General features: G+C 32.5%; 4 protein-coding genes and 2 long non-coding RNA genes across 10 annotated transcripts; 3 read left to right on the top strand and 3 right to left on the bottom strand.

The window, feature by feature from the left end:
• Positions 1-10,719: 10,719 nt before the first annotated feature.
• Positions 10,720-33,756, bottom strand: LOC143068354 (serine/arginine-rich splicing factor 4-like). 4 transcript variants are annotated; one of them, XM_076242345.1, is made up of 10 exons: positions 33,608-33,756; positions 24,181-24,315; positions 23,610-23,680; positions 22,945-23,064; positions 22,204-22,245; positions 21,093-21,128; positions 18,692-18,761; positions 17,018-17,091; positions 11,770-11,901; positions 10,720-11,296 (listed from the first exon to the last, which is right to left on the bottom strand). In XM_076242345.1, the coding sequence occupies exons 2-10, from the start codon at positions 24,301-24,303 to the stop codon at positions 11,095-11,097; spliced, it is 870 nt and encodes a 289-aa protein (XP_076098460.1). In that variant the 5' UTR covers positions 24,304-24,315; positions 33,608-33,756; the 3' UTR covers positions 10,720-11,094. The 4 variants fall into 4 exon arrangements, with proteins under 4 accessions (XP_076098460.1, XP_076098461.1, XP_076098462.1 ...); XM_076242346.1 differs by lacking the exon at positions 33,608-33,756 and adding an exon at positions 33,580-33,598; XM_076242347.1 differs by lacking the exon at positions 21,093-21,128.
• Positions 33,757-44,057: 10,301 nt separating this feature from the next.
• LOC143068357 (serine/arginine-rich splicing factor 4-like) lies at positions 44,058-62,247 on the bottom strand. 2 transcript variants are annotated; one of them, XM_076242351.1, is made up of 9 exons: positions 62,137-62,247; positions 59,401-59,535; positions 58,702-58,772; positions 56,924-57,043; positions 52,838-52,879; positions 49,767-49,836; positions 47,398-47,471; positions 45,514-45,645; positions 44,058-44,588 (listed from the first exon to the last, which is right to left on the bottom strand). In XM_076242351.1, the coding sequence occupies exons 2-9, from the start codon at positions 59,521-59,523 to the stop codon at positions 44,393-44,395; spliced, it is 828 nt and encodes a 275-aa protein (XP_076098466.1). In that variant the 5' UTR covers positions 59,524-59,535; positions 62,137-62,247; the 3' UTR covers positions 44,058-44,392. The 2 variants fall into 2 exon arrangements, with proteins under 2 accessions (XP_076098466.1, XP_076098467.1); XM_076242352.1 differs by lacking the exon at positions 52,838-52,879.
• LOC143068358 (uncharacterized) lies at positions 53,750-56,738 on the top strand. Its single transcript, XR_012976157.1, has 2 exons — positions 53,750-53,865; positions 56,171-56,738. It is a non-coding gene; the product is annotated as an uncharacterized LOC143068358 (long non-coding RNA).
• Positions 62,248-69,634: 7,387 nt separating the features above from the next.
• On the top strand, positions 69,635-114,720 carry LOC143068353 (chromatin-remodeling ATPase INO80-like). Its single transcript, XM_076242344.1, has 37 exons — positions 69,635-69,791; positions 72,771-72,924; positions 73,895-73,995; positions 74,534-74,601; positions 75,259-75,390; positions 77,382-77,514; positions 77,778-77,833; positions 78,469-78,609; positions 78,805-78,858; positions 83,213-83,416; positions 84,203-84,398; positions 85,056-85,123; positions 85,454-85,490; positions 85,834-85,928; positions 86,443-86,556; positions 87,269-87,364; positions 89,423-89,625; positions 90,006-90,090; positions 90,961-91,078; positions 91,643-91,728; positions 93,647-93,811; positions 95,370-95,469; positions 96,107-96,211; positions 96,492-96,585; positions 97,336-97,413; positions 97,679-97,913; positions 98,633-98,752; positions 99,550-99,778; positions 100,110-100,237; positions 100,636-100,803; positions 101,148-101,306; positions 101,645-101,747; positions 104,409-104,494; positions 107,186-107,296; positions 109,040-109,148; positions 109,594-109,761; positions 113,485-114,720. The coding sequence occupies exons 2-37, from the start codon at positions 72,782-72,784 to the stop codon at positions 113,580-113,582; spliced, it is 4,386 nt and encodes a 1,461-aa protein (XP_076098459.1). The 5' UTR covers positions 69,635-69,791; positions 72,771-72,781; the 3' UTR covers positions 113,583-114,720.
• Positions 114,721-120,395: 5,675 nt separating this feature from the next.
• Positions 120,396-122,731, bottom strand: LOC143068352 (putative glutathione-specific gamma-glutamylcyclotransferase 2). Its single transcript, XM_076242343.1, has 3 exons — positions 122,318-122,731; positions 121,930-121,965; positions 120,396-121,300 (listed from the first exon to the last, which is right to left on the bottom strand). The coding sequence occupies exons 1-3, from the start codon at positions 122,495-122,497 to the stop codon at positions 120,860-120,862; spliced, it is 657 nt and encodes a 218-aa protein (XP_076098458.1). The 5' UTR covers positions 122,498-122,731; the 3' UTR covers positions 120,396-120,859.
• A 516-nt stretch (positions 122,732-123,247) lies between these two features.
• LOC143066481 (uncharacterized) lies at positions 123,248-135,599 on the top strand. Its single transcript, XR_012975635.1, has 3 exons — positions 123,248-123,416; positions 134,547-134,630; positions 135,463-135,599. It is a non-coding gene; the product is annotated as an uncharacterized LOC143066481 (long non-coding RNA).
• The last annotated feature ends 8,580 nt before the right edge of the window (positions 135,600-144,179 follow it).

Below are 144,179 nucleotides of genomic sequence, written 5' to 3'. Positions count from 1 at the left end.
TAGGTATTTGTAAAAAACGTTCTAGTCTGGATAAATCTGTAGATAATTATGGAAATAGATTATTATTGTTATGCAAAGACTTAAATTTATTGATTGCAAATGGCAGATTGTTCAAAGATAAAAATATTGGGGCACTTACTTGTAAAGAATCGACTGTTGTTGACTATTGTATTATGTCTCCTGAATTGTTTACAAATATTTTAGATTTTGAAATTCTTCCTTATGATCCAATGCTAAGTGATGTGCATAATGCAATTTATATTGAAATGTCAAGTAAAGATACATGTATGCCTGTTGTTGAAAATATAAATGTTGATATTGATGATTCCTCTGTTATTACTAAATGTAAGTGGGAAAATGACAAATATCATGAATTTAATGATTGTATTGATGAAGCTGTTATTCACTCAATTGTTGTTAAACTTGAAGAAATAGATACTGATCTGATAGATAATATTGTTGTTAATTCAATAGTTGATGAATGTAATTCTTTAATTTTACAAGCTGCCTCAAAATGTGATTTGTTATTGGAAAAAAAGGTCATTAGAAAGGTTGATAATTCTTTAAAAAAAAGAAAGGTTAAGAAACCATGGTTCAATAGAGAATGTGCTGAAAAACGCAAATTGTATCATAGAGCAAAAAATTATAGCTGGAGAGTTAAAACTGCTGAAAGCAAGACAAATTTAACAGTGTGTAGTAAAGAGTACAAAAAGGTTTTATGTAATCAATATAGATTGTATAATAAGAATTTCATTAAGAAGTTAAAAAATCTTAGACAAAATGATTGTAAATCATACTGGAACTTACTGAACAGAGCATGTAGCTCTCAGACTAAACAGAATATTGTCAATAAAGTGTCTCTTGATTGTTTTTATAATCATTTTAAGAAATTGAACTCTGCTCAAGATGAAAATGATGATACATTTGAAAATATTGATGTTGATAATATTACTAGTTTAAATACTGAAGTGAATAGAGCTATTTCAGAAAATGAGGTGAGACAGGCTATTAAAGGGTTGAAAAATAATAAAGCCTGTGGAAATGATTTGATTATTAATGAATTTTTGAAGCATTCTGCTGATAAAATGTTACCAGTTTTTATTGCTTTGTTTAATATTGTTTTTGAATCTGGTTGTATACCAGACTCATGGTCTGAAGGTATTATTGTACCAATATATGAATGTAAAGGAGACCCTGCAAATCCTGATAACTACAGGGGCATTACGGTTCTTAGCTGTTTTGGTAAATTATTCACATGTGTGCTGAATAATAGGCTTAATTGTTATTTAGATAATTTTAATGTTCTCTGCGAAGAGCAAGCAGGCTTTAGAAAGCATTATGGTACTACTGATCACATTTTTAATATGAACTGTCTGATTGATCTTTACTTGCGATGTAACAAACCTTTATTTTGTGCTTTTGTTGACTACCGGAAAGCCTTTGACTCGGTGGATAGATGTGCATTATGGCACAAGTTACTACAACAATGTATTGATGGTAAAATGTTTAAAGTTATTCACAGTATGTATAAAAATGCCAAATCTTGTGTACGATTAGGTTGTAACACCTCAAGTTTCTTTTTTAGCAATGTTGGCGTACGCCAAGGAGAAAATTTGTCTCCTGTACTATTTTCATTGTTTTTAACCGGATTTTTGTGACAAAAATGTCGGTTATTGATTTGGGGATGTACGGCGGGCGGGCGGTCGGGCGGGCGGTCGGGCGGGCGGGCGGGCGGGCGGCAATCAAATGTTGTCCGTGCATTAACTCATGAACCGTTCAACCAAAGCTTTTAAAATTTTAATATGTTATTACTGACAACTATACGAAGGTCAAGTTCAATAATGGCGATTTTGACTTTTACCGTTCATGAGTTATGGTTCTTGAAAGATTGAAAAATGGAGTTGTCCGTGCATTTACGCATGAACTGTTCTACCAAAGCTTCCCAAATTTTAATATGTTGTTACTAATGACAGAATGGAGGTCAAGTTCAATAATGACGAATTTGACTTTTACCGTTCAGGAGTTATGGTTCTTGAAAGATTGAAAAATGGAGTTTCCAGTCATGTCCGTGCATTTATGCATGAACTGTTCTACCAAAGCTTCCGAAATTTTAATATGCTGTTACTGATGACAAAATGGAGGTCAAGTTCAATAATGACGATTTTGACTTTTACCGTTCAGGAGTTATGGTTCTTGAAAGATTGAAAAATGGTGTTTCCCGTCGTGTCCGTGCATTTTCTCATGAACCATTCAACCAAAGCTTTTGAAATTTTAATATGTTGTTACTGATGACAAAATAGAGGTCAAGTTCAATAATGACGATTTTGACTTTTACCGTTCAGGAGTTATGGTTCTTGAAAGATCGTAAAATGGTGTTTCCATTCACGTTGTTGCATTTACTCATGAACCATTCAATCTAAGCTTTTCAAATTTTAATATGTTGATACTGATGACAAAATGGAGGTCAAATTTGATATTGACGATTTTCACTTTCACCATTCATCAGTAATGGTTCTTGTGATATTGCCAGGACACAAATAAATGTTAATAAATCCGGTTTGCTGTCGTTGTGACAGCCTCTTGTTAAATGATCTAGTTGAATTTTTGTCACATTCTTATGAAGGTTTGTCAAATGTTTACAATGCTGCTCATATTTTTCTTGATAATGATGAAATTGCTGTATACTTTAGATTGTATCTATTACTTTATGCTGATGACACTGTAATTCTAGCAGAGTCTGAATCTGAATTGCAAGCTGCCTTGAATGCCATGTATTTGTATTGCAAATGTTGGAAATTAGAAGTAAATGTTGCTAAGACTAAGATAGTAATTTTTAGAAAACGTACTTTTGAACTGAATAATAACCTTGCTTTCACTTATGATGGTCAAAATATAGATATTGTTGATGATTTTACATATCTTGGAATAATTTTTGCTTCAAATGGTTCATTTTGTAAAAATAAAGAAAGATTAGTTTGTCAAGCTAGAAAGGCTATGTTTAGTATAATGAAAAAAAGTAGAAAACTAAATTTACCTATTGATATACAGCTTGAGATGTTTGATGTAATGGTTTTACCTATATTAATGTATGGTTGTGAGATTTGGGGTTCTACTAATAACAGTATACTAGAATCATTTTGTCTGCAATTTTATAAATATATACTAAGTCTGAAGAAATGTACACCAAATTGTATCATGTATGGTGAACTAGGAAGATTTCCTATTGATATTTTTATCAAAAGTAGAATGGTTGCATTCTGGAAAAGAATTATTTGTAATAAGCAAGATAAAATTGCTGCTACTTTGTACAAGTTATTATATAACATGCATATCAAGAATTTTTTCCATTCTAAATGGATTGTTTGTATTGAAAAAACCCTTAATAATTGTGGTCTCTCAGAGTACTGGCTGTCACAGAGTGTACCAAAAAATGTAGTCATATCAAATCTAGTCAAACAATGTCTCTGTGATCAGTTCAAACAAACATGGGTTACTACTGTTTATGATTCAGCTAAATGTTTAAATTATAGAATTTTCAAAACCATTCATAATTTTGAAAGATATATTGTTGATCTACCATATGATCTTCGAAAGGCATATTGTAATTTTAGATGTATGAACCATAAATTGCCAATAGAACAAGGTCGTTTTTGGGGTGTTGAACGTGATGATCGCATTTGTGATTTATGCAATTTATGTGAAATTGGTGATGAATTTCATTATCTATTTAAATGTACTTTTTTTTCAAATGAAAGAAAAAGGCTTTTGCCCTGTAATGTGTATAAAAAGCCAAATGCTATAAAATATTGTGAACTTTTTTGTTCTGATGACTACAATTTAATTGTCAAACTTGCCAAATTTTGTAAAATTGTTCTGTCTGTTATAAATTAGATTTGCCTTCCACTGCAAATTCCTTAAATCATGTACTTTATGTATACCATTGAATATGTAACCATGTCATTCTATGATCTCATTATTTTGTATATATGTTATTGTTTGTTATTATTGTTTATATTCACATACCCCTGATGGGGTCTTGAGAAATAAAAAGTTTCAAGTTTCAAGTTACCACCAGTATGTTATACGTGTAGATGGCACAGGCCGAGTAACTATCCGCAACCGCCAACACCTTCGAAAGTTCACTCCTTTTCAAACCATCCAAACACAAGGTACTTTGATAGCACCTACTGCAGTTCAACATCAATAATCATCTTGAGCTCTCCAACTACATCCAAGACGACACAGCCACAAGTGCCCAAGATTCCAGTGTTTTCTATCACCAACAAAAATCTTAAGTCAACCAGCTGCATTGAATGAGACACATATTATAGTCCCCACTCAAAAACAGGCGACTCAGACTCAGACAATTCAACAGCCTACACAAATAGATTTGGACCAGTCATTCGACCACACCCCTGAACCAGATGTACCTTCTATGTCTAAGATACCACGTGCTCTATCCCGTCTTCAGCCACACAATAAAGCTGGAGAATATCATCACAGAAGGGACTCGACATCTTAAAGAGTGCTTAGAAAGAAACTGTTCAGCTTGCGGTGTACACCTTCTAAAATTCAGTGAATCAGAACTGTGCATATCTGATGATTGTACAAATCTACAGTGGAAGAAGTTTGAATACATCGACATAAAATCAAAAACCGGTATTTAAAAAAAGCTTACATTGGTAGATAAATCTACAAAACCAGGTCAAATGGTTGAACACTTGAAAACTTCATTAGAGACATTTCCTGGTCACAGTTTTAGGGCAAAATGCCAAACAGATCAATTGAAGAAACTCGTTGAAAACTTGCCTGAAAATGAATGCGTTACAGTGCATGATTTTTTCCAAAAATTACAGATGCACGGAGAGAATTGAGATACAATCTAGCTACTTTCAGCGAACGGAAGTATCTATTCACGTTACTTTAATTTACCGTCACGCAGTTTTAGAGATCGATGGCGCATCGAGCACACCAGATGACCCAAACATAATTTGTGAACATTTTTATGTCATATAACCAGATGAGAAACACGACCAGTATTTTACCCGTCATGTTCAAAATCTTGTATCCGAATATTTAAAAGAAATAAATTATCGTGTTAATACGATGCACGAATTTTGTGACGGTTGTCAAAGCCAATATAAAAGTCGACATTGCATTGGTACCCTAGTAGAATCTGTCGCCGAATTTGGATATAAAAAAATAATAAGGAACTATTTTGAAAGTTGTCATGGAAAGGGGCCACAGGATGCCGCTGGTGGACTTTTGAAAAATCAAGTAGATATTGCCGTTATACGCGGACAATTTCAGATACGTTCGGCTGTAGAACTGTTTCAATTCGCACAGTCACGATTAACAACACCGCGGTCATATGCTTGCAAACGACGAATTTTTAAATATGTAGAAGAAATTCCTAGAAATAGAAAATCGTTTAAACCAATAAAGGGGATACGGACCATACATCGCGTAGAAACAAAAAATCTACAAACGGTACTAGTTCGAACCGTGTCGTGCTATTGCGACGGGTGTCTTGAGGGTGACCATTGTTTGTTTACTGATCAAGTTGGTATTTCGTTGGAAGTCAAAATAGAGGCAGAGGATTCCAATTCAGAGGACGAGACATTAGAAGATGACAGTTACGAGACAGTCGCTGATATGATAAAAACCGGTCAAATTTTTGCAGTTTTAAGTGATGATGAGGAAAATGATTTCTTCCTCCTTAAAGCAACATCGGGGAGTCATGTTAACAGAAGAAGAAACTGATGAGTGGGGTTCGACTTTCCCTGAAGGAACATTTGTAATTAATGGACATTATTTCATGAAGAAAACAAATCACGTTTTACAGTATAGTCTTCTAAAAAATCAAAAAGCAATTGTCCCGAGCGCTTCGGTGTTGTATGTATGCCAAGACAGCAGTTTGAAACGAAATACGCTCGTTTTAACCGAAGAAGAGAACAATAATATTTTGGAATTTGCTAATTTGTGTGAACTGATTCATTGATTATCATTTGAAATTTATATTGTGTCACCACTTGATAATGTGTCACGGCACAGGACAGAGGCGGATTAAGGGGGGGGCGGCAGCCCCCCCCCCCCCTCTTCTGGGAAAAATTTGGTTGCTTATATAGGGAATCACTAAAGCATGACCGGAGCGGGCCCCCTTAGGCAGTCAACGGGCCCCCACTTATGAAAATTTCTGGATCCGCCACTGCAGGATGAGAGCACTACATAGAACTTTCTCAATATTAATTCAATAGTGTCCAAGGCAATAATATCTATTACATTGAAGATTTTATTTCTCGAATTGATATTAAAAGAAGTGATTTAGAAATGTATGAAGCGTAACTAATTTATCTTTTTTTCTGGTGTTAGTTAAATCTTGCATTATACAGTTGTGTATTTTGTTTATGATATTTTAGAGAATTACAAAAAATAGGAAATTTTACACGGGAGAAAATCACATGACACAAGTACATCTTTACTTATCAATAAAAATGTATTCTAAGGAAAAGAAAATCATTTCGTTGAGAATAAAGAATGCGCCAAATAAACATTTAAATAAGATACCGACAAAAAAAATAACAGCAAAACAAATACAGAACAAAGTAAAACATGAAATATAAAATTGAGAATGGAAATTGGTAATGTGCCGAAAAGACAACAACCCGACAAAGAGCAGACAACAGCCGAAGGCGAGCCTTTTACAACCATCTCATTCCCAAAAAAATCAAACTTGGCAATCAAATATTGTCATCATAGAATTTTGACAGACATTAAAATCTTACAATTATTGAAAATAAGCAAAAGTCTAAAAATTGTAAGGCGTTTCTCCTCTTCAGTACGATTTTCATTAAAAAAAAAAATCTTGTTTTTTTTTTTTCAACCGGTAAACATTATTTGGAAACAAATTGTGCATGAATGCATACGCGTGGACTTGAATGTAGCGTATATATATCCGACATTTTCGTCCTTTCACAGAACACCATAGGTATTCCTTATATTTCCATCTGTCTAGAGGCCACCTGGCATACACCCATATCTCATTTTATTTTTAACAGAAAATCAAGTGTTTAACGAATATACTGAACGTCAATATCATGATATTACAAAACTTCAATATAATATGATTTTGACGTTAACATACGACGTTACCAAAAGTGACATCAACATCGAGCGTAACGTCATTACGAATCAGAATCAGGGGCGGATCCAGTCATTTTTTAAAAGGGGTGACCTTACCCAGGATAAAGGGGAACAGGGGTCCAACTATTTGTCCCCATTTAAATGCATTGATCGTCCAACAAAAAGGGGGTTCTAAACCCTTGAACTCCTCCCCTTCTGAATCCGCCACTGCACTGGCAAACGGTAATTTAAATGCATATTTAGGTCGAGAACAGGTGTATAATGTAAAATGAATTTTAACCCTGCTTTTGACCAACACGCTGAGCAGGATTTCACAAGGTAATTGTCCACAGGAAGACATATAACCCTACCAGGTTATAAAATTCTAACTCCAAGCAGAGATCAACATAGACTAGTTCTGAATTTTTCATTGCGATATGCTGACAGCTCTTGTAAACTATGGGAGCTATGTCAGAACGGCAAGTTCTATCAGTTTTTTTTTTTTTGTATAATTGTACCAAAAAGGTAAATTAATGGGTTTTTTTTTAATCGAGCGTCACTGATGAGTCTTTTGTAAACGAAACGTGCGTCTGGCGCAAAATTTCAATCCGGTTATCTATGTTGGCTGACAAAAATAAATGAAGCATGACACAGAGGCGGATTTAGGGGGGGGCCGCCCCCCCCCCCTTTTGGGAAAAAATTTGGTTGCTTATATAGGGAATCATTGAAGCGTGACTGGAGCGGGCCCCCTCTTAGGTCAGTCAGTGGGCCCCCTCTTAGGTCAGTCAGTGGGCCCCCACTTATGAAAATTTCTGGATCCGCCACTGTGACAAGATTATAATTTAAAAGTTATAATTTATTTATTTATGAGATATTCCTAAGCAGCAACAAATGGCTAGAATGACTAGTTCATGAGACAGCTCATCAGTGTCAAGCTGCTGACTATTGAACAAGATAAATAGTTGACACAGATACATGGCTCTTCTTTGTTCTTTAGATTGTATAATCATAATTGCAACTGTTGAAATTAATAAAATAACAATACGGTCACATGATTGAAAACTATGCGAAACATTCTAAGTCAATGGACCATGAAGATGCAGGACCAAATAAAAGCTATTGAAATGAGATATGCCAATGCTTATAACACAGAATACCAAGTATCATTGACCTATCACTAGTGGTTCATAATCAAGTGAACTAATCACTAGCTGATACAAGTCTCAACTTTTCGACTTTATTAGACAGAAAAAAAATATTTAAGTTTTAAGTTCATTCAACATATTGAAAAATAGAAGTATCAGATAACTGGAGCAGGTCTCCAACAAATCAGAATTGCTGGCATGCTAAAAAAAAATGTGATGCTCGAAACCAAAATCTATTAGAAATAATGAAGAGCAGATTAAACAAAACTAAAAATGATAAGGAACTGAACTTTATTGTCATTTTGTTTATGACAAAAATTATTGTCATTTTGTTTATTTTCTTTGGTTACCTCTTCTGACATCAGACTCGGGCTTCTCTTGAACTGAATTTTAATGTGCGTATTGTTATGCGTTTACTTTTCTACATTGGCTAGAGGTGTAGGGGGAGGGTTGAGATCTCATAACATGTTTAACCCCGCCGCATTTTTGCGCCTGTCCCAAGTCAGGAGCATCTGGCCTTTGTTAGTCTTGTATTATTTTAATTTTAGTTTCTTGTGTACAATTTGGAGTTCATCACTGAACTAGTATATATATTTGTTTAGGGGCCAGCTGAAGGACGCCTCCGGGTGCGGGAATTTCTCGCTGTATTGAAGACCTGTTGGTGACCTTCTGCTGGTGTCTGTTCTATGGTCGGGTTGTTGTCTCTTTGACACATTCCCAATTCCCATTTTCAATTTTATTTGTATAATGAATATAATTTTATATGTGATTTTTAATAACTTGTTAACAGCAATCAATCAATATTTGTATTTTTCGTGCCAGTATCATAGTACTGTCTACTGGGCAGGGGACTAACAGTCAAGAAGCAAAGGGAATTGTGATGCAACAGATATGATTTGGAATATTTTTTATTAAAGATAGCACAAGGTCATGTTTTTTGTGTATTTGTTAATGACGCTTTTATGCTCAATCCTGATGATTTTGGATGTGTACTGATTGATATTTTAGTCTTCGACACATGATTTTTATGCCACGCCAAGGGTGGGGGCCATAATTATTGAAGATAACTCCTCCTATGGTTTGAATGCTAGAAAGTTTACACTTTATTGAAGGTGCATGTGGTCGTTGTCTTGATTCATATTGATATTTGCTCTTTTGGGAGATAGATGAACATTGTCATTTTTAGAGTATATTCTTGCATATGAGGTGCATAGCATTTCAAGAATACTCCTCTTACAGTTTTTAAAATGCTATGAAGTTTTACATTGTTGGCCATTTGTACATACTGGTATACTAAAGATGAGCATTTGGTCAGGTTTTTAATTTTTTTTAATATTCGCTCTTTTGGGAGAAGGTGGGAACTGTCATTTTTTGAGGTACAAGTATTTACTTCCATAAGAGGTGCAAAGCATTTACAAATAACTCCTCATATAGTGAACCAGACCTATGTACTGCTCAACTTTTTGTATTTTAAAATCAATCTTTGAATCTGCAGGGGTATCATTCGTGTCTCCTAGACACAATTATATCTCAAAGAAAGTCCTACAATAACTTAATTATAGAAGTTACTTTGGAGTGCAGGGTCATCACTTTGACTAGTTAATTAGGTGTTTTTTTATGTTTTTATTTGCTTGGTATCTTTCTGATGGGTTAAACCCTTTTCAACTTATTTTATGTTTGTTCTTGTGCAGTACTTTTATAACACTTTCCCAGGTTAGGGTAAGGTGAATCACCAGCCAACATGTTCAACGCTGCCACATTGTGTATGTAACTGTCCCAAGTTAGAAGTCTGATATTCTGTCATTATTGATTGTTGCTGTTTATCATATTCGTTTTTTTGTTATTTACATAAAACAGGCGATTAATTTTCTTATTTTACATTTGTCGCAACATGGTCTTTATAGTTTTCTATGCAGTATGAGTTTTACTCATTGTTGAATAGCAGTACTATGACATACAGTTGTTAATTTCTATGTCATTTAGTCTCTAGTGGAGAATAGTCTCATTGGCAATCATACCACATTTTCTAATTTTCATTTATACCCATAGTAGAAATTTATTAATGCCCTATTTATTCATTCTAAATCTCCAAGGGGTTTTAAATTGGAGAGAAAAAACAATTTTTTGGACATATACAAAAAATGATATAGTTGAATATGTTCTGGACCATGACTTTCAAAGTAGTTTTCTTCTTTGTATGAGACTAACCTTCAAGAAGTGGCAAACGAATAATCATGAAAAGCTACTTTTTTTACTCAAACAAGGGTTTTTAAAGTAAGAAAGCAGAAACTAATTGTGCTTGACAAATGCATGAACAAACTAATTAATGGCAGCTTTCCACTGATTAATTGGCAAAGTCCAGTTTGAATGCATGAAATTTGTAATGTGTTGTTTTCATTTTTTACTCCAACATCATTCAGGGTTTTTTCTTCCAAAGTAATGATACAAGAAATAGGTGGGGTGACTCTTTATAGTTAACATTTTTTTTTTTAATTTTCTTCAGTTTAATGAACATTTTGAATGACATTTATTCACACATGATCAATACAGTATTGAAAAAAGATATAAGATATTTACAATGATATTTCCCTTACATCGTCATTGCCTGAAAGAAATTCAACATAAAAAGTAAAAAAAAATGGTTTGTGATATATCATGCTGCAGAAATTGTCTAAAAGATAACATTATTCCAGCAAATGCTATATTATGCTATTGACTACTAAACCTTTAATATGTTCTAAATAATTCACATTTGTTCATATAGTTAAATAGCAATTGATGAATAGATGATGAAAATATCAATAGATGATCAAACAGTTCTGTAATTTCAATCTTTATCTCCATTCTCTTCTGGTGATTTTGATCTCGACTTTGAAGCTTCTTTACGGTCTACGCTTGGACTCCTTGATTTACTTCTACTTCTACTACGACTTCTGCTTCTTGAACTTTTACTCCTGCTGCGACTTCTACTTGCACTTCTTGATCTTCTTCCCCTTGACCTGGATCGGCTTCTACTTCTACTTGGAGACCTTAAATAAATTAAATCTATGGTCAATTCTTTACTCACAGTCAATTTTTAATTTGTAATACTTCAAAGTTAAAATGAGTAACATGTGAATCAGTACACGTTGGGTATGATGTCTTCAGTAATTTCAGACCCGAAAGATGGTCATCATTTTCACTTTTCGAATACATAATTCTTATTCATATAGAATTTTACAGCAATGAGTACTTAACTTTATCTCATGTAAAAGATGGTCAGTACAACGGACTATATCATCTTCCAAAACCAAACTGCTATGAATATAACAGATGTGCAAGTAAAAGCTAGTCAGGAGACTGACATGGTGTGAATGAAATGTGACAATCTAAAAAAAAAACCAACACCACCTTATTTTATTCATAAAGCTTTAATTATTTGTGTCTTATTAAAAATTTGACAAATCCAATTATATACCAATAAATATAATTTTGATAATTTTTCAATTTAAGTTGTACAAACCTCCTCCTACTGCTTCTACTACTACTTTTTGGTCTGTCTTCTATCAACTTGATTTTTCTACCATTGATTTCTGTATTGTCCAATTTATCCAAAGCTGCCTTCATATCTGAGTATGAGGAAAATTCAACAACTCTGCAAAAGAATTGCATATCCATAAAACAATTCCTTAGAACACTTTTCAAATGCCATGTCAGATGACATGAACAATTCTTGTATATGTATTCCTGTAAAAGTTTTTTAACCCGTATTTACGTTTAAAATCCTCAATATTTAAATCAAAGCGCTGTAAGCACTGTAGGCAGTTAACCAAAAAACAAAGCAAACATAATTATGAAAACTGTGGTAATGTTGCTTCAACTTTTTTTTTAAAGATTAAAAAGAACAAACATTCATATATAATTGTACATTTATGTTCATTTAATGAATTAAACATTAAGGCAAATAATTCATATTTTATCAAGGTTTTCAATAGCAACGCACATGACCACAAATGGTCATGAGTCTTTAATGAGTCAGCAGTGGTACAAATTTGCAATGATTGCAGTTCTTCTACTTGATCATAATTTTTCGTATTAGTTGACTTTAGTAAAAGCTTGTAAAAGTATGAATGGACTTGCTTCCCTGGAAACAAAAACTGAGTTTGTGTTGTACAGTACAAAAGTTATGAGACACAAATCAGACAAATGTTTACTACTACAGGGATCAATGATGAGGTCTGACTGATAAATGTAAATGACTCCCACCTTCACCCCAAGTCCATGATGTCTTAAAGTTTGTAATAAAATGACAGGTGTTAGGGTCTAGCAAAGTGATATGCATATGTGTCACCTATGAGATTGACCTTGTATGTCATTCAATCTTTTTTGAAATTACAAGCAGGAATGAATATGGTTTAGGCGTTGGTATGTATCTCAATCTTTTACAACTTCTCAAAACACACACAAGAGGGTGTGGGGTGACCCTAGGGACTACCCCTAATTTTCATTTGATTTTTTATATTGTCCCATACATGAATATATATAGTTTATTGGTGGGGATCTCGAACGTTATCAAGTTTTCAAACAGGAGGGGGTGGGGGACCCCAGTGACTTCCCCTTTATTTAATTTGATTTGTTATATTGTCCAATACTTGAATATATATGGTTGAAGAGTGGGGATCTCATCTGTTTCTAAGTTATCAAACAGGAGTGGGTAGGGTCACCCTAAGGACTCTCCCTATATTTCATTTGATTAGTTCTCATACATGAATATATATGGTTTAATTTAAAGGTGGGTTTCTAGACTGTTTCCAATTTCTCAATCAGGTGACTGTAGGGACTCCCCCTATATTTCATTTAATTTAGAGTTGTTGATCCCAACTGTTTCAAAGTTCTTAAACATGAGGGGTAGGGTGACCACAGGGACTTCCCCTATATTTCATTTTGGTCTGTTATGGATAGTTGTCTCATTGGCAATCATACCACATCTTTTTTTTTATATAAGAAACTTCCAGCTATTTTAACTGACCTATCAAAACTGAGAAGAAAAAAATACCCCTTGAAATTGCAGTAATATGTTTAACTTAAAAAACATTTAACATGCATAACCAACATTTATCACTGATAAAAAAAAAAACTGTTAGATAAACTGTTACCACTGTCACATTGTATTTGATTTTGACATTAAAATTGATGTACAAAATATTTTCTGCTTTTTCTTTCTTTTATATATATGTCTGACACTACTTTGTTATAGTAGTCTCAGCATATATCTTTTGGTTTTCAATTCTAGTGTTTATATTTATTCATCATGCATAGATGTATTTTGTCACCTGTCTGGATTTTCTAGTTTAAAATAGCCAAAACCCGCGATTACCCTTATCCGCTTCCGGAATCGGATCCGATATTGTAATCTCGCGGCAGCCATTTTATTTTCAATGTTGTTTTTGACAGAGAGTGAGATACGATTTTACTCGGATTTACACATTATTAATCAGAGATTTTCTGTATAAAGCTAGCGGTTGAACAAATTGAACATCGCTCTCATGAATGGTAAAGATAAAAAAAAGTTTGAGATCGTTTATTGATCTTTATTAGGAAACTTTGATAAAAATGTTTGCAAAGTTATTTTTTTATTTTCTTTCAAGGTACGTCCGGCATGAAGGTCGTAGCTAGTAACCAAGTAGAAAGTCTGACTGCAAAATTGGAAGGTCGCAGACCTCGGACCATCGCTAATTTGAAACCTTGCGTCCAAATTGAAAAGATACGAAATTTTCGTTTTCTAATTCAAAATTGCCGCCAACAACGTGATCAGTTGAACTTATATAATAGACTACTGACGTATCATACATACGTAGTTGACTACGTATTGACGACAAACAATATTCCTACGACTTTTGCAATTAGGGAAATCTTAACTACTTGTCTTCAGAGATTTTCGGCGATTAAATATTTCATACATTTGTTCTTTGACATCTTAGCCAAAAGCTCAGGGGATAATAAACTACATAAGGATTTCTAATGTGCTCTACTTCCTATGTGCAACTTTAAAACTTTTGGGAAAATCGACGATCATTTAAGGTTTTTCTGGTCATACTTTTTGTAATCCAGAATGAAAAGTATGAAAAAACTGTCCAATAAGTTATAAATAATACAGTAGCCAGCAAGATGATAACAATGGCACATATTTCAGCATTTATTGGGTAGCACACAAATCCAGGGTGCTCGCATAAGGCAGCTTAACTGCCTAAAAATTATAGTTATTTTTCTAATGCATGTTAAAAGGCTGAAATGTTCAGTCTGAAATGATTGCAACTATTACTCTTTTTTAGAATGTATAATTTTAATGATTTGTATATTATATCTATTTATTACATGCAATCTGTAACTGTTTTATATATTTTAATCATGGTACATGTACATTGAACTATTATGTCTATATGATTGTGTTTATATGTTGTATGTTTGCTTTTTTTCTCTTATTATTATTTTTTTTACTTGTACAAACTGTATTGTATATGAGGGCTTCAGGGAAAATTAGTTATTGTAACTAACTGTGTTGACCCTCTTTAAATAAAGAATTTATTATTATTATTATTATAAAGGTTTGCATAGGCTGCTTGTTTTGTTTGTATAAAATTTTGCCAAACATCTAATACCATTACACTAACCAAAGCCATGTCTATCTAATGACTGCAGATGTCAATCTAGATTCAAATGCTTGAGGTCACATTTATATTAAGAAAGCAAGCAACCCAACCAAACCTACATGCATTAGGAAAACAACTCTTAAAGAAACAAGAATGTGTCCAAAGTACACGGATGCCCCTGCCCACTCACACTATCATTTTCCATGTTCCGTGAAATTGGGGTCAAAAGTATAATTTGGCTTTAAAATTAGAAAGATCATATCATAAGCAACAAGTGTACTAAGTTCCAAGTTGATTGGACTTCATCAGCTTATCAAAAACTACCTTGACCAAAAACTTTAACCTTAAGCGGGACAAATGGATGAACGGACAGACCAGAAAACATCATGCCCCTCTACTATTGTAGGCATAAAAAAATTAATCAATTTACTTGCAGTACCTTCTCTGATAAGAGTGATATATACTAATTGATACAAACTCAAAAGTAGATTAACCCTCCCAAAGGTCTTCGTTTACAGACATGAAAGCAATTAGAAACTTTATGTAAGGCCACAATTAAAAATATTTCAGTTTGCCCAAACCCGTCCCATGATGACTGGGTGTGGGTAGGTAGGTAGACAAATTCTTTTTTTTTTTTATCAGAATTTGCATGAAAATATTAAAAGATCTTAAAACGGTCTTTTTTTTTCCGTCAAACCTTTGTAGAGACAACCAAAAGCCAGGTATTTAAAACCTCTATAAATAATTAGTCTACTACATGATTTGTTTCCTGAGATGTTTATAACCCTGACAATTGCTAAATGTGTGAAAGAGCTGGTGGATTTATGAAGTGATTTTCAACAGTTACATCAAACACGATGTAAGTGTAAAAAAAATATCAGCTGATTATGTACCCGTAATGATTAAATTTGTTTGCAGTCTTGAAATCCTATATCTATTAAAATATATCAAATGTCCTAAAATAGTTATATGAATTATTATCTACCATCCATAGTTTGTGTGTTTATTTGTTTTGAAAACAAATTATCACACAGTTTAAACTAATTTGGCTGTAAATAGATCAAAGCGTGTTTTGTAGAATCTCCACCCTAAAAACGTATTTGTCATAATTTTAATTATTTCTTTAAATAATCAAGTTTAATTTTTTGAAAATAGTCATTATTGATAAAATATAATTGCATAAAGTTAACGTTTTCTGAAGACTATTTATTTTCAGGTCATGGTTCTAGAGGCTTCCTCACAAATTTGTATAAAAATCCAATATGGCGTCCATAACATGTGCTTACTTTTGCACATGTGAAATAAACATTTCTGACAAAAGTCAGATTTCTCTTGTCAAAAGGGATTTATATTTATATTGCAATAAATTATTCTGACAGAAGGACTCATATTCAGTTAAGATTATATATTTGATTCTATGAGCAATTATAGTTTTATCAAATTCTCCCAAACAGCAACGTACTGATCTAGTCAACTGAGACTTGTAAATTTGAACTATTTGAATAAAAGGGCATCTAATTCACATGATGAAGGAAGATTATAATTAAAGACAACAATTTATCAAGAAATAATTCCTTTTTATTCAGTTAAAACAAAATCTTCTTGCAAGATTGTAAATTCACACCTCCGGATCCATTTCCTGTCAGAAAAACATTGAAAATATTCGATTGCACATGGTTTTGAACAAATCTACCTGAATATTCTTATCAGATATTCGATTACACGATGAAATTAACATTGAGCATATAGGTAAGGGTTTGGTAGTACTGACAACTACAGCGTCTATTAAACGCTTTCTTTTAATATTATTCACGATTACTTTCAAACGCAAAGATGACAAACATTAAGTTTTATACAATGATGGAGCGGACACGAAAAAAATCCGAAAAAAAATCAATCTTAAAAACAAAACAAAAAACGTGATAAAAAGAATTTGAGTCGGCGGGTTTATTTTGGGTCGGTCGCGTTTGGGCAAACATATAATCTTTTTATTTTGGCCTAAGTGTGAATAAATTCAGTTACTAATTTAGTAGCAAATATGTTTTCTTTATGTTTTGGAGGCTGGTGCCTTTTGAGAGAATTGGAAGAATCCCAATCTTTCCAAAAATTGTAATGACTTACCCTTCATTTTTGTGCTGCTTGTGTGCATCAGCGTATGTGACTTCTCCTGCCTGTCTCATGTAGTCTTTCAAATCCTTTTAAGTAAATAGTATAACAAAGTTAGATATGTACTTTAAAAAAAATATCTTTTCAATTTCCTCATGATTTTGCATTATACCTACCAACCTACCTTTATTTATACCTTGTTTTTAAAATTATTTATGATTTTCTGTAAAGAGAAACTTGCTAAACTCATGGGGAATGGGAACAACTACTTGAATATTGTTGGCGTTTTGAATTCAAAGCTTTCATGGAAAGTTAATTTTAGCAAGGCTGATTTGAAAGAAGTTCAGAATCACAAGAGTAATCATTAAAATTAAAATTTACATAAAAATGATCTTTTTGGGGGAATTTGACCTACTACACCATCCATTTAAGATTCCAAATGACAAAGCTTTTAGTTAAATATAAATATCAATGACTTAGAACATATTTGTTTTTAGTCATAAACATTATTTATATATAAAAGGATATGAACATCCAAAAACAAATCAAGGACATTGATAAACAACAGTACACTAAAAAGCCTTTTAATCCTCACATTTCTTTTTCATGTTTTGCACATCTACATGTATTTCCATGTTCCAATTATTTTTAATGTTTCAATATTTTAAATCATAACTGATATTCTTAACACTTGCTTTGAAAATCCAAATTTTCTAACTTCTACTACTTCATTATACTATTCATACATTAAAAAGATGTGTATATAATTTTAAAACAGAATTACCTCTACTGAATAGAAACTGACATCGCCTGAGAGCTTAATGAACCCTTGCTAGAGAGAGCATCAGGACTTCTAGTGTACTTCTATTTATTTCATCAATACATTGCAGCAGTATTCTGCTCTTTTTCTGAACATGGGAAGATAGCAAGATCTATGCAATCTGGATGTATGGATAGCTTTAGCTGACTGACATTCATCATTTTTTGTGTTTTCCAAAGATTGACCATGCTAGTCATGTAAAACATGACTTTCCCATCAGCGTATGACCCTCTTTGTCTTCTGAAGGATAAACATCAAGCTAGCTAGACCCCCTCGTCTCACAGTCAACACATCATAAGCAAGAACAAGAGTGAAACACATTGAAGTAGCCATTTCTTGTGGCACTTTAAGGGAGGAAGCTGTGATTAGACCCTTCATCCTTCATCATGCTCCTGCCACCTCATCTTTGAGGGTGCTTATGAGAGAAGACAATACTATTTAGATATGAAACATTAATATGTAAACTGTCACAATCTGTATATTCCTGTAAAATGTGCCAAATATAGGTTATATTTCCACATTAATAAATAATTTCTGCATTTGTTTCAATTAAATGAAAGAAAAGCAGGGAACTATTTTTATGAAATGATGTTCACAAGACTGATAAAATACTATCCCCTTATAAAAGTTTGATTTGCTTTTGTATTCTTTTTTTGTGGTGATTTTAAAAGGAATATACAGCAAGTGAAAAAATGTTCAATTTTGTGTTGAACATTAAATGATTTATTAGTTTCCATCTTGGTTCATATATATATAAATAGGAAAAAAAAATTTCGATCAATAACAAAGGTCTAGTATCTTCAAATTATATTTAGAAATTGAAATCTATTGAGAAAAAAAAAAAAAACAAGCACAGATAGTATACATACCTGCCAGCTTACTCTTGAAGAAAGATTTTCTACAATTAACCTGTTCTCGGTTCTTGTGGGCGGTCCATACCTGTAACAGAATAATTTCAATAGGTCTTTGCTCAAAATCTTAACTTTGGCATGCAGTTTTACATTGTTCATGACATTAATGTTCCGCTCACCATATTTTTTTGTTGTTAAATCTTTCATGCTTTATATAGCCTACTTTGAAGTACTATCGCTTCTTTTGAATCACAATATATTTTAATATTAACTTATTTCTATATCTGTGTGTATATTTTTGTCCCTATTTTAATAATCAAGTAGCATTAATAGATGAAAGGGTGTTCAAGATTTGAATTTTTTTGTGGGGATGAAAGGCAATCAAATTCAAAGGGTTGCGTTTTCTTCAAAATTTTGTAAAATAAGTTCAGTGCCTTCATTCCCTCATGCAATTCAAATTTGAACATCCCCAAGTAATTTGCCTACAAATTACTAAATTGGTTTTCATTAAATCTAAATAGATTCAAATATCCTTCAACATTATATAACAAAATGAAGTCAGAATTTAGGCTTTAAAAAATTACCATTTCAGAATCTGAAAAATTATTGGTAAATTCATTGTTCAAAAATGTCTGTTCTTAAAGGGTTTTTCAAATTTCATTTAACACATATTTTCGTAAGAGTTATTTTTTAACAGAAAATTAAATTGAATTTGCTTATTTAATGTTTAAACATGTTATAATTATAATGATTGTAATTTTTTTTACATCTAAAGGTGTATTGGCTATGTGGAGAAAAAAAACTACAAATGTTAATTCTGGCAAGTTTCTCTTTAAATTTTGTCAATTACTTAAACATATCTTTATAGTTGAAATTGGAACAACCAATTTATTCAAGTATCTTTTTTTTTAAATTCAGATTTAATTTTTTCATCAAATACAATAATTATTAAAGGGACACTAGCTACGAGACACAAAAAAAATTAAATCATGATTTTTATTTTCAATCATTAATGAGAGCGAAATAATAATTTGCTTTTAGCAGCCAGTTTGGTTCATTTTTTTTTTCAAAATAAGGTAAGAAACATAGAAGATGAATTATTCTTGAATAACTAGACCTTTTCATGAATAACTAGACCTTATTAAGCAAGTATCCATATGAACCTCAATTTAAACCCTTAGCTAGAGATGGATTACACATGATTTAAGTGTGTTCGGTTATTAATAAAAAAAATATGTCAACAATAAAAGTAAAACAAAGGTACATCATTTGATTGACTGATTTGATCCACACAAAAAAAAATCATTCTTATTCCAGGTAAATTAAAAATTAACTTATTTTTTAATCTATAACATGAAATGAAACAGACATAGAAAAATCCATTTGCACGTGGTCATATCTATTCATATTTATGTTTATATTGTGTTATGTGACAATCAGTAGTTTTCAAATAGTTCATTTAATAGATAGAGTCTAGTTCAAAATACACACAAAAATCTGATATATATTATCTAGTTTATGCATTGTAAACTGGTTATTTAAGACTTTTTATAATTCAGATATATCATTTATTATGTTATAAATCAAATAGTGAATATGACAGCTAGTGCCCCTTTAATAGGCAGATTTGATGGAAAATCATTTCAAGTCCAACATTATTTTATTATTAGTTCTCAAAATGTTAATATTCTTTATTATTTAGAAATCGTTTGGATACCTCAACAATGGGATTTTCGTTTTCATGTTTATACTATAAAGTTGTCTATATCCAGGATTATTGCATGTTATACTATCTTATTTATATTTTTACCAAAAAACTGACAGATTCTTTTTTATCTTGGACATCTGACACATCATTTAGCTACACCAACATGGAAACATCTTAACTTCATTCACACACAACACCGACAAGATATCTGAATCGTCTTTTGCATCATCAGCAATGAATCATCTTAATCGTCATTTGCAACATCAACAAAGGCACATCTTAATTGTCATTTGAAACATCAAATGAAGAATATTTTAATCCTCATTTGCAACAACAAGGATCATCTTAATCCTTTATTGCACCATCAACAAAGGAACATCTTAATCGTCATAAACAACATCAACGAAAGAACATCTTAATGCCCATGTTGATAATTTAACTACGGAATCATCATTCTGTTTCCTCAATTGAGGAGTTGCATTAATTTAATAACATCATGCTTCAATGAGTAGATATCCATTTATCAGTACTTCCGTGGATAAACTGATCAACCCTGACCAATGGATAGATATATAAATCAAAAGTTGACAGTGCTGAAAGGTACCAACATATCAAACAGCAAAATTAACAAGAAATCAAGCCAAATAAAATTATTGTTAAGGAATTTGAAAATTAAGGCTTTTCATTTCTAAATAACATATAATACTGTACCTTTCAGCACTATTGTTGTTCTGTCTAAAGCCCCTTCTATAATTATAATTCAAAAAAGTCATTGTCAGATTTAATGAAATCTTAAACTGATCTTAAAAATTTGTTGTTTAAAACTAATTTTATAATGTTTGAGTTATTGGTTTCCTGAAGAGATTTATTTATGTTGAAAATCATACTTTCACTAATATATATTTAAGTCTTTTATTGTAAATTCATGAAATTCATTATCTCAGTAATCATTTTAATAATAAAGGTAAAAAAAAGTGTGAACACTCAATTCATGTAAAGAAATTTTAAAGAAATTTGTAATATAAAACTAAATTTCATATATACTTTTCATTTCTAGAAAATTCTTCAGAAGCTTTTAGATTGGGGTTTAAATTTTTATGTTCATAGTATAAAGCTGATCTGAAAAGCTACATTCATTAAGTTTTTACCAAGAAACTGACATCTTGAACATCTGAAGCATCATTTAGCTACATCAACATGGGAACATCTTAACTTCATTTATTCATCAACTTGGGAACATCTACACATCATTTGCTACATCAACAAGGGAACATCTACACTTCATTTGCTACGTCAACAAAGGAACATCTTAACATCGTTTGCTATGTCAACAAGGGAACATCTACACATCATTTGCTACGTCAACAAAGGAACATCTTAACATCGTTTGCTATGTCAACTAGGGAACATCTTAACTTCATTTACAACATCAACATAGGAACATCTTTATCGTCATGTTGCTACTTCAAATAGGGAATCATCATTTTTTATACACCAACATGGGAACATATTAAACCTCAATTTGCATCTTCAACATCTTAATATCATTCTGTATCCTCAATTGAGGAGAGTTCTATAAATGCACACAATGTTCAATATATTTGTTTTCACATCATGCTTCTAAGGAGATATCCATTCATCGGTACTTCCACGGATTAACTGATCAACCCTGACGGATATATATAAATCATAAACCAACAGTGCTGAGAGGTCCCAAATTTTTTAACAACAGAAATACAAAAAATCAAAACAAATAGGACTAACAATAAGAAATCTCCACTTAAGGCCAATAATTTTCTATGTAAAATATATAATACTGTACCTGTCAGCACTGTTGTTCTGTCCAAAGCCACCCCTTCTATTACTATAATTCAAAAGAAGTCATTGTCAGATAAACCACACGATTCACCAATACTTGAGATCAAAAGCAAAATTTTACGCTTGTTATATATCTTTGAAAATTGGTAGTTTAATACTACATTCTATTAGCTTTTTTTTTTTAAAAGACATGGAATATCAGTCAAGTTCTAATCGTTTCTGCACATTTTTTCCTGCTTATGACTTAGTTACTGTTACTGAGTATGTTAGCGAGTCATCAAGAAAAAGTGAAATTTATGAAATCTCGGGTCATGTTAAGAAATCTATAGTATTCTATTTAATTCAAATGGGTTTTACTCAACAATATAAAATATAATTTTGATCATCATCAACACTATGCTTTGTCAGGAAGAATTGTGGTCAACTTATGTATATCTTACATGTACATAAAATGTGACCTCAACAAGTTTGTTTAATAAGATGGATCAAATTTGGCAGTTATTTCATGCATCTGTAGGACACTGTTCAGGTGGTAGAAAAAGGTACTGTCTAAATGATATACTTTAACCCCATTTTTTTCCTTTGGCTTAAATGTTGATCCACTGCCCTGAACTAGTATTACAATGAAATTTTGTGTGGATTAACTTCTTTAGGTAAGGAGATAAAAACAAAGCATTGGTTGATGAAGTTAGTCCCACCATAAAATACAAGATTTCTGATTGTCATGCAGCACTGATGGTCTTACTTGTCTCTTCCTCCTCGTCGACTACGCTGTGGAGGATAGTCCCTATAACCTCCTCTATCTCGACCTCCATCACGTCTATCATCACCTCTGGGAGCTCCACGAGCATGCTCAACGGTACATCTGAAAACAATTTCAAATCGAAAATATATTTGGCCCTTACTTTGTAATCCATGCAGGTCGCCTTAAATTCCCAAAATTCCTGTAATCCCTTTAAATGAATTGTTATTGTTCTCTCTTTCATGAGATGCCAAGAACATTTTCTTAACCTCACTGCACATTTAAGATAAAGAATAGCAATAAAAGAGCTGTTGCCTTGCTAATGTGCTCTTTGCAATACAAATTGTGTGTCACAGATGGATACCCCATACTTCGATTCACTTATTGTTGTGGGTTCAATAATTTTTGAAAACGGGCATAACTCTAGAACGGTTAAACTGATGCTACCAAAATTCAAATTTGATCTGTTTTTTTGTGGTTATAAACATTGTGTTTAAGTTTCATAATATTTGGTTGAGGCAAACTAAAGTTAAAGAACACAAACCAAACTTGGTATGTACAGATGGACATACAGACGGACAATGGTAATACTAAATACCAGACAATACAGAGGGGGCATAAAAATCTGTTAAAATTTTTAGCAATTCATAAATTGAGCATCTTTATACCTTTCTCCACACAAATCTTTCCCATTTAATTCATAAATAGCATCATCTGCATCCCTGTAGTCTTCAAATTCCTGGAAATAATATATGGCATCATATTTATCATTTATAAAAATCATTAGCCATGGAATTCCATATGTAACCCTAAAATTGCCTAACCAGCCTATAAACTGAGAAATTTCGTCAAAAAAATTTAAATGTCTGGACTAAGGCCAACAACTTTTATCTGCTTATGTGCAACATATAATTAATGATTACTGGCATGCTTCTAAAGAAATATTTTTCCTTAATTTATCAAAGATTATAAACTTAAAGAAGGTGTATGCAACATTTCTAAATTCTTGAGATTTCAAGTAATGATTGTATTAGACAAAACTCAAAAAGAAGACATATCTCTGCTAAAACTAATAGACCTCTTTCGAGTTTGATCTTCACCGGAAAAAAACTTGTCAATTATGTGCGCCTTTATGACGTCTTTTACCAGATAGACTGACAGAGGAGATCACCTGTATCCCTGCACTATTCACATTTACAAATTATTTATGTAGATATTATACTGTTAATTACAACTTACAACAAAACCATAACCATTTTTCAACATGACATCTCTTATTTTTCCATAGCCTTTAAAAAATCTTTCAACATCTTTTTCTCTTGCATGATGTGACAGTCTCCCAAGATATACTCTGGTTCCCATTTTGAATTTATTCTGAAAATGAACAAGATACAAATGTATGTTTCAAATTATTCATTCCTTGTTGCAATATTTTTATACTTAAAATGGCACATCTTGCATGTCTTGTTGATTTAAAGATAAAACAAGATAAAAGGAATAAAGGTAAAATGTTTTTTTCAAAACCAACCATTTAACAGCAAAATCTCCAATTAGGAGTTGATGAATGGTTTTAGCTTTGTTGACTTATTCAAAAGATTAGTGGCTATCTACATGATCAATCTATAATAGTTTCAAGATATTAAAGTAACTAGAAGCATGAAATTGACCGTGTTTTTTTAACTTCAACATGAGCAGACTACTGAAAACAGGATCATTGCAATCCTGTGAGGGGATTCACATGTATTGGTTTTTTTTATCATATTAACAAATCTTCATTTAGTTTAAACATATTTATTTATAGTGGATTGGGAAACAAGTTTTGCAACTTATATTAATCTCTTTCCACTTTGCGGGTGCGAGTGCTGCCTTGTAGCGGCATTAGCCTACTCTTTTTCGAAATCTACAAGGGTGTCTTTAACGTGCAAGAGATATGACTCTCTCTTAACACGGGTCAGCCATTTATCGTCCCCTTTCGACGGACTATCATCATTTCCTCAAGACCATACTCGCAGATGGTGTCAAGGGAGAGTGGAAAATTGAGTTCCTGAAATTTTCATCCCAAACGGGAATCGAACCAGGAACCTTTGTGTTAGTACTAGTCTAATGCACTAACCACTACACACGACTCTCTAAGGTTCATTATAACACAAGAGTACACACTGAAATGTCTCGCCTTCTATACTAATCATTGATATTCTGTTGATAGTCCTAAGTAAAAAGCTAAGCTTTATAACAACTGTACCATAAACTTAACATTAACCAAGATAACTAAACAAAGACTAATGAACCTTGAAAATGAGGTCAAGGTCAGATGAACCATGCCAGGCAGACATGTACAGCTAACAATGCTTCTATACAACAAATATATAGTTGACCTATTACTTATAGTTTAAGAAAAATAGACCAAAACACAAAAACTTAACACTGTGCAATGAACCGTGAAAATGAGGTCACGGTCAAATAAAACCTGCGCGACTGACATAAAGATCATTAAATATTTCCATACACCAAATATAGTTGACCTATGGCATATAGTATTAGATAAAAAGACCAAACCTCAAAAACTTAACTTTGACCACTGAACCATGAAAATGAGGTCAAGGTCACATGACATCTGCCCGCTAGACATGTACACCTTACAATCATTCCATACAACAAATATAGTAGACCTATTGCATATAGTATGAGAACAACAGACCAAAACACAAAAATTTAACTATAACCACTGAACCATGAAAATGAGGTCAAGGTCAGATGACACCTGCCAGTTGGACATGTACACCTTACAGTCCTTCCATACACCGAATATACTAGCCCTATTGCTTATAGTATCTGAGATATGGACTTGACCACCAAAACTTAACCTTGTTCACTGATCCATGAAATGAGGTCGAGGTCAAGTGAAAACTGTCTGACAGACATGAGGACCTTGCAAGGTACGCACATATCAAATATAGTTATCCTATTACTTATAATAAGAGAGAATTCAACATTACAAAAAATTTGAACTTTTTTTTCAAGTGGTCACTGAACCATGAAAATGAGGTCAAGGACATTGGATATGTGACTGACGGAAACTTCGTCACATGAGGCATCTATATACAAAGTACGAAGCATCCAGGTCTTCCACCTTCTAAAATATAAAGCTTTTAAGAAGTTAGCTAATGCCGCCGCCGGATCACTATGTTGAGCTTTCTGCAACAAAAGTTGCAGGCTCGACAAAAAACTACTCTGTGTACAGTTTTAAGGCCTGTGATGAGGGGGAGGGTGTTGGAGAGGTGCTGACTGATCCTGAAATCCCAGGCTTAAAAACACGAAAATCCTGAATTCAAATAAATTTAAATCCTGACATCCTGAGATTCAAGAAAGAATTCCCAGATCCAGAAAGTGTCAATCCGAAATCACCCGATCCCGGAGTCATGATAAAGGTCTATCCCCCCTCTGTGATCCACTAGATATATCAAAGTTAAATTCATTTTGCATCTCAGAAAGATTAAATCGTTTTTTGGATTTTGATGGGCATTTTTTTTTTCTTTTAACGTGTCCATTTGTTATGATGAACCTTAGAAAACTTAATAAATCAAATGAGGGCAAAATGGCCAAGGACGAAACGACCCGTTAGTCGTTACCTATAAACAGTGACTATAAAAATGTCACGGAATAGAAGTTCCTCCATAATATAAGTTCCAAAAGGGTGGTCGGTAAAAGTGGTAACCCGAACCCGAACCGAAATTTGCCGGAAATTCGCCGAACCGGAAATCTTTAAATGTGTTTTGTTATCATTCATTCGAGATTTTTGTTACTAATCGGGTTGTTGTCTCTTCGGCACATTCCCCATTTCCATTCTCAATTTTATTATTGCATATGGTGTAAAATATAAAGTTTTATGTTATGTATAAGTATGCCTCTGTTATTATCTTACTAAAGATTGAAAAATAAGTTTTCTATATTTCCACCTTTGGTAAAAGTGGTAACCCGAACACGGGAACCTATTGTTTTTAATTTTATCTGTTTATCTGATTTCTTGAAGGAACACTCTGATTTTGTGTGATGAATATCATCATTCATATCTATATAACAAAGTTTTTTTTAAACTGTATATATAAGACAATCATTTATTTCATTTCTAAAGGAATAATTGGAAAACCGAACCCGAAAAAGGGAGACAACTCGTTTTTGAAATTGTAGGCACAGGTAAATGAACGCAATAAAACCGTACCGGATTCCGGATGGACTTTGTTATAAACCTGGGCTCTGGAAAGATTTTAACCATTTCAATACTTTTAAGATTATTTTGAGGAAAAAGGCAGTATAAATAACAAGAGGAAAAACAATTTAACTTTTAAATTCATAAACATTTTTAACAATAATAATAATGAAAAATTTTTTAAAAAATAATAATAATAATAATAATAATAATTTGATAAACAGATAAAAAAAGAAAAATCTGTGTTAGTGGTAAAGGTTGCCACACTCGCCATGGGCGAATGATTTTATTGTGTGGCTAATAAAAATTCAGTTGCGATCGCCACTTTGGCGAACGAAAATTTATATAAACGGAAAAAAATCTTTGTCAAATTTCAAGCCAGAAGCGTTCGAACAAACATTTAGCTGAAAAGATGTTAACAAAAGTAATTTACAAAAACAAACACGGGTCTTTATAATCATATCCGGAAAAAAACCAACTTCCACACTTAACGATTCCAGGCGGGAAAATCCGTTTCCGATATCGAGTTTTCTTTTACTTTTTAATGTTTTTAACATGGCCGACGAACCTGACCTTGTAGAGGTCCCTGACCCGAACGAAGCAAAAAAACGAAAAATGGATACATTTACTGTTATTATTTACCGAACATAAAGAACATAGCTTGGATATAATTTTAAATTATACATAACTACAGTTGCAATATATCCAGCACTTTGATTTATTGAAGTAAAGGAGAATTTTTCATCTGACCTGGAGAAAAAAAACAACATTTTATATACACTTCCAGTTACAAAAATGTAACCTCAAAATGCAGGATTTCACATCTAATTTTCCAAAATTTTCTTAGGGGGGCATGCCCCCAAACCCCCTAGCAGGTTCGGATCACTTCGTGATCCTCAACGGTGACACACAAGTTGTGGCTTATCACATGAAAATGTGGCTAAGCAAAAAAATAGTTATTAGCCACTTTGGCTATTGACAATTATTGACTACTGCTAACACAGAAAATAAATAAATATTCATTCCTTTGTCTGCCGAATTATTGAATATTCATTGTTTAAAGTTATGAATTAATGGACAGTCAGGGGTACTACTTGTACAAGTGTATTTTATTTGCTTGAAGTAAAAAAAAATATACACATACAAATAAAATATATAATGTTTGAATAATCTCCCCTTAATTTTCTAAAAAATTTACTTGTATAAGTAAATTTTTCTTACAATCCCACAAAAATCCTTAAGTTTTGAGATGTAAAATCATGCCTTTAATGATTTTTCCCAGGTTTGCTCCAATTTTTTCATTAAATCAAAGATACTGATTGAGCAAAGCAAGGCAATCAAAAATTGCTCCTCTGGGGCTTGTAAATGAGCAGTGTTATGAAGATAACAGACAAATGGGATTTTCATTGTCCATAATATTACACTTAAATGATTAGTAAAGACATCTGTAAAGGGTACACAATTTAAAATTCTATTACAGCAAAGAAATCTTAAGAATTCAAGAAAAGAAGAAAGGATGATTTTTTTACTTATACAAGTAAAAAATTCTGAATGCCTAAAGGACATAACTAAGCCAATGTTTTTTTTTTACCTATACAAGTAAATAAAATTCACTTGTATAAGTATCCTACAAATTTACTTATATGTGTATATTTTTTTTTACTTCTTCAAGTAAATAAAATACACTTGTACAAGTAGTACCCCTGACTGATGGAAGTACCATTATAACAAAAAAAGGTTAGAGAAAAAATATTAGTTTTAAATTAAAAGTAATAAATAATTGTTATATAATATTGTACATTCAAATTCTATGAAACAAAAAATAATATCTACATAACATCGTTTTATATAAACGTTGTGCACGATGTTCCAACAACACAACGTTACACTAAAAATGCGGCATCAAAGTTTTTTTTTTTACTTCTATAAATTTTGGCAAGTTTTATTCGTTTTTTGTCGAGCCTGCGACTTTAGTTGCAGAAAGCTTGACATAGGGATAGTGATCCGGCGGTGGCGGCAGCGGTGTTAGCTCACTTCTTAAAATTTTAATACTTTAATAGGTGGAAGACCTGGATGCTTCATATTTTGTATATAGATGCCTCATGTTACGAAGTTTCCGTAAGTCACATGTCCAATGTCATTGACCTCATTTTCATGGTTCAGTGACTACTTGAAAAAAAAAGTTAAAATGTTTTGTAATGTTTAATTCTCTCTTATTATAAGTAATAGGATAACTATATTTGGTATGTGCGTACCTTGCAAGGTCCTCATGCCCGTCAAACAGTTTTCACTTAGTCTTGACCTCATTCATGGATCAGTGAACAAGGTTAAGTTTTGGTGGTCAAGTCCACAACTCAGATACTATAAGAAATAGGTCTTGTATATTTGGTGTATGGAAGGACTGTAAGGTGTACTTGTCAAACTGGTAGGTGTCATCTTACCTTGACCTCATTTTCATGGTTCAGTGGTTATAGTTAAATTTTTGTGTTTTGATCTGTTTTTCTTATACTGTATGCAATAGGTCTACTATATTTGGTGTATGGAATGATTGTAAGGTGTACATGTCTAGCTGGCAGGTGTCATCTGACCTTGACCTCATTTTCATGGTTCAATAGTCAAAGTTAAGTTTTTGAGTTTTGGTCTTTTTTTCTAATTCTATATGCAATAGGTCAACTCTATTTAGTGTATGGAAATATTTTATGATCTAATTGTCAGTTGTGCACGTTTCATTTGACCAGGACCTCCTGTTCACGGTTCATTGCTCAGTGTTAAGTTTTTGTGTTTTGGTCTGTTTTTCTTAATCTATAAGCAATAGGTCAACTATATTTGTTGTATGGAAGAATTGTTAGCTGTACATGTCTGCCTGGCATTGTCCATCTGACCTTGACCTTATTTATATATGGTTCATTGGTCAATATAAAAAAGAAGATGTGGTATGATTGCCAATGAGGCAACTATCCACAAAAGACCAAAATGACACAGACATTAACAACTATAGGTCACCGTACAGCCTTCAACAATGAGCAAAGCCCATACTGCATAGTCAGCTATAAAAGGCCCTGATAAGACAATGTAAAACAATTCAAACAAGAAAACTAACGGCCTTATTTATGTAAAAAAAAATGAGCGAAAAATAAATATGTAACAATGTTTAGTTTTCTTGGTTAATATTAAGTTTATGTGACAGTTGTAATAAAGCTTTATATTTAGGACTCTACATAATATCAATGATTAGTAAAGAAGGCCAGACATTTCAGCGTGTGCACTCTTGTTTATATATGATGTTGATTGATTCCAGTTCTGTCCTTTTTGGGTGTCATTTTATCATAAATTACCTCAAATTGTGGAAATCGATTTAACAATGTTTACCCGTTGACTTTGTACATAGAAACTCTTTATATTTCAAACTTCTACAAAACCATGTGAACCCATTCTGGTACAGGATTGTGTAAATGTTCGCCAACATCGCCATCATTGCCAACATTTAGGAACCCATTACTGTTCGCCAACATTTATGAAATCATTACTGTTCGCCAATGTCGCCAACATTTACGAACCCATTACTGTTCGCCAACGTCGTCAACATTTATCATGTTTATGAAATCATTACTGTTCGCCAATGTCGCCGACTATATTAGAAGGCCATCAATTTATGAAGAATCGAAATAGTTGATTAAAGGTTATACAAAATAAAAATAAATCAAATTTGAGATAATACCATACATGTCAAGTGACATGATATTCGCGTGTAATACACGCTTTTTCAACCGTTTTACACGCGAGGATTTTGTCACATGGCGTGTACACGCTTTTCATCACTTTACACGCAATTACACGCTTTTTCATTCTTTTCATTTTTTGGTCGTTAGTGATATCGCTATTCTCGAGTTTTTTTCCTTATTCGGCGATAAAGACCGAAAAATTCGAAGGAATTGTTTGGCTGCCATATTGTTTATTTTTCTATATGGACAAACACTTGAAACAGTAAAAGGTAAGTAGTTTGTGATTAGTTTTAAACGATTTTGTGACTTTCTTTCAAGTTCACTTTATAGGGGAAATGTGCACAGAAAGAGGTCACTTTCAGGGCCTGTACCGTCGTCTAAAGTGCAGATTGTTAAGTCAAAACGATGTGAACGGCAACATTCAAAATTTATAAATTATATTTTGGAGTTCAAGTTTAAATGATCAAGTGACAAGTAAGGCATAATTTGTGCATTCTATGATGCAATGATAAAAAAAAAATACATGTAAGAGGAGAAATACAATGTAGCTATTTGAATAAGCATGAAACATGTTTATCTAATGGAAATCAAATTTATAAAACATTTTTCTTTTTCAATTTCAGTTGAGTTTCAAATCTAGCCAACAGATTTCTACATGCCATGGGGATGAAAATATCATAGAACTGTTGGATCAGCTCTCATAGTACCAGCTATCTTTTGATGAACTACCCAGTTTTGACCAGGCAATAGCAATGGGAGCAATTACAGAGATAATAGATGACATTTTACATTGCCAAATTAAAAGACATTATGACATTCTTTCAAATCTTGATGAAGCTACATGTAATTCAGTCAAATATCAATTCCTACTGTTGGAGAGCATTTTCAATTATAAAGAAATTGACACTGAATTCTGATCAGAACTTGACTATGTTACATTGTACAATTATGTTGTGTGCTGCTATTAAATAAATGTAACTAAACTTGAAACTGCTAGTTGTTTTGGAATATGTGGTGGTGCTTTACAAATTACAATAAAAGTTAACAGTAGAATATATATGGTTTCTTATATTAACAAATGTATATGTGAAATTATGAACATTACCACATTCACATTAAAAGGTCCACATCCACGTCGCGCGTTTTCACACGCTTTTTGACATGTCATGTCATGTCATGACATGATTTCCCATTGTCAGAGGTTGGCAAGTATGGATAATACATGTGTATTGAGCCATTTTATTGCTTAAAGTTTAGTAGAAATACATACATACTCAATCCTACCATACTATTTGGCTTACTGCAAGTTCATCAGTATTCACTGTTACTCTTAAATGATGGCTGCTGGGAAAACCAAATAGTTCTGAAGTATTCGTTTCGCTTTTATTCCCTTTCGTAGTTTACAGGTACCCCTCTAGTCGCCTCTTTTCATAGGCGGATCCAGGTGAGGGGTGCCCCCCCTTTTGTGGGGAAAATTTGGTTGATTATATATCAATGAAGCGTGACTGGAGCGCCCCTTCTAAGGTCAGTCAGAGCCCCCCCCCCTTTTTACAAAAAGTTCTGGATCCGCCACTGCTTTTCTATTTTTTATATTTTATTGGAAAATTTAAAAATTCAAACTTCCAGAAAGCGAAATAATCAAAACTGCACGTTAAGTTTCTAAATTATTAACATACATATGTAAAATAGATTTCCGGTTCGGCAAATTTCCGGCAAATTCCGGTTTGGGTTACCACTTTTACCGAGTACCTTCTAAAAGGAAAAAACATTCTGGAATATTATTTCCACAGGAATAAATATTACAGTATATGTTCCTACATGTATAACGGAATAAATGGTATAGAATATTTGTTCCAACAGGAAGATATTATGACAATGTTTATAACAAAGTTTCCATTGGAACTTCTGTTAGATGGAACAAATATATTTATTATACTTCACATAAAAATGCCATATTTTGATTGGCTGATACGAGGGTGATAATTTACTCTATCACATGGCTGAGAGGGTGACATTTTTTTTTAATGTTACCCTCTCGTCTAGACCAATCAAATCGATGGTTTAATGGACAATGAATTGAAAGTACATCAAGTAATTAAATACAGTGCTTAAGTTCTACGTTTTGGCTCAGCTAGATTTTATTATCTGACTCAAAATAAAATAATAAAACATATTGCTTCACTCTTGTGTTTTTTTTATAATACCCGTAACGTTGTTATGAACGTGACGTCATAGAAAATATATTTTTTATAAAATTAATCTGTAAAAGACTATATGATAGGACATTCAGTATAATAAATTAAATAACACATAGCTGAGAGGGTGATAGAGCAGATTGGTACCCCTCGAAAAAGCAGTCAACCTTGGCTTTGCCGCGGTTGACAATGTTTTCTCGGGGTAACAATCTGCTCTATCACCCTCTCAGCTATGTGTTATTTATTATTGACATCGTAACAACTTTCACTGAACTGCGTGAACATTTTATTTGACAATGCAAAATTCATTACACAAGAAAAGAGGAAGCAAACACAAGTCGCAACCGACCGACGCCGTCGACGACGCGAAACTGCATATTTTTTTTACATATTTTTCTGCTTTGTCCTTTGATCACACCAACTTAGTATAACACCAACAAAAATAATAGTTACAATTGTTTTTTAGGGATATCAATAATTTTATGCTTAGAAACAAATAATGTAAACATGCTACCCAAATTATTAAACTTAGAAATGCTTACGTCTCTTCAGATCTTTACAGCATTTACCAAAATCAGTATCCTAAAAGAGCTTAATTATAAAATACGTTGATCCGGTGTTTATATAAAGCGTTTTACAGACTTGAATATCAACAAAAATGCGCGGCCATAAGTATTCGTCACGTGGTGATCTTTCACATATCATATTAATTATTTTCAGTTGATTATTTCAATTGTACTAAATTACATGCCAAAACCATTTAATGAGTTAGTTCTAATAAATATTGTCTTTATAGGTTATTTACACCACTCCAAATTATCAATATCTTATGTGGACCAAGAGTTATCCTTCTTTGTATACTATAGTCTAATCACAAATCGCCGCCACTTTTTCACCAACTCGCCCCACTTATGAAAAAGGGTAAAATTCTATTGAAAATAGGTTGGATAACTTATGAAAAGGGTTAAAAAAAAACCATTGAAATGAGATCTGCCAACTCGTCCCACTCATGACAAATAGATAAAGCATGATGAATTTAGTAAGGGAGCTACCATTTGATTTTTATGGGGGGGGGCTAGGATGAAATTTGAAAAAAATAGGCAGGACAGGAGTTTTGAGTAAAAAAAAAAGGCAGGATGAGACACTTCCAAAAAAAAAAAAAAAGTCAGGACGGCAATTTAGGTAAAAAAAGTCAGGATAAACTGAAAAAAAAGGGAATCCGGGTCCGTTCGCGCCCATTCACGTTCGCACCCATTCATGTTCGCCCCCTTTCACTTTCGCACCCTACATGTTCGCGCCCAATTTTAATTGGTTTTGTGTTTAATAACTTTGTAATCAAGTTTTGGCAAGTGTATTCTTATAAGTATATTGTTGTCATTGTCTCAAAATAAAGTGAGACAGCATTTTTTTTGTGTTGAATAAATCTTAATCATATTTCGGAAAGTGTATTGTTAAAACAATAAAAATAATCCTTTCTAAAAAAAGTCATGAGTGGGATTCTGTCAAAGTTTTATTTTGTGTTGAATAACTCTTAATCATGTTTTGGTTGGTGTATTGCTATAACTTTATTTCACTGACTAGCTTGTTTCAATATAAAGTGAGATTCTGACTATTTTTTTTTTTTGTGTGTTGAATAAATTTTATCATGTTTTGGTTATAATTCGTGTATTGCTATATTTTATTGTTTCATTGTTTCAGATCAAGGGAACCAAGCTATTAAAAACAATTATCTTTTATGTTTTTCATTTAAAATCTTCAATGTTTTACTCATACCAAGCTATAAATACATTCAGTATTTACACCAAAGCAATTTAAAACAACAATCATGATTTTCTAATTGTTCAACTGGAATTTGAATTAAAATTGGGCGCAAACTTGTAGAGTGCGAACGGACCTTGAGTGCGAACGTGCGAGGTGCGAACGTGTAGGGTGCGAAAGTGTATTGGGCGCGAACGGACCTGATACCAAAAAGAGGCAGGACCGATCAGAGTGAAAAATAAAAAGGCAGGACAGAGATTACAGCTAAAATTTACAGGACAAAATTTTTTATCCTAGCCCCCCCATAAAAATCAAATGGTAGCTCCCTAATGCCAACTAATGGAAAAAAGATGATATACATTTTTATTCATATATATAATATATATATATATAATTGTTTGTATTTTACTGCCATGTAAATTGTTCATCCATTCGGTCATTACCATTTATTGTAAATGCGTTTGTGACAATAACATATTGTCTTGTCGCTATCAACTCAATCATGCAAATAATGTTAAGTATTGTAAAATCAAATCAAATATTGTATGTTTTGTCATGTAGTCATAATTAATTTGTAATGATTCTGCTCTAGTACGGGCACTGTGATTAGTTTGTGGCAGTTAGGATTATTATGTCATTATTATTTCCCTTGTTTAAAACTATCAATTTCATATTTCTATATTTGATGATTTAGATGAGGCTTATTCAGTATATTTGTTAAATTGCATAGCTTTTGCTATTTGAAATCATTGGTTAAAGATATTTATTTATATTGTACAGTATAATATTTGCATCGTTGGTTATCTTCTGTGAGAAACTTATATATTTTATAGAAGTAGTTTTAGATTCTTATTTTGAATCCTCTGAGGACTGACATTCAGTCCAACCAAGGAAAGCCAAGCTTTCCAACCATCGTTTATGTTAGTGCATTAGCTACATGCCTCCTTAGTACGGGTAATTTGAAGTCTTTCTACTTACTTTTGGCATATCATAATAAAAGTTGTACTTTGTTGATTAAATTATATATTGTTTTCAGTTTTTGGTTTTCATTTACTTAGATATATTATAGCGCATCACATTTGGCATCCATTGTCTCCGTTCACATCAGTTTACAAACTAGAATTAGCTGTGGTCCGCATCCCAAATCTCCAGCAGTATTGTTCCTGCTACATTTTGATAGTGCGTTTGTGACAATAACATATTGTCTTGTCGCTATCAACTCAATCATGCAAAAAATGTTAAGTATTGTAAAATCAAATCAAATATTGTTTGTTTTGTCTTGTAGTCATAATTAATTTGTAATGATTCTGCTCTAGTACGGACACTGTGATTAGTTTGTGGCAGTTAGGATTATCATGTCATTATCATTCCCCTTGTTTAAAACTATCAATTTCATATTTCTTTATTTGACGATTTAGATGAGGCTTATTCAGTATATTTGTTAAATTGCATAGCTTTTGCTATTTGAATTCATTGGTTAAAGATATTTATTTATATTGTACAGTTTAATATTTGCATCGTTGGTTACCTTCTGTGAGAAACTTATATATTTTATAGAAGTAGTTTTAGATTCTTATTTTGAATCCTCTGAGGACTGACATTCAGTCCAACCAAGGAAAGCCAAGCTTTCCAACCATCGTTTATGTTAGTGCATTAGCTACATGCCTCCTTAGTTCATGTAATTTGAAGTCACTGAATGCTCCATTTCTACTTACTTTTGGCATATCATAACTAGAGGCTCTAAAGAGCCTGTGTCGCTCACCTTGGTCTATGTGAATATTAAACAAAGGAAGCAGATGGATTCATGACAAAATTGTGTTTTGGTGATGGTGATGCGTTTGTACATCTTACTTTACTGAACATTCTTGCTGCTTACAATTATCTCAATATATAATGAACTTGGCCCAGTAGTTTCAGTGGAAAATGTAAGTAAAAATTTACAAATTTTATGAAAATTGTTAAAAATTGACTATAAAGGACAATAACTCCTTAGGGGGTCAATTGACCATTTCGGTCATGTTGACTTATTTGTAAATCTTACTTTGCTGAACATTATTGCTGTTTACAGTTTATCTCTATCTATAATAATATTCAAGATAATAACCAAAAACAGCAGAATTTCCTTAAAATTACCAATTCAGGTGCAGCAACCCAACAACGGGTTGTCTGATTCATCTGAAAATTTCAGGGCAAATAGATCTTGACCTGATAAACAATTTTAACCATGTCAGATTTGCTCTTAATGCTTTGGTTTTTGAGTTATAAGCCAAAAACTGCGATTTACCCCTATGTTCTATTTTGAGCCCTGGCGGCCATCTTGGTTGGATGGCCGGCTCACCGGACAATTTTTTTAAAGAAGATACCCCATAGCTGATTGTGGCCAAGTTTGGATTAATTTGGCCCAGTAGTTTCAGAGGAGAAGATTTTTGTAAAGGATTACTAAGATTTACGAAAAATGGTTAAAAATTGACTATAAAGGGCAAAAACTCCTAAAGGGGTCAACTGACCATTTCGGTCATGTTGACTTATTTGTAAATCTTACTTTGCTGAACATTATTGCTGTTTACAGTTTATCTCTATCTATAATAATATTCAAGATAATAACCAACCAGATGCTCCGCAGGGCGCGGCTTTATACGACCGCAGAGGTTGAACCCTGAACGGTTGGGGCAAGTATGGACACAACATTCAAGCTGGATTCAGCTCTTAATTTGGATTGTGATTAAATAGTTGACACAGCATAGGTTTTGGACTCAGAATGAATGTGGTCTAATGAACTTAAAATATTTTTTTTGCCTTTGAGCAATCACTATGCTGTTGAATATTAATCCTCTCAAAAAATGTTTGAAGAAATTTTCTTTTTATTTATGAAATCTGAAATGAGAAAAATTTAACCCCCCCCCCTCCCACCATTTTTTTTTCACATCCCCCTTTCCCTTTTTTCAAAACTGATCTCAATTCAAATTTCTAATGGAGTTTGCAACAATAACTACTCATTTAAATACATCATAAAATATTAAAATGTAACAAAAAGTGCTTGTTATCACTGAATGGTAAAGATTGTTTTAATTTATCAGTTGGTAGTAAAAGTGAATATACATTGTATATTGTATAAAACAATGATTTAAGTTGATTCAACTGCTATTCTGGACAAAGAAAGATAACTCCAATCAATTGAAAATTTCTTGCTATTGCACAATATTGTGCAATTAGATATTTCTTGCTATTGCACAATACTGTGCAATTAAAAATATTTGCTATTGCACAATACTGTGCAATTGAAAATTTCTTGCTATTGCACAATACTGTGCAATTGAAGATTTCTTGCTATTGCTGAATACTGTGCAATTGAAAATTTCTTGCTATTGCACAATACATCATAAAATATTAAAATGTAACAAAAAGTGCTTGTTATCACTGAATGGTAAAGATTGTTTTAATTTATCAGTTGGTAGTAAAAGTGAATATACATTGTATATTGTATAAAACAATGATTTAAGTTGATTCAACTACTATTCTGGACAAAGAAATATAATAATTTTGGATCCTGATTTGAACCAACTTGAAAACTGGGCCCATAATCAAAAATCTAAGTACATGATTAAATTCAGCATATCAAAAAAGCCAAAGAATTCAATTTTTTTTAAAATCAAACTTAGTTTAATTTTGGACCCTTTGGTATTTAATGTAGACCAATTTGAAAACGGGACTAAAAATTATGAATCTACATACACAGTTAGATTTGGCATATCAAAGAACCCCAATTATTCAATTTTTGATGAAATCAAACAAAGTTTAATTTTGGACCCCAATTTGGACCAACTTGAAAACTGGGCCAATAATAAAAAATCTAAGTACATTTTTAGATTCAGCATATCAAAGAACCCCAAGGATTCAATTTTTGTTAAAATCAAACTAAGTTTAATTTTGGACCCTTTGGACCTTAATGTAGACCAATTGGAAAACGGGACCAAAAATTAAGAATCTACATACACAGTTAGATCCGGCATATCAAAGAACCCCAATTATTCAATTTTTGATGAAATCAAACAAAGTTTAATTTTGGACCCTTTGGGCCCCTTATTCCTAAACTGTTGGGACCAAAACTCCCAAAATCAAACCCAACCTTCCTTTTATGGTCATAAACCTTGTCTTTAAATTTAAAAGATATCTATTTACTTAGACTAAAGTTATGGTGCGAAAACCAAGAATAATGCTTACTTGGGCCCCTTTTTGGCCCCTAATTCCTAAACTGTTCAGACTTCAACTCCCAAAATCAATCCCAACCTTCCTTTTGTGGTCATAAACCTTGTGTCAAAATTTCATAGATTTCTATTTACTTAAACTAAAGTTATAGTGCGAAAACCAAGAAAATGCTTATTTGGGCCCTTTTTGGCCCCCAATTCCTAAAATTTTGGGACCAAATTTCCCAAAATCAATCCCAACCTTCCTTTTGTGGTTATAAACCTTGTGTCAAAATTTCATAGATTTCTATTTACTTAAACTAAAGTTATAGTGCGAAAACCAAGAAAATGCTTATTTGGGCCCTTTTTGGCCCCTAATTCCTAAAATTTTGGGACCAAAACTCCCAAAATCAATCCCAACCTTCCTTTTGTGGTTATAAACCTTGTGTTAAAATTTCATAGATTTCTATTCACTTTTACTAAAGTTAGAGTGCGAAAACTAAAAGTATTCGGACAACGACGACGACACCAACTTGATAGCAATATACGACGAAAAATTAAAATTTTTGCGGTCGTATAAAAACAGCAAAATTTCCTTAAAATTACCAATTCAGGTGCAGCAACCCAACAACAGGTTGTCCGATTCATCTGAAAATTTCAGGGCTGATAGATCTTGACCTGATAAACAATTTTACCCCATGTCAGATTTGCTCTAAATGCTTTGGTTTTTGAGTTAAAAGCCAAAAACTGCATTTTACCCTATGTTCTATTTTTAGCCATGGCGGCCATCTTGGTTGGATGGCAGGGTCACGCCATATATTACTTTTGGCATATCATAACTAGAGGCTCTAAAGAGCCTGTGTCGCTCACCTTGGTCTACAGTCAGGGGACTTACTGAAATAAGTGATTTTTAAATCACTTATTTGAGTAGCAAATTCGAGGTTTTATCACAAATTGGGATTTTGTAGTTTTTTCTAAATTTTAAACACATAGGTTTAGATAATATCTTTTGTATTAGTAAAATTAAAAAAATATGAACTTTTTGCTTCTTTTAAGTAGCAAGGTTCATGCCTTTGATAATATCATTTAGCTGAAAATTCCATTTTAGTTAAAAAAAATGCTATAATTATGGCTTTACATAATGAGCTGATACTTTCTTAAAAGATTTTTCACAGCAGTGGGAGTATTTTTCCTGTAAAGTTCAAGGTTTCATCTTTCAGATTATGTAATAAAATTCTACTGTTCGCGATAAAAATTTCACTGTTCGGGGGTGTTGAAATTAGTGTGGGTTATTAACAGAATGATACTTAAAGAAGTGATTTTTGGGAAGGAAATTGAGGTCTGATACGTAAACAAGTGATTTTTATGTCATTATCCTAGATTCAGTACAAGGTCATCACCTGAAATGACCTGGTCATCCTAGACATTACAGATGTTGGTTCTGATAAGTTTAGAAACATAATTAGTCCCTGGATAATTAGTATTCTATATTTAAAGCTACATTAAAATTAAATCACGTCTTCTAGTGATTTATTTGTACTACTTAAACAGGTGATTATAAAAGAAAGACAACTCTAACATCCAACCTTTATGGAAATAATGTTACTTGAATCAGTGATTTAGAAAATCACTTGTTTAAGTAAGTCCCCTGACTGGTCTATGTGAATATTAAACAAAGGAAGCAGATGGATTCATGACAAAATTGTGTTTTGGTGATGGTGATGCGTTTGTACATCTTACTTTACTGAACATTCTTGCTGCTTACAATTATCTCAATATATAATGAACTTGGCCCAGTAGTTTCAGTGGAAAATGTAAGTAAAAATTTACAAATTTTATGAAAATTGTTAAAAATTGACTATAAAGGACAATAACTCCTTAGGGGGTCAATTGACCATTTCGGTCATGTTGACTTATTTGTAAATCTTACTTTGCTGAACATTATTGCTGTTTACAGTTTATCTCTATCTATAATAATATTCAAGATAATAACCAAAAACAGCAGAATTTCCTTAAAATTACCAATTCAGGTGCAGCAACCCAACAACGGGTTGTCTGATTCATCTGAAAATTTCAGGGCAAATAGATCTTGACCTGATAAACAATTTTAACCATGTCAGATTTGCTCTTAATGCTTTGGTTTTTGAGTTATAAGCCAAAAACTGCGATTTACCCCTATGTTCTATTTTGAGCCCTGGCGGCCATCTTGGTTGGATGGCCGGCTCACCGGACAATTTTTTTAAAGAAGATACCCCATAGCTGATTGTGGCCAAGTTTGGATTAATTTGGCCCAGTAGTTTCAGAGAAGATTTTTGTAAAGGATTACTAAGATTTACGAAAAATGGTTAAAAATTGACTATAAAGGGCAATAACTCCTAAAGGGGTCAACTGACCATTTCGGTCATGTTGACTTATTTGTAAATCTTACTTTGCTGAACATTATTGCTGTTTACAGTTTATCTCTATCTATAATAATATTCAAGATAATAACCAACCAGATGCTCCGCAGGGCGCAGCTTTATACGACCCCAGTGGTTGACCCCTGAACAGTTGGGGCAAATTTGGTCACAATATTCAAGCTTGATTCTGTCTGAATTTGGATTGTGATCAAATTTTTGACATAATATAGGTTTTTGTCACAAAATTAATGTGGTCAAAGATCTATTGCACAATACTGTGCAATTGAAGATTTCTTCTCTAAACTTTTCAAAATTCGAAATTTGAAAAATTTAGAAAAAAAAGAAAGCCCTACAAAAAATGGTAAACAAAAAATCCCCCCCCCCCCCCAACTTTTTGAAACCCCCTTGAAGCAATAACCCTTAAACTCAATCCCATGCTTTCCATTGCAGTATTGAACCTTGTAGTACAATTTCAGAGAGATCCATACACTTAAACACAAGTTATTGTCATGATTGTTTGGAAACTAGAAACATGCATCTTTTTGGCCCTTTTTTGGCCCCTAATTCCTACATATTTTGGGCAATTAACCCAAAACTTTATCCCAGCCTCCCCTTTGTTATATGGTACATTGTGGTACAATTTCAGAGAGATCCATACAATTACACATGAGACTGAGTTAGTCTTGAAACTAGAAAAATGCTTGTTTTGACCACTTTTTGGCCCTTAATTCCTAAACTTTGGCCCCATAACCCATAAATTAATCCAAACCTTCTACTTGTGGTTTTAAACATTGCGGTATGATTTCAGAGCAATTGAAATACTTCTACACAAGTAATTATCCTGAAACTAGGAAAATGCTTGTTTTGGGCCCCTAATTCCTAATCGGTTGGGATCATCATCCCCAAAATCAATCTCAACCTTCCTTTTGTGGTATTGAACCTTCTGAAAAAATTTCATGAAGATCTATTTACGTAAACTAAAGTTATTATCCGGAAACCAATGTGTCTTCGGACGACGACGCAGACGACGACATCATATCATTATACGATCCCAAAAAATTTTTGGGGTCGTATAAAAACAGCAGAATTTCCTTAAAATTACCAATTCAGGGGCAGCAACCCAACAACAGGTTGTCCGAATCATAGGAAAATTTCAGGGGTGATAGATCTTGACCTGATAAACAATTTTACCCCATGTCAGATTTGCTCTAAATGCTTTGGTTTTTGAGTTATAAGCCAAAAACTGCATTTTACCCCCATGTTCTATTTTTAGCCATGGCGGCCATCTTGGTTGGTTGGACGGGTCGCTGGACACATTTTTTAAACTAAATACCCTAATGATGATTGTGGCCAAGTTTGGTTTAATTTGGTCCAGTAGTTTCAGAGGAGAAGATTTTTGTAAAAGTTAACGACGACGACGACGGACGATGGACACCAAGTGATGGGAAAAGCTCACTTGGCCCTTCGGGTCAGGTGAGCTAATAAAAGTTGTACTTTGTTGATTAAATTATATATTGTTTTCAGTTTTTGGTTTTCATCCATATAGTTTACGAGTACAAGTATATACAAATACCAGTATCTAGATGTGTCTTCTGGGTGGATAAATGTTTGTGTTGTTTGATTTTAGTATCGTTTTCATTTGGGTATAATTCTCAACATTTGTGCAAGTCTTCAAAGCACAGATGTGAATTTATCAACATGTAGAAAACAATTCTGCTCAAGACCTATAAGCCATCTTGAACTTATGGTGCAAGATTCTGATGTTTAGGCCCTACTCACCGTCATTAAATGAACAAGAATGCATACCTATGCTAAGAATGATTCCAAGAGTAATTCAAAGCATTGAGACATTTAGAAGTAGGTGTCGGTCAGAATGATCACATGAAACAACACATTACTTTCAAGCTATTGACCAAATATTAGGTATGTTTGTTTAACAGTGAGCAACATCAACAGACACAGATATATGTCTTATCTTTAATGTTATTTTGACTGTACAAAGAAAATGTTGAGAGAAATGGCAACACTGTAACGTGTAAATTATGTATGTTAAGTTTTAGGTCTTTTTAAGTTCTCAGGAAGCAGGTGTCCACCAAGCATTAGAATATTGGTTTGACAAGCGTTTTGAAGTCATCACGAAGGATCCAAATCAAGTAAATAAAGAAATTGTGATGCACACACTTACAAGTAATTGGTATTAATTCAATTTTTATATAATTGTATAAAACATTTACTGATGCCCATTCTTCATTCCTAGTCTTCAAGGAGTTAACTTGAGAGTAAACTAAATTTGTATGTACATATGCAAAGGGTGACATTGTTGACATTGTTTATATATGTTCTGGGCCATGCCTTTCCATGCAGTCTTCTTCCTTGTACAAGACAAATCCTTCCACAAGGGGTGAAAAATTATGCCAAGTTACAGAACCCCAAAGAAAGGTTTTGAAACTTAGAACAGAAACAAGTTGCAATGGACAAATGCATGCACAAGCTAATCACTAGAGGCCTTTCACAAATTAATTAGCAGGACCCAATTAATCAAACCATGCATCAAAGTTTATTCTTCCAAAGTAATGGATAGACAAACCAGGAGGAGTGACTCTGTTTATACAATTTGCATTCCCTTTTCTAATTTTCTTCAGGAGAATAAACATTTTGAATGACATTTATTTACACATGATCAATACAATGTTACAAAATAACAAAATATACAAAATATTTACAAAATGACTCTTACTTACATCGTAGCCTTAAAAAAATAAATATTAAAGTAAAAAGAATGGTTTATGACATCATGCTGCAGAACTGTATGATCATTTATCAATATTCATTATTACATCACGTAAAACAGCATTCATCTAGCAAATGCTGTATAATGCCATGAGTAACCCCCTATGCACTAAATAAATCAAAAGTGTTCACATCATTTAATGTCAATTTATGAGATGATGATGAAAATATCAAGATGATCACAAAATTCCTTATTTCAATCTTTATCTCCATGCTCTTCTGGTGATTTTGATCGTGATTTTGAAGCTTCTGTACGGTCTACACTGGGACTTCTGGATTTACTTCTACTACGACTTCTGCTTCTTGAGCTTTTACTCCTGCTGCGACTTCTACTTGCACTTCTTGACCTTCTTCCTCTTGACCTCGATCTGCTTCTACTTGGAGATCTTGTCCTTAAATAAATTCAATAAGTGGTTAACTCTTAACTCACAAGCAGCATATTGAATTTGTGAGAATACATCAACGTCATTATAATTAAAAAGTGAATCAGTACACATTGGGTATGATGTCTACACTTATTTCAGACCCGAAAGATTGTCATCATTTTCACTTGTTTGAATATTAAATTCATAAAATATTTTATAGCAATAACTATATCTTGAGCGACAGTGAAACATTGTAAGGATAACCAGAATCACCAAAAATAATGAACATATCATCTACCAACACCAAACTACTTTTAATAACAGATGTACAAGATACACATACAGTTGATTTATTCATTTTCGTGGGTATCAATTTTCATGGATTGCGTAAAACTTGCATATTTGTGGATATTTGATTTCGTGGTTTTGACAATCTTTGTATACATAGCCTATAAAAAAAAAATTTCAATGAACATTTGAATTTGTGGTTCACTTGTACCCACGAAACCCACTAAAAATTGGTATCCAACAAATAATAATGAATCCACAGTAGTCCAGATAGCCCAACTTGGTGTGCCTGAAATGTGGATTGAGATAACAAGGTGGTTGTATTTGATTAGGATCAACAACCATCACTCCATGTAAAAGCAAAAACTTATCTTACACATTGGTGCCAAATAATCATTTTCATTATCACTGGAAATGTCTATATGCCAATTTTCAATTTTTCTGTGCTTCTGCTTTGTCACTTCTATTTAGCAGTGATTAGCTATTAACCATTTGTATGCTTGTGTATATGATGTGTGTTTGCTATGTTTTATGTATTGCAAATGTCATGTAAAGCTTAGGTGAAACATTTAAGAAAAATGTGCTAATTTATTCAAAATAAGACACATCAAAACTGTTCAGAGAATTTAAATTCAAGTATTTTTGCAATTGAAGTTGTACAAACCTCCTCCTACTGCTTCTACTACTACTTTTTGGTCTGTCTTCTATCAACTTGATTTTTCTACCATTGATTTCTGTATTGTCTAATTTATCCAAAGCTGCCTTCATATCCGAGTATGAGGAAAATTCGACAACTCTACAAATGAATTGCACATCTATTATACAGTTCCTTAGATCCCATTTCAAATGTCATAATATCACGTCATTATATCACATGAATTATAGTTGGACATGTATGCATTCCTCAAATAGCAGTTTTGGGGCAAAAAGGTTGTTTGTACTAAATCCTCTAAATTCTAATATAAAAGAAACAAGAGTGCACACGCTGAAATGTCTCGCCTTCTATACTAATCATTGATATTATGTTGATAGTCCTAAGTATAAAGTTAAGCATTATAACAACTGTCACATAAACTTAACATTAACCAAGATAACTAAACAAAGACCAATGAACCTTGAAAATGAGGTCAAGGTCAGATGAACCATGCCAGGCAGACATGTACAGCTAACAATGCTTCCATACAACATATATAGTTGACCTATTACTAAAAGTTTAAGAAAAATAGACCAAAACACAAAAACTTAACATTGTGCAATGAACCGTGAAAATGAGGTCATGGTCAAATAAAACCTGCGCGACTGACATAAAGATCATAAAATATTTCCATACACCAAATATAGTTGACCTATAGCATAGAGTATTAGATAAAAAGACCAAAACTCAAAAACTTAACATTGACCACTGAACCATGAAAATGAGGTCAAGGTCACATGACATCTGCCCGCTAGACATGTACACCTTACAATCATTCCATACAACAAATATAGTAGACCTATTGCATATAGTATGAGAAAAACAGACCAAAACACAAAAATTTAACTATAACCACTGAACCATGAAAATGAGGTCAAGGTCAGATGACACCTGCCAGTTGGACATGTACACCTTACAGTCCTTCCATACACCGAATATACTAGCCCTATTGCTTATAGTATCTGAGATATGGACTTGACCACCAAAACTTAACCTTGTTCACTGATCCATGAAATGAGGTCGAGGTCAAGTGAAAACTGTCTGACAGACATGAGGACCTTGCAAGGTACGCACATATGAAATATAGTTATCCTATTACTTATAATAAGAGAGAATTCAACATTACAAAAAATTTGAACTTTTTTTTCAAGTGGTCACTGAACCATGAAAATGAGATCAAGGACATTGGACATGTGACTGACGGAAACTTCGTAACATGAGGCATCTATATACAAAGTATGAAGCATCCAGGTCTTCCACCTTCTAAAATATAAAGCTTTTAAGAAGTTAGCTAACACCGCCGCCGCCATAGCCGCCGCCGGATCACTATCCCTATGTCGAGCTTTCTGCAACAAAAGTTGCAGGCTCGACAAAAAGTCAACATTTTTGTTTTTTTGATTTCAATTTACATGCATGACATCTTTAATGTGAGTAATAGATATTAATGCACTAATGACCACCAACTTAAAGGTGGGTAGGTTTTCCCTCTACAAAAACGTGGTGTTTATTTAATCAGAAGACTGATGTTTTTGGTTAAAAAAAAACCACACACAATAGATGTTTAACATGTTAGTTTACAGGTACAGCAATAAGGTATTTATCCATAATAAAGCATACGGCTCAAATAGATACTGATAATGTGTATCAGTTTGGTTGATTAAAGAGACCACTTATCTAAATATCATAAAATAATTTTTGAGTTTGAGTTACCTGGGGAATATACAAATTATTAAACCACAAATAAGGTCATCTTCACAAAGCAAAATCTTCTCCATACCATGAAAAATTTATTGCAAGGTAATAAGTTTATCAACCGTATGCAATTATTACGTTTATCAAATTGTAATGGCTTACCCTTCATTTTTGTGCTGCTTGTGTGCATCAGCATATGTGACTTCTCCAGCCTGTCTCATATAGTCTTTCAAATCCTTTAAGTAAATAGTAAAACAATGTTAGATATGTATTTGTAAGACCCATTAGTGGCCTTCAGCTGTTGTCTTCTCTTTGGTCATGGTTGTTGTCTCTTTGACATTCCCATTCTAAATTTTTATTTTTAAATTTTATCTTTGCCATTTCTGCATTACTTAAGAAATAATTCATGGGGCTTGAATATTTCTATTCTAATTGGACAAAAATAGCAATTGTTTTGGATCGAAACGCTCTAGGTGAAGGCATTACTAGCCATTCCCATAAATAAACACACTATTAAATTGACGTAAAAAATGGAGCAAACTGAAAAAGTGACATGCTAAAAACCTCTACAATAACATATTTAGATAGGTTTTGATAAATCTAAATAATAATTGTACTTATATGTCTTTTATGTACACAAAAAATGGCTTATATAACACATTTAGCATTGTGTGTTTATGTTTCCTTGTTGTGATGATTTTCGGTTTCACAAGCGTGTATTTTCCCGTAAAATGCTTATAGTCATGATGTCGGGTAGCTCATTCATAAAAAAAAGCATATGACATGGCAGTACAATCGAAACAGCCCAAACAGTATATTCATATTTTACCACGGGTGTGTACTCAAAGCGTTTGAAGGACATCATGTTAGAATTTGCATTATACCTACCTACCTTTAATCATACCTTTGCTATCACTGTAAACAGAAACTTGCAAACTTCCTGACTGCATATTGGGGACTGGGAACAACTATATCCCTTGAAATTTTGGTGGTAAGTGTTGAATTAAAAGCTCTCATGAATAGCCAATTCAAGGTATCGATTCATATACTTGTGGTTGTAAGGCACATTAAAGTTTATGTAAAAGACTGTTAAATGCAGACAAGTTTGATGGATGATATGAACAATGTTTAGATTCACAATGTAACAATACTAATGACAATTGTCACTTAGGTTTTTTTAAAATAATTCATGGAAACTGATCATTTTACAACTGCATATCACACATCTTTTAAGTAGGTAGTTTATTAATCACAAATTGTCTAGTTTTGATAAAGACATCAATGCCATTGAAAATATTTGCCATTAGCTATAAAGGACACAAAAATCTATCGATCAATAACATTGATAAACAACTGTACACTAAAAAGCCTAACAATCACATGCCTTTTAAAATCTTTTTTTTTTATGTTTTGCACATCTTTAGTCATGATATTCTTCTCATTACTGTTAGTATAAACACTCGTTTTAAAATCCAATAGTTTTTATCTTTATTATTCCATTGTTCTCTCCATACATGTGCATTAAAAAGATGTGTATAATTTTATAACAGAATTACCTCTACTGAATAGAAACTGACATCGCCTGAGAGCTTAATGAACCCTTGCTAGAGAGAGCAACAGGACTTCTAGTGTACTTCTTTTATTTCATCATTACTTTGCAGCAGTAATCTGCCCTTTTTCTGAACATAGGAAGATAGCAAGATCTATCCAATCCTGATGTATGGATAGCTTTAGCCAACTGGCATTCGTCACAATTTTTGTTTTCCAAAGATTGACCATGCTAGTCATGTTAAGCGAGACTTTCCCATCAGTGTAGGACCCTCTTTGTCTTCTGAAGGATGAACATCAAGCTAGCTAGACCCCCTCGTCTCACAGTCAACACATCATAAGCAAGAACAAGAGTGAAACACATTGAAGTTGCCATTCCCTGTGGCACTTTAAGGGAGGAAGCTGTGATTAGACCCTTCGTCCTTCATCATGCTCCTGTCTCCTCACCTTTGAGGGTGCTTATGAGAGAAGACAATACTATTTAGATATGAAACATTAATATGTAAATTGTCACAATCTATATATTCCTTTTAAATGTTGTAAATATAAGCTGTATTTACACTTGAACAATTGACATCTGAATTACTTCCAAAATTAAAGTAAAGAAAACCATGTGGCCAAAATTGATGAAATGAAGATTAAAACACTGATAAAATACTTTCCCCATTAAAAACAACAGCTATTTTTGGTATCATTTAGTCTGAATACTTTTTGTGTTTCTTATATGTACATAAATTAAAAGGAATATACAGCAAGTGAAAAGGTGTTCAATTTTGTGTTTGAACGTTAAATGATCTATTAGTTTGTCTTGGTTTATTAAATATGAAAAGAGGAAAACAAGTGATTTTTTTTAGCGATGACCAAGGTATAGTATCTTCAAAATTTTCTCTAGACTCTATTGAGAGTTAATAAACCAGAGCATAGATAACATAAAATTAGGAAACCCATTTAAGTTATTTGTTAAACAGATATAACATTCATACCTGCCAGCTTACTCTCGATGAAAGGTTTTCTACAATTAACCTGTTCTCTGTTCTTGTAGGTGGTCCATACCTGTAAAAGTATAATTACTATACTGCTGTCCTAAAAACATCAACTCTTGCATGCAGTTACTGTTAACAAACTTATTGTCGCGAGCGATTTATTTTCGTGACTATTGCGAGTAGAAACATGATTACACGAATATGTAAAACTTGGAACTTTCCTTATTAAACCACATCAAGTTAATTAGAAAATCGTGAAATTAAATAGCCGTGATATGGTCTAGAAAGGGTAAAATGTGAAATAAAGTATCCGCGAAAATAAGTTGGTTCACAGTACACATAAAAAAATCATGATATTTAGGTTCCTCATTACTTACCATATCTTTGTTGTTTAATCTTAATGTTTATGTTGCTACTTCAAGTAATGAATCATCATTTTAAAACACCAACATGGCAACATATTAAACATCCATTTTAAAACACCAACATGGGGACATATTAAACATCCATTTTAAAACACCAACATGGGAACATATTAAACATCCATTTTAAAACACCAACATGGGAACATATTAAACATCCATTTTAAAACACCAACATGGGGACATATTAAACACCTATTTTAAAACACCAACATGGGGACATATTAAACATCTATTTTTTAAAACACCAACATGGGGACATATTAAACATCTATTATAAAACACCAACATGGGGACATATTAAACATCCATTATAAAACACCAACATGGGGACATATTAAACATCCATTAGGCCACCCTTAAAAAATTGTTTGTTTGGCATTGCCGACCCACACTATCAGCAGGTGGGTAGGTAGGTAGGGATTTTTTTTTTTTTTTTACATTTAAAAGCTTTATACATGTAAATCATGAAGTCTCTAGACCAATGTTGTCTAAAGCATTGCAGCATTGTTGTGTGTACATGCTGGTGGTTTCTTTGAACAGGGTCAACCGTCAATGTCACATTCTACATCATATGGATAATTTCATGTAAGACAGTCAGTTTTGTTGGCAGAGTTAACCAAAGGACCCAGAAAAAAACACAGAACTGAGGCAGGAAACTGACAAATTAACCATATAAAATGTACAATGTATGACGTGAAAATTGAACTTTTATTGTGGGACTGCCAATTGAACAGAGGCCTGATGTCACATCTTGTGGTCACAGTTTGGTAAAATTACCATAAGTTAAATGGCTCCTTGTACAAATGGACAAAGATTTAAAACTTTTATTGTTTGCTTTGGTTTTATAAACATCACTTTCTACATCGTATGTAATTTCATGGCAGTCAGTTTTGTTGGCATACTATTAAACCGTAGTACTTGAAGGAAAACGGCGGCAACCTGCGGGAAGAAACTGACTAATCTTATCACATATGACATGAAAATCAAACCTTAATTTTGCAACTGCCCAACTAGGGCTCAAACCAATACCTAGAGGCTAGTAATCATACATGAAAGGTGTGACGAACTACCATACAAACACGCCTACTGCCCCTGATAAGTTTTGAGGATATAGGATCTGTACCAAATAAGGATAGCAAAATATTAAAAATTTGGAAGGTTGGCACAAATAGACATGGTGTTTATACTAATATTATCCATTAGTGCAAGGTTTTTCAGGGCTATAGGTTTAAAACCTATGATAAATTCAAAATGGAAATATGCAGCAGGACAGACAATTTTTGCAGATAAATAAATTATGGGTTGTAATGCTTGTTTGATTAACAGAAATCTGGACATGCATTACATGAAAACAGATAAATTAATGAGCCCTTAGAATTGTGGAAAAGGAAGGGATTTTATTCATCACTAGTACACTAGATACATTAATAAATATGTTTCTGTCAGTATCTTTTATGTTTTAAGAATTATTTTATTCATGTTAAGAAGAAAGGCAAGACAAGTGGGAAGTTCTTCAATTGACACAAGATGCTAGTCTTTAAAATATGTATGTTTTGTACCAGGCTAGCATCTACTGGTACAAAACTACTATAAACCTGTAAATCTAGGACCGTTTTGGTCTATGGGCTTTAGTGCTTACAGCCATAATTATCTTGAATGCATCATTGTGGTTCTGACTATAGTAGATACTTTGTTCTCTGGTTCAAGGGAAAATTTGTCAATGATACATTTCAAATATTTAATAAGTTCAACAAATGTAAGAGCCACGCATATTTGTTCTGTGATGTCCCGGTGAAAAACTTCTATCTCATGAAGCGACAAAGTCGAGCAGAAATCATCTGTTTCTGCTTTTAGCCTTTACAAAAGATAAAACTTGAGTCCTCTACAAGGTCTCTCACAACGTTTCTTTCAAAGAATAGCTGAACATTTGATTTTTGATAAAATCCATCTCCCTTAACCAATGCATTGATGCTTTCCCCTGCCGGCCTCTTTGACATTACTTTTGGCAAACTTTTTCTATTCCATGTCATTTAAATGTTTGCTCCCAATACTGTGTAAGGCAAGCGCTTTTAAGATCGTGATTTGAAATAAGTAAAGCCAGGAACAAACTCGGCGGATACGATCAAATTCCGGCACAATTTCGATTTTTTTTTAAATAAAAAAAAATAAATTTCTGAAACGCAAATAAAATTATTTGGGCGGCAAGTTTTTCAGTGGGTCGGGCGGCAATGCCAAACAAATGAAATTTTATTTTAGGCCTTATAAAACACCAACATGGGGACATATTAAACATCCATTATAAAACACCAACATGGGAACATATTAAACATCATTTTGCATCTTCAACATCAACATTAGTCTGAATCCTTAATTGAGGACAAATTTATTAATAGCAAGATGTTCAATACTTTTTTTCACATCATACTTCTGAGAAGATATCCATTAATCGATTCTGCCATGGAGAAACTGGTCAACCATGACAGATGGTAAGATTTATAAATCAAAAACCAACAGTGCTGAGAGGTGCCAACATGATCAACAACAGAAATACAAGTAATCAAGACAAACAGAAGGACCAACGAAAATCATATAAGGAATCTCCGCTTGGAGCCAATAATGTTCTACATAAAATATACAATACTGTACCTGTCACCACCACTGTTCTGTCCAAAGCCGCCCCTTCTATAACTATAATTCAAAAGAGGACATTGTCAGATAAACCACATTATTCACCAATACTTGAGATCATAAGAAATTTTTCACCTGCTATATCTTTGAACATTTGTTTTTTAACACTACATTCTATTAGTTTTTTTTTTTGCATATACATAAAACAATGATCATCATTCAAAATATTGCCTAGGAGACTGATTTATATAAATTTTCCAAAGTTGTTTCAGAATCCAATATTTGAACTTCATGTAACAATTATTCTTGTTCTTGTATTTTTTTCATTAATAAATTCTGTTTAAAGTCATATGAAACCTCAATTTAAAAAAAAAATATGCATATGTTTTTTAAAACTAAATGGTTAGTTTTCATTATACAACTTGTGTACATATACTTTTTTCTGAGGAAAATTCTTTAATTTGTCCACATTTAGAAAAAGTTTACTTATTTTTAATTGCTTGCTGCCAGGAAGCAATTCGCCAACATATTTTCAGAATGCATAGTGACCTTAGCGTGACCCTCCTCGTAAAAATCTGGTGATAGCAATACACATGAATCTGTCATTAAAATAAACAATTACCTGATTGTATATGTTAAACATGTGCTAAATACCCATGCTTTTTGTTGATTTTTTACTATAAGGTGACAATCGGTAAACTTCTGCTTCAAAACACGGCATTTAATGAGTAGCCATATTTGTTAATTCATAACAGATAGAAAAAAAATTGACGATAATACGATATATTTGCGTAAAAAATGATAAAATCGTGCACAGAGGACTAAGTTTATGATATATGCACGCATTGGTTCAAGAACTGGATGAACACTATTTTTCACCAGTCACTCCTTTCTTATGACTTTAAACTAAAATAATGCAGTATCTGAACATTTTTTTCCGTTAAGACTTTATTATGCTGTAAATCTATATTTTTCTCCAAAAATGTTTTAAGCTTGTTTTTTTAAACATTCCTGTTTCAAATATGGTACTCAATCTTTTAGTAAAAGTGAACTAGAGGCTCTAAAGAGCCTGTGTCGCTCACCTTGGTCTATGTGCATATTAAACAAAGGACACAAATGGATTCATGACAAAATTGTATTTTGGTGATGGTGATGTGTTTGAAGTTCTTACTTTACTGAACATTCTTGCTTCTTACAATTATATCTATAATGAACTTTGCCCATTAGTAACAGAGAAAAATATTTGGTAAAAATTTACATAAATTTACCAAATTAATGAAAATTGTTAAAAATTGACTATAAAGGGCAATAACTCCTTAAAGGGTCAATTGACCATTTAGGTCATGTGGACTTATTTGTAGATCTTACTTTGATGAACATTATCGCTGTTTACAGTTTATCGCTATCTATAATAGTATTCAAGATAATAACCAAAAACAGCAAAATTTCTTTAAAAATTACCAATTGGAGGGCAGCAACCCAACAACCTGTTGTCCAATTCATTTGAATATTTCAGAGCAGATATATATTGACTTGATTAACAATTTAACTCCTTGTCAGATTTCCTCTAAATGATTTGGGTTTCAGAGTTATAAGCAAAAAACTACATGTTACCCCTGTTCTATTTTTAGCCGTGGTGGCCATCTTGGTTGGATGGCCAGGTCATCGGACACATTTTTCAAACAAGGTACCTCAAAGATGATTGTGGCCAAGTTTGAATTAATTTGGCCCAGTAGTTTCAGAGGAGAAGATTTTTGTAAAAGATAACTAAGATTTACGAAAAATGGTTAAAAATTGACTATAAAGGCAATAACTCCTAAAGGGGTCAACTGACCATTTCGGTCATCTTGACTTATTTGTAAATCTTACTTTGATGAACATTATTGCTGTTTACAGTTTATCTCTATCTATAATAATATTCAAGATAATAACCAAAAACAGTAAAATTTCCTCAAAATTACCAATTCAGGGGCAGCAACCCAACAACAGGTTGACCGATTCATCTGAAAATTTCAGGGCAGATAGATCTTGACCTGATAAACATTTTAATTCCATGTCAGATTTCCTCTAAATGTTTTGGTTTTTGAGTTATAAGCCAAAAACTGCATTTTACCCCTATGTTCTATTTTTAGCCGTGGCGGCCATCTTGGTTGGTTGACCGGGTCACGCCACACATTTTCAAAACTAGATACCCCAAAGATGATTGTGGCCAAGTTTGGATTAATTTGGCCCAGTAGTTTCAGAGGAGAAGATTTTTGTAAAAGATTACTTATATTTATGAAAAATGGTTAAAAATTGACTATAAAGGGCAATAACTCCTAAAGGGGTCAACTGACCATTTCGGTCATGTTGACTTATTTGTAAATCTAACTTTGCCGAACATTATTGCTGTTTACAATTTATCTCTATCTATAATAATATTCAAGATAATAACCAAAAACAGCAAAATTTCCTCAAAATGACCAATTCAGGGGCAGCAACCCAACAACGGGTTGACCGATTCATCTGAAAATTTCAGGGCAGATAGATCTTGACCTGATAAACATATTTACCCCATTTCAGATTTCCTCTAAATGCTTTGGTTTTTGAGTTATAAGCCAAAAACTGCATTTTACCTCTATGTTCTATTTTTAGCCATGGCGGCCATCTTGGTTGGTTGACCGGGTCACGCCACACATTTTCAAAACTAGATACCCCAAAGATGATTGTGGCCAAGTTTGGATTAATTTGGCCCAGTAGTTTCAGAGGAGAAGATTTTTCTAAAAGATTACTTATATTTATGAAAAATGGTTAAAAATTGACTATAAAGGGCAATAACTCCTAAAGGGGTCAACTGACCATTTCGGTCAAGTTGACTTATTTGTAAATCTAACTTTACCGAACATTATTGCTGTTTACAATTTATCTCTATCTATAATAATATTCAAGATAATAACCAAAAACAGCAAAATTTCCTCAAAATGACCAATTCAGGGGCAGCAACCCAACAACGGGTTGACCGATTCATCTGAAAATTTCAGGGCAGATAGATCTTGACCTGATAAACATATTAACCCGACGTCAGATTTCCTCTAAATGCTTTGGTTTTTGAGTTATAAGCCAAAAACTGCATTTTACCCCTATGTTCTATTTTTAGCCATGGCGGCCATCTTGGTTGGTTGACCGGGTCACGCCACACATTTTTTAAACTAGATACCCCAATGATGATTGTGGCCAAGTTTGGTTCAATTTGGCCCAGTAGTTTCAGAGGAGAAGATTTTTGTAAAAGTTAACGACGCCGGACGCCGGACGACAGACGCCGGACGACGGACGCAAAGTGATGGGAAAAGCTCACTTGGCCCTTCGGGCCAGGTGAGCTAAAAATATGAAAATTCAGGTCACATGTTAAGAAATCTATAGTATTTCAATTGGTTAGAATATAATTTAAATGGCATTGCTCACTACAATTCAAAATATAATTTTGAACATCATCAACAATATGCTTTGCCAGAAAGAATTGTGGTCAATTTATGTACATTCTACATGTACATATTACATGACCTCAACTTAATCGAGTAATGAGATTGATTATTTTTTTATTGTGTTATGTCCAGTGGCAGTTATTTCATACGTAGGAACATTTATGTACATACACAACCTAACTATATTCAAGGATGTTAGAAAATCAACCTTTATCATGTTATAAACAGAGAACTCAATGAAAACTTCAGTGAAATCACAAGTAGCGTTCTGTGAAAAGTCTCTGTTAAAATGAATGCTTCAACATTGTAACTGACTACAAAAGAATGTTCCCCAAGATAGCCTGATCCAAATGATTATTTCTCATAAGGTTGGTTATATGTTCACTGTTTTGGTGGTAGAAAAGGTTCTTTCTGAATGTAACACTTAAGGTAACTTAAAGTCTTAAACCTAAATTTTATTCTTTTCCTCTAAAAATCATTCCATTGCCTTGAACTAGTACTTCAACATTGTTCAATGAGATACTTTGGCGACCATTTAACTTCTTTAGGTATAGGAAATAAAGACAAAGCAGTGGTTGATGAAGTTTGTCTAACCATTAAAAACAACAGATTTCTGATTGTCATGCAGCATGGATTGACTTACTTATCTCTTCCTCCTCGTCGACTACGTGGTGGAGGATAGTCTCTATACCCTCCTCTATCTCTACCTCCATCACGTCTATCATCACCTCGAGGAGCTCCACGAGCATGTTCAACAGTACATCTGAAACAATACAAATCTAAAATATATTTGGCCCTTACTTTGTCTGCCCTGAAGGTCGCCTTGAATTCCCAGAGTTCCCATAATCCCTTTCACGCGAATAGTTACAGTTCCTATTTCGAGGGGTGCCACGAGCATGTTCTAAACTTATTCTGTAAAAATCAAACAATTCATATTCATACAGTGCTCCAGTTAGAATTCAAAAGGGGCAGGGTGCCAGTGGAGGGCAGGGCACTTCTTTATGGTAGGAGAAGTCACTGCTCATTACTTTTGTCTACGTCCCTGCGTGTATATATTGTCAATAAAGATGCATAAGTTGTTGTTATGATTATTTATTCTATAAAATTTTCATAAGAAAAGTCATTCATACTACATGTTCATATAACATGGCAATACACATTCATACTATTAACCAAAAGAGGCAAAATAAACTTACTATTCTCCCCACCCCCTCTCCTTCCAAAAAGAAAGAACATAAACTAAACATCTCATAGTTTACCATACATGTACATGACAGAGTAGTTGTATTTCAAAATTTTCATCTAGAGCTTGGCCCTCGGAACTTTTTTTATTGTTTGTGTTTAGGAATATATTATTTAGTGTACCTTCATCATGTTGATTTGTGATGAGAGTTTAACTACACACTTCCATTTTTGTAAGTTGATAGCTTGACACCATTCAAACAATTAAGTTATGCATATTTCTTAATTGAGAATGTATAAAACATGGATTGCCAAAAGTATGATTATCAAAAATAAATTGCAATATATTTTTTTTGTATGTTCAAAGACAGTTAGTATCCTTAAGATAACATTCTTATATAATTTTGTATTCAAATGGTTATTTTTTCCTATTTTTAGTGCTAACTAATATTTTAGGAGCACAATTTTGTAATAAGCTTTTTCAGGGGAAGTAACTCCAAAATTAATTTCCAACATGTTTACGTCTGCTTGTCGCTCACAAGTTGAGATGGACGATGTTTCTGTGAAGGCAAAAGTTGATTACTTCAATTCAATTCTAAATTCATGAAAGTCTTCATTCATACACTCTTCCATTGTGATTTGGAGATGAAAAGAAAATGCCGACACATTCATCATATTTATGACAAAAAGGTACATTGTCTTAATTAAATTACCTAGTAATTAACACCTTTGAAGTCTTATCCACAATAATTGATTGCAATGACATGATTAACCTCGTTACCTGGGGGCAATCACCAGGTGTCATATATGTAATTTAACTTCTGATAAGAAATCGATGAAACAAAAGGCAATTTTACCAAAACGGCACAAGGGTTTTTCAGAAAACAGCGTCAGGGCAGAAGGGCGCGGCTGAGGGCACACAGGGCGTGGCTTAGGGCACCCAGGGCGCGGTGCCCGTCTATTTTGGGCTAACGAGACCACTGTCATATATAATCTTCTTAACGAAACAATCAATTCTGCTAAAATGCTCCTTTACTTTAATCTCTTTTATTTAAAAGTACATAATGATTGATCACGCCAATAAGTTTTGCATAACAGCTTTCCAATATTTCTGTTATACAATTCATGAACTTAATACTTAAAACTACCAATAATACTTTAATATTGAGAGTTTCAGACTGTCTTTTCTATAGAAAAAAAAATGTTATTAGCCCTATTATAAATTGAACATCTTTATACCTTTCTCCACACAAATCTTTCCCATTTAATTCATAAACAGCATCATCTGCATCCCTGTGGTCTTCAAATTCCTGGAAATAAATGATCTCTAAAATTAAATTACATTTAGGCTTTTGAAGGTTTTAATAAAATCTGACTGCATGTGCTACATGTATCGTTGAAAACTTTGCCATACAAGATGAGAAAACTCAAATAATAACTTTTATAACAATGTATAAAGGAATATGTCAGGAAACTACCTTTTTTTGTTTGTAGCCAGGAAAAAAAAATATTTCAGAAAGCACATCTTTATTTAGAAATTACACTGATGTTAATTTTGATCTTCAATGATTTTTCAAGGAATAAAGTTCCATATCAGAAATTTATTAAAACACATGAGAGCTTATTTCAGTAGATATAAACAAGCCACCAAAGTTTCATGAAAACTACTTAAGTGTTTTTAAATTATTGTCAGAAAACTGGAAATTCTACATTCTTTATGAATAAAATCCTTTAACTGGAAACCTATCTAAAGTTTGATAAAAATTTGTGAAAGTGTTTTCGAGTACTGTACAAAGAGTTGACTACAGACAAAACCACAACGTTCAGTATACTATTTGACATCCTGTCCAAAGAGACAGGCATACAAAAATTTATTTTAAATGCATAAAAATTGTATTTACTACAATATGTACATGTTATTCTTTGAATATAACTTACAACAAAACCATAACCATTTTTCAACATAACATCTCTAACTTTTCCGAAGCCTTTAAAAAATCTTTCAACATCTTTTTCTCGTGCATGATATGACAGTCTTCCTATATATACTCTTGTTCCCATTTTGAATTGTGCCTGAAAAAAAACAAGATACAAATGTATTTTTTACACATGTTACAAGATATTTGTAATCCACATTTTACAATGTTTTATAGTACATATTAATGACAAATGCAGCAACTTGATAATCAATCCTGAACTTTTTTACAGGCATAAAAAAAACTTTCAAATTAATAACTTTTAATTTTCACAAACATGAACAACATTTATCTTGAATATATCTAGGTCCAACCATACTTTAAAACTTTCCTAGATGCCTAAATTTTGTCTGTACTTAGATCAGATTTTGGGGTGTAAGCAGACATATTTAAGGTTTGACAAGACAGCAAAAAGCTCTACAAAAGCTTATGTTTGTAATGTTCATGTACTCAGACTTAAAATAAAATTTTCGATTCTATTCCTTTTGATGAACGTTAAATTTTGTAGGTAGATTTATTATCTTCTCTTAAGTAAAGAATCCTTTGATTTGATTTTTGTTAAATTGGGTAACAGACATCTACATGTACGCTGGAACTGTGTCCAAGTTCATCATAATTAGAACCCACGAGTACCTAACATCAGGGCATAAAATAAGATTTTTTGAGAGGGAGAAGCGACTTCTCCTTCCATGAGAGAATAGGGAGAAGAGGTCAATTTCATGGACTTTTCAATTTTTGTCAAATAGGTGTGAATTGACAGAAGGCAATGCAACCCTTTAAATTATGAAACACTTAAAAATATATTATAGGACTATATTAAAGTGAGAAACAGTCATAACTTAAATAACGTCACATCTAAAATCCCTAACAACAGAACCAAAATCGGAAACATCAACGCATTTCTGTTTCTTTTTTAAACAGATTTGGAAGATTAAATATGTTTGAATTGAAAAAAAAAAAAACCATAAACTTCTTCCCCTTTCACAGGTAATGACTACCTCAGGAGCCTGTAATTCAGTGGAAATCATTTGTTTATGTGTTACATTTTTTTTTCTTCATTCTTTTTTATATAAATAAGGTAGTCTGAGATTACTCTGACGCCCAACGGCTGTTTTGCCAGACAAGCTGGGGCCGTGGGACGTCAGAGCTCGTCCCATATCAAAAAGTCAATATTTGCCCACCCAAAATAGATGCGCTGCTTCGTCTCTTCTGGTGCCGACTGACAGCCTTGGAATTATATAAATCGGGGATAAATCTGTTCATTTTTCATTTATCTCTTCATTTATGTAAGTTTCACCTACCTTCCAACCTTTATTTTCTCATAATTAGACAGTTTTCACAGTAACCCATCGATTTCTGCATTTTGACTTTCACTTTCGTGGCCTGGAGACTCAAATATGCAAATATCTATATTTTTTCACCTCCTTTATAGATCGATGTTTAACATTTAGTAGCCAACCACATTTTTTCACCTCCTTTACAGGAGATCGGTATTAAGCATTTAGTTCTGACCACCATAACAATCGGAAGCTCTCAGACATTTAGATAACTTGCATTGTTAATGAACGAGGTGTTACACTATGGTCATTTGCATAAATCATCACTGTTTTCTCATGGTTTCATGATAATCTTTGAAAATGAAAGGTAAAATGCAGAAAACGATGGGTCACTGAGAAAACTGTCTAATTATGAGAAAATAAAGGTTGGCAGGTAGGTGAAACTTACACAAATGAAGAGATAAATGAAAAATGAACAGATTGATGCCCTATTTATATAATTCCAAGGCCGTCAGTTGGCACAATAAGAGACGAAGCAGCGCATCTATTTTGGGTGGGCAAATATCCACTTTTTGATATGGGACAAGCTCTGACATTCCACAGCCCCAGCTTTTCTGGCAAAACAGCTGTTTAACGTCAGAGTAATCTCGGACTATAAATAAGGCTGTTTGTTTTCTTGTTTGAATACACCTTATCGCTATTTTTCCATCATTGCTGAATATCACACAGGTTCCCATAAAATTTTGATGTCATAAAACAATGAAAAAGTGATGATTGTTGTATACGTCAAAAGTTCAAGCAGATGGGTCAGCCGGGATTAGCGATAAGGCAGCAACCATTTGATTTTCTGGGGGGGGCTATGGTTTTTTTTGGAAAAAAAAGTTTGTTTCCAGTTTTTGGAGAAAAAAATAATTTGTTTTTGATTCTGAGAAAAAAAAATTGTTTGTTTCACCTTCAGCTGCCACTATATGTAATGCTAAAATTAAAAGAAAAAAATTGTTTTCGACTTGTCGTGAAAAAAATAGATGCGGCGAAAAAAAAAATTTGTCCAGAAAAAAAAACCATAGCCCCCCCCAGAAAATCAAATGGTTGCTGCCTAAGGTGTATTGTTTTACATTGTCATTTCGGGGCCTTTTAGAGCTGACTATGCGGTATGGGCTTTGATTATTGTCGAGGCCGTAAGATGACCTATAGTTGTTAATTTCTGTGTCATTTTGGTCTCTTGTGGACGGTTGTCTCATTGGCAATCATACCACATCTTTTTTATATCAAAATTTTTAACCATTTTAAATTTAAGGATTTAAGGGTGTACATGAAAATTGCATCTAGTTGATAAACATTTTGGTAGTTGCTTCGCATATAGAATATGAATGCTACGAGCATGCTTTACCAAATTATAAAACTTATAAAATGTAGCTTACGTCTCCTAATTTTTTAATTTTTGCCTTTAGCTTTTTCCAAATTCAGTATCGCGTAAGATCTTTAACTTCAATACGTTGAATCTGTAAGGTTACAAGAGTTTTTGAGACCTAAAATTCGGGGTTTTCATTTTCTATAACACGAAAAATATTTTATTTTTTTCCGGAATACGGAAAACGCCGAAAATTCTCGATTACATTTTAAGGTAAAGGTAAGAATTGAACGATGGACAGTCAGTGCGTGAATTTTTCTTGCTACCTGATTGGAAGATATTACGAGACGTGAATAATCAAAGTTTATTAATTGGTTAGGACAATCCAAACCTAGTAAATGTCCTTTAATCCCGTAGAGTATCGGATTTGTCCTCTCTATTTTAGCAATTAGATTTTGCCTGGTCATTAATCATGCATATTCATGATATTGGTACACAGATAACTTTTATCTATAAATAGTCGAATCTTCTGGAGTTTCGTAAACAACAACGTTAAACGATATATACTACTTCATAACGTGTGACCTCACGTGTGTGGTAAAATTTGTTGATTGATGCACGTGGCTATTCTAGTAAATGAATAAATCTACAAAGCGAGAGCACTTTCCATTTCCATCAGCTAAGAGTCGACTTAGCCCTTTTTGAAAGGCTAATGCTTGTAACGTTATTTGTGATCAAATCATGTATTCCGTTAAGATAACCAATTACTCCAAATTAGAACTTATGCGGTATACTACTGTTACCTTTATTTATCATTAAAGTAGGCCACTTGGACAAAAAAATAATCACTGTTTACCTATTAAACTAACACAGCAGTGGCGGATCCAGAAATTTTCATAAGTGGGGGCCCACTGACTGACCTAAGAGGGGGCCCGCTCCAGTCACGCTTCAGTGATTCCCTATATAAGCAACCAAATTTTTTCCCAAAAAGGGGGGGCCCGGGCCCCCTGGGCCCCCCTCTAAATCCGCCTCTGCACAGTGGCACTGAAATGAAACTTTCGGTGAAATATAGTTAAGACAAAATTTATTTTTCTATGAGTTTACATTCAACATGGAGGATTAATGCTCCATATTATACTAATTTAAGATTTCCAGAAAACCAAGGGTTATTTTTAGGGATACCTCTATTCGGGAGACCTCCTCTTTCTTATATGATTTTAAATGTATGTTGAAAATTGGCATGTAGAAAGCTGATACATGTACAATTCAGGATATACCTGGTTTCTATGAAGTTAAACTTAAAATAAAATATTTTAAAAGTGTTTATGCCTGTTATCTGCTAGATATATAAAAGTTAAATGCATTTTGCATTTTTGACTCTGCGGAAAGATTAAAAAAAAATTTCGATTTTAATGGCCATTTTTTTCGTACCTGCAGAAAGTATAAAAATAAACTAATTTGGGATACTAGTACAACTTTGAGATGCTCCCTCTCAGGTAACAACTGGTTTTTTTTATACGCCCGTCGTCTTTTAGACGGGACGTATTATGGTATACCGTTGTCCGTCCGTCCGTCCGTCTGTCCGTCCGTCCGTCCGTCCGTCCGTCCGTCTGTCTGTCTGTCCGTCCGTCCGTCTGTCCGTCCGTCGTCCACACTTCGGACAATAACTCAAAAACACTTTCACCAATTTCCATGAAACTTAAGTGAATTGTTTATATCTATTGACGTAAGCTCCCTTTCGTTTTTTTTTATTTTCAAATTTTAAGTTTTGGATTTATGGGGCTTTATTCATAAAAAAGGGGGGATTTTCAACACTTCGGACAATAACTCAAAAAGGCTTTCACCAATGTCCATGAAACTTTGGTGAATTGTTTATATCTATTGATGTAAGCTCCCTTTCAATTTTTTTAAATTTCGGATTTTAAGTTTTGGATTTATGGGGCTTTATTCATAAAAAAAGGGGGATTTTCAACACTTCGGACAATAACTCAAAAAGGCTTTCACCAATGTCCATGAAACTTTGGTGAATTGTTTATATCTATTGATGTAAGCTCCCTTTCAATTTTTATAAATTTCAGATTTTACATTTCCGTGTTATGAATTTTTATGCTTAAAAAAGAGGGGGTTTTCCAATTTTGGGACAATAACTAACACTTTCACAAAATTTTATGCAACTTTGATAAATTGTTTATATCTATTGACATAAGCTCCCTTTCCATTTTTATAAATTTTAGATTTTACGTTTTCTTAAGTAATGAATTTTTATACTTAAAAAAGGGGGATTTTATGAAACTTTGGTGAATATATTAATGCAACATCCCTTTTGATTTGTATATATATATTTTTAGTTGATCATATAAATTCATTTAAAGCATAAAAGACAAGTTAAAAGAGCAACGGGCGTATCATGCGCTAAAGCGCAGCCCTTTATTTGTATTGTATTGATTGTCCTTGATTTGCATGGACAAGAAATATCTCAGACTGAAAAAAAAACTAAAATCACAAAAATATTTTTCTCCGAGGAAAATTCAAAACAGAAAGTCCCTAATGAAATGCAAAATCAAATGATAAAACACCTCAAACGAATGGACAACAACTGTCATATTCCTGACTTGGTACAGGCATTTTCAAATGAAGAAAATGGTGAGTGAACCTGGTTTTATAGCGCTAAACCTCTTACTTGTCAGGGCCGTAACTAGCCTCTTTTAATATTGAGGCAAAATATATTCGCCGAGCGTAGCGAGGCGAAAAATTTTTGGCGAGGGGATTGGGGGCCGCTGATGGCCACCAGAAGCCCTGAGAAAAATAACGCAAAATCGTGCATTTCTGAGCGTTTCCCAGACTCTTTCTTACATTGAAACACAATTAATTTTTAGCTATTTCTTTCGACGATATTCTTGTCTCAAAGCAAAAACATAGATTCATTGTTATTTAAGACTTTTAGGTTTTACAGGGACAACATTAAAAGTAGACCGTAGGATAAAGCAAAAACCTAAATTCTCATAATCATTGTCTGTCTGTTCTTGTCTTGTATTGTGCTTAATTCAGACTTTGGTGATTTTTTATGACTAGATTTAAATATAGTGACAGTGCAGTATTATACTTTAAGTACTAGTACTGCTTAAGTCGACACTAAGGACCATCTTGACCTTGTTGTACGGTATTAATGATTCTTTTATTGTTGAAGACCCTCCACCAACTATCAAGATGAAGAACAGGAAAAAAAAACTTTGGCCATTGAGCATTTGTATTTTTTCTATGCATTGACTTTGTGTGATATAAGGTCATGTGCAAGTTTACTTCATATTCCTTTATTTTCTGTTTAAGGGTCTGAAAACTTGGCGACTTCATGCAAGTTTAACCCTTCAATGTAAAAGGTCATATTGCAATACATTGACGTTTTTTTAAAGATGATTTGATACCGGGAAATTTGTGGTCTTACTTTGATTTAAACCATGTCAGCTATCTAGATCGATTTATCTACAAAAAAGGAGCCAGTTTTGTATTCTTTGATATCAAGAAACGACAATTTTTTTCTATGTCCAGTAGCATTATATATACTTAAAATATTTTCTCGTACAATGTCTGGACATCGGTGGACATGCAACATTGCAAAACCACACTTTACAAATGAAAATCAACACACTGCAGACTATAGTTATAAAGTAGGACAATAAATGAACAAAAGACAAACCCGGGACACAGAAGTAAAAACAATAGACCATCAACTCTGAAAACTGAAAGAAAAATAGAAACATGGATGACTCATGGATCACGAAAAACATGCAGGGGCGACATCAGAGAGTGAAGAGAACTTGCTTCTTGCAAGACACTTTCAATGAAAACAATTCAGGTTAATGTTCAGTTTGTTTTTTTTTTGAAATTTCCAACATGAGGCATTTGCCTCATTTGCCTCAGTGTAGTTACGGCCCTGCTTGTATAAGAGTCGCATCACATTCCATTATATTTACAACGATGAGTGAACAAAACAGACATAATAGGTACAATGGTCAAAATAGGGCTACATCAGTCATCACCGTGTCACAATCTCAATCAGAACAAAAACAAACAAATATTTAACAAAGAAGCCTAAAAAAGCATAAATAATATTTAACAACCAGCAAAAATGAAAGATAATACAAACAACACATTGACGGGATGCATAAGTACCGAGCCACGTCAAATGGATATCACCAAAAAAACAGACCAAACAGTAAAAGTAATATTAATAATAGAACAAAGACAAACAAAAGAACAATATAACATGTGCACGTTAACAAAATGATAAACAAGGTCGATCAGTACGCAGAATCTATACACCAATACCACCATGTATTATTTGTGAAGTTGATACGGAATATTTACCAACAAGGTCTTGGTACCTTCCAATGAACTTTTTTAGAAAAAGGACGACATTTTTTTACATACCCCTAGTTCATCAATTTTCTGCTCAGACACTGGTGACGTTTTACAAAGTCTGAGTAGAAGATGCAAGCTCTTGAATATCGAATAAGTTGAGAAATCATCGTATATCCCATATGCAGGTGAAGTTGGTATATTGCTACTAAAGTAGGGGAAATGATAATTTTAAAATTAAAATCGTCTCGTTTGTCATAGATTCTGATACTGAGATGACTATTAATGTCAAATACGAGGTATAAGTCTAAAAATCAGTCAAAGGAAGCCGTGTCTGAACTATAGGTGAGGTATCAAATGCAATTCAGGTGTTTGTTTATTTTTACGCCTTTTGCAGGAACGAAAAAAAATGCCCATCAAAATCCAATAAAGATTTTATCTTTCTGAAACAAAAAATGTATTTAACTTTTAATGCCATTGTTATATTATAGTTTGTTTCTGTGAGTGTTGCATTTTAGTGTTGCATTTTTGTTGTGTCGTTGTTCTGTGTTTCCCTCCGTTTTAGTTTGTAACCCGGATTTGATTTTTTTTTCTCAATCGATTTATGAATTTTGAACAGGGTATACTGCTGTTGCCTTTTTTTAGAGGATGCCAGGCATTAAAACTTTTCAAACTGCACGGGTAAGTCTATACACAGAGTAGTTTTTAGGGGTAAATACAGCTTTGTCAATTTGTTATGATGATTGAACCTTGATCATAGTATACATCACTTTGATGTTATGCCATTTGAATTCAGGACATTGTGTACTGACAAATAAAAATTACACTGATGTCCTTTTTTTAACAATTTAATTAAAATATTGATCTAAGATCATATGTAGTATAACGAAACAGAGATCAATATTTTAATTATATTGTGTTTTTTTTAACAAACCCAGTACAGCCAAACGAAGGTTAAACTCGTTAAGGGTAATAATTTTCTTTTTTTAATTTTACGTTCGGTTGTGCAAGGAGGATGCCTCGTTCAACGTGTTCCCCAATTCAATTATACATGTCTCAAGGTTGAAAGTGCTTATTCTCCATGTTCATGAATCAAATTCAAAGTGCTTGTTCTCCGGCTTGCTTGGTAAAGCTAAAAGACTCGTTTGATAAAAAGGAATCGGAATTATTTGATGCTTTTCATTTAGTTGTAGTTTCCGGGACTTCAAACCTATTTTATCATAGTTATATGTATGTCGGTCTAGACGCCAACGATAGATTGGTCTTCCAGTACCATGCGTAGACTAGAGAAATGCAATGAAAACCATTCGTTTATCTGGGCTTGGTCTATTGAACACATACCACGAAAAAACAATTTTCAACAGACATGGTTTGGGACATCTGGAAGGAAATTGTCATTGACTCTCAGAACTTACTTTGAGAATTAAAATTGGACTAGTCATGTTCTTTCATTTAGGGGTTGGGGTGGGGTGGGGGAGAAAAGAAAATAATTTCAAGATCCCAAAGTTATTGAAATACCCAGCCCCCAGAAAAAAAAACAATAAGATATTTCTTCCGTAACTAGATAAAGAGCTTAAAATGGGAGAAGTTGTTACCTCAATAATTAGCTGTATTTCGCATAACTTAAGAATTTTGGATTCAATGATCTACAACTTCGTAATTCATTTGGCATTAACTTTTTATTCGAGTATCACTTAAGAGTCTTTGTAGACAAAACGCGCGTCTGCATGGCGTACACAATTCAATTGGATGAGTTGTAATGAGATGTGGTATACTTGAAAATTAGACGAACTGAATTAGCTATGTATCCACATGAGACTCCGACCCAAATGACGCATAAATTAACAACTATAAAGAAGTTTAAACAAAGTTTAGAAGCAGTTATAATAGGCCTAATTAATTGTCTAACAAATCAATTTACGAAAAACAAAAGAAGAAGCAGCAACTACAGTCCGAAGAGAAGTTGGTAAATCAACTTTAGATGAAAATACCTTGTTGGAAGAAGATGCTAAATTTGGGAATAGTATATTACAATTGAGTCGAGCGGAAAGAAGCAAAAAATGTGATGTCTTTTGTGCCAACGAATTAGAATTTTTAATTTATGGGGAAGAGGTGGGTGTTGAGTTGAGACCATTTTTTTTTCAATGTGTCCTTTCCTCAAGCATTGACTTGAATTTAGGTCACCACTTCCAGAGACATATATACACATGTGTATATATGTCTCTGCCACTTCCAAGTTCCATACCTAAAAACCTAAAAATTTTCAAGCCCCCGGCCTCCCCTCATTTACCTTCCATCCTCCATATTGTTTAATTAGGTAAACGAACAATAAGCCCTAGGACAGAAAGTCTAAAATTTGATAAGACAAAAAGATCCAAAAAGTCATTTATGATTTTTTTTTTTTTATATAAAAGGTTCTTGAAATAGTTTTTTATTATTGCATTTATTAATTTTACAGTTTATGAAATTGTCATATGCCTTGATTTATGGAGATAAATCCGCTGGCAAATTTTAAGCGTCGCGGCAATTGATTTATATATTAGTGGCTCCCGCCATAAAGCGCGCGTCTGGCGTATATAATTAGTTATCAAAGGTACCAGGATTAATTTAGTCCTGGTATCTATGATAAGTTAAATTAAGAACCAAGACACTTATGTTATTATTAACGAATTTTATTTTATTAATTTTGTTTACAAAGTTGTTTTATGAATAAAAGGTCATGAAAAATACAAGGTAATATCCTGTTTTAGTCCCATATGGGACTATTAAAAACAGAATTAGAAAAAAAAATACCCAAATAAAATATAGTTATATATTAATCCTGTTTTAGTCCCACCTTCCATGCTAAAACAACAAATTTTCCATAAGGGTTGGACTAAAACAAATACAAAACTGGGTTTTTTTTAATACGCTCAAACCACTTCTGAATCATTGTCAATCCGTACCAATAGCCACTGCCCTAAGATATTTCGGATACTCTCGGATATTTTTATTGTATTTAACGGAACACGTCAAGACTTTACCTTATTTGTAATGAAAGTCAGGGAGAATTTATTGTCTCTATTGAATATTAACGGGTACAAGCTTAATCGAATAAAGTATTAACTGCTTGATAAATTATATAGTTAGAATACGAGTAAAATATCACGCAATTAATTGTATGCTGTTTCCACATGAAGCATCGCTATCTTTAAAATATATTAATTTTCACTTAGTAATGGCGGAAGACCCCCAGCAAAGGTGGAAGATATTCGTGAACTCGGCAATGTTTGCTAGCCGCCAGTCGAGCCTGCACAATGAATTCCGCCATTTTGATTTTCTTCAATCATTCATGATACTCAACTATTCGTTGAAGGGTGTATCAAAGAGGTAAAAATCGCATGCCAACGGTGATTTTTTTTCACTAACATGAAAAATGCGTTCTGAACCGGCGTTTTTATCATGTGAAGAGAAAGTAGAAAGTTCCTTGTTTTGCCTCTGGTTCCCTCAAACCACATGTTTTTATATTTTTACATATCGTGATATAAAATGTTTTGTATACACATGTCAGTGATCCACATTACTCCTGGCACCAATGGCAATGGCCTTCCACTGATACATAATAAATAATTTGGTACTGAAGCTATTCTCCCAATTATCCCAGACAAGTCATAGTAACTTGTCATTTAATCATTATGCAATGCCTGGTTTGCCCAAAATCATGTATGCTTTCAGTTTCATTCTGAATCTCCCACTGTCACGTTCGCACCCCACATATTTGCAACCTGGATCCTTTCGCACCATTTATAAATAAGTTTTTTTTTATCATGCTTCACTTTGTGGATTGCTATACAAAATAAATAGAATAAAGTGGTATTCTAAAAATGTAACCTGAAGATTCAAAAAGGCCTTCTGATTCTAACATGTTATAAGCTGTAAATAATTGTCTTTCATTTTTTTTAATTTAAAACCTACATTGTTTTTACTCCAATTACATGTATTAGCTTCTTAAATTTTACTTTTATACACTAACACACAAGTAAAAATGTCTGAATCGATGGGTCACTGTGAAAACTGTTTAAATATGGAAAAAATAAAGGGTGGCAAGTAGGTGAAGCTTACTTACATGAAGAGATTTATGAAAAATGAACAAATTGATACCTGATTTATATAATTCCAAGGCCGTTAGTTGGCACCAGAAGCAACAAAGCAGCGCATCTATTTTGGATGGGCAAATATCCACTTTTTGATATGGGACGAGCACTGACAGCCCACGTCCCCAGCTTGTCTGGCAAAACAGTCGTTGGACGTCAGAGTAATCTCGGACTATAACACATGTGCTAACAATAATACCAATTTAAATTACTTTGTAAATACCAATTAATGGTAATCTTAAAGATATCAAAATTTATAATTAATCATCTAATCACAAAATAGAAATAAATAAAATAGGATGCAAACAGACATAACAGACCCAGTAGCGAATGTGTAGATCTAAATGCATTTTTGGAGGGAACAGACCTGATACCATTTCATGCAATAACCTAGGCCTACACTTGAATGTCCTACTAAAATTAAAGTTTGTGTCTTTCTGAGACCAGTAAACAATTTATTACTAAAGAATTTGTCCATTTTTGGTCATTTTTGAAGCTGTAGGTGAAAGGTGATCTGTACCCTCTAGTCCTGTTATTTGGTCTGTTCATTTCTACTACATGTAGTCAAATTAATGGTTTGAAAGGATCAGTGCGGATCCAGAACTTTTCCTAAGGCGGGCCGCTCCAGTCATGCTTCAATGATTCCCTATATCATCAACCAAATTTTTCCCACGGAAGGGGGGGATCCGCCTATGAGGATTGTAGTTGTTCACACCCTTGTCTTTTGATCTTTGGTAGATATAGTTGTCTCATTGGAATCAAAGGGCCCAAGAACACAGTTAAATATTTCAAATTGCATTTCTTTTAGACAATAATTTAAAATTAAAAAAAATGCACTTGCTCAATCTCAAAAAGTTTTTATAGTGTAGTGAACTACTTATGGGACAAATTATATCAAAATTAATGATAGAAAAGTCTACCAGCTCTACCTCAAAATATGGGCAATTCTATGTCCTATAAGGGTTTATCATTCAGTTCGACAGCCTCAGACATTCTCATTATAAGCAATTTTAATTTGGACCAAATCTTTACTTTGCCTAAAAATTCATCACTCAAATTTTCTAAACAAGTAATTTCATCATGTTCATCCCCAATATAATGACTTAACATTTCAGGCTTAGAAAATAAAGGAGAAAAAAATAAGTGTATGTAAAAAATATGCAAGTTATACACTGTCAACACTAGTGACTTTCATTGTAGACAACACAAATCAAAGGACAATAACATCTATTGCAACATTGTGACTGATTTAGTATCACATCTGAACAATTCAAACTCAATTTTAAGTTATGATAGTTTTATTTGTATGCAACATTTTCTGCAATCAAATGGATCAATCCAATCTCACAGATCTTGTGTTGATACTTTGCTGACTGATATGACAATGTTCAGTTCTTTTTCTTCTGATAAATATTGTGTTGATATGACAATGTTCAGTTCTTTTTGTTCTGATAAATATTGTGTCGATATGACAATGTTCGGTTCTTTTTGTTCTGATAAATATTGTGTGGATATGACAATGTTTGGTTCTTTTTGTTCTGATAAATATTGCATTGATCAATGAAATTTCTGCATCCAAACTTTTAATACATCATTAAAACAAAAGGTTTTGAGATCCCAAAGTTGCTTTAAAACAGAAAATAAATCTGAGGGCATAGGTTTCCTGGTTCAATATGCTTTTTTGCCAAACAATATTTTTTTCATCTACTTCTTTTGGAAGGACTGAAGGATTCCTCCTGGTGTGGAAGTTTCTAGCTGCATTGAAGACCCATTAATGGTTGTATGCTCTATGGTTTGGTTGTCTCTTTGACACATTCCCCATTTTCATTCTCAATTTTACATTTCAATAAGCAGCATCATTGATTTATATAATATTTAGTCCCAGTGTACAATTATCTAACATCTCTGTTCTATATTCAACATTTTAATAAATAAACACCATGTTCAACTTAAAATAATGGTTTTCATTTACATTTATGAATACTGTAAAATTACATTTTTAAAATAAAAGGCAATACACACATCATTTACTGATTTCTCTTTGTGGATTTGAGAGTGCAAATAGTTATGTTTGGACCTTTATTTTAATCTGCTGACTATCGGAGTCTCTGAATATTTGGACAAGTTTAAGGATAAAAAGCAGAGTAATACATCCCTTCTTAAATTATCTAGAGGCGCCACTGTTTGTTTATGATGTTTTTTTCTTTTTTTTCAGTGATATAAATAATGCTGCAGCACAGTACATCACTTGAACACAACTATGGACAACTTGCCAAACCACTACATGTACAACAGGTTGAACAAGCCTTAAGATTGGAACCATTTTTGAATTATGTAGAAGATGTAATAAACAAACCACCTGCAAATAGGTAAAATCAAAGAAATTCCAATTATAAAATTACAATAATTGAAATTCAAATATTACAAATGTATGATATTTCATGTGATATATGCCAATTCTCAATTATTTTGGAGATTGCCTTCTCAAATCATATCATACAGAGATAATTTCTTAAAAGAATTTATTATTAATAAGTGGATACGAAAGAAATTGTCAGTCAACCCTGTATAGGAGTGTTTGTCTTTGAATGACAATTTTTCCCACATTTTTGTTTTAGGGAGAAACTAAGGCACTAAGAGAGAAACTAAATGATACAAATTATCAAAAGAACATTATCAAAAAGATTATCGACTAACAAGTCAACATAACTTATATCATAAGTTTGTTCCTTAGAGGAGTTACAGCCCTTGAATGACAATCTATAACAAGTTGTGTGTGGGTCATTTTGCAGGTTTTAAAAAATAGATATAGAGACACTAAAAACAAAAGAGATCAGTAGAACAAGATTGTTGTGGATTTTGCATTGTATGTATTTGTATTTTATGATGAAAGATGCCTGCTAAATGGTCATTGATATCATTGTTTGATGTATATTTATAGATTATCGTTGATCATCTCAATGAGATTGATTTTTCGCTTGAGCCGGGACGGCGAAAGCAGGAAAGGCAATTGAGTTGAGATGACCAATGATAATCTATTTATCGCTATTTTACCTATGACGACGTTGTCAATTTCATGTCAATTTCGTTAGCAACGCCACATGCCTGCTTAATTTCTGGCGATGATTTTCCATCTCAAGCAAGTAGAATGATATGAAAAATTATCACAAAAAAAGATCAAAGGAAAAATGCACAAAATAGCGATAAAATATCATATCATATATTTATCTGTTGAAGCAATTTTTATCATTTGATGTATTTACCTTCCTGGATATCACTAAATGATTTGTATATCTTGTTATTATATAAGTAATTGACTATGATTTCTGATACTTACAGTGAGTGTGACAGTACAGATAGTGACTATGATGTTCTACAACCCATGGTTAAGGATAGTGAGGGCAGCAAGATATTGAATGGTGTTACAATTACAAAAGCAGGTATGGAAACTATTTTCAAGAACATGCCATGCTTGTAAAAGTGTTTAATATGACTAATAATCATTACTCATTACTGTTAGTTTGCATGGAATTATTGTGTATTGTATGATGAGGTATCTTATGTTTTACTCATTAAAAAAAAAGGATAATTGCATGCATTTATATTGTGTAGAAAATAAAAGCCATGTTGGACTAGTGTTACTTTTTCCCCAAGGAAATTGAAATTAAGTACAATTTATTTACAAATTAAATTTGTCTTAAATAAGTTATTTCATTTCAGTAATTTGAATTTCAAATAGATCATGACTGGAAAATATGAACTTTCTGGACCTTGTGTTAAACAATGATTTTCACAATTTTTTATATTTAAGAAATTCAATGAAGCAGAACTAAGAAATTACAGCATGTGTTAACTGCTGATCCATGCCTGCTTTTACTTAGAATTGAAAAAAAAAACCAATTGGCAGTTACTACACACACCATAGCTTTTAGATTGATAGCAAATGTGTATTTTATGAGAAAAACAAATATTTTACAGAAAGAAAAGCAGACAAAACAAGGCTATACAACTTCAGTAAGGTTAAGAAGTCAAGACGATGGCTAAGGGTGAGTTGTTATTTGGTAAAAGTATGAGTAAAATCCTTATCACTAACAAATGACCTTGGTGTTTTATATTTGCATTCCGAATCAAAAGTTAATAAAACAATAAGACAATTGATATATAACATTACTGATTGGTGATTGTGACTTTCTACAGATTATAAAGTCTTTTTCACTTTTCATCACAGTCATTTTGTGTTTGCAGAGTAAAGTTATCATATGTATGTAAAAATCTATTTGAAATGTACATCAATCCTAAAATGTACGTCAGTCCTGAAACGTACGCTCACTCGTTTCAATTCTATTTACCAAAACTATACATGTTATTTAAAACGATGCAAAAGAGGTAAACATGCATTACCCCAAGACAGAAAATTGTCATGGATGATGTATTAGAATCCAAGGTGACTAGTTTTCACTCCTAGCAGCTACGAGATTGGAAAAGTTATAAGATTCTCAGTCATCCTATTGAATAGCTATGGATATCCTTGAAGGTTATTAATGCAGAAAGATAATTTTGTAGGTGATACAAATATATCCTGCTTTGAACTTGACTGATAGGCTGAGCCCTCTTTTTAGTGTTCTAGCTTTCAGAGTAACAAAGGCATGAAGACATGTTGTCCCCGACAATGATCTAAAAATTATTTGAAATTGATTTTTCAGAACATACTTTTAAGTGATAGTTCATCCGATGAAGATGAGGAGAAGGCAATTACTAATGAAGATTTACAAACCATGCTTAAAATCCACAAATACCAGAGGAAACATCAGATGCTTTTTTACCAAGATAATGAGGTAAGCGTAAAATTAGATTGGTAGACCTGCTTATTACATATAATTAATCTAATTGGCTAGTAAGAAATCCTAGTAATTTAAAATATTTTATATAGTTGAATGCCAGGAAGTGAGTTAAGTTGAAAGTGTGTGCAACAATAAATTAATATTTGAAATATCATAGCATGATATAATTATTGTGTGTAAAGGCTTAATTTATAAAACTACAATTCTGTTAATGTAAAATCATATATATAGATACAAAATGTTAAGGCTTAACATTGAAATCAATATGAAGTCCCCTTTAAACAATTATTATCAACTTTCAATCAATAACCCCAAAAAATTCAGTGAGTCCTGGGTTTTGAACTTAGTCATCTTACAGTATTAAGATCAATATTGAATGTAGGCCATTTATCCAATTAAGTTAATTAACCCTTTCGCCGATGAGTCCCGGTTTATTGGGATTCAGGCTTCAGACAGCTGACGATGAGTCCGGTTTTACCGGGATCAGATTACCTCTTTTATATTTCCCGCTCAAAACAGTGCAAACATGAGTTATCTTTCTTTGATGAATACCCAGATAAAAGTGTAAAAATGGCGCTTCCGTTTGTTGATAACCGTGTCAAAATCAGAGGAAATTTATGGAATTTACGAGAATTTGAAATGAGGGAACATTTTTTTTGAAAGAAAATGGAAGAATTGAAGCCAAACTAGTATACTTTTTTGACATAAAATGTCGTTTTATGTACAAAACACTTGGAATGGACATTGTACAGTTTGAGGAATTTGTACAGCCTCGTAAAATTTTTCAAAATTTTGCCAATTTGGGTTAAAAAAATTACCATTTGGGGTCAAAGAGCAGAATTTTCAGAATTTCACCTAGATAATGCTGAAAATCTGAAAATTTGAATATTTAATGAAGAACAAATTATCAAAACATGAACAAAACTGTGAACAAAGTGTTAGTGAATGATATAAATAAACAAATAACTACAAACAAGTTTTTATTGACATTTATTATGAAGATCTCCCACTTAAGTAATAGTAGCCAGGGAAGCCATCGTCTCAGAGTAGCTTCAGTCTGGGCAGCAATCGGTGAAAGGGTTAACATGAGCTTCAATGGAATGTATTGTCTTGCAATATCAATTTCTGTAGTACTTCTGTCTAAATGCAAAAAGCAACATGGGCATTATGAAACTTTGTTTATTAATTGACAGCACCATCAGCACCAGTATTACAGTACAGGTCTTCTATCTAACTATGACAAAACTTTGTTTATTAATTGACAGCACCATCAGCACCAGTATTACAGTACAGGTCTTCTATCTAACTATGACAAAACTTTCTTTATTAATTGACAGCACCATCAGCACCAGTATTACAGTACAGGTCTTCTATCTAACTATGACAAAACTTTGTTTATTAATTGACAGCACCATCAGCACCAGTATTACAGTACAGGTCTTCTATCTAACTATGACAAAACTTTCTTTATTAATTGACAGCACCATCAGCACCAGTATTACAGTACAGGTCTTCTATCTAACTATGACAAAACTTTGTTTATTAATTGACAGCACCATCAGCACCAGTATTACAGTACAGGTCTTCTATCTAACTATGACAAAACTTTGTTTATTAATTGACAGCACCATCAGCACCAGTATTACAGTACAGGTCTTCTATCTAACTATGACAAAACTTTCTTTATTAATTGACAGCACCATCAGCACCAGTATTACAGTACAGGTCTTCTATCTAACTATGACAAAACTTTGTTTATTAATTGACAGCACCATCAGCACCAGAATTACAGTACAGGTCTTCTATCTAACTATGACAAAACTTTGTTTATTAATTGACAGCACCATCAGCACCAGTATTACAGTACAGGTCTTCTATCTAACTATGACAAAACTTTGTTTATTAATTGACAGCACCATCAGCACCAGTATTACAGTACAGGTCTTCTATCTAACTATGACAAAACTTTCTTTATTAATTGACAGCACCATCAGCACCAGTATTACAGTACAGGTCTTCTATCTAACTATGACAAGTACCATGATCATCAAAAACATTTTCTGGGACCAAAGAAAAAGATTGCTAAAGAACAGAGAAAGCAGGAGAAGAAATTAAAAGGTAATGGTGTACAACATGTACAAGTACAGTAATTAAACTTGTGAAGGCTGTTTTACTTTGCTTTATAAATTAGATATTTTTAATTGAAGTTGATTTGTTAGCAGAAAAATCTTAAGGTGAAAGAGGTCGTCACTGATTTCTTTATCTTTTTAAAAAGATTTGTAAATTATTTCTCAATTTATTTACAATGCTTTTAAACTATTATTTTGTCTGCATAGATTAACATATTTATTCTAACACACTGTTAATATCTTGTCTTTTAGTCAAACTGAAAAAGCTGAAGAAAGAAAGACTGTCACCAGATTCTAGTCAAGAAGATGTAATTATTTAAAAAAAAAGATGAGAATATGACATATACATACACATAAAATGACATTTTACGCTTTACAAGAGAAAAGCATGTCATAGAGTATCTCTATTTAAATGACTTGATTGCAAGATCCTAAGGATGTTGCTTCTCAAAAACCCGGAGGCACACTAAACATTTTCAAATGCTTGTATCTCATAACAATCACTTGCTCTTGTCTTTTTTTCTTTATTTTGATGCAATCAACATTGTCTTCTAAAGTAGACTTAATATTTCAAAATGTTGGTAGTTTTAACATATCCACACATCTAGAAATAAAGAATGTCAGAATCTTTTAAGCCACTAATCGAGCTGTAAAAATCATTTTGATAATGCATGAAAGGTATTGCAGAAATAGTGAGAATAAAAACTTTAACAACACTATTAAATAAAGGGGAAAACAAATTGATGAACACACTGCTTTGTTCCTCTTTTCATGTAATTTATGTCATTGCATTACACTTAATGGAAAGGACAATTAAGTTTTGATAATTGACACTTCATTTTGCAGGCAAAAGCAAGGGAAATATAAAAATTAAGGTTGAACAGATTTTTAAAGCTTTGCCTTTATTTTGAATGTTTCAAACATACATTTTATTATTTAATAGGAAATAGATCCATCTATCTTAGAAGCAATATTAGCTCATCGTAGAAATGAAGCCAGAGGAGAAAAAAAGCTGTCACCAGAACAAGCTGACATCAAAAGAAAGAAATTATGGATTACCATTGCTAAAAAAGAAATACCAAAGGTAAAATTTGTAGTTGATATAGTAAATTAAGTCTTTAATGTTTGAGTTTTATCTTACTTTCTTGTCATTTTTGCTGTTTTGTTCCAACTTTTATGTAAAGATATAGAAATATCATTTATATCTATTCCAGTCATTTTATTTAGTGACATTAATATCTATTGTAATCAGCAATACAGTCTCTCATCTCTATTGTAGGCACAAAAACAAAAGGTAGCTGCAAGGAAAGAAGTGTTACAGTCATTGAAGAAGGTAAATGAATACATAAACCTGACCAAATGTTTACAGCATATGTTTATTAATTACAGCATATGTTTATTAACTCTAGTGCTGCTCTGGAAATGAATAGACAAATTGGTGGTGGAGTTATTTCTGTTTTGCGATTATTGAAAAAGAGGTTTGCAAACAATGTCATTGGTCCTTTCTTCCCCATTAAATTAGTTTCTGCAATAACCGTTTAAGTATATTGTGTCTTATATGAATTTTTAAGGTCCACCGTACAACCAGTTGTGATGACAAAAAAATACTGGGCGCCATCTGTCAGTACATTCTTGTTCACATGTACAAATTTTGCCAAATGTTTATAAAACTTATCATAGCTTCACATCGGCAATGTCTTGGAGAAGTTCTAAAATCAGTGTTGATAATCTATTTTAATTATGCCCCTTAAGATATTACGGAAAATTGCTTTTTAGTGCTTTCATTTGTAAAGTTCTTGCTAGATTTTTATGAAACTTGTTGTGTAGGTTCATATCAGTAATATCTTGGGCGAATTCAAAACTCAGTGCTGATCAATCATTTTTAGCTCACCAGGCCTGAAGGGCCAAGTGATCTTTTCTCATCAATTTGCGTCCGTCGTCCGTTAACTTTAACAAAAATCTTCTCCTCTGAAACTACTGGGCCAAATTCAACCAAATTTGGCCACAATCATTATTGGGGTATGTATCCAGTGACCCAGCCAAACAACCAAGATGGCAGCCATGGCTAAAAATAGAACATAGGGGTCAAAATGTTGATTTTGGCTTATATCTCTGAAACCAAAGCATTTTGAGCAAATCTGACTAGGGGGTAAAACTGTTTATCAGGTTAAGATCTATCTGCCCTGAAATTTTCAGATGAAACGGAGATCCCGTTGTTGAGTTGCTGCCCCTAAATTGGTAATTTTAAGGAAATTTTGCTGTTTTAAGTTATTATCTTGAATATTATTATAGAGATAAACTGTAAACAGCAATAATGTTCAGCAAAGTAAGATCTACAAATGAGTCAACATGACCAAAATGTAATCTTTTACAAAAATCTTCTCTGAAACTACTGGACCAAATTTTATCAAACTTGTCCACAATCATCATTTGGGTATCTAGTGTGTCCGATGATCCTGTCCATGAACCAAGATGGCGGACATGGCTAAAAATAGTACATAGGGCAAAATGCAGTTTTTATACGACCGCAAAAATTTTAATTTTTCGTCGTATATTGCTATCACGTTGGCGTCGGCGTCGTCCGAATACTTTTAGTTTTCGCACTCTAACTTTAGTAAAAGTGAATAGAAATCTATGAAATTTTAACACAAGGTTTATGACCATAAAAGGAAGGTTGGGATTGATTTTGGGAGTTTTGGTCCCAACATTTTAGGAATTGGGGGCCAAAAAGGGCCCAAATAAGCATTTTCTTGGTTTTCGCACTATAACTTTAGTTTAAGTAAATAGAAATCTATGAAATTTTGACACAAGGTTTATGACCACAAAAGGAAGGTTGGGATTGATTTTGGGTGTTTTGGTTCCAACAGTTTAGGAATTAGGGGCCAAAAAAGGGCCCAAATAAGCATTATTCTTGGTTTTCGCACAATAACTTTAGTATAAGTGAATAGAAATCAATGAAAATAAAACACAAGGTTTATGACCACAAAAGGAAGGTTGGGATTGATTTTGGGAGTTGAGGTCCCAACAGTTTAGGAATAAGGGGCCAAAAAGGGGCCCAAATAAGCATTATTCTTGGTTTTCGCACCATAACTTTAGTATAAGTAAATAGAAATCTCTGAAATTTTAAACACAAGGTTTGTGACCATAAGGTTGGGTTTGATTTTGGGAGTTTTGGTCCCAACAGTTTAGGAATAAGGGGCCCAAAGGGTCCAAAATTGAACTTTGTTTGATTTCATCAAAAATTGAATAATTGGGGTTCTTTGATTTGCCGAATCTAACTGTGTATGTAGATTCTTAATTTTTGGTCCCGTTTTCCAATTGGTCTACATTAAGGTCCAAAGGGTCCAAAATTAAACTTAGTTTGATTTTAACAAAAATTGAATCCTTGGGGTTCTTTGATATGCTGAATCTAAAAATGTACTTAGATTTTTGATTATGGGCCCAGTTTTCAAGTTGGTCCAAATCGGGGTCCAAAATTAAACTTTGTTTGATTTCATCAAAAATTGAATAATTGGGGTTCTTTGATATGCCAAATCTTACTGTGTATGTAGATTCTTAATTTTTGGTCCCGTTTTAAATTGGTCTACATTAAAGTCAAAAGGGTCCAAAATTAAACTAAGTTTGATTTTAACAAAAATTAAATTCTTGGGCTTTTTTGATATGCTGAATCTAAACATGTACTTAGATTTTTGATTATGGGCCCAGTTTTCAAGTTGGTTCAAATCAGGATCCAAAATTATTATATTAAGTATTGTGCAATAGCAAGAAATTTTCAATTGCACAGTATTCAGCAATAGCAAGAAATCTTCAATTGCACACTATTGTGCAATAACAAGAAATTTTCAATTGCACAGTATTGCGCAATAGCAAGAAATCTTCAATTTCACAGTATTGTGCAATAGCAAATATTTTCAATTGCACAGTATTGCGCAATAGCAAGAAATATCTAATTGCACAATATTGTGCAATAGCAAGAAATTTTCAATTGATTGGAGTTATCTTTCTTTGTCCAGAATAGTAGTTGAATCAACTTAAATTATTGTTTTATACAATATACAATGTATATTCACTTTTACTACCAACTGATAAATTAATACAAACTTTACCATTCAGTGATAACAAGCACTTTATTTTACATTTTAATATTTTATGATGTATTTAAATGAGTAGTTATTGTTGCAAACTCCATTAGAAATTTGAATTGAGATCAGTTTTAGAAAAAGGGAAAGGGGGATGTGAAAAAAAAAGGGGGGGGGGGTAAATTTTTCTCAATTCAGATTTCATAAATAAAAAGAAAATTTCTTCAAACATTTTTTTGAGAGGATTAATATTCAACAGCATAGTGAATTGCTCAAAGGCAAAAAAAATATTTTAAGTTCATTAGACCACATTCATTCTGTGTCAGAAACCTATGCTGTGTCAACTATTTCATCACAATCCAAATTTAGAGCTGAATCCAGCTTGAATGTTGTGTCCATACTTGCCCCAACCATTCAGGGTTCAACCTCTGCAGTCGTATAAAGCTGCGCCCTGCGGAGCATCTGGTTGGCTTATATCTCTGAATCAAAGCATTAAGAGCAAATTTGTCATCATAAAATTGTTCATTAAGAAAATTTTGCTGCTTTTGGTTATTATCTTGAATATTATTATAGATAGTGGTAAACTGTAAATAGCAATAATGTACAGCAAAGTAAGAGCTACAAATAAGTCAACAAGGCCAAAGTTGTCAAGTAGTAAGGGCTGATTTTTGCCTCAAATTTCAGGTTCATCTAACGAAAGATTTTGGACACTTTTTAAACACTTTTAAAAGTGTCTATTTTAATTGATTTAATTAGTTTATGTGAAATATTTTAACTGATTAAGTGATTAAAAACGCTCTGATTCAAGCTTGAATATGAAAAATCTATCAAATATGCCAAAAAACGTCACTTTTCAGATATTTTTTGTCAAAATTGAAGTGGCCACATCCGTGTTCATCCTCAACCTTTATATATGTTATGTATTATCATCAAATACAACTTACATTTCAATATTATGAATGAACACGAATGCGGCCACTTTCATTTAAGACGGAAACCCTCTAAAATTTAACTAAAAGGCTAAAATTTTGAAGATTTCAGTAATTAAGCATGACTTAATGATGATAGTACCCGATATATGTGCATTGTATTGTCAAAAACAGCCCATATTTATGTAGCAGAAGCATTCTACTTTCCAGTAAATAGCTAAAAGATTACATTTTCACAATTTTGTAAAACTTATATCTTGGGGCCAAAAAGGGGTCTTACTGAACCTACTCCTTTTTGTAGATTTTTATAAAATATTTTCCACTGTCACTTCTGGGCCAATTTCATTATAGATATTCACTGTCGCTTCTGGGCCAATTTCATTATAGATAGAGATAAATGTAAGCAGCAAGATTGTTCAATAAAGTAAGATCTACAAACACATCACCATCACCAAAACACAATTTTGTCATGAATCCCTCTGTGTCCTTTGTTTAATATGCACACAGACCAAGGTGAGCGACACTCTTTAGAGACTCTAGTTAATAGAGTTAACCCCCTTGGAAACAAATGTTGTTCCATCAAGTAATGTTAAGGTAAAAAGCTTGATTGATAATGCAATTGTTAGATCATTTATATTTTAATAAATCAGGAATAATTCATGTGTATTTACATTTAAAGGTATCACAACAGTGTATGAGAGAAGTGAGGAAGGCTGCCATACAGTCGCAGAAAACAATGAAGGAACAGCAATCAAGGGCTAGGAGAATGACTAGAGAAATGGTCACTTATTGGAAGAGATTTGAAAAAGTTGAGAAAGAACACAGGAAGAAAGCAGAAAAAGAAGCATTAGAACAAAGAAAGATGGATCTAGAGTTGCGGGAGGTATAATTAACGTTAAATTTAAAAAACAGTTAAGCTACATGTTTATGAAATTTTTTAAACTTTTAAAAATCATTTCATTTTCACAATGTTGCATTTCACAAATCATTCTTACTAGTTTTCTTTTTGTTTTACTCCCTGAATAACTATCAACAGAAACCAAAGATTTATTTTATGATTTTCAAAATCATCATCCTGCTCTTAAACAATTGAATAGGAAAAGACAATAAATTGTAAATCCCCATGTAACCATAAAGTTGCAGAGTTCTCCCTAAGGCGAGTCCATGAGTCCTGGACTCATCAAAATCTGTCTGGACTCGCCATTTTCAAAACTGGTGAGTCCACAGATGCATCAAGATTGAAATATTTTGTATAAACTGAACTCAGTTAAACACAAATATCATCATTTTATAGCAAAAGTTTAAAAGTGATCTGAATTTGATTTGATTTCATTGCTCTGTTAGGAAATGGAGACTAAAATATTACTTTATATTGCAATAAAATATTTTCTTCTTGCTGTTGGACTCATCATACCTAGAAATGATGAGTCCCTGGACTCGCCTTCAAAGATCCTTAGCGGAACCCTGAAGTTGAGCAATGGGGAGGAAAGCAAATTTAAAAAAGTATTTTGATTATTACACAACTTATTTCAAAGTCAAAAGTCTTTATTCAAGAGCTTAAAATATATATATATTTTTTATAACATTTTGTGAGGAAGGTTGCAGAAATTTTCCGATGCAGAGAATTCTAATTACATTTTATACATTTTTGTAATAATTCTTATTTCAGGCCAGAAGACAACAGAGAAAGTTAAACTTTTTAATTACCCAGACAGAACTGTACGCTCACTTTATGGCTAAGAAAATGACAGGTGAATCAGAGGAGAGACAGAATGAAATATTACATCAGCTGGATGAAACCAAACCAGCAGGACAAGTCACAGTCAGTGGTGGTGTTCTTACCGATTCTGCATGTGATGATTATGGTAATAATTTGTAATAAATGTGACTGAAAATATGAACGCAATATATGTTTCCTTAAGAATAGAAACAACAAATCACCAGTTGATGTTTAAAAATATATAATACCAAGCTTAACATTTTCTAAATATATAATACCAAGCTTAACATTTTCTAAGACATACATGTCTGTTTTATGTATTATTTCCATTTTTTTGGTCTCAAATTTTGGCCCTGCAATTTTATCAGAACCACATACTAGATATTTAATGCTTTGAAATCAAGATTGAAGTTGGAAATTATTGCAATCCAACATAGTTATTCTAATTATATTAAATGCAAACAGTGAATTTTAGGTGTTGCATTTTTCTTTGCAGAGATTGAGCATATAAGTGATTAGCATACAAGTGATTTTCAGATTATGCAGACAGTCATTTCTCTTTGATAATACTTACGGAAACTATGCCCATCGAGTGATTTTATATTTCGTCTAGATCTGTAAAATATTAAAGTGTTCTTTACAAGTGATTTTTAATCTGCCAATCTGACACTTTCTATTTTACAACACATTGAATTCTTATTATACCCTCTGACCTTGGATTTTTTTGTAAATGTTTAATACAGAGTGGAGATATACTTTTCATGACATTGTGTGTAACCTCTTGTTCATTGTGTATTTACAGATAGTGATCGTATGAAAGATGTAGCTTTAAGAAATGCTGAGGATGCTTACTCTAAACATCAAGCAAAGGTAATATAAGTCTAACACATCAATTAAAACATAATTTAATCTTATTACAATTTCTTTTACTGTTTTCTTAATGTGTTATTAGTATAGTTTTAATTACTTGAAAGTAAGTTTTATTTCTAATTCAAAGTGGGAACCCCTGATTTGGGTGTTATTTATGTAAGTTTAAAGTTGGAACTATGAAAATAAAATTCTGCAACATATAAATTTTCTGCAACATATAAATTTTCATAAATTATTTAAAGTAATTTAAAACTGTGATGTTTGAAAAGTACTTCACATGGAAATTTTGTATGTATCATGTTTTTACACTTCCTGGTGTGTTTATTTCAGAATTCCATGTTTAGACCAGAATCAGTCACTGCTAGCAGTAAGTTACAAATGTAGTTTTAAAAAGTTTAAAAAAAAAATAGTGTTCTCTGAATTTATGAGGAAAAAAAACACACATAAAAGAAGGATTCTTCAATCCTTTCAAACGTTTGTTAATTTTATTGATAAATATAGAGGATGATGCTATCTGGTACAACTTTGTTGAAATGCCAACTATGTTATCACTATATCATCAAAATCATATTTGACTTAATTTACAATATCTCAAAGACTTAAGTCTTTAAATATCTGAATTTTGAGAATTTACATACTGAGGATAGTTGCCTAATCACTACCATTATAATTTCCTTGTTGATGCTGCATTTCTTGCTTATTTGTTTCAGTGGAATCCTCCTTTGCAAACCCTTCTATCAGTACTGATGCAGACCGACCACAACCAAGTATATTTGAAGGCACTTTGAAGCCTTATCAATTAAAGGTAATTAAAAAAGGCATTATTTAAAAATAATTAATTATAGAAACCATGCTGCAAAGGTTATGATATTTGTTCTGTTTGTCACCACATTATTGTCACATTGATTGTGCTTTCAGTTTCTGTCAAATTTGATTGTAGGTTTATACTCATCAAAAACTTGAAGGAATTTGTTTTATTTCATAAAAATCAGTATATGGGAATCAGATATGATGTCATAAGATCTATCATATGTTGATATTAATTAAATCAGTCCCAGAAACAAATGTTTTTGAGTATTTGAACACCAAACCATACAAAGATTTTTAAATAATTTATGAAATTTATCATGGGGTAAATTTTAAAAAAACGACATATTTTAGCCAGTACTCCCCAGTAGTTTCTTTCTACATCTTATGACAGTCAATGTTTTAATAACCTTCATCTTTGCTTGAAGTTTTCACAAGTGTATATTAAAAATACTTTTCCGTGGTTGATTTCATGTTTGTTGATTTTTATGATAGATGTTTTCTTTTTCCAGGGTATGAATTGGCTTGCAAACCTGTATGACCAAGGTATCAATGGTATCCTTGCAGATGAGATGGGACTTGGTAAAACTGTACAGAGTATAGCATTACTTGGTCATCTTGCAGAGGTAAGAAATATGAAGAAAGTAAAATTGTGTTGGTTTTTAGTGCTGAATACATAAGCCTTAATTTAGACTGAGTACTCCTTACCATCAGAATTTCAAAAGAAAAAAACACATTATAATGGTTTCATTTGGGATAACTACCACTGCAGGGAACACTTAAAATTTACAAACTGAAAATGGTAATTTGTTGTTTAACAAGGACAAGCAACATCCTAGATTTTGTATTCCAAATTTTTACATAATCAGGACATTCAGTATTATATAGTTATACACATGTGTATTATCAAGAAAGACTGATAAATATTACTATACACAATGAGATTGACATTTACATTTGAATAGTTCAGTATCAAGATTTCTTCTTTTTGTTGCTATCTTTCTTTACAATAAAAAAATATGTATTATTTAAGTTACCTTTTCTGACCTTGATATTATTAACCCTTTCCTCCATTGATTTTTTTTTTGCATATTTGATTCGCATGGGATTTTTCAATAAAATTCTGAAAATATGCTTTCAAGTATTAATGCATTGTGAAAAACAAATATTTCATCAAATAAATTTAAGTCGGTTATTCCTATGATATTCCTTTTCATATTGGATACAAATTTTATTAAGTCTACTGCAGACACTTTGTAGTCAAAGCATTTCAACTGAGGTACTACACAGGCGTCACTATGGAGGAAAGGGTTAACTATACAAATTTTCACATTTCAGAATCAAGGTATCTGGGGGCCATTTCTTGTTATTGCACCAGCTTCTACACTACATAACTGGCAACAGGAAGTGTCAAGATTCTTTCCTAGATTTAAGGTATGTTCTTTTAGGTAAAAAAAATTGTCTTCATTCAGGATGAGCACTTGTGTTTTAACAGAAGAAAAATATTCTCTAATGGGTGCTGTATAATGATATTTGTTAGATATTGAAATTATTATTCGTTGAACCAATATTTTACAACAAATTACTATTGTTCCACATCTTTTTTAAGGACAGTATCCAAAACTATGAATTAAAAACCTTCAAAACCTTTAATAGAAACCAAATCAGCAACATGCTTAAATAGCAGTTCTTATATATCAGATGAATTTGAAAATAATATACAGTCAAACTTCGTTGTGTCGAAGTCGAAGGGACCGGACCAAAGTATTCGACTCATCCGAGGTTCGACTCATCCGAGGTCGAGTGTGTCGTCATAAATTTTGAATGCATGAAATACGGTATGAGATTTGTGTAAACTAGATACAATGAATAGTGTGCCTTTTTTTATACCCCCGCTTTAAAAAAGGGGGGGTATACTGTTTTACCTCTGTCAGTCCGTCCGTCCATCAGTCCGTCCGTCCGTCAGTCAGTCTGTCCGTCCCATGAAACTTTCGTCACATTTTTCTCAGGAACTACACATCCACCCTTTCTGTAATTTGGTATCAACATTTATATATGTCAGCCACACCGTGTGATGCGTTTTCAGATTCATCACTTGACAACTTCCTGTTTACCGAACACTTGTCTGATTTTACACATGATCGCCAAGTTGAAAATTTTCGTCACATTTTTCTCAGGAACTACAATACAAGGATTTCTGAAATTTGGTTTCAGGATTTATATAAGTCAGCTATACCGTGTGATGCGTTTTCAGATTCATCACTCGACAACTTCCTGTTTACCGAACACTTGTATGATTTTACACATGATAGCCAAGTTGAAAATTTTCGTCACATTTTTCTCAGGAACTACAATACAAGGATTTCTGAAATTTGGTTTCAGGATTTATATAAGTCAGCTATACCGTGTGATGCGTTTTCAGATTCATCACTCGACTACTTCCTGTTTACCGAACACTTGTATGATTTTACACATGATAACCAAGTTAAAAATTTTCGTCACATTTTTCTCAGGAACTACAATACAAGGATTTCTGAAATTTGGTTTCAGGATTTTTATAAGTCAGCTATACCGTGTGATGCGTTTTCAGATTCATCACTCGACAACTTCCTGTTTACCGAACACTTGCATATTTTTACACTATTAATATTATCCACTTGCGGCGGGGGTATCATCAGTGAGCAGTAGCTCGCAGTTTCACTTGTTATTTCTCGATAAGACACTGTATGATTGTGTATTCAATCTCCATTTTTGGTCCTTCGTAATAATTAAAAGCACAAGTACAGATACAAATCATGCACAAATAAAATCAATAGTCGAAACAAATATTTACAAAGGTCAGTCACTATAAATTATGAAATCCCTCGCGGCACAAAATAAGTTCTGAACAGTCTCTGATGAGGTCGTCTGCTAACATTAAATTATCATGAATTTATTATAATTGTCCTTTTATTTATGGTAATTAATGAGTTTTAAATCTAACGATTCATTTTATCTCGGCTTGGGTCAATTAAATTCGTTTCGTGTTATCTCAGGTGAAAAATGTTCAACACACTAACATTCCGCTTGAACGATTAACAAAGGTGTTAATTAGCGGTCACCATAAACATGTCATTTTAACTGTTATACAAACAAGTATGTTTACTCAGCTTTAATCTCTTTTGAAAATGATTAGTTGACATAAGAAATACTACTGATTTGAAGTTTTATGATTAGGTCTGTATCTTTCGAAAAATTCTTACTTTCGAAGTTTGAGACATCGGGGTCAATTTACATTATTTTACATCGACGGGACTATAAAATTTACTCGACTTAACCGAGTATTTGAATCAACCGAGTTTGACTCATCAGAGGTAATTATGCATTGATCAAACGGGAATTTTACCGGGACCGAGAAATTACTTCGACTCATCCGAGTTTTCAACACAACCGAGTTCGACACAACTAGGTTCGACTGTATAAAACTTTTTGATTGTTTATTTATGTTTCCAGGTTGTGCCATATTGGGGAAACTCTCAAGACAGAAGAGTTTTACGTAAGTTTTGGGATTCACAGAACTTGCATCAGGAAGAGGCATCATTCCATGTTGTGATAACAAGTTATCAGCTCGTCATCCAAGATGTGAAATATTTCCAGAGAATAAAGTGGCAGTATATGATACTTGATGAAGCTCAGGCTATTAAAAGTAGTAGCAGGTTAGTGGTTTTACATAGCTTACACTATGTGTATCATTCCTCTATAATGCCATATTTTTTTTGCTATAAACATCTTCCTTTAACATTTTCATTTTTATAAAGAATTTATGTTTTAACTGATATTCTTCCCTCCAAATAGATAACCCTAAATTTAAAAAATCAGTTATAAGATGTTGAACAAAAAAAAAATGAAAATGAAATTTGGAAATTTCAAGATGTTGTTTGCTTCTTCAATGCTCATATACTATACCCTGTTTTAAATGAAAAACAAGAAATGGGAAAGGAAGCAGGTTTTATAGCTACTGATTTCTATGTCATTAAAATGTAAAAATAATCTTGAATCTGTTTTTCAATTAACTATATCTTGATTTTTCTTTCAGTGTACGGTGGAAAATATTACTTGGTTTTAACTGTAGAAATAGGCTCCTCTTAACTGGAACACCTATACAAAACAGTATGGCAGAGGTAAAGGAATTAAAATCTATTGGAAATACAATAGCTTAAAACTTGACATAATAGAGGCGGATCCTGCCATTTTAAAAAAGGGGGGGTTCCAACTACATGTCCCCATTCAAATGCATTGATCGTCCAAAAAAAGGGGTTTCGAACCCCAGAACCCACATCCCCCACCCCCCTGGATCGGCGCCTGACATAACCATATTTATCTCGGAACTAAGGTATTGTAGAGATATATTTTGTTACTTTAAGCATTTCAATGTATTCATGAAAAAGGCAGACACTTGGTCTGATACATATTTTGACAAAATTAAAGCTAGTTTAACCCAAATATGATTTATTTCTTTTTCTAAATGAAAATTAATTGAAATGTAGATTAATTGATTGATTAATGTTTGTTGCTAAGTATCTAGTGGCAAATAATTTATTCATATTTGGTATGTGTAGGAAATAAGGATTTTGTAGCCAAATGGTTTAAGTACATCATCTGCAATGATCACTAGCCTTTCAATTCTGAGGTTGTGAGTTGGGCCCCTGTAGGATAAGGATTGTCAGTTTTTCTACTGAAGTTAAATGGTTCTATCCAGGTACTTATAGTTTCTGAAAGTGGTGTCAAAAACCGATTACCAAACCAAACCAAACCAAACCAAACCAAACCAAACCAAACCCAAACCCAAACCCCAAAACCAAACCAAACCCAAACCCAAACCAAACCAAACGTGTTTAAACTTTCAAAACCCAACCAAACCAAACCAAACGTGTTTAAACTTTCAAAAAATATGATTGTGTATGTTATGTATGAACAATCAGGAAACTATTTAAGAGACTTTTATATTCTAATTCCCTTTTCCTCAACCAGAATTCATCTTTATATTGTAGTTATGGGCATTGTTACATTTCATCATGCCAACAATGTTTGATTCACATGAAGAATTTAACGAATGGTTTTCCAAAGATATAGAAAGTCATGCAGAAAAACAATCTGGGATAGATGAAAGTAAGTCTTGTTTTCATTGTAGAATTAATAAAATATTTCCTTTCTCATTAGATGTCATTTACAACAGTGGTAAGGTGGCCATGAAATATTATAAGCCTGGTTAAGTTAGTTGGTGTGGTTTTGAATTACAAAAATAATACTGCCTTTATGTAAAGTGATCTTTAAGTGAAGGTTGACCAATATATTTTAAATGGTAAAAAATATTTAAGGAACAATTTTATCAACAAAATTTTACAAAAATAAAAATATATGACAAGTAGATGAGGAAATACCGTGCTTATCTTGCTTACTTTATTGTAAATCACTTGACCAAGTCTAATATTTTGGCACACTTCTTTGTAGAGAAGTAAAAACTGGTGGTTGAAAGTTGATTAATTGAAACCTAATATAACTTAAAAGTCTTTTCATTTTTCTTACTGAACAGACACATATTATTTCCATTTATCATACAAATCAAAGTTTAAATTTTAAGTTCAGAATGCAGATTGAAACCAATTGTTACCCCCTAAGTGCTCACAAACACTGAATGAACCCAAGTATGAAGTGTATATCTTCCTTTTTCAGACCAGCTATCAAGATTGAGGATGATCCTACAACCATTTATGTTAAGGAGAGTGAAGAAAGATGTGGAAAATGAACTTTCAGACAAGGTTTGTGTTTATTTCATTCATAATTTCCATTGAGATGTATTCAGTTGATAAACTTTTAAAAATTACTTAAATGTCAGTGCATATATACCTTTATACTTCACACTACATGTACCGTATGTATCTTGAAATTAAGTTAATATACCCCTGCTCCAAAGGGGTGTTATACTACTTATGTCTAAGTGTAATAAAGATTCATATGGTTGTGTTAACACTGAAGAGACATAAATACGATTCATATGGTTATTTTAACACTGAAGAGACATAAATTAGATTCATATGGTTGTGTTAACACTGAAGAGACATAAATTAGATTCATATGGTTGTGTTAACACTGAAGAGTCATATATAAGATTCATATGGTTATGTCAACACTGAAGAGACATAAATTAGATTCATATGGTTGTGTTAACACTGAAGAGACATAAATTAGATTCATATGGTTGTGTCAACACTGAAGAGACGTAAATTAGATTCATATGGTTGTGTCAACACTGAAGAGACGTAAATTAGATTCATATGGTTGTGTCAACACTGAAGAGACGTAAATTAGATTCATATGGTTGTGTCAACACTGAAGAGACGTAAATTAGATTCATATGGTTGTGTCAACACTGAAGAGACGTAAATTAGATTCATATGGTTGTGTCAACACTGAAGAGACGTAAATTAGATTCATATGGTTGTGTCAACACTGAAGAGACGTAAATTAGATTCATATGGTTGTGTCAACACTGAAGAGACGTAAATTAGATTCATATGGTTGTGTCAACACTGAACAGACGTAAATTAGATTCATATGGTTGTGTCAACACTGAAGGGTTGTAAATTAGATTCATATGGTTGTGTCAACACTTAAGAGACGTAAATTAGATCCATATGGTTGTGTCAACACTGAAGAGACGTAAATTAGATTCATATGGTTGTGTCAACACTGAAGCGATGTAAATTAGATTCATATGGTTGTGTCAACACTGAAGAGACGTAAATTAGATTCATATGGTTGTGTCAACACTGAAGAGACGTAAATTAGATTCATATGGTTGTGTCAACACTGAAGAGATGTAAATTAGATTCATATGGTTGTGTCAACACTGAAGAGACGTAAATTAGATTCATATGGTTGTGTCAACACTGAAGAGATTCATATGGTTGTGTCAACACTGAAGGGTTGTAAATTAGATTCATATGGTTGTGTCAACACTGAAGAGACCTAAATAAGATCCATATGGTTGTGTCAACACTGAAGAGACGTAAATTAGATTCATATGGTTGTGTCAACACTGAAGAGATGTAAATTAGATTCATATGGTTGTGTCAACACTGAAGAGACGTAAATTAGATTCATATGGTTGTGTCAACACTGAAGATTCATATGGTTGTGTCAACACTGAAGAGACGTAAATTAGATTCATATGGTTGTGTCAACACTGAAGAGACGTAAATTAGATTCATATGTTGTGTCAACACTGAAGAGACGTAAATTAGATTCATATGGTTGTGTCAACACTGAAGAGACATAAATTAGATTCATATGGTTATGTCAACACTGAAGAGACGTAAATTAGATTCATATGGTTATGTCAACACTAAAGAGACATAAATTGCAGGAATGGGAAATACTGGTGCAGTAAAATTAATATTATGAATGTTATTTTAGTTCCTTCCCATTTTCAGAAGACTTGAAAATGTCTTGCACATATATGGCATTTTATTTACTGCAAACAAGAGTCATCCTTGAAAGGGGTGAATTAGCTCTTGTATGAAAAAAAATGAAGAAAAAAAGCAGACTACTTTGAATAAAAAGTTTTCTAAAACATGGTAGGAAGAGAGGTTTAGAAAAACAAACACATTACAAAAAGTTGTAGGTTTGAATTAGGATAATTTTGTTGTAACATTTTTCTTTGTCTTATTTCTACAGATTGAGATTCTAGTGTATTGTCCACTGACCACCAGACAGAGGATGTTATACAAGGGAATAAAGAACAAGATTTCCATAGAAGATCTCCTTAGTAGTTCTTCCTCTTCTTCGTCTGCTCAAAACTCTGCCAGTAGTCTCATGAATATTGTTATGCAGTTCAGAAAGGTAGGTAAATCTGTCAGTAGTCTCATGAATATTGTTATGCAGTTCAGAAAGGTAGGTAACTCTTTCAGTAGTCTCATGCATATTGTTATGCCGTTCAGAAAGGTAGGTAACTCTGCCAGTAGTCTCATGAATATTGTTATGCAGTACAGAAAGGTAGGTAACTCTGCCAGTAGTCTCATGAATATTGTTATGCAGTTCAGAAAGGTAAGTAACTCTGCCAGTAGTCTCATGAATATTGTTATGCAGTACAGAAAGGTAGGTAACTCTGCCAGTAGTCCCATGAATATTGTTATGCAGTTCAGAAAGGTAGGTAACTCTGCCAGTAGTTTCATGAATATTGTTATGCAGTACAGAAAGGTAGGTAACTCTGCCAGTAGTCTCATGAATATTGTTATGGGTGCTATAAACAGTTTCGTATAAAAAACTAGGGGTTATTCCCCGACTAAAAATAACCATGGAGGGAAACCCCTGTTTATTTACTCAATTGGTGAAAAAGTATCATGTTTTTTGTATTTGGTTGTAAAAATTAGTTAATAAGCTTTCATTTAAAACAGGTTGAATGATTGAAATAATTTTAAAAATTATATTAACTTTACATGTTTTGAGGGGAGACAACACTGTAAACATCCTGTTTTTTTGGCAGTGAAAATTGAAAACTTATTTGCAGCCACTGTAGCTCTTTTCGGAGCAGGAGACCGTATCCTGAAACAAGATTTTTTTGAAAGGCCAGGTAAAAACCTACAAATTTCATACAGTTTTGATTATGTAAAATGTGCATGGATCATGTCTTCATGGGTGTGCACATGACCTGGTTTCAAGTTTTTTATGTTCAAATTAGACCTTTTTTTCCCCATGTTCATTGGATGGAATATTTTTAATATATTAAAAGTACACATTATTTTTATTTCATTATAAACTAGAGAACATTCTGATTCCAGTGATATCTAGTTTTATACAAGTATCTTTATTAATCAGTCCACCACTAAGGGTCACTTATGTATGGTCCCTCAAAATGTGACGTCATAGAAAAAAACTGTTGATTGCACCCTATGCAGTTCAGAAAGGTAGACAACTCAGTTTTGATGAAAAGTTCTTTATAGTCATATGGTATTATGCAGGGGGGAATAGGATGGTCAAAACACCATAACGACCTGAGTGTGTTATTATTGCTGTATCAGACTTTTATAAAACTTTAAATGCATTTTAGAAAAAAAAATAGTTTCTGAATACATGACATCCTAGTTTATACAATGAAGCAGTTTGAACAAAAGTTGCAGAACAATCAGAAATTATGGGGACCACCAGAATGCAAAAGCATACAAATCAAAGACTATTTCAAAATTAAAAAAATATTTTAGCATTTGAAGCAACGCTACCTTTCTTTATTTTTCATTCTGAAAAGGAATTTTTTAAAGTCCTAAATTTTAGATTAAGATTGATTGTAGTATCAGTCCTTGGTGCACATTTGTTACAATTCCACAGACCAAAAAATGTAAATTGACATTTAATGAAAACCATTAGAGATTTGAGAAGTTTAATGAAACTTGTTTAATTACAGGTTTGCAATCATTCCGAGTTGTTTGAGAGAAGAGAAGTAAAGTCACCATTTTTTATGAAGAGAGAACCATTTACCATTCCAAAACTAGTGTACAGAAATTGTAAGTTATCTGTCGACTGAATAATATATGTTTTTTTTTAGAAATTTTAATCGAAGTTTATGGTGCTCAAGAATAGACGGTAACATAATATGGTACATTGCATGCTGTTCACACAAAAAAACAACATACCAAGATAGGAGTGGAGACTGTATTGCATACACCTTGTCAGTGTTTCTGTTCTTCACCAAAATATTTTTAATCTCACTTTTCTCAGGAAATATTTCATATTTTGTCAGCACTTGGCCATGATGAGTTGTACTGTATTTGCGCTTTTTGGTACTTATAGACACTTACTTTCTGTTTTGAAAATTTAAATGATCAAAGATGGTATACTTAGCACTATAATGTGTGTAACTCCTGTTATTATGGTTGCATTTAAATTTTTTATTAAACTTATTATTTTTATTAGAATAAATTCCAGCCTTGAGTTGAAACCTTTTAGCGCAAAGAAATAAAGGATATAAGTATTTCTCAGTGGATAAGGGTAATATGTGCACAATTTCATCTTGAAAACTTGATAAATCAATGAAATAACTACTTATATATGAAATGAACAACATAGGCTCATTTGTTTCTGAAATTACTGTTCTCATTTATCTAATCTATAGGTGTTATTTTAGTTTGTTTCACTTTACAGGTGTGCAAGACTTAAATGTGTCCAGTAAACAAAAGATTCTGTACAATATGTTTTATGTGTTTTCTCCTGAAAATATCCACCAGTCTATGTGTTCAGATTGTTCAAGTAAGTTTAATTATGTTAACCTCAAGTCTACTCAATAAGGGATTTGATCTAATGAATAAAATTGAGAATGGAAATGGGGAATATGTCAAAGAGACAACAACCAGACCAAAGAGCAGATAACAGCTGAAGACCATCAATGGGTCTTCAATAAATAACAAATAATAGCAAATATAGGCACAGTGAATGCCTATTAATAGGGATAAGACATGTATTGTAGGATAGTTTGTTAGATTGTTACCTTCCTTGCAGCTAAGGAACTATATATTGTTCTCTTTTTCAGGTACCGTTGTAAATAGTTTGTTTTCATTCACCAAATTTATAGACATATCTCCTAAAGAACTCCATAATTATATGTTTGGAGGTTTACTTGTCAGGTAAGACTTATGTAAGATAACTTTACATTCACAAGAACTTTTTCTTGATATAAAAAGAGCTTTATTTATTTAAAGAAAAAGATACATAAGTAAATCAATAGAGAAAATTTATGAAAAACAGAGAATTTTATTTCTACTTCAACATGGAATTTGGGATGAATTTATTATGTGGATGATATGAAATGTGATACAGGAACTAAAACATGGCAATATTATTACAAAACATGAAATTGGTGTATTACTCTGTCAGATACACAAATCTATCAATACTTTATAATAATTAATATATATTTGTTATACTAGGCTTAAGTAACCAGATGTTGTACAAGATGTGGAGATCAAGTTCATTTTGCAATTACATCCTTTTTGACAATACAAACCAATTTATATTACTTTAATTCTTTCTTACCAACTTAATTGCGAATAATTTATGCAATTTTCTTAATTTGTTGATAAATTCAAATAAGAAAATATCCATGAGTAACATTCTCAACCATTTATATTCACTTTTATTTTTACTGCTGAAAGTCACATTAATAATAACACATGAAAGTTGCATTAATAATAATTGATAATTTGTCAGATAAAACAATATTTCTTCTTTCAAAATATGAGAAAGTTGATGTCTTGTACAGAGAAAAAAACATGTTTACAGTAAAATTATGCAAAAATGAGTTCATAAAAGCAACTGAGGTACAGGTGAAGTTAAAGCTAACATTATCTGTAATCTGATGAAATATTCACTTGCAGGTGGTTAGGAATTTTTCTAATGATGAAAATGGCATACAGCATACATCACCATAGAACATGGCACAAAGAAGATCAAAGGTCAGTAGTATAAATCATATGTACATATTACTTTATATTTGCCTGTGCCACATCAGAAATATGACAGTTATTGCAAACTTTGACCTTTTTTTCATAGTTAATTCATCAGTATTAACTTACAATTGTTTAAACCCCTAATCTTGGAAACTCGCAGCATATTCAGCTGTTATCAAATATAAATCAGGTGAAATACTTCAGAGTGTCAAATTTATTTTTTAGTAAACACTTTCTCTTGAATGCAAAATAGAATAATTTTCTATTTCAGTAAATATTTAAATAGAAGAAGTTTTCTACTGTATACAGATAAACCCTTGTCTTTCACAAATGTAAATAACAGTCCAGTGCTCAGTGAACTAGTATTCACAAACTACACATCCAACTTCTTTGGATATGAGAATCATACCTTACATTGTATGAAGGAAACTCAGGAACATTGTAAATTACGACACAGAAATCAGAAGAAGAAAACTCCATTTAGTCCTCCTCATTCTCCTACAAAGGTATGTTGTTCATATTTATATGTTACAGTAAATCCATGAGAATCATAACTTAACTGCTTAACTTGAGAGAAGTGGTAAGCAGCATCAGGACATGGCTCATTAAAGAAAATATTACAGTTTTTATGCCCCTGCAGCAAAATTAATTTATGTTCTATTACTTGAGGTTTGCCGCAATAAAATGTTCTGAAACTTATCCACTAAGATTATTACCACAAAACACAGATCAAGATCAAAATTTGGGTGGCGTTACTTTTACAGATCTCTAGTTATGTCAATTTGTAATAGAGATCCTACAAGCAGAGGAATCATCTGTGTCCCATTGACACATACACCATTTTTCAGATAATATATATATTGTAGCTGTGCACTTACCAGGGTGTAAATTTTCTCTTGTTTTCGCAGATAGAACGAAATCGCAAAATAAATTCTGCCAAATAAAAAGTATACATGCAAAGGTATCGATAAATGTTTTGAATTCGTCAAAATAATAACTGCCAGAATATTTTGTATACCTTATTTAATGAAAATTATGAAATTTTACACCTACGAAAATAACCCTCTATATGGTATATTGACTTTTTAGGTAAGTGCTTTGCAGGGTTTTACATTATGTCATGAGACAATGATGGAAGGTTACCTTGTACACTTGTTTCTGTGGGCCTACTTTTTGATCTTTGAAAATTATATCAGTGATAATAATGTTCCATTTTATATTTTAGAGTCCCAGTCATCATCCACTGCCTCACGAAATTCCACATCATCATAAATACAGACCACCAAGGGAACTGAAATGTCAACCTACAGAGCTACCACCCTACATGTACTACACAATGCCTAAGGTAATCAAATAATGGAGATATATAAAAACCTCACTTCATGTTATAGGGAAATGCCATTCTAAATTTATAGCTTATTTCAGTAGGTAACAATCAATGTAAAATTCATTGTTCAGAAGTTTTTATTATACTTAACAGTTATTAGATTCTGTAGTAGTTACTCAAAGAATGTGAAAAGTTTCATTATTTCAAGAGTGACATTGTAACTGATTTTATTTTAGAGAAATAAGAAAAACATGTGTCATCCAAAAAAAGGACTTGACATGCATTATTTTACAATTTTAAGGTAGCACATTACAAAGATTTTTCATCCCCAATCAGACATCTTTAAACTGATGTTATTCCACTCATCCTTCTTTAAATTTTATAAAGGAGGTACCAAAAGAAAGAAGAATGATTAATCTTTCAAATCGTGATAATTTTATTATGACATAATTATTACATAATTAATTGTTATGTAATTAGTTGCTTTATTGTGATGTCCATACTTGAATGAATTTAGCTTCTTTGTTATTCATAACATCTCAAAAAAATCTTATAGATTCTTGCACAACACAGTTTGACCTCCAAAACTGTGTCTCAGATTTTTCTTACTGTCAGTCAGAGCTCAGACATAAAGAAGTCGATTTTTGTCTTTTGGTACCTCATTTATAAAATTTAAAGAAGGATGAGTGGAATTACATCAGTTTAAAGATGTCTGAAAAATCTTTGTATTGTGCTACCTTAAAAGAGAACAATTAAGAACGTGGTATTAAAATTTTGAGATTTTTAAGAATACCCATTAAATTATCTTTACTCAGGTCAATGTAAATGCTCCTAGCTGGGAATGTCATGACAGGTCAGCAGCTTGGCAGATAATGAAAGAGAATCTGTGTGGAACGTTGGAGGCAAGACAGAGTCTGTTGTATGGTACACCAGAAATATACACTGGGGTCCGTTGGTGGAATCCTTGGTACTTCTCAAAAGTCCAGCCTGGAGGTCTTCTTGGTGTTCGTCCTAAACATGGAATGTCAGGGGTATACTGTCCAGGTTTGTATAACTTCTCATTTATTAATAAAAAAAATTTCAACAGATGTACATTTGTCATATACAAAAGTACATTTAGAGTTGCTGTTGTCTATCGTTACTGTAATATAGCTTTAAAAAGCTTAGTTGGTGCTTATTGATAAATGAAAACAATTCTACTTAAGTCAGACCTAGGCTAAATGTCAAAAAGAGAACCCACAAAGAAACTCAAAACTGAATCTAGACAACCATACCGTCTTCAACAAGAAAAAAGATTCACACCATATGGTAATGATAATCAATAGTGATAACAAAAAAAATTTAAATTTCAAACTATGAGCATTTTGTTTTTCAGACAAAGAGAGTTTGGTAACAGATGCTGGAAAGTTGTTTGTGTTGGATACATTGCTACAGAGACTGAAGTCAGAAGGACATCGTGTACTTATATATTCACAAATGACAAAAATGATTGATCTCTTAGAGGTACACTATATTGTAATTTGCTATGATTGTTTTGTTTGTCATGCTAAAGGGTATAAAACTGGCATGCAGTTTGACCAAATACTTAAAAATATTTACATAATGTAGTAAATGATGAATTCCAGGTTACATTAGGTTTTATGTCTTTCATATGTCCTGTTTAAGATTTACATCCCTCGGCTAAATTCAAAATATGTGAGATTTGTTTTGATTATTGTCAGCAAATAGCCTTTAAGAATGTTCATTTTTGTTGCTCATTTTAAATAACTTAAAAATAGATAATATTACATGATAATGGATAAAACATGTCAATGTGTTTAATTCAAAGAACACCTAATGGAATTATACGGTTTTATCCATGTAAAATTTTGACATAACACTTACATACTTTTTACTTTTAGGAGTACATGTGGCATAGAAAGCATATCTATATAAGATTGGATGGTTCATCAAAAATATCAGAGAGACGAGACATGGTGGCTGATTTCCAGTCTAGAAATGATATCTTTGTGTTCTTACTAAGTACAAGAGCTGGTGGATTGGGAATTAATCTTACTGCTGCTGATACTGTAAGTCATTTCATAAAGGAGGATGTTCCTTTGTTTCAGTGTCATCACACTTTTTGTTTGTGATCTTTGTAAAAATTAAACTGAAAACTTCATTTCTTGTAGAAAATAGTGGCTTTTAGAATTGATTCACCTTATTGAAAGAATGAAAAATAAGATACAGAATACTTTTGCATTCAAAAATTTCTTCAATTAAATCAGTGTGTTTTATCCCTCCAGAAAATTTGATTGAAGTAAAAGAAAAAAGCAACCCCATGGAAATATTTCTTTCTATTTCTCCCTGTAGTTTATAGGTTTTGTGATTAATGCACTTCTAGTGATTATATAAGACATATTTGTTGTTTCAGGTGATATTTTATGATAGTGATTGGAACCCAACAGTGGATCAACAAGCTATGGACAGAGCCCACAGATTAGGTCAGACCAAACAAGTTACAGTATATAGACTGATCTGTAAAGGGACCATTGAAGAGAGAATTCTTCAAAGGGCAAAAGAAAAAAGTGAGGTAGGTGTCTGTTTGAATATTATTCTAAATTTGCCTGAATTATTTGCCACTAAAATATAAGTGAAATATCAATCTGATTACATATTTATTGGGGAAAAAGTACATTTGTGTATCATTTGCTTTCTTCCATAGTGAAATTTGCACACTATTGCATTTATTTCTGTTAGTTTAATTATGAAAATGTTTTGGTAGGTTGAACAATATAACATTAACATAAACATGTAAATTGTGTTAGTAAATCAGTATTATATAGCTTTTAAACTTAAAGTACTCCAATTCAATAGATGACATTGTAATCCTTATAATCTATTACTAATATACAGACTTAATTATTACAGATTCAGAGAATGGTTATTAGTGGAGGAACTTATAGACAAGATGTACTCAAGCCAAAGGAAGTTGTCTCCCTTCTTATTGATGATGAAGAAATGGAAAGAAAAAGTGAGTCAAAAATGAAGTTATCTTTTCCTATTTGAAAACTGAAATAATTCTTTGGAAAGAGGATTTAATTGTTGAATGGTCTTTTAATATCTAGTTGATACATATTGTTACATTAAAACCTATAATATGAATGTTGTGGAATGAAATAAAGCTTTCAAACTTTGTAAATGTCATCAGTACAGATAACTTGAATTCTATTTGTAAATCTAAGTAACTCTTGCTTTCCACCAGAATACTTGCACCCTAATAACTATCTATTCACATGAAACTATAAAATGCAACGTTCTGTCAATTTTTGTCGAGCCTTCGACTTTAGTCGAAAAAGCGAGACTAAGCGATCCTACATTCCGTCGTCGGCGGCGTCAACAAATATTCACTCTGTGGTTAAAGTTTTTGAAATTTTAATAACTTTCTTAAACTATACTGGATTTCTACCAAACTTTGACAGAAGCTTGTTTATGATCATAAGATAGTATCCAGAAGTAAATTTTGTAAAAATAAAATTCCATTTTTTCCGTATTTTACTATAAATGGACTTAGTTTTTTCTGCGGGGAAACAAAACATTCACTCTGTGGTTAAAGTTTTTAGAATTTTAATAACTTTCTCAAACTATCCTGGGTTTGTACCAAACTTGGACAGAAGCTTGTTTATGATCATAAGATAATATCCAGAAGTAAATTTTGTAAAAATAAAATTCAATTTTTTCCGTATTTTACTTATAAATGGACTTAGTTTTTTCTGCGGGGAAACATTACATTCACTCTGTGGTTAAAGTTTTTAGAATTTTAATAACTTTCTTTAACTATCCTGGGTTTGTACCAAACTTGGACAGAAGCTTGTTTATGATCATAAGATAGTATCCAGAAGAAAATTTTGTAAAAATAAAATTCAATTTTTTCCGTATTTTACTTATAAATGGACTTAGTTTTTTCTGCAGGGAACCATTACATTCACTCTGTGGTTAAAGTTTTTAAAATTTAAATAACTTTCTTAAACTATCCTGGGTTTGTACCAAACTTGGAAATAACCTTATTTATGATCATAAGATTGTATCCAGAAGTAAAGTTTGTAAAAAGATTACTCTGTTTTTTTCTGTAATTTACTTTCAAATGGACTTAGATTTTCTTACAATCATAAAATAGTAACAAGAGGAATATTTTTATTGATTTTTTGTCGAGCCTGCAACTTTTGTTGCAGAAAGCTCGACATAGGGATAGTGATCTGGCGGCGGCGGCGGCGGCAGTGTTAGCTCACTTCTTAAAAGCTATATATTTTAGAAGGTGGAAGACCTGGATGCTTCATATTTTGTATATAGATGCCTCATGTTACGAAGTTTCCATCAGTCACATGTCCATTGTCCTTGACCTCATTTTCATGGTTCAGTGACCACTTGAAAAAAAAGTTCAGATTTTTTGTAATGTTAAATTCTCTCTTACTGTAAGTAATAGGATAACTATATTTAGTATGTGCGTACCTTGGAAGGTCGTCATGCCCGTCAGACAGTTTTCACTTGACCTCGACCTCATTTCATGGATCAGTGAACAAGGTTAAGTTTTGGTGGTCAAGTCCATATCTCAGATACTATAAGCAATAGGTCTAGTATATTCGGTGTATGGAAGGACTGTAAGGTGTACATGTCCAACTGGCAGGTGTCATCTGACCTTGACCTCATTTTCATGGTTCAGTGGTTATAGTTAAGTTTTTGTGTTTTGGTCTGTTTTTCTCATACTTTGTGCAATAGGTTTACTATATTTGTTGTATGGAATGATTGTAAGGTGTACATGTCTAGCGGGCAGATGTCATGTGACCTTGACCTCATTTTCATGGTTCAGTGGTTATAGTTAAGTTTTTGTGTTTAGGTCTGTTTTTCTCATACTTTATGCAATAGGTTTACTATATTTGTTGTATGGAATGATTGTATGGTGTACATGTCTAGCGGGCAGATTTCATCTGACCTTGACCTCATTTTCATGGTTCAGTGGTTATAGTTAAGTTTTTGTGTTTTGGTCTGTTTTTCTCATACTTTGTGCAATAGGTTTACTATATTTGTTGTATGGAATGATTGTATGGTGTACATGTCTAGCGGGCAGATTTCATCTGACCTTGACCTCATTTTCATGGTTCAGTGGTCAAAGTTAAGTTTTTGAGTTTTGGTCTTTTTATCTAATACTATATGTCATAGGTCAACTATATTTGGTGTATGGAAATATTTTATGATCTATATGTCAGTCGTGCAGGTTTTATTTGACATTGACCTGGTTTTCACGGTTCATTGCTCAGTGTTAAGTTTTTGTGCTTTGGTCTATTTTCTTAAACTATAAGCAATAGGTCAACTATATTTGTTGTATGGAACCATTGTTAGATGTACATGTCTGCCGGGCATATATATGGTTCAACTGACCTTGACCTCATTTTCATGGTTCATGTTAAGTTTATGTGATGGTCGTAATAAAGCTTTATATTTAGGAGTATCAACATAATATCAATGATTAGTAAAGAAGGCGAGACATTTCAGTGTGTGCACTCTTGTTTCCTCATTGTTGTTGAGCCTGTGATTTACAGCAAAAATAGGCGAGACACTGGGTTCCGCGGAACCCTTACAAATTTTATTGAATATGGAAGTGATTTTATAATGTTAATTGAAAACATTATTTTAACAGTATTACAGAAGACAGACGAAAAGGGTCCATCAAAGGATGAAGGAGGCAAGGAGAAAGAAAAGAAAAGAAAGAGAGAATATGTCAGGGTAAGAACACATTGAATCATCAAATATTTGTAAATTTGTTCTAAGGATGTTTGCTACTTTATTTCAAAATAACAAGTTTTTTAAAAGACTGTTAAGAATTGATAGTAAATAGATAAAGAAATTAAAAGACTGTTAAGAATTGATAGTAAATAGATAAAGAAACTAAAAGAGAAGAAAAACAAATGTGCTTGTTTTTGAGATATAAGCCATTGAAAATATGGCAGGAAATGATTCTCTCTAGATTTTTCATACATTAAACATTGGCACCTTTTTTCTTTCTAAAATGATGAAAAATAACAAGGATTTTATAGGATTTTAAACTATATGTAATCAAATTATGAAAAGAAAAGTAGGGGTTAATGGGCAAAATTTTCAATGGCACTACATGGATAAAATCAGAGGATTCCGAATATCTTGCAAAAATTCAAAAACAGGAGCAAACATCCTGAAGAGCAAAATGAAGTAAGTAGGAAACTTTTAAAAATATTATCAATGGTTAGTTTAAACTTTTATATAGAACATACAGTGTTCTCCCCAGGCCGTTTTAGCGTCGCGGTACCGCAACGCTATATTTTCTTCCCACAACGCTATAATTATTTTGAGGATGTTATTTTTGTCGTTTCTATATGGCAAAGCCATGTCCTAAATTTTGAACTTTCATCTATTTACCGCTTATGATCATAAAAAATATATTTCCTTTAATCCCTTCAAGTCGGACAATAGACAATTAAGAGTGATCAAATAGGTGTTAATTGTCCTTTGGGGGATAACTGTTTGGATAGGAATACCCCAAGCTGTCACTTGTGACATGATTAATACCACGTGGTCTGCAAAATATTACAGTAGAATTACTTTCTTTCTCTTCCTATCACTTTTTGTAAATCGAGAGTGAAAAGTTTGATTATGAGCTAAATAAGTTTTGGTCTTTCTTGAGAAAGTGATCATAATTGGCTTTAGTTTATGTTTCATCCATTTAATGCATTAAAAACGCCATATTCATTCCAAATCTCTTGTCAAACATTGTTTATTTTCGTATTATTCATTACTTTGGCGGCCATTTAAGGGAAAACGGTACTATTTATTCTGCCATAGGCGACAATATTAACATTTTCTAAATTTACCACTTTTTAAGATAAAAACCTGGATAAAACAGTTATATGTTGTGTTAGTACTTTATTATTGTGTTTTAAAAATTAAAGCCAAATAGTATCATGACCAACTTCCAACAGAGCTTGTTTATGTTATTCATGCCCACCGTCATTTTGCACCAAATTTATGAAATTTTGCAAGTCTTTTCGAATAATTCTCTAGAAAATATTTCAATAGGTTTCAAAATTTATATTGTAAATATACACACTGCAGTTATTCATAGATAAACAAAAAATATATTGTACCCTTACATCCAATCACAGTGCTCTTAAGTTGACTTCCTACGCCCTGTCTTGGGTACACAAAAGGCCAACCTAATGCTGGGAAAATTAAATACTACCGTTTTCCCTTAATATTTTAGTGTAAACTACTGGTCGGAACCGGACCAGATATGAAAAAAATCTGTACTTTACGATAATAACTACATTTGCACAAATGGCACAGTAGATAGGAAACAATGATACCTAAAGAGAAAACTAAGCAGTAACAGACTTTTTGTTAGATAACTTTGTTAAGAATATATATCATTTTGATAAAAAGAAACAACTGGGACTGATTCATTGAATACCATGAACCAATATATTTCATAGACATGATAAAGGTTTTTTTTCAACTGGGTAGGTAGGGTAACTGGAACCACACATATATTTTTATTTGGCCCAAGAGGAAAAAATGATTCTGGAACTATAAATGAATATAGAAAACATAAACCTGAGAATACTGTTATCATGGTTATAGTTTAATTGTATTCTCAGTCATGAATTCAACAATATTGACACAAAGAATAGGGTTGAAAAGAATATTTTTTATTCACCAAATAAGGACCTATAGCATACTAAAAGTATAATACATTTTGTAATAAACAATAGCGCATATATCATAATGGAAATAGAGCATTGCCACAACGATCCAAATTACATTGAAAAAAATACATTTTTTTACGCTAAATGTGATGCTATCCAAAATTTCTGGGGAGAACACTGACATAAAAACAACACATTTTTGTCTTTTCTTTTAACTTTTTACAATCCAGTAGAACTTGGAAAAGAGACATTGAATACAAGTATCCAATCAACTGTTCTATGGCACATAGATTGACTATGATGATGCTTGAAACAATGTATTTTATAAAATGACATTGTCATAGTTTTATGACACTGTTGTTAAAGTTGTTAACTACATATGTTTCTGTATCAATATCAAAGAGTAATGTACTTTATTATTGGAGTTGTTGACTATAGATTCAAAATAATGTTGATTTAGACAACCAGATTTGTAACTAACACAGATAACATTACCTGTTATATTTATTTTAACCTAAACAAATTCATGAATATATTTGCTTGTTTGATATTTGCTCTTAAATTGGTTAACAAACATTAGTTTTTAAAATGCAGTCTTCTCTTTTCCTTGTACAATTGGTTTGAATGCAGACATAATGTAATTTGTAAATGCTTCTCCATACTCACCTGACTGAGTTTACATAAATCAGAAAACTGTTTAAAGATATTAATTTTATGAATCAACCAATTCTATTTTTAGAAAAAGGATTCCAAAAAGGCGAAACAAGATGAGAATGTAACAATTCCAGCTGATACAGAGTCAATGACTAGTTTTGATTCTATGTCCGTCCCAGCCAGCCCTCAAAGTGGTGTAAGTTACTTATAATATGCCATTATGTATTACAATGGAGCAAGCAGTATAAGTAATAAAGTTTAAACGGAAAGATTGTGTGGAAATCATTACCATTATAATTTATTTGCTGATAACAAAAAAAGGTGTAATTATGCTTATTATGTTTAGTTTCTGACATAATTTCAAATGAGAAAACTATCCACCAAATAGCATAGGACAATGATGTGAACAAATACAGGTCATTGTATGACCTACAACAAGTGCAATACCAATATCATAAAGTAAGTTATAAAAGGTACAGGACAACAAAATGTGAACCACTGCTTCAACATGATGAACCAATTTATACATGCTTCTTCAGTTCATTGCTCTGTCTTCAAAAGTCATTATGATTTTTTTGTTACAAGAGAATCACTGTTCTCCATTTTTGTTTAAACTTTGCAATTTCACAAAACTTGGTACCAAAATTATTTTTTGAAGTTAAACCTACTTTAGCTATTGATAGAAAAAAAGATTTTTCAGGGGCGGATCCAGGATTTTGAAAAGAGGGGGCGAAGTTAAAATTTTTGGGGACCTTTTTTTTTTGCTAAAAAACATAAAATAAGTGTAAAGTGCATTTTAGTTAAAGTGTAGGGGCTGGACATTTTTGGTGCCGTATTCTCTACATTGATTGTCTTTTATAAAATGATTGAATGGATCCAAAGCTATGTACTATTTAATATATTTGAAGTGGAATTTGTCAGTAAAAAATGGACATGGGAAATTCCCGTTTGTTGTATGGTTAGTTAGCATACATGTAACTTTATAGATTTATTGTTGTGAACAAGATATACGGCTATTCAATGAAATTTACAATACGACCGACACGAAGAAAAACAAACAAGAAATTTTTATGTTTTACCCAACAATGGATTGATTGTTGGTTGCTTTACGCTGCAACAATGGACGCGAGGGGTACAAATCAACCAAAATGCGACGAATGAATCGGAAACGAAAATGAAGTTGTGAATAACGTTCGACACATGGAGTCATATAGGCCACATATGGCAGGCGGGTTGCAGTCAGGCTTTGAAAAAAATATTCAGCATATCAGTTCAGTGGAACAGACCTTACGATCAGATATGGGATTCACATGCAATCCCCCCCCCCCCCTCCCCAAAAAAAAATATGCCCGTTTTTTTTAGAGTGTAATAGAGTCTAATTTTCTGTTGGTTGGAATTGTGATAAGGAAGTCAATATGTCCTTGCTCAATACTTTGAAGGCGTCATCCTTAGCCTAAACATGTGTTACTGTAATCTGAATTTCAAAATGACTGAGTGAGGTTTTTTTTTCGACGTACTTGTCAACTCCACCGTAGCGAATCACATAACTTTGACATAATCAATAATAAATTACAGTGAATACGAGCCAAAAATATCTTTGTAAGTGGAGAACTGTCGCATTGAAATTAAATACACAGCAAAATTCACGAAGTCTAGGCTGATTATTAATCATTTAAAAAAAAAAAAAAAAAAAGTGTGCCCTCTACGCCCCCCTCTGAATCCGCCACTGGTTTTTCTAAATTTTCTTTAAATCTGTGGTTTCCTATGAAACATTTTTGTCTCAATTAATAGCATGGAGAATGAATTGTTGGTTTACTGTAAGCTCTAAAATATAGTGTTTGATAAATAAAATAATCTCTTATTCAGTTCCATAAGATATTCTTCTTTAGATAAAGGGCTTTTTCATAAAGTTAAAAAAAATTGATATTTTTATTTTTAGATATCATATGGAAGTGAGTTGACTCAGCAATCTGGATTTGGTGTAGATGACAGTAGTAACGATGCTTTAGTCATTGTTGATGACCCACTATTGGGAGGTTCAACTCAAGGTTAGTATTTATTATTTTGAACCGACCAAACGCTTGCCCAAAAGCTATCATTATAGTTGAATAACTATTAGTGAAAGTGTATTATAAATTTATAATCTTAAGTCATTTTTATAACCTGTACATTTTAGGATGGGAAAGTAGAAAGAAAGTGGCATACAATTTTATTTTCTAAAATCATAATGGCTTAAATAAATTATAACACTTTACTCTGTCATTGTATTAAGATATAAAATGCCTAAAGTCTTCATAAACAATTTTATAAAAACTCACAACATCAGATCATCACAATATCACATCAACAAAACTGTTAAATTTTTTCAAGAACATAAAATAGAGCTTCAAAGAATTCTATTTAGGAATGACTTATTAATCAAGCTTTGTTGATTTACTCAACTAAATTAGTTTGTACTTATAATGTTTTACTGTATAATTATTAATCTTATAGCTTTGACCCCACCAACTAAAAAAGGAAAGAGAGGTCGTCCAAAAGGTTCTACAGGAACACGAAGGCCTAGAGGTAGAGGACTGAAGAAAGCTTTGAGTGCTGCTGAAATTGCAGGTGCCCAGGCAGGCTTAACAGCAGCTTATGCTGCCTATGGATATAATTTCACAGGTAAGGATGGGATAGATGGTACTAAATAAACTTAATATGAAAATAAGACGATTTGGTATGATTACCAATGAGGCAACTCTTCACAAGAAGCCAAATGAGGAAGAAATGACAACTATTGGTCGCTGTACTAGTTTTTTAAAAGAGTTTGTATTATCTTACAATAATTAATATACGATGTTAAGTCAAACCTGTTATAAGCATTCACTCTTTAAGAAGTATAAAAAGTGACCACTCATGAGAGGTTACTTTTAATCAAGGTTCCAAATTATTTAGATTCAGACATTACCCACTGCGAGGATCAGGGTGAAGTGTATTAGTGTTTTCAATTGGTGAAGTTATCTGTCTTGCTGTAGTGAAATAAACAAAAAATAATGAATTTCGATACTCTTAATTTTAAGAAAACTTTGCAAATGTTTGTATTCACCAATTCACTACCAATTTAGCAATCTCGATTGCAATCAGGTACCGTACTGATTTTTAGCTCACCTGACCTGAAAGGTCAAGTGAGCTTTTCTCATCACTTGGCGTCCGTCGTCCGTAAACTTTTACAAAAATCTTCTCCTCTGAAACTACTGAGCCAAATTTAACCAAACTTGGCCACAATCATCCTTGGGGTATTTAGTTTAAAAAATGTGTCAGATGACCTGGCCATCAAATCAAGATGGCCGCCATGGCTAAAAATAGAACACAGGGGTAAAATGCAGTTTTTGGCTTATAACTCAAAAACCAAAGCATTTAGAGCAAATCTGACACAGGTAAATGTAATTATCAGGTCAAGATCTATCTGCCCTGAAATTTTCAGATGAATCAGACAACGTTTTGTTGGGTTGCTGCCCCTGAATTGGTAATTTTAAGGAAATTTTGCTGTTTTTGGTTATTATCTTGAATATTATTATAGATAGAGATAAACTGTAAACAGCAATAATGTTCAGCAAAGTAAGATTTACAAATAAGTCAACATGACTGAAATGGTCAGTTGACCCCTTTAGGAGTTATTGCCCTTTATAGTCAATTTTTAACCATTTTTCGTAAATCTTAGTAATCTTTTACAAAAATCTTCTCCTCTGAAACTACTGAGCCAAATTTAACCAAACTTGGCCACAATCATCCTTGGGGTATCTAGTTTAAAAAATGTGTCAGATGACCTGGCCATCAAATCAAGATGGCCACCATGGCTAAAAATAGAACACAGGGGTAAAATGCAGTTTTTGGCTTATAACTCAAAAACCAAAGCATTTAGAGCAAATCTAACATGGGGGTAAAAGTGATTATCAGGTCAAGATCTATCTGCCCTGAAATTTTCAGATGAATTGGACAACCTTTTGTTGGGTTGCTGCCCCTGAATTGGTAATTTTAAGGAAATTTTGCTGTTTTTGGTTATTATCTTGAATATTATTATAGATAGAGATAAACTGTAAACAGCAATATTGTTCAGCAAAGTAAGATTTACAAATAAGTCAACATGACTGAAATGGTCAGTTGACCCCTTTAGGAGTTATTGCCCTTTATAGTCAATTTTTAACCATTTTTCGTAAATCTTAGTAATCTTTTACAAAAATCTTCTCCTCTGAAACTACTGTGCCAAATTTAACCAAACTTGGCAACAATCATCTTTGGGGTATCTAGTTAATAAAATGTGTCCGGTGACCCGGCCATCCAACCAAGATGGCCGCCACGGCTAAAAATAGAACATAGGGGTAAAATGCAGTTTTTGGCTTATAACTCAAAATCAAAGCATTTAGAGTAAATCTGACAGGATTTAATTGTTTATCAGATCAAGATCTATCTGCTCTAAAATTTTCAGATGGATCGGACAACTGGTTGTTGGGTTGCTGCCCCTGAATTGGTAATTTTAAGGAAATTTTGCAGTTTTTGGTTATTATCTTGAATACTATTATAGATAGAGATAAACTGTAAACAGCAATAATGTTCAGCAAAGTAAGATTTACAAATAAGTCAACATGACCATAATTGTCAAAGAACTTCTTAAGGAGTTATTGTCTTTTATAGTCAATATTGAACAACTTTTCATCATTTTTGTAACTTGTACAAAAATCTTCTTTTCTAAAACTATGGGCCAAATTTAAACAAACCTGGCCACAATCATTACTAGGGTATCTTTTTTAAAAAGTGTCTAATGACCCTGCCTGCCGACCAAGATGGCCGACATCAGTAAATACAGTAACAGGTGAGCGACACAGGCTCTTGAGAGCCTCTAGTTATTTTTTATTTCAATACTAAATGCTAATATTTTTTTAATATGATGTTTTTGTTATTTGAAAACATTGAAATGACTGTTGTTAGAAATTGAAATTACAATTTTGTGCAAAAATAAGTTGACAAGTGACTGCTGAAACAAGTTCAATTATATAGAGAAAATGTTTTGGAGGGTATGAAAAGGACTTCTTAAACAAGGTTTTCGTTAAGGCAGGTTTGACTGTTTATATCTGATGAAGTATTGTAAGTCGGTACTATTAAATCATAAGACAAATTTAGTTTTTATACGCCCGTCGTCTTTTAGACGGGACGTATTATGGTATACCGTTGTCCGTCCGTCCGTCGTCCACACTTCGGACAATAACTCAAAAACACTTTCACCAATTTCCATGAAACTTAAGTGAATTGTTTATATCTATTGACGTAAGCTCCCTTTCGTTTTTTTTTAATTTCAGATTTTAAGTTTTGGATTTATGGGGCTTTATTCATAAAAAAGGGGGGATTTTCAACACTTCGGACAATAACTCAAAAAGGCTTTCACCTATGTCCATGAACTTTGGTGAATTGTTTATATCTATTGATGTAAGCTCCCTTTCAATTTTTATAAATTTCAGATTTTAAGTTTTGGATTTATGGGGCTTTATTCATAAAAAAAGTGGGATTTTCAACACTTCGGACAATAACTCAAAAAGGCTTTCACCAATGTCCATGAAACTTTGGTGAATTGTTTATATCTATTGATGTAAGCTCCCTTTCAATTTTTATAAATTTCAGATTTTAAGTTTTGGATTTATGGGGCTTTATTCATAAAAAAAAGGGGGATTTTCAACACTTCGGACAATAACTCAAAAAGGCTTTCACCAATGTCCATGAAACTTTGGTGAATTGTTTATATCTATTGATGTAAGCTCCCTTTCAATTTTTATAAATTTCAGATTTTAAGTTTTGGATTTATGGGGCTTTATTCATAAAAAAAAGGGGGATTTTCAACACTTCGGACAATAACTCGAAAAGGCTTTCACCAATGTCCATGAAACTTTGGTGAATTGTTTATATCTATTGATGTAAGCTCCCTTTCAATTTTTATAAATTTCAGATTTTACATTTCCGTGTTATGAATTTTTATGCTTAAAAAAGGGGGGATTTTCCAATTTTGGGACAATAACTAACACTTTCACAAAATTTTATGCAACTTTGATAAATTGTTTATATCTATTGACATAAGCTCCCTTTCCATTTTTATAAATTTTAGATTTTACGTTTTCTTAAGTAATGAATTTTTATACTTAAAAAAGGGGGATTTTATGAAACTTTGGTGAATATATTAATGTAACATCCCTTTTGATTTGTATATATATTTCTAGTTGATCATATAAATTCATTTAAAGCATAAAAGACAAGTTAAAAGAGCAACGGGCGTATCATGCGCTAAAGCGCAGCCCTTTATTACTGGTGCTTTAGGATCTACTGATTTGCTGACATTTAGTATTCATCATATTTTTACAGGTACTGGTGGTTCTCCAAGCAGTAAAAGTAATAGTTCATTCATGATTGGTGATTCTCCAAAAAACACGAACTCTCCACAAGATTCAAAGAAACAATAAGGCTACGTTTTATGTGTGCAAACATTGTTGATGCATTTTAATGATTGCATGTGATGCAAATTAAAATTGTTGTTACAATGCATTTTAATGATTGCATGTGATGCAAATTTAAGTTGTAAGTTAAGAAGCCTGCATGTCATTGCCTAATGCATTTATTTGAGAAAATTTTAGTTGTTTTCCTGCATTCATACCTCACCTTGTGTTATTGATTTCTGTCATTTCAACATTCTAAATATTGGAACATTAAATGTATTTGTTGTTTATTCAATCCTCTCAAGTTGTTCAATAAAAGTTGAAAATTTTACAATTCCTTCTTTAAACATCACCTTGACTGTACATTTCTCATTAAAACAAAGACTCTTTTGAACAAAGTTTTGGTTAACTGCTTTTACCATTTCTACTTCTTTGAAAACATTTTAAAAACTAAAAAAAAGACTATGCATTGTTGATTTTACACATTGTTGTTATACCTAATTTATGAAAACCTTGTCAGGAACAATTGAAAATTCCAATAATATACCAATTTGATATCTTTGAATAATTTAATTTTAGATGTAACGTCTGATTTCCTGACGTTTTTTTTTTTTTGTTTATCAGCTCAAGACATAATTTTGTCATGTGACCATGACGTCATCAAGGTTTTTTCATGGTTAACTCCGGTTAAAAATGGAATTTAGAATTAAATTATAAGAAATTATAAGAAATGACTGTAATATTTATTCTGTCTATTCGAAATAACATAAAAAATATGATGCACACTTTAAAATAACCTAATGTTATTTAGTGTGCACCACATTTTTTTATGTTACATCTTCATAGACGAAAAAATATTAGTCATTCCTTAAATAAAGGAATCATCATTCTAGCTTTATATAATGAATTCTGACTTAGGTAATTTGATATACTGAAGAAGTCTATAGATCTTGCTTTATTTTATTGAATCTGTAATAGAAATACCACTATATTTGCTATTGATTAAAGCATGTAACATTTACATGGATTTTATCTTACATTGCTTCTTATTTATACAATATATTTTATAATAGATTGTTATGTTTAAGTGATGGCTATTTGTTTATATAAAAATGTTGGAAACGATTTCAAAATCATGGGGAAAAAATAAAATATTAAAACCAGATTATTTGTTGTTTCCTTTTAAACATTTGCCATATCCTTACAGAATAGTAGTGTTATACATTGCTCCAAATTTCAATATTTACATTACTTGAACATAAATTACACAGTAGCCAATTTTAAAAACACACTCTTCAAGGACATGCATCAGAGAAAATACTTTGAAATACATATTCCCACGAAATCTTGTACGGGTCATTACCAATACTTGTTGACTCTACCAGATAATATTTCTTTTCTTGTGGCCTCTTGTCTCTAATGAGTGAGACCCTATTTTATGTATTTTTTCACCTTTTGCTTTTAGCCACCACAGTCAGTATAGTGTCTCATGTTGATAATCACACACGATACATTATGTTATGTTGATCACAAGACAATTAAAAATCACATGTTGATTGCAGACATAACATTATCTTGTTTTGTTGTTGATCACAGATAAAACATTATCCAATATTGTTGACCAAAGAATTACATAATCACATGTTGAGTATCACATACAATACAGTATCACAGATAATGCATAATCACATGTAGATCATCACATACAATGCAATGTCACATGTTGATCATCACATACAATACAGTATCACATGGTGATTATCACAGACAATACAGTATCACATGTTGATTATCACAGACAATAAAGTATCACATGTTGATTATCACAGACGATGCATAATCACATGTTGATCATCACATACAATACAGTATCACATACAATCACATGTTGATTATCACATACAATGCAGTATCACATACAATCACATGTTGAGTGACACAGACAATGCAGTAGCACATGTTGATTATCGCATACAATCACATGTTGATTATCACAGACAATGCAGTATCACATGTTGATTATCACATACAATCACATGTTGAGTATCACAGACAAAACAGTATCACATGTTGATTATCACAGACAATGCAGTATCACATGTTGATTATCATATGCAATCACATGTTGATTATCATAAACAATCACATGTTTGATTATCACATACAATCACATGCTGAGTATCACAGACCATACAGTATCACATGTTGAGTATCACATACAATCACATGTTGATTATCACATACAATCACATGTTGAGTATTACAGACAATCACATGTTGATTATCACAGACTACAGTATCACATGTTGAGTATCACACAATGCAGTATCACATGTTGATTATCACATACAATCACACTTAGACTATCACATACAATCACATGCTGAGTATCGCAGACAATGCAGCATCACATGTTGATATTATCATAAACAATACAGTATCACATGTTGATTATCACAAACAATACAATATCACATGTTGGTTATCAAACATAACAGTATTACATGTTGAATATCATAAACAATACAGTATCACATGTTGATTATCACAGACAATGCAGTATTACATGTTGATTATCACAGACAATACAGTATCACATTTGAATTATCACAAACAATACAATATCACATAACAGTATTGCATGTTGAATATCACTAACTATACAGTATCACATGTTGATTATCACAGACTATACATTTTTACATGTTGATCACCACAGACAATTCATTATGACATGTTGATTATCACAGATAATCCAGTATCACATGTTGATTATCATAGACAATTCATTATCACATCTTGATCACCACAGAAAATTCATTATCACATGTTGATAATCACAGACAATGCAGTATCACATGTTGATCATCATAGACAATTCATTATCACATGTTGATCACCACAGACAATTCATTATTGCATGTTGATTATCACAGACAATATGTTATCACATGTTGATTATCACAGACAATTCATTATCGCATGTCGATCATCACGGACTATGTTATCACATGTTGATTATCACAGGCAATACAGTATTACATGTTGATAATCATAGACAATTCATTATCACATGTTGATTATCACAGACAATACATTATCACATGTTGATTATCACAGACAATACAGTATTACATGTTGATTATCATAGACAATTCATTATCACATGTTGATCACCACAGACAATTCACATGTTGGTTATCACAGACAATGCATTATCACATGTTGATCACCACAGACTACGTTATCACATGTTGATTATCACAGGCAATACAGTATCACATGCTGATTATCACAAACAACACATTATAACATGTTGATTATCACAGACAATTCATTATCACATGTTGATTATCACAGGCAATACAGTATTACATGTTTATTATCATAGACAATTCATTATCACATGTTGATCACCACAGACAATTCACATGTTGGTTATCACAGACATTGCATTATCACATGTTGATTATCACAGACAATACGTTATCACATGTTGATTATCACAGATAATTCATTATTGCATGTTGATCACCACAGACTACGTTTTCAAATGTTGATTATCACAGGCAATACAGTATCACATGTTGATTATCCCAAACAATACATTATCACATGTTGATTATCACAGACAATTCATTATCACATGTTGATCACCACATCACCTGTTGATTATCACAGGTTGATTGTCATAGACAATTCATTATCACATGTTGATCACCACATACAATTCATTATCACATATTGATTACCACAGACAATACAGTATTACATGTTGATCATCACAGACAATTCATTATCAAATGTTGATTATCACACATAAAAGTATTACATGTTGAATATCACTAACAATACAGTGTCACATGTTGATTATCACAGACAATACATTTTTACATGTTGATCATCATAGACAATACAGTTTTACATGTTGATCACCACAGACAATTCATTATAACATGTTGATTATCACAGACAATACAGTATCACATGTTGATAATCATAGACAATTCATTATCACAAGTTGATTATCACAGACAATTCATTATCACATGTTGACTATCACAGACATACAGTTTCACATGTTGATTATCATAGACAATTCATTATCACATGTTGATCACCACAGACAATTCAAATGTTGGTTATCACCGAAAATGCATTATCACATGTTGATTATCACAGACAATACGTTATCATACGTTGATTATCACAGACAATTCATTATCGCATGTTGATCACCACAGACTACGTTATCAAATGTTGATTATCACAGGCAATACAGTATCACATGTTGATTATCACAAACAATACATTATCACATGTTGATTATCACAGACAATACATTATCACATGTTGATTATCACAGACAATACATTTTCACAGGTTGATTGTCATAGACAATTCATTATCACATGTTGATCACCACAGACAATTCATTATCACATGTTGATTACCACAGACAATACAGTATCACATGTTGATCATCACAGACAATTCATTACCACATGTTGATTATCACAGACAATACAGTTTTACATGTTGCTGATCAACACAGACAATACATCTATGTTGCTGATTTTCACTTACTATACAGTATTGCATGCTGATCAGTTCAGACATGGATCGAAATTATCTTTCTTGTTATTCACGTTCCAGGAAAGACAAATATGTTAGCAGTTGAAATATCGAGGGGAAGCCTGTTAGAATGACGCAATGAACACTCAGTATGGTAATGCAATTGAGTTTTTAGCAGATAAGTCCACCAAGCAGAGATCTGTAAGCAACAGCTAAGACAAACAGTTGGCAGTTTTTAACTCGACAGATCCGAACATGGAATATTTTCATGCCGATGCTTTAGGCAGCAACCATTTGATTTTCGGGGGGGGGGGGGGGGGGGGGGGGGGGCTATGGTTTTTTTTGGAAAAAAAAGTTTGTTTCCAGTTTTTGGAGAAAAAAATAATTTGTTTTTGATTCTGAGAAAAAAAAATTATTTGTTTCATCCTCAGCTGCCACTATATGTAATGCTTAAATTGAAAGAAAAAAATTGTTTTCGACTTGTCGCGAAAAAAAAAAATTGTTTTTCGCCGCAGGCGAAAAAAAAAATTTGTCCAGAAAAAAAAACCATAGCCCCCCCCCAGAAAATCAAATGGTTGCTGCCTTAACTGTTGATTAGAGCGGCATGTTGGCATATGGTTTCTCATCTCCAATGTTCGTTCTTCCAGTGTTACAAAAGATTAGACTGTGGTTCTCCTCATTTCACTAATGTGATCAAGACAATTCTGTGATCCTCAGTTTGAACTTCTGGTATACATTCAAGTACATAACCTTATCTGCCAGATCTACAATCAAATTCATAGCCCAGAACAAATATTTCATCAAAATCAAGAAATATTGAATCATGTGGCAAGGGATTTGTCAAAGTACGACATAAGTCAAAAGGATTTAAAGAAAAAACCGTAAAACATATGTATTGTAACTGTGAACATGCACGAACGTAAAATATCAATTGATATGTATATATACATGCATTTGGGCAGATAGTATGGCATTGCTGAGAAATGGAAAGTTGACAATTTGAATGTTGAAATCATCATGTTTATGATATATTCTTGTTTAAAGTCGTTTATATTGTCAATATCAAGGTGTAAAGGTAAAGCGATGAGAAATGAAATCAGTGCTTCTTTGAGGATTTTTGTGGACTGTATTTTCGTCGTTTTTCTTTTGACCATGGTGGAGTCTTTTTTAGTTTTTAATTAACCTTTTGTATTTTTTCTCTTATTTATTTAGATAAAAATAACGAAAGTTTCAATATATAAACATATTTATGAAAATCTGAGGTTATCTTTTAAAGGCTTTAAGTACACGGATGCCTGTGAACCAGGGACTATCTTTACTAAAGTACTGGTATAGAAAGTCCCTGTGTGAACCAAATTTTAAATTTGATATGTTTACCATTATTTTAGCGATGGAAATTTGATATTTCTCTTGGAATAAACTGGTAGTTACATGTTATAAAATAATTTTAGATTTCATCATTCCCGACTTAAATTATCTTGCTTGTATACATATTGTTTGATGCCCATGGATATCAACCGAACCCGAATCTCAATCAAAAACATGACACATCATATATAACGAGATATGTTTATGTTTCATAAGCGGGAATAAATTATTAGCTGATGTTTAAAAAAATCGTCATCGCATTATGTACTGCATGTATTGCTGTCCTTAATTTCAAAGTGGCATCAATGTCTTCAAAACATAGCAAACTTTTGACCTTACTGCAGGTTCAAGATCGTCCACATTCTGGTTAGACCGGAATTTCTAGTTGTTAATAACGCTACAGTCGTGCATTAACTAAAGCAGTCACATTCGGGGTAACAAAAAAAAAAATAAAGACTTAACTGGGCAAAACAAACTAATTAATACTTTCATGCCCAACAATAGCGTTTTTGTTTTTTTAAATGGTTCCACAAAGGAACTACATGAATATGTTAAGAATTTCTTAAAAATCATGTCGATCAAGGAGATCTGGTATGATTTCAAATGAAACAGCTATCCACCAGAGTTCAAATAAACGGTTATAAGGACATCGCACAGCCTTCAATAATGAGAAAAATCCATACCATATACTCATATACAAAAGGCACCGACATTCAAAATTTCAAGCGAGAAAACTTACGGCCTAATTTATTACATAGCAATTTACGAAACACAAATATGACGGACAACGAACCAACGACTATCAATGACTAAATGCTACTGATTTGGGACAGGTTTTTTGGATGTCGATGTACTCTCTCATATAGGTACAACTCAATAGTAAAGAATTTGTCACAATAACTGTGTTAACAAGAACATATATTTATTACACATGAAAACTATATAAAAGGCAAGATTCATTCTACGAAAATGCTTTTGATCAATAAACAAGTGTAAACAATTTAAAAGTTGATTATAGAAATACTCAAATTTACATGTACATGTATGTAAAATTGAACTATGAAATTTTCAAAGATCATTTTTTTCGAAAAGAAAATACAAATACAAATGCCCACGTACATAAGCTTCCCTAAAATAAAGGAACCAGAGAAGTGATAGCAACCATTGTATATCATGTCTAGCACCTTATCTTTATTAACAATAATTCAACTTGATTTATAGCAACAGCTTTCTAAGCCAGCAAACAACCATTGCCCATAATGTCTAGCACCAGCTTATTATGTTAACAACCATTGCACTCATTATCTAGCACCGTCCGGAATTCTTAATACTTGAGCACAATTGGCAGATTCCACTCCCCATCAAGTTCTTATTTCACCGATTAATCGATCATATGTAAGAGGTATGACAGTATCATTAACACGATGGGTCACATTTCTACGCTGTGTCAAGTATAGTATATATTTTTCCAGAGTGAACAAGTGAAGGTCCTTTTCTTCTGGAATATGTTTTCTCACGTATTCAGCAAGACGCGTCACATACTCAGTATTACTACCCGCCTCGCCGTTAGCTGACATTATTTCCGTGGCCATTGTAGCCATATTGCATGGTCCTAAGTAATGTTCGTTTTCGGTGGTTGCTGTATACACAAGTACTTTTCGGGTTTCTTTATTTCGAGCAAAGAAATTTTCAACTACGGTGTTGTAGCCTCCCAATTTACTCTCTCTTTTATTTAGATAACTCAATGCTTTCAGGATGTGATTTCTGCCAGCAATTTCATATGCGACTCCCCAAACATCATCCTAAATGATAAGAAGTATATATAAGTAAGTTAGAAGTAAGCATCAACATTTAATAATTCTGCAACGTACTACTAAGTAATTCATTGATTGTGATTTAGTTCATAATTGGCTTTTTATTTTTTAGCATATAATGAAATCAACAATAAACTCAATACCGCTTATTCAAAGTGGGACAAATCTGGAAAAAGGATGTGAATGATAACTGCCTCGAGAAAATGAGGCTGTTAGTTTTGCCTTGCAATATGCGAACATTGGCCCCGAACGAATGGTTCAAGGGGTAAAGGCCGTGGTATTCTTACTTCACAAACATCTGATTCAACGTTCCTATTAAAACGTGCTTAATTTGTATAACATTCAACACAGCCAAGCATACGCTCCTCTTTTGTATACAAGATTACATCTTGATATCTTGCTTGTCCACAATCGATTGTAGATTAATTGGCAGTATTCTATCATGAAGTATTTCCAATGTACCTTAAGCGTGTAACTGACCTAAAAATGATGCAATCTATTGACGTATAACTCACATTAACAAACCATTAATCAATACAAATGTAGGTAGACCATGTTTCTATTGGTTTTGTTCTATAAATAGCAAAAGCACATGTAATAAATGATGCAATACATACCTTCTCCGATCTAATCAAAGTGGCAACCCTTCCAGGCTGAAAAAAAATAATTTAAAAATGATTAAAATGTGTACTTAGAAATCGGTTTTGGGGTAGTAGATGTTTTTTCATCAATTAACAATGATTTTTTTGGCGAAATAAGTTAAATTGAACATATTTGTTGAAAATATGATTTAGTATGCGTCTTGCGTACAAAATTATAAGCCTGGCATCTCTAAAGATTTTTTCTTCCATTAAATTTTAAAAAAAAAGCACATACATTTTTTGTACTTTACTTGATAATTAAAGAAATCTGATAAATGTTATACATTTTACAAGACATTTAAGAATTTAGGAACGAGTGTTAAAACTTGTTTTATGCTAGCGATTTATTAAAATAAGTATATACCTTATTAACGGTTCCTCTATGAGTTATATTTCCCTGCCAGAATCTTCTTTGATAACCATGAATATATCCTATTTCCTTTGATTTGTATATAAAATTTGGTTTCCATGTAAGAGATCCGTAACCAAATACCCATATACTGCTTTCCATGTCGATCAAAGATTCTAATACCTTATTGCTCATTTTTATATTTTAAAATTTAATAGAACTGAACGTATCACGAGAATATATATAATGGTACAAGTATCCGCCAGTCTAGTAATTATATGTACATTTTATCGATAATTTCATTGGTCGTACCGATACAGAGTTGCATCATTCAACTTTATGCATGTTGTGTACTGAAAACGTCATCTATTCATTACAATATTACAATAGTGTTGTTGTTGTTATTGTGTACACGTGGAAATTTGTATATTGACATTTCTGCTGACCTTCACCGCATTAGGTAAACGGGCATACGTAATTCACTAATCGATTAATAAAAATATGAGGGTATATTTCAAACGGAAATGTTTTAGTTACATAGGAGGAAAACTACAATGCAGGAACTTAATTTTATAATACAGATAATATATGATAATATGTACATGAAAATGATAAATAAATGAGCATGGTTATATATATTCATTTACTTAAACATTTGTTAATATAGGCTATTTCGGGCTAACAATTTAATTAAGTTTTAAAGATCATAGTTTGGATGGGCTTCATAAAGTTTATAATCACCTAGATATGATAAGCTATTTCTTCATTTTGACCAGTTGTACAATATTCGGAAGGATATATAATTTGTTAACAAGCAATTTTACTACGCCGTTCAGAATGATAAAGACAAAAAAAAAAAATGAGGAAAATAAACATAAAAAATATATGATCATTGACAGTTGTATCAAAATGTAACAAAAAGTGAATTAAAACAAATTTATATAATTCAATTTAGGATGTTACATATCTTCTAATTGGTTAAAATATTTGTTGTCTATCAACTCATAAACATAATTTTGTCATGTGACCGTGACACCCTCAACGTTTTTTCTCCATGATTTACTTCTTAAAAATGGAATTTGAAATTATGTTACAAGGAAGACGCGGCTTTTCGGTGAGTAATTAACACAGTTCTGGTGTTATTTCTTAATAAACAAAAAAATATTACTGAGAGAGAAAAAAAACAACTGATAACTGGTATAGCTTTACTTAAAATTATATTATTAAACATAAGATCGATGTCACCATGTTTAATCCCTGAGATTAACTTTCTAGTCGTCTTTTTGACGGTGCATTACATTTGCACGCATTACAGTGGCGGATCCAGGGGGGGGGGGGGGGTTCCGGGGGTGCGCACCCCCCCTTTATTTTTGCCGATCAATGCATTTGTATCGGGACATATGTTTTGCACCCCCTGCACCCCCCCCCCCTTTACCCTGGGTTAGCACCCCCCCCCCTTTCGAAAATTCCTGCATCCGCCCCTGCATTACTAATACATTAACGCGCGCAAAAATCATTACTTTAGGCTTTGCGCACATAAAATTACAGGTAAACTTCACAGGCACTTGTCTGTGGTAAACATGGGGGTAAAAACAAGTAGATTATATATATAGCTCTTCACAAGTATACCTTCCATGAATCCAAGTTCCTTGCTAACCAACAAGGATAAGGAAAAGGGGTTTCGAGCAGGATATGTTCGTCACGTTTTATTTTGCACAAGCACTAAGTCTTGTAAATATATACAGATCCAGTCGTACAGCTTCTGATTTTCAAACCCTGTTAGTTTGATATATGTGGTGGTTTTGACATATTCAAAAAAAAAGTAGTTTACATGTTATACCTGTAAAATTAATGCGTGCAAAAATGTAATCAAAAGTTGCGCGCAAACGCAAAAAATCTGTAATGCGCCTCTTTTTGAACCTACAAATGTTAAATGGACAAATTATTAAACTGTTATAATATTACAAATACTAACAATAAAGACATTAAGACCAAATCGTCGCTTTATTTTATAGCAGGACTGGTTCTCCCATGTCGACCTGTATCCGCATTATAAAAATTTACTGGATGTCCCTCTGTATTGATATTTATATAGTATTGAATATAATAAATAGGATTGTTTCTTTCGTCCGGTATCCAGGCCTAAGGGGGGCGTTTGTTTACCTGTAAGTTTTTTTTAGAACCCCTAAAACAAGCCATAGCTGTTCGTTGGTGGTCATTTGATAGAAAAATATTTTTATTTGCACCTACATAACAAAAAGGACCAGACACAAGTAATTTTACCTTAGTCCTTTCCTCAAAATACAATACAATACAAAGTTGATTTCATTGCAAAGGTCTCTCAGGGGTCAATGACAAAGATACAATCATAATTCAGTTATACAAAAAAATAAAGTACTAGAATACAATGTATAATATCGGTGAGTTAATAACAAAAACAACATTAGAGGATTTTAAATGTTTAGTTTTCTGCTTTAAGGATGGTTGCGCCCCCAGGGGACACAACTTGATTGCGGCTAGCTGGAGAAAACATGAATGCTAGGTTTTAATTATGAATTTAAAGAAGAAAGAAAGAAAGAAAAACGAAAGAAAGAAAAACGAAAGAATATACCCTTTCTATAGTTCTAGCTTTTCTTGTAAACTTTAATTCTGAACAAAAGAAAAAGAGACAGAGGTACTCAGGTTTACACACCTAATATTCAATTAGGTTCATGTACTTTAAATAATTAAATTTATGACGTATATGCCTGGCCTCTTTGTTGGGAGTTTTGGTTTTGGTTTTAAAATTGGATTTACTGTCAGTCACCGGTCATAATAATATAATAATTAATAATTTACAAATATATAGAATGAAATTCAAAACAGTGTGGCTGTGGCCATTGATTGACACACTAAATTCATCCATTGACTGGGACAATTTACGTGAACGTTTGTCTGTAACGACCACTGTTCACGACGTACCTACGATAGACATTTAAACTGTGGGGTCACCAAAGGTTTCTTAACGCCTTTAATTATAAAATAATTCGAAAAGTTAATCAGGAATAACCTTTATGTTTTGATTTATATAATTGATATAAATCAAAACATCGTGTTATTTCTGATTAATTTTTCGAATTACTTTATTAAGGTGTTGAGAACCTTTGGTGACCCCATAGTTTAAGTGTCTTTAAAAAGTACATAGTGAGCAGTGGTCGTTACATACAAACGTTCACCTAAATTGTCCCAGTCAATGGATGAATTTAATGTGTCAATCAATGGCCACAGCCACACTGTTTTGAATTTCATTCTATGCATGCAACAATTTAACAACGTCCAAGATTGATAACTTTAAACAATGTTTCAGAAAAAAGTACATATTATCCCAACATAATTAACACTCATACATCACAATGCTTCTTCACCGACATACTACACACTAAAATTCCTGAAGAAGAATGAAAGATATCATAAGGTCAAAATGTTTAAAATGCAAGACTTCTCTAACTAAGGATACATTTTGATCAAGAGTTAAAATTTAGTTTCCACAAGTAGCGGGATCTCAAGACGGGACGAAACGTAATTTATCAAAATGACAAATTTTGTATTGTACCTCAAAAGTGAATGTTCAAATCAGAATTGTTGGTGTATGCTTTACTTTTTTTGGATTCGAGCGTCACTGATGAGTCTTTCGTAGACGAAACGTGCGTCTGGCGTATATACTAAATTTAGTCCTGGTATCTATGATGAGTTTATTTACAACCACTGGGCCGATGCCACTGCTGGTGGAGATTTATTTCCCCGAGGGTATCACAAGCCCAGTAGTCAGCACTTTTTGTGCTTACATGAATTGTCATTGATATGGTTATATTTATAAATTTACTGTTTACAAAATTTTTGAATTTTTTGAAATACTAAGGCTTTTCTACCTCAGGCATAGATTACCTTACCTGTATTTGGCAAAACTTTTAGGAATTTTGGTCCTCAATGCTCTTCAACTTCGTACTTTATTTGGCCTTTTGAACTTTTTTCTGGATTCGAGCGTCACTGATGAGTCCTTTGTAGACGAAACGTGCGTCTGGCGTATATACTAAATTTAGTCCTGGTATCTATGATGAGTTTATTTACAACCACTGGGCCGATGCCACTGCTGGTGGAGATTTATTTCCCCGAGGGTATCACAAGCCCAGTAGTCAGCACTTTTTGTGCTTACATGAATTGTCATTGATATGGTTATATTTATAAATTTACTGTTTACAAAATTTTTGAATTTTTTGAAATACTAAGGCTTTTCTACCTCAGGCATAGATTACCTTACCTGTATTTGGCAAAACTTTTAGGAATTTTGGTCCTCAATGCTCTTCAACTTCGTACTTTATTTGGCCTTTTGAACTTTTTTCTGGATTCGAGCGTCACTGATGAGTCCTTTGTAGACGAAACGTGCGTCTGGCGTATATACTAAATTTAGTCCTGGTATCTATGATGAGTTTATTTACAACCACTGGGTCGATGCCACTGCTGGTGGAGATTTATTTCCCCGAGGGTATTTGTCTTTAGTGTTTCTTTCTTACATATTTGTTTGGTTTTTTTTAGTGATTAAGATTTTAATAAGATATTTACTGTTTTACCCTTATTTTCTACACATTTACCTATTATGTCTAAAATAGAGAATGGAAAGGCGGAATATGACAACAGAGAACACACCAATGGGTCTTCAACGCAGCGGAAAAAATCCCGATACTGGAATGGCCTCACCTGGCCACCAAATTAAAAATGTGTACTAGTTCAGTGAAAATGACCGCCATATTTAACTCCAAAACATATAAATGAACTAAAATTTTAAAACTTAAAAGACTAACAAAGACCAGAGGTTCCTGACTTAGGACAGGCTCAAAAATGTGGCGATCACAAATCTCCGCCTACACTTCTAGCCAATGTAGATCTACATTGGCCAGAAGTATACGGGGTTAGTTAAGATCTCACTAAACACGTTTAACCCCTCCGCATTGTTACACCTGTCCCAAGTCATAAGCCTCTGGCTTTTGTTAGTCTGAGTTCATATGATTTTAAATTTTAGTGCATTTATTTGTTTTGGAGTTTAGTATGACCCAATTGTGTGTAGTCTCTTTGACATGTACCCCATTTCGAGTCTCAATTTTAGACATTGTATGTAAAAATGTCGTAAATAGGGGTAAAGCAGTCAATATTTAAAAAAAATCTTAATCACTATAAAAACAAACAAGTATGTAACTAAGGAACACCAAAAGACATATAGACTAAGCATATTAGCAAAAATGAAATATAAGAATACAAAAAAATACAATAGCACAATAACACAATGAAGGGATGTATAAGTGCAGAGCCACGTCATATGAAACCAAAGAAACACAAAATTGCATTTAATTGATAAATTCAACATCACATCGTTATCTTGATGATATATTTTCGTTGAATAATCAAGAATTTTCTCAATATACTTCTGAAATTTATCACAAGGAACTTTCTGTAAATAAATCAAATTTTAACGGTAATAACTGTCCTTTCCTAGATTTAGTTATTTCAGTTTTAAACGGGAAAACACATTAGTAAAAATAAAAGACAAGAATACAAAAATGTACCTAGCACAATAACACAATGAAGGGATGTACAAGTACAGAGCCACGTCAAATTGATATCACCCAAAACAGTATAAGTAAAGTTCATTAAGACAAATAAAAGGATACTATAACACTTATTAAGATGATAAACAGTGGTTGACGTGGCTCTGTACTTATACATCCCTTCATTGTGTTATTGTGCTATGGTAAATTTTTGTATTCTTGTCTTTTATTTTTTCTAATGTGCTTTGTCTATCAACAAGGTCTTGTTAGGTACAATTTTTAAATCTTAATTAAAAACATGATTGGAAAAGGCCGAATATAAGTTATCATGCTTTGACCCAACTAACATGGTTATTTAGACGGTGTCGAAAATTGTTGAACGGTGAGGGCGAAAGTCAAACGAACTCAGCAAGCCAGACAAGAACACTTACCATTCATTCCAAAGACTAAATAAAATTAACCTTTTGCTTAAAGAGAGGGGTTAAAGTATTCAAGAAACAGATGAAACCATGAAAACTCACTAGTGTTATATTAAGGTATATAGGATTTTTTTTCTGAGACAAGTGCCTGTGATTTAAGGTCAGAAAAACCCTGCCCGACAAACATCTCACAATCAATCCATAAACCAAATACATAAATGACATATTCTTTATATTGTCTGGATACCAATCCCATAAACAAGGACCGATAAAAATAAATGATAAAAATGAAATCAGTTACATTAAATATGACCAGCAACGAGCAAACTTTTTACAAAGGAGTACAGCAAGGTTCTACTCTTGGTCCTATACTTTTAAATATTTCTTAAATGCTATCTTATACTTTTAAATATTTTCTTAATTGGTATCTTTCACTGAACCTCACACTGTTCATTCTATAATTATGCTGACGGCTATACTCTTTTCTTTTTTACATATCATAGGGATATATTTAAACAGATATATTTTATACTTGAAATAAACTCCTCATAGTTACCAGGACTAAAATTTTACACTTACGCGCGTTTCGTCTGCAAAAGACTCATCAATGACGCTCATAGGGATATATTTAAACAGATATATTTTATACTTGAAATAAACTCCTCATAGTTACCAGGACTAAAATTTTACACTTACGCGCGTTTCGTCTGCAAAAGACTCATCAATGACGCTCGAACAAAAAATGTTTAAAAGGCCAAATAAAGTAGGAAGTTAAAAGTATAGGATCAAGAATAGAATCTATACTTGAAAAAGACAGTTTAGTCATAATAGACTGTTTCTCTTCGAATCAATTGAAAGCACCCTAATATTCAAGCTATGGCAATTGGCAAAAACAATGGACACATATCTCCAACATCTGCCAAAAAATAAAACATTGAGACAACTTAGGGGACGACCATTTGATATTCTTGGGGGGCCAGGAGGATTTTGAAAATAGATAACTCAGCCTTGATAATCACAAAAATAAATGGTTTGTTCTGTGGTAGTTTGAAAATGAATTACCTGACTTGCAATGTATAGAAAATAAATAACTCAGCAGGTCTAATCGAAAGTATGAGATGGCACCAGATTCTTCATAAATTCATCTTTTTTCCCAAATAAAATCGGGAAACACTTCCCAAATTTTTTAATAACAAAAGTATAAATATTATTTAAATATACTTGAAATGTCTGAAAATTGGTTTCATTTAACTTGAAGTATATTGTCTCAGGAAACCTTACCTCACCTTTATTTTAACAGGGCCGTAACTACATGTAGGAAATTTCAAAACCAAACGCTTGTCTCCATATCAGATTGTGTTCACGGCCTTGCAAGAAGAAAGTTCTGTTTTCCCTCAGACTTATAGCCCTGATTTTTCAGAATCAATGTTTCTTATTTATTTGTCTTTTGTTCATTGATTACCCTTCTGTATTCTGTTAGTGTTGCATTCCTTTTGTAATCTAGTAATTTTGTTATGAACTTGATCATGAGTTTAAAAAAAAAAAACAGCAGCCACAGGCTTAACTATGTGAATACCATTTTTGCTTTATCATGCACATTGGTCTTTTGATGCTGTCCCTAGAAACTTCAGTCTTACACTGAATTTATACATTTTGCTTTGAGACCAAAATATTGTCAAAAAATTATTAAAACAAAACTTCATTTTCAGATTATGAAAGGGTCTTCCGAACACCCAGAAAGCATGATTTTGCATCATTTGTTCTATAGCTTCTTGGGCCTTCAGTGGCTCCAAAACACTTCAAAAAAAAATTTTCCTCGCTCCGCTCGGCGTAGTATGTTTGCCAATACATTTAAAAGTGCCTAGTTATAACTAAACTTTAATACTATGTATGTATGCAATACATGTATATGCAGTTGGGAATTTAAAAGATTCATTTCTGCAGAGGGGATGGTTAATCTAATTAAATGGTACATAATGACTTGACTATACTATATGTATTATTTATAAACAAATCATTTAAAAAATTGTATGTTTTCGAATATCAAAATTATAGTTGTGAAAATGAATAATCAGTCCCTTGCTTTAATGAAAATGAAAAATCTTGCTTCAATAGTGCAGAAAATGAATAATCTGTCCTCTTAGTTTACAAAAATAAATAACCGATCTAAAACAAATCCTCCTGCCCCCCACCCCCAGAATATCAAATGGTCGTCCCCTTAATGTTAGTGAAAAATGGCATATGCTTGAACAAACTTAAATTTAGTCTAAGATGCATGATTTTTTTATTAGTTGATATAGTGGCTTTGAACTAGCTGTCAGTTTACTGGGAGTCGTGACTCTCAGATCTATTTCTAGTGTCTTTTTCAGTGTTGTAGGGATGTGCAAGTTCCCGGCCACGTCCACTTGTATTTTTGTCCATTTGATGAGTTAAGCCTTTTTCAACTGTTTTTTTAGTTTGTTCCTATGTTGTTCTGTTATACTATAGTCCCAGAGTACGGGGAGGGTTAGGATCCCTCTAACATGCTTAACCCCGCCACATTATGTATGTGCCTGTCCCAAGTCAGGATCCTATAATTCAGTGGTTGTTATTCGTTTATGTGTTACATATTTGTTTTTCGTTCATTTTTATGTCCCATTTTTGGGCATTATTTTTTTTGGTCTGTGCGTCCGTTCGTCCTTCCGTTCGTTCGTCCGTCCGTTTGTCCCTTTCAGATTAACAGTTTTTGGTCGAGGTAGTTTTTGATGAAGTTGAAGTCCAATCAACTTTAAATTTAGTAAACATGTTCCCTATGATATGATTTTTCTAATTTTATTGCCAAATTAGAGATCTTATCCCATTTTCACAGTCCACTGAACATAAAAAATGATAGTGCGGATGGGGCATCTGTGTACTTTGGACATATTCTGGTTTTAAAATAAATAAGGCCCTTAGTTTTCTCGTTTGACTGATTGTTCTACATTGTCATTTCGGGGCCTTTTATAGCTGACTATGCGGTATTGGCTTTGTTGAAGGCCGTATGGTGACCTATAGTTGTTAATTTCTGTGTCATTTTGGTCTCTTGTGGAGAGTTGTCTCATTGGCAATCATACCACATCTTCTTCTTTTTTTTATATGTTAACAGTAAACCGCTCTTTCATTAATTCAAACTTTAGTTTTTAGCTCATTGTTAGCTAGGCAAACACTTTTAGAATAGAATAAGTACAAGAATGAGCACTCTGCTTGATTAACCAGGATAACAACGGCACTTATGATGACTTACTTTTATAATAAAATATGCCATTTCTCAGTAAAGTTAAGACGCCTAAGAACCATGTCAATAGAGTTATTCAGAATAGTAAACAAATAAAATAAAAAAACATTTACATAATATTATAAATTAACCGTTATTCAAAATAGCTTACACTGTCACGGTCTCCACCGGATTATCATCCCTTTAAGTCACGGTAATATCAATCGGTTTACACAAAATGGATTTGGTGTAAAGACTAAAGACAATATAAACAGTTCGAGAAATGCATGACCGAGTACAATTAAAATATATAAGTATCGATACGATTTAGGAACATAAGTGTTCCTAGCAGTTTGGCGATATACATACCGGGTATCCTGGGTCGACTGCGGAAATCCCCGGAGGGGTCCGAATGTCAAGAAGCAAGACGCGAGAAGAAAACAAGATGTAAAGTAAAATCGGGAGTCGATTCGCACGGAGCATAACCATCCGTGTGAATCAGATCATTATTGACAAAATCCTTTAAACAAAGCACAATTGACCTTTGGGATTCGGATCCCTCTGCAGATTTCACTGAAATCGGGATACCCGGTACAAATGGATATGTAACGGTGCTTTGAGATTTCTTTCTTAAATTCTACCAAATATCATTAAAAACCGTAAATTACATCGTGTTTCTTTTTTTTACCGCGATAAAGAAATTTATAAAGTGCTATTGTTATCTACAATGATAAAAATAACTATAGTTCTCAGTAATCTTTTCACCCGAATAATACCCAGGTATAGAAAGTGGTGACAGTTTTTCCGTCTTAGATTGTACGACGTCTAGAGTTGGATGTATACATACACAGCCACGTCTGTATGGTATATATGTTCATTTCGCTACGTTAGATGCATAAATACGGTAACGCAACCGCGTAGAGTTGGAATGGGGAAGTATAACTGGAGGCTTTTTCAAGGAAATTCCCGCACTCTCGGCATACGTTTAAATTTTTACCCTCTCACAATTGTTTGTTGATTGAAAGATGGCTTTGTTCCTAGACAAAATTTCTGTCAGGCTTTATCAAACATGCCCTCTGTTTCAGTGGCAGTCCAAATTGCCTGTAAATTATGAGGGTCTGGATGGGGGTATGTTATTCTGTAAACATTTAATTTTCACCCCTTTTTTCTCTAATCTTCAAAAAATTAGACCACGCATTTCTCTAATCTTCATTTTATTTTCTCGTTATTCTCTAATCTTCATTTTTAAGCATTATTCTTTAATCATTTAACTCCATTAAAACCCTCCATTATCACGGACTGCCGTCTTTGTAAAGACTACCTTTTCCGATATTTTGTTTAATATCTTATCTCTTATCAGTAATTCAAAAAGTACTGCATTTTAATCAAACCATTATTTTTTATTTTTTTATTATAAACTTGTTCTGCAAGTTATAATTTAAGCTATTGTAATGCTGGGGTTATCGCTCTTTGAACTATTGTTATCAAATAAATAAATAAAACCAATAATTTCTATTGTCTCCATCGCTTCACTCTTGTATAATTTCTGATAAATTATAATAATAAAAATCTCATAAAAACGAGGAATTGATATCCACACAGACCAGCATTATTCTTATTGTTAGAATATGAATATTTTAGGGGGAAAAAAAGATTCTAGTCAGTCCTTGTTTGATAAGTGATCTTCAAAATAAAACACGATTGATAAAGTTCTTATCCACAAAAAGAAAAAAAATGATAACGACAAAGAAATCGAATTTAATTTTTTTCAGTATTTATGGTACCCTGGTGCTGGTGATTATGGTAAATTGTATTCAGATTCTAAATAATTATAGTTGGTTCAGGACAAGAGTATCGTTTCATGTTGTGTTAGTAAACTGTGTCTTCGTAAAATTGGAAGTGGTTTTGTCTTCACTATCATAACATGCGGAATATAATAAATTTGTTATTTATATCAACCTGATTTAACTTCCGCTTAATTGAAGGTTGTAATAATTGTTAGATTTTTGTTTGTTTTATTGTCTCTATCTTGTTTGGATCCTGTCTTATATCTTTTCATGCAATATTCCTGGTAACTTATATCATTTAAAGTCAAAAACCCTGTTTGTTTTGGGGATTCAGTATGCCGGTTTTTTTCACGATCACTTTGTTAAAGAGATTAGTGTTTTTTTTTAAATTTTGTAATTACTTTTTTGTTATTAATACTTGTATTATATCAGTCTTTTCTCATTATACTTTATGCACGTACACCTGCGATCAAAGTAAGTCATACACAACATAACCAGTTTAGAGCATAAAAAGTGTGACAAAAAATAATATCAATAAAAACCCAGGTAAAAGCGTCGATAGTTAACGCTGTCTGAAGGCAACCTTTATAGTTATTTTGTTCACGACTGCCATCAAATATAGAATTTTACATTACAGAGTTCGTATAAAATATGTAGCACTTTAATTTAGCTTTTATTTCATAGTTTTAAAGGAAGACCTTTCAAACAGAAAACAAATATGTTTTTGTTTGTTGTTTGTTGTTTTTTTTTCTTTTCTTTTCTTTTGCTCAATTTGTTTTCAAATTCTTATAAACACAATATATCTGGAATTTTTTTAAAGACTTTTCACTTGTTTAAATTAATAATTTTAAAAGAGTTATAATTAAACGTGAAACAGATTTTTTAAATCTAGATTTCTAAGTTTTGAACTATCGGCAAGAAAGATGGTTTTCTATTCCTCCTTTTTGACTGAGATAATTATTCACTGTTTATATATTCGAATATTGTCACTTCGAAAACAATTTAATATTACCCGAAGCGGAAAATTGACAACAACTGCATGGTTTGTTCTTTTTTTTCCGCACTGAATTTAGATTTCTAATTATGTTATAAAGTAACAGGTTGAAGAAAAAATAAACAGACAAAAATAACTTGACAATAAAGCAACAGATTTTATCAATTAATAAATGACTTAACACTTGTAAATTTAAAACTAAAAATAATCATATTATATTTTTTTTCTCACAGTTTAGAAGGGAGTAACAGCTGTGTTTACAACCTGACCTCGGAGCTTCTCGACCTATAACCCTGTGAGATATGACGGATACCTTTGTAAGGGGTAACAAATGAAAATAACGACAGGTGGTAGAAAATTACCGTTTTGTTCTGTCCTTGTTGTAAGACAATTCTGTCGCTATTCACAACACTAGTAACCCCAGGTATTTTATAGCACTTCATCAACATATACAGAAACAAACAATCGAACTGAACGCAAGGCCTCCAATAAAATCCTGAAAACGAAATGATCACTTACTGAAATAAAAATGCTTCTGTTATCAAAGATATAAAAAGATGGGGTACGCGTGCCAATGAGATAACTATCCATCCAAGTCACAATTTGTGAAAGTAAACCATTATAGGTCAAAGTATGACCAAGTGTAATATTGAATTGATTCAAAAAAGTAATGTCGAAAAACATATACAGCACAATATGGCTAAACTTAAAATGGACAAACTATTGTTTGTCCTTATGCTGTGCAGATATACAAACCGATGCCCTATGTAAGAGACGAACGGGTTGAGCACTGATAAACATGTAAACCCTGCCACACGTTTTATGTGAATGTCCCGAGTCCGGTCTGTATTTCAGCTAGTGGTTGACGTTGGTTGCTGTCGGTTATATATCTTTTTTGTTCGTTTTTAGAACAAATTTTAAGGCGTTGGTTGTTTCACATTTTTGCATGTCGGGGACTATTATAGTATGATTTTTGATGGCCGTACGGCTCCCCATAGTTGCTAACACCAATTCATGTTGGCACTGGTGGTCATTACACCACATCTACTTATTTTTTCAATAGCGCACAACTGAGCAACACGAAAATAAGTATGGTGCATATAGCATAAAGTTAAACTTTAACGATTGAATTAATCCTTCCTTTTTCAGTAAAAACTGTGAAACGAGAGGATACAAAAAAACGAAGAATGTTGGAAGTTAAGACACTTGTTAAATGGTCTTTTTTTATTTACTTAAAGCAATTGGACAATTCTATGGCATTTTACGTTTCTCAGATACGAATAAATGTGAAGTGAACAACCAAATGTTTTGTTTTTAATATTTGAAAGATAAGATATTGCTGGGTATATTTTAGAAGTACATTGGTAGGTAGAAAAGGACGATATTTAATGTGCATGATGTGCGTAATTCCATAAAAAGATTATCAATGAGTGTGCACTCTTCCTAATCGTTTGTTTATCAAATTTCCAATTATGATGGCATACTGACCTCTATTTATTTCAAGGGAGACCAGATGGTGTATTCGGGTACATTGATTAAAATAACTTCATTGAAGATTTGACTTAAAGTTCAATGTAAAATCTATCTAACAATTAATATTTGTACTGAGAGTTTTTTTATTGCAAGTTGAAGGCTTTGACCAATGAAAACGATCGTTTACTTTAGTTGCACGACAATTTTTGCTAAGAAAGTACAAAAAATAAAAGTACAACTGACAATTATAACAATGATATTTATTATCAGTATTATCATTTTTTTTTTTTTATTATTATTATTAATTCAACACTGTTGATGTTGTCATCGCAACGACTATCCAAGAGACAAAGGAGAAAGATAAATGTCATGCGTTGTTAATGCATAAAGGCTCAACCAGGACAGGTAAATGTAACTTGTATCTGTCCGAATTAAAATTTTCGTCCGCAAATAGAAAATAAATTTGTTTAATGGCATAAACATCCATGTTTGATTATGTTATATAATAGTTGCTGACATTGCCACCAGATGTCGCGATAATTTTGTCCTCAATCATTCAGGATTTATTTACTTTCCTCTGCTTTATCAAAGACTTTAATCCAAAGTATAAACAACAGTCCGTTTATTTATACCATAAATCCATTATTTTTCTATCGTGGATTGGAACAAAGTCAATAAAAATTGGATAAAATTCGAGAGCAATTTGTCCCTGACAAAAGCGGTATTCCCAGAAGTCTAAGTTTATGACCTTTATTTGATTGTAGACAGGTAAGCAATGTATCATATGTTGCTTGCGGTGAAATTGTATTTACGGAACATACATATATGTCGAAAACGTCATCACAAAACTAAAATACTTTATAACTCAAGACAAGTTAAAATTATTAAATTGATTGTTTGATGTTTGCTTAATGTGCGGTGATAAACATTGAATGCATGTTGGAAAGTATAAAATTTTGGCGGGATTTTAGTAAATGTTGTCGGATCATTGTCAGTATTGCACACAATACCATAACAGATTCGATATCAGTGCAACAAGCCAGGTATACTGCATTAATCGAATTCACATACAATAACAGAAAACGACTAAAACCCTCAAGCAGTGAATTTTTTTTTTGAATAAAAACAGGACAGGCTTTGCGAAGCAGATCTCATTCTGCTATAGGGTAACAAATAATTTAAAAAGTAATTATTCCATTATGACAAAGAGTGAAGTGCATATATATTGCTATCAATGATGTCTCAAATGTGATTAGCCTAATCTCTCAATGGCCACATTTCCATATAAATCAAGCCTACATTGGTCATCTGACGAATCAATGCCACGCAACTTACGCCATCTGAATGACCAGGCGACCATCGTTACAAGTAGGGGTATTCATCCACACGAACTTCATCAAAGAACTGTCGTCTGCGACAATAGTATCTGTAACACAAAGGTTAATTGTAAAATTACAATTTTCTGCTGACTAGTTCTGATAATAAAAATGAAGATGATTTCATGATAAAATCAACATCTGGTCGTGTATTTCTGTGAAATGAAGTACGAGTATTGTTTAACTTCCAAAAAGCCTTTGTTTGGCCTGTTTAGAAACACGAAATATTACGACAGTACAAATACATCAAATCTAAAGACCACTTGTCATTAAAAAATGACCACAACAATCCCGCCAAAAGCATGACCGAACTGAACTGAAGAGATAGTTGAAAAACAAAAAGATGGAATACGAGTTTCAGATATTATTTTTGTATCGTAACAGTAATTTAAATTAGAAATATATAGCGGTTGTTTTCAATTCGATTGATGTGTTTGAGCTTTTGATTTTGTAATTTGATAAGGTATTTTCCGATTTGAATTTTCCTTGGAGTTCGGTATTTTTGTTATGTTACGTTTTCGAAGGAAGCTTCTAAAGAATGAGTAGAGTAAATGAAATATCTATATTTAACAGGGTAGCAGATTAAAGCATATAGTCTCTGTTTGATAAGAAAAAGATATTAAGATTAACGATAAAATATATGTTCTACGTTCATGTTACACGAAAAGAGATATAGCTTTGTAACTAAACTATATACACTGACATAGTATCTCAAAGGAACTGTGATAAGCAAACGAGATCATGGGAATTGTGTCATTACAGCAACCTGCACAATTTTTAAAAATGTCGTTATTGTATTAAAAATAATAGACTTATGGTGCAGTAATAATTTGTTTCAATGCCAAAATTTCTGATGAAACAGTATATAAAATTGCGTGTAAAAAATTATTTTATAGTCTAATTTGTAATAAGATGCGTCGTATATCACAAAATTATTATATCAAACTATTGAAAATGACCGTCTGCTAAAAGCTTATTTTTTAAATTTAAGATAAAAGGACTAATTAACTTCATGTCAATAAAGTTAATCTGATTGTAGTGAGGGTATCCGGTATCCATTATGACATTGGGGTCAGAAGGGTAAAGAAGTATTAATACCCGTGTTTCAAACATCAACTACAAGTACCCTGTCATTTATAACCAGCGACGAATGGAAGCAACAGGGTGCATTGTATGGACTAACATTGATATCTAGATTTGAAGAACCGTTGTACACCTGAGAAAAGGATCACCTGCCCTGTGCCTGTTGCTGGCGAAATTGATCACGTGGTTTGGCTACCTGTTGTAAATCTTTTGTGATGGATATGATAACTTGACCATACAACTGACCCTTGAGATACTTGAAAAGATCATAAAAAGATAAAAATCAAAGAAAAAGAGGGAGACACGCTTAAGGTCGTGTGGCGTTCGTACGAAATTGACCAATCAAAATAATGGTGATATAATTGATTCTCAGCATAATAGATCTTTTATATTCAATTGAGAATATATTACACACCCCTTAATTATATTGAAACGTTAAATCTGAACAACTTATTATATCACAATGAAAACATCATTATTTCTTTAATTTGTTTTAACATCAAATACAGGGGTAACAGTGAGATACAAACTAGTTTGCACTATAAATAATTAACTGTCTTACAGAAAACCAAGACCCAGAAACTGAACAAGAACGTAGAAAACATTCCGGATGAGAGCTTTCAAGGACTGTCATAAAATAGCTATTACCAATAAATTGTTTTCAATTTACTGCTCCGATCACAGATAATCACCCTGGGGAAAATTATAAGGGTTTATTATGATTATGAAATTATGTTATCAAATTATATGGATGCAAACAATCTTATGAAAAAGATTTTGCTTAGAATCATATTAAAAGGTGATTATAAAAAGCACAGCAACGGCGGTGGCCGGCCCTTAGTAGTAATTTACTTGCGACGAGTCGCAATTTCTGTTTAAAACTGGTGACATCTTATCCCATTAAAGAGGGACGAAAGATACCAGATGACCAGTCAAACTAAACATAAGATTGGTTTCACGACGAATATTGTTCAGACGTGTATTATAATTCAGTTATATTATCTAAATCCTAAATTTTTCCAAAAAAAAAGAAATGTCAATGGAATGCTTCCATATAAAGCCTGAGTATCAGAGGCAACAGTCGTTTACCTAAGTTCAAGTATATATGTATGTCTGAAATCGATTCGATATTTTCAGAAGTTCATCACTTACTTATAGTTATGAACTTCTGATAATTTACAATGTTTTTATTAATGATCACAAGGATACGTAATTTTATTTAAAAAAGAATACCTGTATGTAAAAATTAATTAAAAAAAATTGCATTAATTTCAAAAATACTGTAACCCATTAGAAGGATGCGGAGGAAATATATGTACTAGTATCTAAATATATTATTACCCATTTATGGAAATTAGATTCAAAACAAATTTTGTCACGGTAGACAAAAGGAGAGTATTGAAGCCACTGCAATGAGAGAATAAAACATTAAAAAACTATGATGTAGAAGACAATAAGTGCAATTATTTAAAAATGAAGGAAATTCAGATCATATGCATTGGCCAAATATAGCTTAAAGACTTGACCGATGTGATAAAAACTTTATTTTTGAATTTGTAAATTTCGGGAGGTCGATGCCACTGCTGATGGAGTTTTAATTCACCGAGGGTATCACCAGCCAAGTTGTCAGCACTTCTGTGCTGACATTAATTATCATTGATATGGTCATATTTATAAATTAACTGTTTAAAAAACTTTTGAATTTTTGAAATACTAAGGCTTTTCTACCTCAGGAATAGATAGCCTTAGCTGTATTTGGCAACACTTTTTGGATTGTTGGTCCTCAATGCTCTCCGTACTTTATTTGACCTTTTTAGCTTTTTTGGATTCGAGCTTCACTGATGAGTCTTTTGTAGACTAAACGCGCATCTGGCGTAAAATGTAATCCTGGTATCTATGATGAGCTTATTTCATGCAAATACACAAACAATACCATCATGGAGTATGTATATGGAAGGAGCTGTTATATATCTCCATAAATAACATTTTCATCGTTTTAACAATATGCAACAGGGATTTCCATATTTGTATTAAAAGTGTAACAATGATTTTTTTCAATATCTAAATGATTATCAGACATATTGTTTTTGTACGTTGATTGTGTTTTATTTCAAAATACAACAAAAAAAAAACATGTAAAATATATAAATTTATTATAATCTTAAAAACCATGATAATCAAGGTAAAAAAGTAACTTATACACGATGTATTCTTCGTTGCACCAGAGAGTTTTTTTTATGGAATTGATCATGTAGTAAAAACCAAGGAAATGTCCAATTAAGGGGATATCAAAATATCAATGGATTTAGTAATTTAAGAAATTATGATACTTAATGAAAACTATACAGGAAAACATCCAAGAGTATGAAAAGTGAAATAATTTAAATTGTTTTAGTGGTTCAATAGACAACATTACCCAGAAAGGGTCATAATTATCAAGGAAAAATGAACAGTGACAATGTTAACGCACTACAAACAGGCGATAGTATTTCATTTACATATTTGGTGCATTTATGTCGCGAAAGATAAAATATTTTAACAGTATGCCGTTTAAAGCAAGATTGAGAAAACATGAGAAGTATTTTGGCGGAACTAGCAGCCAAACAGAAGTGCGCAAAGAGTGTTAAATTTCAATAAACAACACGCTGCTCAGATAAAAATTAAATACATAATGACAATAGATCAAACGGTATTTTTTTGACTGTTTCACCTTATTAATCACTGTCTTCTCCAATCTTAGACAAAATGGAATAATTTTATGAAAGACTATCCTTTTTGTTCCTGACACTTTACGACCTGCGGTCTTGACCGGAAAGGTCAAGATAATATTCCATTCTATTGTATTGGTATTTTTCATAAAAACGAAGTGCAAATCAGCAACAGGCGAAAAATCAAGACAAAGTAAAAATATCAAGGTAATTAAAGTTCAAATTAAAAGGACATATGACAGGTGATCACCCATATCAATTTATTGTCGGCCCCATCTGCACAAAAAAGTTCATCGTGACAAAAGGTCTAAGGTCAGGCAGACAAACTGTTGAATAAATACCCACATGTTCCGTTGTGTTGTCTTTAATCACTACTCCTAGTTATAGGATAGGGTTATAATATACAAAAAATACAAGTAAACAAATACACTTTTTGTAATGGTTATACCCAGTAATACAGAAACATAATCGAGGTTAAACTATGATTTGCTGAAAGAAAGAAGTCCAATAAAAAGTAACTCTATTGTTTGACTTGACCATAGAATGGAAACGTCTGCAATTTAGTTTACATCTAAAATTATCATATTTTTAATGTATAATTATTCAAATTTTGTTATTTCCGTGTGTTCCACCTCATTAAATTCTTCTGACAATTGAAAGTTCCGGTTTAAGGTTTACCAACCACAAAATGTATTGAAACAATATACGTGAACTTTGAAAACATAATATTGAGATTGTTTTGTTTTCCTTATATTACATCATATTATTTTTTTTTGTCGATAGGGATTTTTAAACCCTCATATATTTGAGGTTCGTAAACATTATGACTTAAGACTTACAACCAGGAAAAGGAAAGGGCGACATGTTTAAAATGGCTTGTCAAAACCTAATATACAAAATATGCGTTCATGTATTGTTATTTAGACATGCATAACGATAGTCCGTCGATCACAGTATCTCCTGAATGTTGACATGAAATACGACGCAAAGACACTTCCTTTTTTTCATTTTTATGTTTTTAAGTTGATCTATCATAAAAAATCTTCCGAAAATTTGAATTCCCTTTACTCTCAAACGAATTATGTAGTTAAAAGAAATAGTGAAAAAAACTAACAGTTACCTGATGAGGCATCAGCTACGAAATTATTAGAAAAAAAATACGCATTGTCGTGTTAAGCAAACACTGAGTCTTAATTGAAAGTTTCCGAAAACATTAAGAAAGTTATTTAGAAATCCGATTCCGCCTACACATTACAACTCGTCACTACCAAGCTGTTGGTTAAATATGAAGTAATTCAGTATTTTGAGAAAAAAATGACGACAACGTCAATCTGACCGGTCCGACAAATATTCAAACGATAAAAAAAAACTATCAGTGTGAAGCTGGCAACGATATATGAAATTCTGGAGAAATTATGAAAAAAATATGAGATTATTCAACATATTTAAAATTTCGAAGTTTCCGACAAACTTGAAGAGAGTGTTTGACAGATCCGAGAGGTGGTCGTACGTTATACAACTCATTACTATCAAGCTGCTAATGTGCAGGCATACTTCCAAGTATGTTACAGGAGAAATATGTGAAGGAAAAATTTGACGACGAACCAGGATGAACGAAGGGACGGGGAATATGAATGTTGTATTATCCAAACTACTACTAGTTTTACTGAATATCACCATAGATTTGTTCTATTTAACTTATAATCCATCTTCCCTAGGATTACCACATGGATTCTTACTCGGCATGAATACCTCGACAAAAGTCGATAGTGCACGGAGTAGACAGTTTTTACCCTTCAGTCGTGGATCCACATTTTCCATAGCGTTCATCCTTAGTTTTCTGTATAGTTATTTGTGTACTGTCTACTCGTCGCTTTTCTTTTGAACAAGGTTTTTCCCATTTCTTGTCATCTTATGCTTTTTGATTGTCTATTTGATGTCTTTTCCCTGTTGCTACAATGTATGTTATCTGAAGACGACAAAGAGGATGTACCACTTTCATATACTTTTTTTGATCATTCATGAACACACCTCGTGCATTTACACGATTTATAAATTCTTAATTAAATTACATTTCTTTTTATTGGAAGGAGATATACGAAAACCATTTCCTTTGACGATAAAAGTTTCTTTTTTTGTAAAAATGATTTCAACCCATTTTCATTTCAGTGAACAAACAGTACTTTTCATTTTCTATATAATTTTTAAATGGGCAGTTTATACTTTAAGTTTAATATATAAATATTTTCGGTATAAATTGACTGTTTTTGCCCGTATACAGTAATAGACAGATTTTTTTGGAAATATATCTTCCGGGAAAACATTTATCGTTATCATATCGTATTCTACAATCATATGGGGATATATACATATATATTTGTTTTATTGATTATTGAATGAATTTCAGAAGAAATATATATTTTTTTTGATTTGCCTTATACAATGATATTCGGGTTGTGTTTATACCAAGTCCGTAAAATGTCATTTGTTTTTGGTTCATTTGATATATTTGAGCATTTGATTTTGCTTTTTGTTAAAGGACTTTCTTTATGAATTTCATTGGAGTTCGGTATTTTTGTTCTTTAACTTTTTTTTAGTAAATTTCGTGTTGGCAATTTGTTGCATCAATTTATACACCATATTTTCCGTTATATTCATTCATGGTGTAAACTGAACGAACCATTGCGATTTATAATACTTGTTTGGGGTTATCGAAATCAGATCAGAATGATTACTTTTATTTTCTTAGAAAACGTGTTTGAATTTTGTACTTAATTGTATAACCTATTTTTATTGTACATACTTTTTATTAATAAAGTACTTGAACTTTTAAGGTTCTTATATACATTATTGACTTTCAAAAATTCCGCTTTAAAAAATTCCTGATAAAAGTAAATTCAGAAAAGCGTGTATGTCGAACGCATGAAATTTATAACGTTTTGCTTTATTTTTTTACACTAGAAATTCCTTTTTGCTTAATCGTACCCCTTTGTTATTTTTTCATTTCCTTTATGTTTCCCTTTATTTTGTCTTACAACACGCCAGATAGTTCGTTCTCGATAAGGTTAGTATTAGGCAGATGACTAAACACATATACAACTGCTAAATATATATGCTTAACAACTATAATGTAATTAAATCCATGCATGTCCAGTCACTAGTGAAAAGAAGAATTTTACGAATCTGATCTGCGTGTCTGTCTGTAAATAAACTCATTATAGATACC

The sequence above is a fragment of the Mytilus galloprovincialis genome, chromosome 3 (genome assembly GCF_965363235.1).
Source record: "Mytilus galloprovincialis chromosome 3, xbMytGall1.hap1.1, whole genome shotgun sequence".
NCBI classification, from domain to species: Eukaryota; Metazoa; Mollusca; class Bivalvia; order Mytilida; family Mytilidae; genus Mytilus; species Mytilus galloprovincialis.
This window is presented reverse-complemented; position numbering and strand designations above follow the sequence as displayed.

Bases quoted from the DNA above. Each gene is read 5' to 3' on its own strand.
- LOC143068354 (XM_076242345.1), bottom strand. From the start codon at position 24,303: ATGGGAACCAGAGTATATCTTGGGAGACTGTCACATCATGCAAGAGAA. The intron at 11,902-17,017 runs GTAAGTCATTAC...ATTCTTTTGCAG, and splicing joins AAGCAGCACAAAAATGAAGG to AGTTGTTGAATTTTCCTCAT. The intron at 11,297-11,769 runs GTTTGTACAACT...AATTTATTTAAG, and splicing joins AGTAGAAGCAGTAGGAGGAG to GTCTCCAAGTAGAAGTAGAA.
- LOC143068357 (XM_076242351.1), bottom strand. From the start codon at position 59,523: ATGGGAACAAGAGTATATATAGGAAGACTGTCATATCATGCACGAGAA. The intron at 57,044-58,701 runs GTATAAAGATGT...GTATTGTTTCAG, and splicing joins AAAGATTTGTGTGGAGAAAG to ATGTACTGTTGAACATGCTC. The intron at 45,646-47,397 runs GTAAGCCATTAC...ATTCATTTGTAG, and splicing joins AAGCAGCACAAAAATGAAGG to AGTTGTCGAATTTTCCTCAT.
- LOC143068353 (XM_076242344.1), top strand. From the start codon at position 72,782: ATGCTGCAGCACAGTACATCACTTGAACACAACTATGGACAACTTGCC. The intron at 89,626-90,005 runs GTTAGTGGTTTT...TTTTTCTTTCAG, and splicing joins GCTATTAAAAGTAGTAGCAG to TGTACGGTGGAAAATATTAC. The intron at 99,779-100,109 runs GTTTGTATAACT...TTTGTTTTTCAG, and splicing joins GTCAGGGGTATACTGTCCAG to ACAAAGAGAGTTTGGTAACA.
- LOC143068352 (XM_076242343.1), bottom strand. From the start codon at position 122,497: ATGAGCAATAAGGTATTAGAATCTTTGATCGACATGGAAAGCAGTATA. The intron at 121,966-122,317 runs GTATATACTTAT...ATTTTTTTTCAG, and splicing joins ATAGAGGAACCGTTAATAAG to CCTGGAAGGGTTGCCACTTT. The intron at 121,301-121,929 runs GTATGTATTGCA...CTTATCATTTAG, and splicing joins CTTTGATTAGATCGGAGAAG to GATGATGTTTGGGGAGTCGC.